Raw genomic sequence first — 112432 nt, forward strand, 5'->3', positions numbered from 1 at the left:
CCGATCATCTCTTGCTATGTGGCTTCAAGTCCCACTTGAAGACAATTTTCATAGTGAAAAAACTTGCTCGAGAATAGTTGCCGATCATCTCTTGCTATGTGGCTTCAAGTCCCAGAGAAATTCTGCACCAAATGAACTTTTCTCTCATCGCCGGCTTTGTCAATATATCAGCAACGTTGTTGTTAGTGTGGATCTTCTGTAACGAGATCTGCCCATCTTCAACTACCTCACGAACAAAGTGGTACTGTACATCAATGTGTTTAGTCCGTGCATGAAAGATAGGATTTCTTGCTAAGTGTAATGCGCTTTGACTGTCACAATGAATAGTCACCACTTCTTTCTTGATGTGGAATTCTTCAAGCAACCTCTTTAGCCAAATACTTTCTTTGCATGCTTGTGTAGCTGACATATATTCTGCTTCTGTTGTAGATAAGGCTACTACAGATTGTAATTTTGATACCCAGCTCACTACACCATTAGCTAAAGAAAACACATAACCAGTAGTTGATTTTCTATTATCGCGATCTCCTGCATAGTCTGCATCCACATAACCAACTAGTTTTAAACTTTGGCCACTATAACAAATAGAGATTTCATAAGTACCCTTCAAATAACGAAGGACTCTTCACCGCAGTCCAATGATCTCTTCTTGGATTTTCCATAAACTTACTGACTGCTCCCACTGCTTGTGCAATGTCTGGTCTGGTGCACACCATGGCAAACATAAGGCTCCCTACTGCTGATGAATATGGTATGTGGGACATTTTTGTCTTCTCAGCTTCAGTGCTAGGTGATTGTTCCGAAGACAATTTGCAACCAACAGAAAATGGGATACTGACTGGTTTGGAATCTTGCATGTTGAAGGGCCGCAAAATCCTTTGAACATAACTCTTTTGAGTTATCCAGACTTTCTTGTTCTTTCTGTCCCTATATACTGTCATCCCAAGAATCTGATTAACCGCCCCCATATCCTTCATGTCAAACTCCCTAGCTAAACGAGCTTTCAGTGTTGAGATACTTTATCAGTACCTGCAACTAGCATGTCATCAACATATAACAACAAAATGATGAAATGATCATTACCAAAGTATGTGTAGGCACAATGATCTGCTTCGCATTTGCTAAAGCCCAAGCTCACAATGAAGGAATCAAATCGCTTATACCAACACCTTGGCGCCTGTTTTAGACCGTAAAGTGATTTGGTCAGCTGACAAACCGGATCCTTTTTGTCGTTCTCGACAAAGCCTTTAGGTTGAGTCATATAAATCTCTTCTTCAAGATTACCATGCAAGAATGTAGTTTTAACATCTAACTGCTCCAGCTCCAAGTCAAGTATTGCAGCCATACTCAATAGAATACGAATAATACTTAATCAAACAACAGGAGAAAATATTTTGTTAAAGTCGATACTTGATCTCTAAGCATATCCTTTTACAACTAGTCGAGCTTTGTATCTTTCGATATTCCTGCTAGTATCCTTTTTGAGTTTGTACACCCATCTACAACCAATGGCCTTTTGATTCTTAGGTAGTTTGACTAAGTCCCAAGTTTTATTTTTCTTCAGAGCTTCCATTTCTTCCTCCATTGCCATTTGCCAATGACGAGCATTTGGACATTTGCATACTTCTTGGTATGAACAAGGTTCATGCTCTTCTGTAATGCAAGCATAAGCTGTTACATAATCCTGAAGCCAGACAGGAGGTCTTGTAGCTCTCCTCGATCGACCTTGATCATCGTGAGTCTCTCCTTCAAAATTTTCAATGTGCTCTTCAGGTACATCAACAGTTGTATCAATTTGTTGCTTTTGAATCTTTTGAAAAGATTCCACTTCAATTTTCTCTATTGTCTTAGAGCTTGATTCTTTCTGCATCGAATCTTCATTGAAGATAACATCTCGGCTAACAACTATCTTGTGGGCAGTAGGATTCCATAATCTGTATCCCTTTGTACCTTCTGCATAGCCAAGAAAAATACACTTTTTGGACCTTGCCTCTAGCTTGGTCCTTTGCTCCTTAGGAATCCAAACATAAGCATCACAACCAAATGTACGTAGGAAAGAATAATCAACAGGGTTTCCTGACCATACCTCTTCTGGAATTTTGCAATCAAGTGTTGTAGTGGGAGAGCGATTTACTAGGTAACATGCCGTATTGACTGCTTCTGCCCAAAAGTACTGCTCCAGCCCAGCTGCACTCAACATGCTTCTAACTCGATCCATAAGTGTACGATTCATCCGTTTAGCAACTCTGTTTTGTTGTGGAGTTCGTGGAACCGTATACTATCTCAGAATGCCATGCTCATTGCAAAATCTTTCAAATTCTTTTAAGGTATATTCTTTCCCATTGTCGGTTCTTAGACACTTAATTCTTTTCCCCTTTTTATTTTCAACTAGAGCTTTGAACTTCTTGAAATAAGAAAAAGTATCACTCTTCCGTTGGAGTAAATATACCCATACTTTCTTGGAGAAATCATCAATAAAAGAGACAAAGTATAATGACCTCCAAAAGATTCCGTAGTAGCTTCCCACGTATCAGAGTGTATTAGATCTAATACTTCTCTACTCCTAGCTTTAGACTTGTGAAAACTAGCTTTATGTTGTTTCCCAAATAAACAATTTTCACAGAAATTCAAATCAGTAGATTTTAAACCAGAAAGTAGATTTTGATCAAGAAGTACCTTAAGTCCTTGCTTGCTCATATGACCCAAACGTCTGTGCCAAATCATGACAGAATCGGTCACAACATTTGCAATGATGGCATCGCCGACCATGGTATCCCCGATCAAGTGGTATAGCTTCTCTTGTAATTTGCCTTTTGCAATTACCATAGCTCCTCTATTGATCTTCAATTGGCCATTTTCTCCAAAAAACTTGTAACCGTCTTCATCAGACTTTCCTAGTGACAGGAGACTCTTTCGCAGTTCAGGAACATACCGTACACCAGAGATTGTACGAGTGATGCATTCAAACATAGTAATTCTAATGTCTCCAATTCCCACTATTTTGCATGTGCAATTATCGCCCATGTAAATAGTCCCACCATTGCACGATTGGTATGTGTAGAACCAATCTCTACATGGCGTCATATGGAAAGAAGCACCAGAATCTAATATCCAGTTATGCTTTAAATTTTCACAAGAATCAATAGACAGTACCTCACCATCTTCTGATGAATCACTTCCTTCTGCGATGTTTCCTTGGGAATTATTTGAAGCCGGATCTTTGTCAGAGTTGGGCCGATTTTGCTCTGCTTTGGGTTGCCAATAATCTTTTCGAAGGTGCCCCTTCTTACCACAATTCCAATACTTGAGTCCTTTTTTGTTGTCTCTTGACTTGAATCTCGTTTGATTTTTGATAGAGCCGTTTCTCTCATTCGATCTACCTCGTACCATCATTGCATCACCTGAAGAATTCTCACCAACTTTTCTACGAGATTCTTTCGTAAGCAACATAGAAATAGTAGATTCTAATGACAGATCTTTAGTATTGCTCAAATTCATTATCAAACTATCCCAAGAGTCTGGCATAGAACAAAGCAAAAGAACAATATTTTCTTCGTCATCAATACGTACCTCTACAGCTGCTAATTTGCTTACTAGAGTGTTGAACTCATTCAAGTGTACTTGCAAAGAGGCTCCGTCCTTCATCATCAGATTGTAGAGTTGTCGTCGGAGAAAGAATTTTGTTGGACATCGATTTCCCCTCGTAGAGATTCCACAACTTGTCCCATAAACCTTTGGCAGTGGTTTCCTCGGACACGTTGCATAAAACCAAATCTTCTAAAGCAAAAAGAATATCAGCCATGGCTATCTTGTTTTTCTTCTCAAAATCTTCAGCTTCCAAATTGCATAGTCGGATCCGTTGAATTTCGATATGTCAAACCGGGTAGAGCTCGAACTCGCCATATTCAACACGTGCAATACCGAAACAGCAAATACAGATTTCGGTAGAATCCCGGAACAGAACCGTGTGGCTCTGATACCAATTGTTGGAATTGCACAACACATCTAATTCCAACTTCAACCTTTTCGATTAAAAACGCTTGAACATTTTTGAACCCACCCAGACAAACAAAACCCTTATCACCAATTCCGATTTCCGATTTCTTCTTTAACCCTCCTCAAGATCCTTGACAAATCAACAGATGAGAGTCGCCAATGCTCGGTGGCGGAGAACGGCACGCTTAGAAGAGAGCTCGGCAGATGCGCCATCGGAAGAAAACGTTTTCTTGGAAGCGGGTTTTGTGGTGGAAGGGTGAGAGGACTTCAGAGAGCTTATGGTGAGATGAGGAGTCCGGGATGCAGAGCTTGACTTCTACTTCCATGTCTCCAAATCTAATTTAATCATTGTTACCTTTTAAATGATGGAGGATAGCAGCGGTGCCTGTGTCATCTACCTTGGTTGCAAATGACGCCATATTACCCCTACAAACACCAGGCGTTGGGCCCGGATCTAGTACAGGGACGGAGAAATTCTCGCGGGTTTCGTGCTGAACTCTGTATGGGAAAAATCAGACCAGAAGCAGAAACTGCCCGGTTTACAAAAGAGGAACGGAGGGAGCCCTATTTACAGAAGAGGGACAGAGGATAATATTAGATTTAAGAAAAATTTATAGTAATGTCACATGGGTATAAGGGTTAGAGCTAGACAATTGTGATAATTTACAACAATATGCAAATAATAAGGGTAGAGCAAACCAATTTCCTAAATCATAAGATACTTTAATGAATTTGAAGAATGGTTTGTGCATACTCTATCACTCGGCCCACAACACAACACAACCAAGGTGAAAAAAATATAATAAATACCACTTTTCATCATAAAATAAAAAGAGTATTTAGAAGAGATTTGAAGAAATTCCCAACAACATTCTTCTCATGTAATTTATATAAAATGATTTTTATAGAATTTTGTTGATGCTCGGGATGGTCGAGGACAATATTGTCAATTTGCTCCTAAGTCCAAGTGAGACCGAGGTATCCAAAGTGGCCAAGGTCCGATGTGCCCGTGGTCCGAAGAGGCCGAGGTGTCCAGGACTCGAGGATTAACAGATTGGTCCTGCGAGGAGGAAAACACCAGAGGCCCCGAGTGGGAACCCGAGGCGAAGACTCCAACAGTCAAGTTAGTATTGGGAGATGTAGGGTGGACAAGGTCCAAGGTGAGAACGCCCAGACGAGGACACAAGAGAGAGCAGGAGATCTCAAGTATTAGCTAGAGAGCTTAAGTTCCAATCCCTTACCTTGAGGGAGTCTCCTCCTATTTATTCTTGAAGCTGACTAGAGGTAAATGAGCTCGGACGGCTCGGATGCAGTCCGTACGCAGGGAGCATGGACATCTGAGGTCACTAGATGACTCTACGCTATTGGCTCCACATGGCCCACCAAGTTCTGTCACACGTGCAAACCTGGTTGCTTCTTCTCTGCACTTCGCCGCCTAACGTGTGTAGGCCTGTGATTGGACGAGACCACCTGCGCCTATATCATTTGCCCCCCCACACCCGAGGCTGTGGTGGAGGTCTGAGCTGAGGTCCTCGGCTTCGGCCGAAGGGAGTGCATCTGCCGCACTGGGAGGCATCAATGTGTCATGGCCTGTGGTGGTGTCGACTTGTTTTCGTTCCTTGTGGGTTGCCATAGAGGCTCCTACAGTGGGGAGGCCTCGGCTTCGAGGTTACCGCTGCGAGTGGGCGAAGGGAGACCTTGCCCCCTGCCCTGTCTTCATGCCGGTGTGGAGGTGAGTCCAAGGAGGCCTCGACCTCGGCTAAGTGTATCAAGGGGGAGGCACTCGGGTACCCAAACTGGTAACTTAGCCATTTTTATGGTGGAGCTCTATTCTGCGATGCTACAAGCCATGGAGGGGACGGATCTTGGTGCCAGGTTTGGGTCGTGTGCATCGTGGGTCTCCGAAATGGTGAGTCGGGGCCGTGACCGTTACGGGTTGCAGTGTCGCTACCGTAGGGGAGATAGGACGTGGGTGAACCGACCAACACGCTCACTGGGTCAACGCGGCTGGGCGGACCGGCAAGCTGCGGCAAGAAGAATGACTGGTTCGCTCGGCGTTGTTTCGTCTTCCCGAGGCGAGCGATGCGTGTCGGTCAGCAAACGGGGCCATAGAGGCGGTCGCTGCGCAACCGTTGGGTCAGGTGTGATCTGGGCCATTCATTTTTCTTTAAATAGGGGCCTAGTCGCGCATTTCCTCGCCATTTGCTCTCGAGTACCTTCCCTTTCAAGAGACTCTTGCTTCCCAGAGCCCTTGGCTTACTTTCCATCCTTTAGAGCTTTCAGACCTTTGTCCTTGTCTTAGGTAAACACCTCATTGCCATGACACCTGGATTCCTCGAGAGCGAGCTCCTACCAGACCTAGTCCCTTGTCAGCTTTGATCGAAGCTCATTGGTAGCTGAGATCCCAGCCCCGCGCCGAGAGGTCGAGGTGCTGAGGGAGAGGGTCGCCCCCGGGGACGCCGAGTGCAGCCAAAGGGGTGAGGACTCTCCCTGTGAGAGTGCTGAGTCTGTAGCGCCTAGGAAGGCCGAGGGATCACCCCAGTGGCAGAGGGGGAACTGGTTCCCAAGCTCAGCCCGAGGATGGTGGCCGAGCATGCCGCTCGAGGGGTGAACGTAGAGCGTTTGTCACGCTCGAAGCATGACAACATCCTTGACTATAACCAGGTGAAGTCCCTGGCCAAGAAGTACTACATCCCTTGGTTCTACAGACGTTGGTGATCGGCCGTGGATGCCAGAAGAGGGGGAGACTTGTGTCTATCAGCACTTAAGTTTGGCCTCAGGTTTCCCCTTCATCCATTGATCTCAGGGTTGTTGAAATGGTACAGGGTTACCCTTAGCCAATTATCTCCCAACTCCCTCAGAACCATAATCGCCCTGCTGGTGGTAGCTTGGCTTCGGGATGTGGACCTAACGTCGAAGATGTTCCGAGCTATGTTTGTTCCGAGGGCGGTGTGTATCACTTCCAGCCTCAGAGAGGCCGACCTATAGCCCCTTCTTTCGTCCACAACTAGAAGAGTAAATTTTTCTTTGTCTCCTGTCTCGAGGGTTGGTCATTTAAGTCGGACTGGGGGGAGATGCACTTATCCGCCAAGAAGTCCAAGCCTTTATTCCGGGATGATAGAGTTGTCGCGATAACCCACCTACTTGTGTTGGGGATGCCTCGGGCCAAGCCCCTGGTGGAGGCCGAGCTTCCCTTGGTTTTTGCGGGGCTTAGCTCCGCTCCCCTCAGTAGAAGTCCTGTTGTCGGATCTTTGACACGTCGGCTTTCACTTTACTTGGAGGTACTGATTTTGCCTTTTCTTGTAGAGATGTTGTTGGACACGAAGAGGATGCCGTTGGAGATCACTCTAGAGAAGAAGAAGACCTCAGGCGCGGGCACGTCCAGGGGCAAAATGCCAAGACCCATAGAGGGCACACTTGTGCCGACCAGGTGGACGTTAGCGCCTACCGAAGGGACACCTTGGCCTCAGGTCCTTGTTGGGGAAGGGGACGACCAAGGAAAGAGGCCAGCTGACGGGGGCCAGCAGCGGGAGACCGGCCAGAAGAGGCTACCAAGGATGCCTTACACACCTCCGGCGAAGAGACTAGCACACAAGGACCACCCTGCCAAGGGCGGTGAGCAAAGAAAGGAGGCCCCCATTGCTTTAAGGGGGGCTTCTGCAAAGGGGCCCGCCACTGGGCCTTCATCTACCCCTCCTTCATCGGAGCCAGCCAAGGAGGGGGAACACCTTATGCGAGTGTTCTGCCCCAAGTGAAACATTCGTGAAAGCGACTCTATCAACGCTGAGGGGCTCGGTAGAGCCTTGATCAAGGGGATGATCCCCCAGGGGGTCGTCTTAGTATGATGCAGACTGATCCCCTCATCGTCCGGGACCAGGGGCTAGACTTCCTGGCCGAGGTAAGCTTTGTCCAACTTTCGATTTGTTGCTTGTAGGCTTTTGTTTGCTTTGTTGATGAAGGCATGCTTGTTGCAAGTCTGCCGACATTATGTTGGCCTAGGAGACCGGGTGGGCCTCCTCGACTGCATGCACCTAGTCGAGAAGAAGAACGAGCAGCTTGCGGTGCCGGTTGCTTCCGCGGAGAGCAGCCGAGACGAGACCCTCTCGGCCCTGAGTGAGGAGAAGTATCTCCGACAGACGTTGGAGGATGATGTAAAGGCTGAGCAGGCCCAGGTTGCCAGGATTCAAGAACAGCTAAAGAAATCCAAGCTAGAGTGGGCTTGTCTTGATGGGGTCGCACTAGAGGCTCAGAAACAAGTTGTGGAAGCGGAGGCTCGGATGGTGGAGGTCTAGGCCAATTACTGGGATGCCATTTTCATTTGGAGGCAGATGTCGAAGTACTAGATGTGCCTAGCCGACTATGCGGTCAAAGCCTATCTTGAGGGAATCGAGGACGTGAAGAAGGCACTGCTGAAGATGGTGCCAGATTTTCAAGTGGACGAGCTAAGAGTCCTCCCCAACTCCCTCCTGAGGTCCCTACCGAGGTTCCTACTGAGGTTCCTTCCAAGGTTGTTGGTGCTGGTGCTGTCAAGGATTCTGCTGCCCCTTCGACCAAGGGTGGTGCCTAGGCGGCTTGGTCTCCTGATGTACTTTTTCTTTTTTCTATATTTTTTGTAAAGGTGCTCGGCCTCCCCAACTGAGGTCGAAACTTTTGTAACTATTGAACATTGAATATTTAATGGAACACTTTTTGCATATCTTGTGCCTTAATTTTTTTTTGCTGAGGGGTCCATGCACCCCTTTCGAGAGGTCACAAGTAGGTGAAAGTTGTTATTCGAAGTGTCTCGTTAGTCACTCGCTTTAGGAAGTTAAAGGGCATTGGTCGAGGCCAAGTTGTGCCACCAAGGTGCTCAGGGCTCCTTTCCTCACCGGGAGGGTTACCATCTACTCTCCTGACTTACTTTAAGCCCTTAGGGATTAGTTAGGTGAGGCCAAGGTGAACCGCCGAGATGGTTGGGGTTGCATCCTCTTGACTTTGTTGCACTAAATATTGTGGAGCCCAACTGGACGATTGCCGCCAAAGGTTGGGGCGAAAGGTGTAACACCTTAGCCGACCTGGCTCGTCTGTTCCTGGCGAGGCGCACTTGGTTAACTTGTGTGTTTGTTCGTTATATGCCGAGGGTATTGGCCGGTTCTTGCAGTCAAGGCCGAGCGTGGGGGCCTTGGTGGAGGTTGTATGCGTCAGCCGGCCGTGCAGCTGGGGGGTCCTGGCCACTTAGAGTAAGAACTTGTACACTAAAAGATTGAGCCGAAAAGAAACTTTGCACTAGCATTCACTGTTTAGCCAATAGGAGTTACATTCATTGATAATACATCCAGAGGTTCTCTAAGTTCCAAGTCCGAAGGACTGGTCTTCCATTTAAGTGCTCGAACCGAAAGGTGTCAGGGCCGACAACTTGCTTGCTATTGTAGGGACCTTCCCAGTTGGGGTCGAGCTTGCCTACACCGGGCTCGGGTACCATAACTTTTCTGAGGACGAGGTGTCCTTCTCGGTAGTGTCTCTCTTTCACCCTTGAATTGTAGTAGCGAGCCACACTTTGTTGGTAGGCCACCACTCTTATCTACACCTGCTCTTGGACTTCTTCCAATAGGTCCAGATTCGTTCTAAGTTCTTCACTATTCTTGGCTTCATTGTATACCTCGGTTTGAAGCGTCGATTGAACGATCTCTGCTAGAATGACGACCTCGGTGCCATAAGTTAGGTTAAACGGGGTTTCTCTCATGGATGTTCGAGGTGTCATCTGGTATGCCCACAAGACATTGTTCAGTTCGTCGGTCCATAGGCATTTGGCTTTGTCGAGTCTAGTCTTCAGCCCTTCTAAGATAGTTCGGTTGGTGACCTCAGCTAGGTCATTTGTTTGAGGGTAGCCTACCAAGGTGTACTACTACTTGATGCCGAGGGAGGCACATCATTCTCGGAACCTCGCATCATTGAATTGCTTTCCGTTGTCTGTGACCAGTATGTGGGGGAGGCCAAAGCGACATATGATGTTTTTCCAGAAGAAACTTTGGACCACCCGAGCTGTGATGGTGGCTAGGGGCTCAGCTTCGACCCACTTGGTGAAGTAATCGATGGCGACGATGAGGTACTTCCTGTTTCTTGTTGCTTGAGGAAAGGGGCCAAGGAGATCCATGCCCCACTTGGCAAAGGACCGAGGGCTGATAGGGTTGTGGTCGGCTGATGGGAGATGTTGGAGTGTCTTTGGCACTTGTCACATCTTTGCACTAGCTCAGTCGCACCCTTCTGAATAGTCGACCAGAAATTCCCCTGCCTTAGTGCTTTTTAGGCCAAGGCTCTGCCTCCAAGGTGGTTGTCGCAGATACCTTCGTGAATCTCTCGGAGCACATACTCACCCTCCTCCTGGTGGAGGCATCGAAGGTAGGGCAAAGTAAACAACCTTCGGTACAACTTTCCTTCAAGCAGAGTGTAGTGTGCGGCTTAACGTCGGATTCGTTTGGCCTTGTTCCTGTCATTGGGCAACTGCTCGGTCATGAGGAAGTCGACAATAGGGTCCATCCATGACGGCTTGGCCTGGATAGGAATGACTTGGGCTTCTTCAACGGAGGGCCGAGATAGCTTTTCCACACGGACCGTGTGGCCGAGGGCAGCACCCAAGGTGCTCGCCAATTTGGATAGGGCGTTGGCTCTCATGTTCTCAGACCGCGTGACTTGCTACACAGAGAAGTGTTGGAAGTGGCGATCTAGTTCTTGCACTTTGGCGAGGTACTTGGCCATGCTCTACTCCTTGGCCGCATACTCGCCATTGACTTGTTTCACCACTAGTTGGGAGTCGTTAAAGACCTCAATGTGTTGTGAGCTAAGGTCCTTCGAAAGCTGTAATCCAATGAGGAGGGCTTTGTACTCAGCTTTGTTGTTGGATGTTGAGAAGTCAAACCTCAGCGTGTATTCCACTTCGGCATTGTTTGGGGTGAGAAGTATGAGGCCGGCTCCACTTCCTTTGGAGTTGGATGATCCATCAACGAACAGCTTCCAAGTAGGTTGAGCTTCCCTAACTGGCTGATGTCATTCTTCGGGTTCGTCTTCGAGGGCTCGACAAAGGGCTTGGCTGAAGGTGCATTCTGTCACAAAATCCACCAAGGCTTGAGCTTTGATCGCATGCCTTGGCTGGTACTGGAGGTCGAACTCAGAGAGCTCGATGACCCTCTTGGTTAGCCGTCCCAAGGTCTCGAGCTTCGTGAGGACAGATTTGAGGGGTTGGTTGGTCGAGACTGTGATTGTGTGGGCTTGAAAGTATGACTTAAGCTTCTTAGTCGAGACCACCAAGGCGAAGGCCATCTTTTCCACCTCAGGATATCATGTCTTGGTGTCGCAGAGAATCTTACTGACATAGTATATATGTCTCTCCGTCTTCTCTGATTAGTATCGAGATGATGGCCTCGTCCCTAGTTGACAGGTACAAGTACAGGATGTCTCCTGGGAAGGGCCGAATGAGGAGGGGAGGTGAGGCAAGGTAGGACTTCAATTCCTTGAAGGTGTGCTGGCATTCCTCCATCCATTGGAAGTCTTTTAGTTTCTTGATGGCTCAGAAGACGGGTAGGCAATGATTGGCCGACTTTGACATGAAGCGGTTAAGGGCGGCCACTCGGCCGGTCAGTCTTTGAGTCTCCTTGACCGACCAAGGTGGTGCCATATCCAATATAGCTTGGATCTTCTCTAGGTTGGCCTCTATGCCTCGTTGGATGACGACGAAGCTTAAAAACTTGCCTAATGTGACGCCGAAGGTACACTTGCTGGGGTTGAGCTTCATGTTGTACCTCCGCAAGGTGTCGAAGGTCTTGGCTGGGTCCGAGGTGTGCTGGTCAGCTTTCAGGCTCTTCACCACCATGTCATCCACGTAAGCTTCAACGTTCTTCCCCATCTGGTGTTTGAAAACTTTGTTGATGAGGCGTTGATAGGTGGCCCTGACATTCTTGAGGCCAAAGGGCATGACCTTGTAGCAGTATGTACCATGCTCAGTGATGAAAGAGATATTCTCCTCATCCTCAGGGTGCATCTTGATCTGGTTGTATCCGGAGAAGGCATCCATGAAGCTAAGTAGGTCGTACCCTGTAGTGGCATCAACGAGGTCTGTAAAGTCAATATAGATTCGTCATTTCCCATTAGCTTTCTTTACCATTAACACATTTGACAATCAGTTAGGGTAAGTGTACCTTGGATGAAATCGGCGTCGAGTAGTCAACTTCTCTCTTATAGCCTTCCAACGTTCCGGTGAAAAGTTCCTCTTTCTTTTCCAAACTGGCCTAGAGCTCAGGTCCACGCTCAGCCTGTAAGTAATGACCAAAGGGTCAATTCCTGGCATGCCAGCGGTAGACCAAGTAAAGACGTCGGCATTAGTTCTAAGGAAGCTTACCAGTTCAGATAGGCTTTGCAAGGGAAGGTTGGACCCGATGCGAACTGTTCTCTTGGGCTCGGCCTCGTCTGTTTCAAAACTGTGTGCGGATGGATATTCTGTTCTCTTTAGTAATATGATTACTATCAAAATAAATAACAAATTCCTCGCATACGGAGAACTTGAGAATGGTCTCTATGTTCTCCATCCTTCTCTAGAAACAAACATAACCGAAACTACGTCGAATAATAACCCCAAGAAAAGAACCCGTGATACAGTCAATCCCATGTGCCTGTGGCATTACCGACTTGGCCACATTAACATAGATCGTATCACAATGTTGGTAAAGGATGGTCCTTTGGATTTTCTAACTGTAGAAGATTTTCCAATCTGTGAACCTTGCCTTCATGGTAAGATGACGAAATGACCATTTAACGGTAAGCCTGAAAAATTGACAGACACACTTGACCTTATACATACTGATGTATGTGGTCCCATGAATGTTAGGACATGTAACCAGCACGTTTACTTCATAACATTTACTGATGATTACTCACGGTATGGTTACGTGTACCAAATGAGACACAAGTCTGAATCTTTTGAAAAGTTCAAAGAATTCAGAGGTCGAGAAACAGTTAGGGAGAGAAATTAAGACCCTTCAATCAGATCGAGGTGGTGAATATTTCTTTGATGAATTCAGGGACTACTTAAAGGACAATGGGATATTATCACAACTAGCTCCTCCTGCTACACCACAACTAAACGGTGTGTCAGAAAGGAGGAACTAGACTTTATTGGATATGGTCCAATCACTTTTCATACACTCAGAATTACCCACATCCTTTTGGGATTACGCATTAGAGACTGCGATATACGTGCTAAACCAGGTTCCAACCAAATTGGTTCCGAAGACTCTCTATGAGCTTTGGACCGGTAAGAAACCAAGTGTAAGACACTTGAAGATTTGGGGTTGTCCGACACATGTTAAAAGAACGAGTGCGGACAAATTGGAATCCAAGACTAGTCATTGCTGAAGGGATGAGAGATCCATCGTATGGACGCCCAAATCTTGCGGAATGAAGGGGCAAATTTCAAAAATTTTTCTCTCCCTTCAACTGGGAATCGCATTCCCTATTTAGAAAATCATATTTTCAATGACCAATCTTGAACCATGAACTGAACCAGATCTGAACCAAAAGAAGTAGGAGAGAGGCATACCTGATACAGAGAAATATTATCTCTCAATGGAGGTGTTTACACCCAAGGAATGATCCAAAGACTGCTCCCACTGAAGATGGCGCAGTGCAGGATGGAGCAGAATCAACAGCGTTCTCCAAGAACCTGATCCTTCGTACGAATAGTTGAATGGCACGTGAGCACTGCTTCCAATCAGTCCTTTCACAAAGGGCTAATATCAAGATCGAATCTTGATCTCTCCCACAAAGTTGGAGATCGAACTGGAGGTTTGGCGGCGGCAGGAAGGAGGTGGCAAGAAAGAGTTTTTGCAGAGATTGCAAAAATCTTTATTCTGTGATTTCAGCTCTAAAGACTAGAGACCTTTTTCTCTCTTGTGTTGTCTGTTGTGTCTAAAGGCTGCCGCCCCCTCCTCATTTTATAGGCTTCAAGGGATCAGCTCCTAATCCCATTAGGAGTTGCTGATCCAAATCATATTTGGATTAGAAGTCCCTTTAAGTGATAAGGAAGAACCCTTATCTTATCTGTAGATTAGATCAGCCATCTCCTAATCCTATTAGGAGGCTCCTAGATCTAAATTTTATTTAGATCTTGGACTCTCTGAGTGGATAGGGTCAAGGCCCAATCCTATCAACTGATTTAATCCCAGATCCGCCCCTCATTTAAACTGATCAAATCAGCCCAGTTCGAAATGGGCTTTTGGCCCATTAAGGTTGTGTGCTCACTTAGCCTTCCAAACTGCTGCCCAGTTGGACTTCCTTGTATGGCATGGGACCCAAACATTGATCTACACATCAGCCACATGGGTTTGGCCCAGCCTTTGTTACAAGGCCTGGCCGAATACACTGCTATGGACAGTGCACCCCCTGAAACCCATCAAATGGGCTCTATGGGCCCAACACTTACCCTAAGTGGTCTCTGGGCCAAGCCACCTTGTAACACCCAGGGACTGTGGGCAGATGCAAGATTAGCCCATCAGGTATTGCCCTCAACGGTCTTACACTCAACCTCTCAGCCCATAATGATCAAACACTGCTCGACAAGAGAACAGTGTTGCACTCTCTGCTTATATGGATCCCGGGAATTAAAACATTTTGCAAACATTTTAGAAACCATAATATATATACTTTTATATCTCAAAAAAAAATACTTTGCACAACAAATCTCAACGATTGAAATCGGCTGCCGGCAGTCTTGGTTTCCATCAGTGAGAGTGCATCCCCGATCATTACCTTTGTCCGACAAAGGGGCTGATCCTGTCACTATGATCACCCACTCAGATGAATTCTCAGACTGTCTCAACATACCCAGGTTTTGACCCCTGCTAAGGATCTCACTGATTGGTACATGAAAGACAACCCAATCCGACACCTAGTGCAGTATCATAATCGAGTCTAGGGGTCGGGTGTAACTTTCCAGTTTTGCCCATTAATCTCCAAGGTCCAGGGCAATACTGGAAATCTAGTCCAGTTCAAAGATTCAATTAATCCTACACTGTATGTTCCAAGGGTCTCACCCTGGCAGCTGAGATAGGCCACCCTAACCGACTTGGTGGCACAATAGTGTCAGCCTTATTAGGATAGGTCTCCCCAAACTGACCCACTGGCTGTGAATATTCTAAACTAACACGAGTCTCATTAAGTGTCCAGTTTAAGGGTATTACACAGAAACATACCAAGGGAACATGAATCAAATATGTACTTTTATTCATTAACAATAAACTCATAATGTACATCATTTTGGTTGAAGCTAAGGGCATACAAAACTGTCCAACAGTTGCCTATTCATAGGCTACCCCAAAGGCTCTGTGGGTTACTTATTCTATGACCCAAGAGAACAGAAGGTGTTCTATAGTCGAAATACTCATTTTTTGGAAGATGATTACATCCTGAACAATCATCGTCAATAAGTTTTTCTTGATGATGAGAGCTCAGGGGTAGTGGAAGATGTCCCACAAGCTCCAGTTAATGACCAACCTAGGAGATCTACCCGGGTTTCCAGGCCTCCAGTTCGCTTTGGCTATGACCAAGATAGTTACTTGGTGGAAGCCACGACTAGTGAGAAGGATCCCGTGACTTATACGGAAGGTATGTTGAACATAGATTCCTTGAAGTTGGTAGATGCCATGAGAGTTGAGATGGACTCAATGGAGACCAATGGAGTCTGGACTCTAGTAGATCCGCCCCCTAGGGTAAAAGCAATTGGTTGCAAATGGATCTATAAGAGGAAGAAGGGCCCCGATGGTAAATGATGTAACCGTTTCTGGTCACGTACCAATTTTTTGTGATGTATCAATATTTTTTTTTTGGCTAAGTGCCTCACCATTTGACCTGCTCCCAGGAGAGGATGGTAGAGCTCCCTGGTGGTGAGCTACTTGGTGATGAGCTTCCTGGCGGTGAGCTACCTGGTGACGAGCTCCCTGGTGGTGAGCTACCTGGGTGGACTCGTCATTTGACATGCTCCTAGGCGGCCTGTAACTCAGGGGATGGTGGAGCTCCCTAGTGTAGTGCAACCCGATGCCCTCTGCATGAGGTGATCTCCTCTCCTTTATAGGCGGCGGGAGCTAAGGGACCTGCGAGAACTGAATCAGAGGACCCGAGGGTATTTTCCCGTCGGGGACTCTCCGATGCCTAAGTTAGCATTCTGATTGTAGGGAGCTTGGAGAGAAATGAGAGAGCTAGAGAGCAGGAATTACCTCCATTTTTTCATTCTCTCCCCCTTGTCTTTGGGGGTCAGAGTCCTTATATAGTGGTGTCCTGTCAAATCAAGCTTAACAGCCTCTGTCAAGTCAGGCGTAACCACCTCTGTCTCTCTGTCGTAGCTGTTACTGCTAGAGCTAAGGTGGCGGGTGCAGGCGGCTGCTGTAGAGTACGGCTCTGCCAATCAAGGGACAGCACTCAGGACTGGCAGGCATGGCGCCGCCTAGCGAGAGACGTGGGCGCAGGTCTCCGGATCTGTCAGGTACGGTTGTCAGGCAGGAGATCTTCCTGCGATACGCTGAGCTGCCCCTAGCTGTACCGAGCTCCCCGAGCTATGCCGAGCTGCTTGTACCGAGCTCTGCCAAGCTGCCTGTGGCGAGCCATGCCGAGCTGTCTGTAAGTGGCAAGCTGTGGCAAGATCTACCGAGCTTCCCGAGCTGTCCAGCTGTCAAGAGGCTGCACTTGGTTTGCATGAGGTGCCAGGTGTCACAATTTCACTGGAGGACCAAATCCGCCCTCATTAGTAAGGTTGAGACCTACAAGGCTCGTCTTGTGGTGAAAGGGTACACTCAGAAAGAAGGAATTGATTATGATGAAACCTTTTCGCCGGTGGCCATGCTTAAATCCATTAGGATCCTGCTAGCTGTAGCAGTGTATCATGATTACGAGATTTAGCAAATGGATGTCAAAACTGTGTTTCTGAATGGAGATCTTAGTGAAGATATTTATATGCAGCAACCGCAAGGTTTCATAGCTGTGGGTCAGGAACACATGGTATGTAAACTAAACCGATCCATATATGGACTTAAGCAAGTTTCTAGGAGTTGGAACATCCGATTTGACTTTACCATCAAACAGTTTGACTTTGAGCAAAATCCAAATGAGCCCTGTGTTTATAGGAATCCAACGGGGATAAGGTTACGTTCTTGGTTCTGTATGTAGATGACATTCTACTCATTGGGAATGATGTAGGAATGTTGACTATGGTGAAAGTATGGATTTCACAGCAATTCTCCATGAAAGATCTTGGAGAAGCCTCCTACATACTGGGTCTTCGGCTCTATAGAGATAGATCGAAGAGGATAATAGGATTATCCCAATCTGCTTATATTGACAAAATAGTCAAAAGATATAGCATGGAGAACTCCAAGAAAGGAAATGTTCCTTTCAGGCATGGAGTCACTCTCTCCAAGGGTATGTTTCCCAAGACTCCCGAAGAGATTGAGGGCATGAAGAACGTTCCCTATGCTTCAGCCGTAGGGAGCATCATGTATGCCATGCTGTGCACTTGTCCTGACATCTCTCGGGCAGTGAGTGTGGTAAGCAGATTCTAGTCAAACCCAGGGCAGGAGCATTGGACTGCTGTGAAAAACATATTAAAATACATTTGAAGGACAAAAGAGTTTTGTCTGGTATTCGATGGTAGTTCACTACAGATCTAGGGGTATACTAATGCCGACTTCCAATCAGATCCAGATGATAAAAAGTCTACATCTGGTTATATTTTCACGATAGGATCATGTGTTGTTTGCTGGAAGAGCAGCAAACAAGGGTCCTGAGTGGTAAGAATAACAGTCCACAACCCAAGCCAAACACATTACCGTAAGTGAGGCTGCCTAATGAATGAAGGTGTTTATTCTGGAATTTGGAATTCAGCACATCACCCATTCCATTGTTATGTGACACCACTGGATCTACGGGAGATTGATATTAAGAGGTAGCATCAACGGAAAATGTAGCAAACCCATTAACTAAGCCACTGACACAGAAAGTGTTTGAGAAACACATGGAAAGCATGGGACTCCGGCTTATACCCGATTGGACCTAAGTGCAAGTGGGAGCTGTTAGATAGTGTATGCCCTTAGCTCCAATCAGAATGATGTACATTATGACATTTATTGTAAATGAATAAAGTACATATTTGATTCATGTTACTATCCTGCCAAGGCTAACACTGTTGTGCCGCCAAGTTGGTTGGGGTGACCTATCTCAGCTGCTAGGGTGAGACCTGAGGTACATGCAGTATGGGTTTTCTTGAAACCCTAAACCATACCAGAATTCTAGTATTGCCCTGGACCTTGGAGATAGATGGGCAAAACTGGAATGTTACACCTGACCCCTAGACTCGATTATGATACTACACTAGGTGTCGAATAGGGTTGTCTTTGATATGCTAATCAGTGAGATCCTTAGAAGGGGTCAAAACCTGTGTATGTTGGGACAATCCGAGAATTCATTTGAGTGGGTGATCATAGTGACAGGATCAGCCCCTTTGTCGGACAAAGTGAACGATCGGGGATGCACTCTCTCTGATGGAAACCTAAACTACCGGCAGTTGATTTCAACCGTTGAAATTTGTTTTGCAATATATATATATATATATATTATGGTTTCAAAATGTTTGCAAAAGGTTTTAATTCCCGTGATCCATGTGAGTAGAGTGCAGCACTATACCTTGCAGCCGAGGAAGAGGTTCTTTCTTGTCGAGCAGTGTTTGATCATTATGGGCTGAGAGGTTAAGTGTAAGACCATTGAAGGTAATACCTGATGGGATAATCTTGCATCTGCCCACAATCCTTGGGTTTTTATAAGGTGGCTTGACCCAAGGACCATTTAGTGTAAATGTTGGGCCCATTAAGAGCCCATGGTGATGGACTAAGGGGTTCACCGTCTTCTATAGTGAATTCAGCCAGGCCTTGTAACAGAGGCCAGACTGAACCCATGTGACTGATGTGTAGATCAATGTTTGGGTCCCACGCCATACAAGGATAACCAACTGGGCAGTAGTTAGGAGGGTAAGTGAGCAGATAGACTTAATGGGCCCAAAGCCCAATTCGAACTGGCTTAATGAAATTAATTAAAAGGGGGCGGTTCTGGGATTTAGATCAGTAGATAGGATAAGGGATTGTCCCTATCCACTCAGAGAGTCCATATCCGAATAAAGATTTGGATCAGGAAACTCCTAATTAGATTAGGAGGATTGATCTTTATCTGCAGATAAGATAAGGGATTATCCTTATCTCTTAAAGAGAGTCCAGATCCAAATACAAGATTTGGATTAGAAAACTCCTAATGGGATTAGGAGAACCTCTCTTTAAGGCTATAAATAGGAGAGCAAGGTGAACCCTTAGTACACAACAGAAATCATCTGAGTGACTGCTGATTTCAGAAAGAGACAACACAGTTTGACTGCACTATTTCCTTCTCTCCTGCTCTTGCCGCCATACCAGTTCGATCTCCACCTGTGGGAGCGATCAAGAAGGGTTCTTGATATTACCTTTTTGTAGAAAAAGTAACATGAAGTCGTGCTTACTAGCCCTTCATCAAATTCTTGCTGAAGAGCCGTCCTGTTGATTATGCTTCATCCTGCACCGTGTCATCTTCGATGGAATCAGTCTTTGGATTTTTCCTTGGGCGTGAACACCTTCATTGGAGGTTATTATTATTTCGTATCAGGTATATCCCTCCACTCCCTTTTGGTTTCAAATCTGGTCTGGTTTGAGTTCAAGATTGATCCTTGAAAATGCAATTTTCTAAAATAGGGAATGTGATTCCCACATCGAAGAGAGAGAAATTTTTGAAATTTCACCCAACCATCCTGTAGGGTTCGGCCATCCATATGATGGATCTCTCATCCCTTCACAACGATCGTTCAAGAGGTCTCGGAGGTCTGAGACCTATGAGGGAGAGGCGCGACGTTGGTCCTCGACCCTCGAAAGGGGGCTGTGGTGGTCAGACCGCCCGCCTTCATCCCGAGAGTTCTCTCTTCGATAGTGGCGGTGTTGTTCGGGTCTCGGTAGTGATCGCAAGACTGTGGTGATTGTTCCCCCCTTTGACTGGGGGGGGGGGGGGGCTGGAGGTTCTCTGTGGTTGGTTGTTTCCAGATTCTGAGGGCTTGGCCCGGTGGGAGTCGGTGGGGCCGAGGGCTAATGGGTCTATGGACTCGCGCTCGCCTTGGTGGCTCGGGCCCCAACGGGGCGGTCGCCTTGAGGACGACCTCCTGCCTAGGGGTACACTTCATCAACCCATCGGGCGAGGTGATCCAGCCGGTCGAGGACCTTCTAGGGGTTCATTTGTGACCAGGTTCTAGGTGTTCCTAGTATTCCGTACCATGTCGACTGAGGCTTAGGAGTCTTCTTTTAATTTTAAGATGAATTGAGGGAAGTCTTAGTGGGTTCCCACAGACGGTGCCAATTGTTGATGCTCAGAATGGCCAAGGACAACACTGTCAATTCGCTCCTAAGTTCAATTGGGACCGAGGTATCTGAAGTGGTCGAGGTCCGAGGTGTCTGGGACCCGAGGATTAGCATATTAGTCCTACAAGGAGGAAAACGTCAGAGGCCTCGGGTGGGAACCCGAAGCAGAGACTCCAACGGTCAAGTTAGTATTGGGAGATGTAGGGTGGACGAGGTCCAAGGTGAGAATGCCCAGACGAGGCCACAAGAGAGAGTAGGAGATCTCAAGTGTTAGCTAGCGAGCTTAAGTTCCAACCCCTTACCTTGAGGGGGTCTCCTCCTAATTTATACTTGAAGCTACTTGGAGGTAGGTGAGCTCGGACGGCTCGGATGCAGTTCATACGAGGGGAGCGTGGCCATCTGAGACCGCCAGATGACTCCATGCTATTGACTCCGCGTGGCCTGCCGAACTCTGCCACGCGTGCACCCTGATTGGTTCTTCTCTGCACTTCGCCACCTGACGCGTGTAGACCCATGATTGGACGAGACCATCTGCGCCTACATTAAATTCTATATCCATTCACGAGATTGAGATTGGAATTTCACTTAGTTATAGAAATTTCGAAATTCCTCGTTTTCCTGTTATGATTCATAAGATTGGGTCCTTGGATTTTCATAATGTTTGTATTCGATATATAAATTAATAAGGTTACTATGGGGTCAGTGACAAAGACTCCCCTGTACTTTAATTTGCGACAAAGACCTACTTGAACTTTTAAGTTGTGACAAATACCCCCTCAACCGTTAAGTGATATGACAAAATTCGTTAAATTACCAAAATGCCCCACTAAACTTTCTCTATTTTCTTTTACTTGCCCATTTCTCTTAAAACCTAATTCAAAAATACCTCCATTGCTTCTCGTCGAGAAATACTTCTATCATCTCACTAGTGTTTGTCACCGGAAAAGGAAGAAATCTCCAGTAAGTTAATTAAAAAAAGGGATACTCACCATTGAAAAAAAAAAATCTCTAATGAGTTACTTGAAAAGGGACCTGTTGGGCATAGATTTTGAAAACTCTAGACTGGCTTAAAAACTCTATACATTCAATTAATGGAGAAGACAATAAACAATGCGAAGTGTAAACAAAAGTAAGATGGTTTCATAAATCAAAGAAAAGGGTAAAATAAATTAGAAAATGATAATTTGGGCATTTATAAAACTTCAAACAGTCTGACGAGAACCTTTTTTGAAGTTAATTGATGAAACGCTAGAGGGGGGTCTTTATCTAATGGCTAATTTTCAGGGGGTCTTCGTCGCAAATTAATGTATAGGGAGTCTTTGTCACTGACCCCAGTACAAGGGGGTATTTGTAATTTACCCAATTAATAAAGATGATGATAATGATATATTAGTTATGGGGTTAGTCCAATACTCAAATAGGGTCTGGAGCTGGTTTGAAAGGGATAAAGAAGATATTGCTTGTATTGTGTGAAAAAAAAATAACCTACAAAGTTTTTTCTATGAAATATGAACAGAGCATATACGCATGGTTCCATTGGAGAATAGCCTATTTTATTCTTCTCTTCCAGGGATGGGAGGTCGTTTGTAGGTCATTATTCATTACCCAAACAGATACAAAATTTCGATTTGTCTGGGCCTCAAGTTAGGATTACTCTTCAACTTTCATTTTGATAAGTACAGCTAAAGATCATTCAAGTGAAAGCAGTTACAGACAGAAAAATCTAATGCTGCCAATTCTCTGCTCATCACTGAGTTCGACTGTGTATTTTATTCATTATCAGCAAGATCCCATTTGAGACTTCTTTTTTTGGTAAACCTGTAATTTCATTAAAACAACACCAGGAACAACTAACTACAAGCACAAAAAGAAAGGATTCAACAACAACCTATGAAAGAAAACTTATAAGAACACTTAAAAAAAAAAAAAAAACAGAGGAAAACTTAACTATGGTCCACATCCACATTGTACGAAAGCTGCTTTATTTGGACTAGAGAAACTGTCATCCACATTGACCTTTAACACACCCAAGTCCATCAGAGACCAAAAAGAGGAAGAACCTGCTTTTCTTTCAGCCTTGGAAGAGTTTGCCGATTTCTGAAGTGAGTTCAGAGATAATCTCAGCTATCAACATGTTATAGGAACCAATAACATGAAAAGGATTAACATCAGAATCTTCAAAATAATTGGTATTCTTGACTTTCCAAATTACCCATAATAAATGTCATTTTCGCAGCAACATTAATATCACGAGAGCCATTAACACACAAAGAAGCAAAAAACCAGCTGCCAAAGTCAGACCTATGATCCACCAAGTTAGCTCTTAACCCGAGGCCAGACCCAAACCAGGTGCATCTGGCTTTATTGCAGCACACAAGGGCATGGAGAATAGATTCATTAGAATCATTACCATCCTCACATCCCAAACACCTAGGGAATTGAGTACTCTTTCTCTCAAACAGACTTCTTTTTTTCTTTTCTTACAGAAAATATATCTTCAAGTCAAAATATTTTAAAATTTTGTTTCTGTTTTCTCTTTTTTCTTTTTTTGGTTGTATCACGAGGAAGAAGATTGATAATTGTAGGTTCTCCGAGATGTGCCAAAGCTTATTCCAGCATGTTCCCCTTTTTCAGATATTCCAGTTTCCAGAATATATCCTGAGAGGCATTTCACCTTTCACTTCAGTGACCCTTTCTCTTCTGCTCCTTTACTGTTGAAGAAAAACTACTTTTTAAGTTGATTGGAAGTGGGTTGCTGTAGGGGGTAGATATGGATAAAGCTATTGAACCAGGCCCTTCTGCAAACCCAAAACCAGAGATTGATTTCCTCATGCCAAGCTTGATTGTATCTTATTAATGAGCACACAAACCAGCGGTGGAGTACAGAATACAGACAGTTAATCAATTATCATGTGATTGGCGTGCCCCAACAAAATTCCTAGTTCTCATGTCTAAAAGGTGCAATTAGCGGTAAGTGTTTCAAATTATTTTATTCAAATTTGAAAACCTACTTCTCAACGGGTGCAACCAATGACCTATTTCCCCCTTCAATTGGAATATCTCCTTCGGAGGAGCCCTGGACTCAAACTATATCAATATCATATGAGATTGTTAGTGACTCGCGTGCCAAATCCAAATTGACTGCAGTTTTGGAATTATGACTAAGTTCTGCTCTAGCCAATTAATGGGAACTCAAATCATCAGATGACTATGCTCCATTGCAGGATTTGAAAATGGAGGGGACTTGGTGTTGGTATGAAAATTTTAATAAATTCTCATGCAACATAATTCACTCAATCAAGTGATTGAGTTTTTATTATTTTGGGTAAGGCCCATTGAGGGAATCATACAGATTGTTCCCCTTAACTATATCTCCACAAGAAAGTAGAAAACATCTTTTGATTCTGACTTGGAGAAATGAATGCATAGAACAAAAGAAAAGAACAATAGGGTACTTATAAATAACTTTTCATTTGTGTTTCTTTTACATCAAGTGTACAATAATGAGAAGAAAGAAAAAGAAAATACAATTGAGAATCTATACAACAATACATTTCTCTCTTTTCTTTTTGATACAAAGAAAATTTCCTTCTCACTCCTTTCTTCACAATAAGTTGTAATCAATTAGATGAAATTCTAACTGTAGACAACCTTAATCCTTGGATTTTTGCATACAAAAAGGGAACCGTAGTCAATCAAACTAAATATTTGATTGTAGACGATTTTTATCCATCTGTTCTTCATTTTCATTTGAAGGGAACCATAATCAGCCCTTCAAAATTAGACTATAGATAGTTAATCTCTAACTTTGTCTTGAAAGAGGGACCATAATCAACCAAGTAGAAGTACCTGGTTGTAGATGGCTTATTTCCCCCTAGGGCTGTTCATGGGTCAGTTTGGTTCGGTTGCATTTAGTTTTGTCAGCTGAACCAAAATAATCGGGTTGGGTTTAAGACCAACCGAAACCTACCAAACAGTAAAAACCGACCTCATTTTCATTTTGTTTTACATCGGTTTAATCGGTTTTAATGAAACTGAACTGAAATAATGCTTCTATAACATAAAATGTCAATCTGCCCATCTACCTATGCTCCTACAATTGCAATCCACCAGTTGTTATAGTGTCAAGCTTCATTAATTATGTTGTCTTTTTTTTTATAAATAAGAAGGATAAATTTCATTAATAAAAACTAGTGCAGTTACAAGCTTCCCGTGGAGAGGCACAAGCTGTGTCCTCTCCTAACAGTAGGAAGAAAGACAAAAGATAGAAAACAGATTCAGTCTACAATTGAGCCCAATACAAACTTTCCCTATTTACCCCTTGCTTTGCAAGACCATCAGCCATAGAGTTTGTTGATCTCCCCACCATTGTATTCTCACTATCAAGCTTCTTGTTAGGCAATTGAATTTTTTAATTTCATTCTTAAAACACCACACTATAGATTCCCCTTCATTAATTATGTTGTCTCCTCATCTCAAAAATTTTGTCAATTAACTTTTTTACTTTTTATAGAGAGACATGGCTGAAAAGACAAACTAGGACAACAACAATTGTGAAATGAAAAGAAAAAAAGACAAAAGCACGTAACAGTATGAAGGTCATAACTCATATATGTCTAGTGGTTTGGATCGGTTTCACATCGGATTACAAAAAGGATAACCGCATCCGAACCGCATAATCGGTTTTTGTCATGTTCTAAACCGAGACCAACCGAATCATTTTAGAAACCGACCATATCGCGTCAAATCAGTTTGGTTTGGTTGGTTTGACTGGTTAACAATATTTTGTGAACAGCCCTATTCCCCCTATTTCCTTTCTCAAAAGTGAAAATAAAAGAGAGAAAAAAGGATACATAGAAGACATATATAGGAAGTATTCACAAAGAGGACTTTCCTTTTTCTACCTATATTAGTGAGACTTTTCCTTCCTTGTTTTCCCTTGAGCACTTCTCTTTTCTTCTCTCTTTATCTTAGCTTTTCTTTAGAATCTCTTGAGAGATTTTTCTCGGAAGAGTGTAAGTGTCTCTAGCTTCCCCTTAAAGAGCTTAAATAGGGAGTGGGGTAATTATGTAATAACCTCCTCCTCCTAGGTGAAGGACACCTGTCCCTCCCACTTAAAGTGAGGGAACTCCCATTCAGGATACTTTTTTATAGTTTTGATGATTTGGCTAGCAGACTAGCGAACCCACTTATTTGTGTTATTAAATTATTAAATATTATTTGGATTAAAAAATGCCTTCAACACTTGGCTCCCAAATCCATTTACACAACAATCCAAGTTCAAAACAGTAACACAAGTGCAACAACTCCATTGCATCGCTTTACAGGTATGGCCTAGTCATCTTGATTGTTAAGTTACAGGATAATTGATCCCTCTGTTATTTTATGGTGCTTTTTTTGTAGTTGCGTTGTTTAAATTCTGTTTTACTACAGCTGATAGTTTAGCTAAATCGGGTACCCTTAGGGAAGTCATGTACAGTGAAAGAAATCTGCCCCTGTAATTTCCTCTTGTTGGTTCAGCTGTAGCATGTACATTTCCTCATGTACCTGTCTTCTTTTTTAATATAATCAGTTAACTTTTTCTCAAAAAAAAAAAAAAAAATCTGTTTTACACACTTTGACAGCTTAGGCTTTATCTAAAAGTCCTTTGTGGCCAATTGAGGGGTAGCCAGTTGGTACACTGGATGAATTGTCCAGTGGTGGTGTGGTTTCGAATCTTGCTATTATCATCTTTGTAAGAAAAAGAATTGTGTGATTACTTGAAGTTGTTGATGTGATGTTGTACTTTTTACTTAAAAAGTAATGACCCCTAGTGTTAGGCATTGAGTAATGCCAAAAAAAGTCCTTTGTGTGGGCAAGTTTAATTTATATTCTTTTTTTGGTAAATATATTTATATTAATCCGGTCTCTCATATTAGTATTTTTATGCATTTGACATAGCCATTCATTATGGTAAAAAATATCTGTTGTTTCTCATTATTTTTGTGTAGGTATATTAGTTTTGCATTATCACAAACACTTCCGTTTTCTTGTGATTCAAGTTCAGTGCCTTTCTTTTGTTTTTCATGATCCTGAACATGGTTGCTTTAATTCCATTTTATAAATTGTATTTTAATCAAAGTAGCGCTATTGAGGGTGGTATGAACAGAACAGAAGAATGGGATAGGTACTGCCACTGACTTCAATGAGATAAGATAGATTATAACAATGATTATCAGTCTTATTTCCAGCATTATCAAGGACTTATTTCCATTAACATAGGATTCATATTGTCAAAACCTACTCTCATGAAGAACTTTATATCACTGAATATCTGTTGTCAAGATGTCAAGAAAGGAGATTGGCATCTGTGATTCTGTATACTACAGATAGAAATAGTTTATAATTTGTTACATGCACAAAAGTATTAACTTGCCTGCTCATTTGTCGATTTCACCATCATATTTTTCTGCGAAAGATGGCTCTGTTCCACATTTGAGAAATTCTGTAAACCCCTAACAGTTCTGTTAAAGAAAAGATCTGGTGTTGCAGCAACTAAAGTGTCTATTTGGCCGCTTGCAATCAACAACTGATTAAACGTGAAAAGAAATGTTAACTGGTGAGATAGAATTCTCATGAAGTAGCCCAAAAAGTTCTTAAAAGAAGAGGATTATGTAGAAACTGATAATCATGTTCACTGTCACACAGCAGCATGAGTGCTAAGAATTGGAAAGTTTAACAGTAATCCAGGCATTACATGTAATGGATCAATAAATATAACTTCCAGGAAGAACTTTGGGAGAAACATCCAATGCTTAAGGTGGACCTAAATCTTACAACACAAATCTTGTTACAGATATTCGTGCAATGGGATAGGACTGTGATGCATGAACATGGTCTTCAAACAAAAATGGATATGTGGAAATCTACGTGAAGCAGTAAATAAGGAATGATTAACACTGGATCATACCTCTTAGATAGGTTTAGAAAACCAACTGACGATATCCTGACCATATGCTTGTAATACTGCTGCAGAGTTTTCCAAATAACAATACAAAATGTGTAGGAACATGGAAGCGGTGAGAAACTATTGCATTACTTGAACCTTTTAAATAAGTATTTGTAGCATCTGGAAGAGGTGGACTGACATCTCACAAGCATATCATGGGTAGCACACTCTTATCCTGCAGACATTGTGAATCATGAGCATGGTGCTGTCAATGGGCTGGGTATGGCCCAGGTTAGGGTAGACCCAGTTCCAACCTGATAAGTAAATGTAGAACCAGATCTTAACCAGACCCAATAGGGTAGGGTCTATAATTGGGACTATTGAGTCAGACCCAATAGGAGTGGATTATAATTGTTGGCTATACTTTTAACCTGTAATTTGACAGTAAACCTACTTATTTGTTAAACTGACAAATTTGGACATTATAATATGATAATATTACAAGTATATCGAGAAAAATAGGTAATAGACATGGGGTATCTTTGCAATATGCCAATATTACAAAGATGGAAATATGATAAATACAACTGAATATATAGTTGGTTTCGGAGAAAACATGGAAATATGATATTTGATTGATGTATATTTCATATACTTTAAAACCTAATCATATGTTGATTTGATCAGTTGGACAAGTCAGTCTAATACAGTTGGACAAATGCACACACTCAGGTCAACAGATGATATCAGCTGAATATATAAAATATTCAGTCTAATTTGGGGTTCCATTCGGTAGTCTAACTGTTATGGGCCCAGGAATAGGATCTCGTCACGGGTCGGTCCACAGGGAAAACCCTCTGTTTTCCCTTGTTCCTCCCTGCTCTTGATGGACCTATCTAGGCGCCCTAATGGTGATTTGTTCAAGAGATCACCTAACTCTCCTTTACTCTCTTTCTTGACTGAATATTCGATATCCTCATTCAATAATGGTGTCTCCTTAAATAGGAGATTACAAGAGTCCTAATCTTAGGGAGTCTCCTTGCTGAATAGGGACACTTCCAATTCTATCTTGCTAAGGATAAGATAAGCTAATCCTAATCTGATAACGAGATAAACTAATCCTAATCTGATAACAAGATAAACTAATCCTAATCTGATAACTTACAAGATAAGATAAGAGCAATAGAATAAGATAAGAACAAGCAAGATGATCTAATCTAATCTGGCGGTGGGTCAGGTTCATGTTGCTGCCGGCGGCGATGGTACGTCTTTCCGAGGAATGCGTCCATAACACTAACAAGCTGAGTTGACATGTGATTCAACAGCTATGCATTTTAATTGAAGTTTGTGATCATAACAAACTGTTTGGAGGCCCAGTAGCTTGCATCTATCCAGTCTGAACATCCTGTCCACTTTGCATCTAATGCTTATATGATCTGAAGAATCAAATATTTATATTTCACAATAGGGATTTCAAAAAAAAAAACACTACTGATATTGAAAATTATAAGAAAATTTGAAATCCAGAACAGCCACCAGATAAACAGTGAGACATATGATGGTCATCCTGATTCTATGAAGATTGGAAAGCATACTTACAATATCAACATCTGACTTGAAATTGACAGTGAAGATAACCACGGTGGAAGATCAACTGAATCAATGAGTATAAAGAAAGAAAGAAAGAAGAAAAAAAAAACTAAGACACTTGATTAGGAAAAAAATCCAATGGTAAAGCCAAAAAAGAGGCCCCTGAGAATTGGAAACTGAGATTCAAGATCTTGGATAAACCAATAACTTCTACAGATTCTTTCCTCTATTTGACAAGATTAGATTCAATAGGTGCTATAATTGGTGAGCTTTATTGACAAATTATATGCTAAAAATTAGCTGGAAGGATGACAATTTATCCAGGGACCATATTTTCTCAAAATGTTGAGAAAAGAGGTTAACTTGATTGAGAAAACACAGAGTACATGAGATGATGTACAATCAGGACACACAGGTTACAAAGGCATATTTCTTTTTTTTTTTTTTTGATCAATAACAGTAACTTTTATTAAGAATAAAGATGGAAAATTACAACAGGAATGGAGGGGTAAAAGATCTTAACCCTCCCTATCACAACTGTAAAAACAGATTACAAGAGAGCCCAAAAGAAATTTGCTCTTCCCATCCCCTGTTTAGCCAAAGTGTCCGCCATAGAGTTAGCACTCCTCTTGGCCCATTGAACCCTTATATGCATGTTTTGAGTTAACTGATTAATTTTCTTTTTTGCATTTGAAAACTTCCACGGGCTGGACTCTTCCTTCTGCAAACATCTAACAGTCAGCTGAGAGTCACCTTCCACCAGCAAATTACTTATCTTCAACTGCTTAGCTCTTTTAAACCCTTCTAGAGCTGCCAAAATTTCAGCTCTCAGTGAATCCCCCCAACCTATAGGTCCTGAGAACATAGCAATAATTCAACCTTCTTCATCCCTAAAAATACCCCCTATGCCTGAAGGGCCTGGATTTCCTTCACTGCTACCATCAAAGTTCAATTTGATGAAACCCGAATATGGTAGAGTCCAAGCTGGACTAAGAGCAGTAGACATGGGAGCCAGATTTAGCCAAACTATCAGCTACAGAGTTTAATTCCCTGTGTATACCAGATTTAGCCAAACTATCAGCTACAGAGTTTAATTCCATAGGAATCAAGCAACAGTTTACAGATAAGGAATTTAACAGATTTCTAGCCTCATGTAAATAGTGGGCCAGTCTCCAAGGACCTCCTTCCCTCTCCCCTAACCACTTTATCATGTTGCTGAGTCTCCTTTGATTGTTAGATCAGTGAAGCATAGATCTCTCGTGATACGAAGCCCCATTAAAGCAGCTAAAATTTCTGCCATTGTGGAATCTGCAACCCCTCAATTGGTCCACTAAAGACCCACATAGGGTGACCGTCCCTTCTCTTAAACACACCACCAATTCCTGCTATTCCCGGATTTCCAGTAGCACTTCCATCAAAATATAAAGTCACTTCCTTCTCCTCTCTTTGATGGGGGAGGCTCTTCCCTCTTGAAGGACTGGGAGAGGAGAGCAACACTTCCACTATTTTCTCAAAATGACCATAGTAATATTAATGCTTAAGGAAGAAAACAATTCCATAAGCTAATTTTTAAGTTGGATAAGGAGTTAAAAAAAAAAAAAGTTGAATAAGGAGTTTCAAAGAACCAAGAACAATAAGTGTCAGAAATATCTATAAAAATTATAAAGAAGACAGGTAAAATCAATATAAAAGAATACAAGCAAATATTAAGAAAGATAATAGAAGGATCATCTTTTTTTCCTTTTGTTATTTTTTTCCGAATATTATGATAATCATTGATAAGTGCTTGTGATGAAAATAAACAAAGTTCAAGCTCAAACACAAGATACAAGTAGAAACACTGCCATTGTATGGAATCAAATTGTGATAAAATATATGCTGTTAAAATAAAATGCTGGTACTTCTCTATTATTAAACCTGAGAAAGGTTGGAGTGGGTAATGATTTACAAACCTTTGTAGCTATATTATGTTGGGAAAATAATAACTCTAAGATCCACAAACTCCATGACTTTGTAACTGACTCCAATTCATTGGTAAAATTTAGACCACTTCTCCTTTTGTGCATACCATCCTTGCAAGGGCCCATGCAAATCTTCTCTTTATCTTTGGCATGCCACCTAAATGGGTGAATACTCCAAGTCCTAGTTGTTCATTGGCTTGAGAAAATATAACCGGCTATAAATAGTTTTTTTTTTCACTTTTCTCTAACCATGAGTTGAATATAGTTATCATGCTTATCCAAAAAAGAGAAGGTCAAGAAAAAACAATATAGAATAGAGCTGCTTTTAGCAAAAGGACAGAAAGAAATTGATAAAAATCTCTCACAATACATAATCAAGCTACACCTATTGCATAATTCCATGATAGAACCACATGAAAAATGGCTATGAGTACCAGATTGGTACAATTTTAAGTGTTTCTTAAGTATGAGCATCTTCATTAAGAAGGGCTTTTTTCTAGATGGCAAACTATTTTGAAGCTTTTCATTTCCCAACTTTACTTGTGAAGTGACTTCATCAACCAATGTGATAAAACTAGTATCCTCATACGGTCATACTGATTATATTGTCAATAACACTGCAAACATTCTCCTTTTCTTGTGAAGCGATTCCATTATCCAATGCAATAAAACTAGTATCTTCATGCCAATTATCTTTTTTTTTTTTTTGCTACAATATTGCTGAACATATTTTTTCTTGGAAACCTCATGTCTCTACAAGGATCAACAATCACATGATTATTCAAAATGCAAGAGAACAGGACCCACCATACCCAGATAGCAGATCTGGTTAACTGATTATTAACTCTTTAAACAATAGCGGGCAACCAGTTCTTCCACTCTTGGTGCATGGCCCCAGAAAATTCTGACAGAAGAGATAAAATAATCAGATGGTTCCTACCATACGGTTAGAATGGCTTTTACCTAATCCAGGCAAGACCCATCAGATGGTGGAGAATGACCAATACATATTACACTGCAACCAATATCATGCTTACAAGTTGTCACTTCCAGTCTGTTATCTTGATCCAATATGACCCACCAATTTCCTGTATTCAATTAGCCATACTAGATGGGGAGTCTTGAGTCTGGAAGGTTGTTTAGGATGGTGCAGTTTGATTTTTGTATGTTTTTGATGGCCTTTCATTGGGTGTTATCTGAACACCATTTATTGTGACCTGTTTTATATTAACAAATTTTCTTTGTTATTTTATTATATAAATAAACTTGTCACTTCCCTAATGTTCAAAGGATCTGGACCCAGAAATGGGTTCTATCCAAGATTTTGCTCATTCAAAAAGACCAGCATGACCAGATGGCTCCAACCATCTCATTTTTGCATTATTTTCAAAGTTCAATTGAATATATATGCTTTCCACTGTTGAAATAATAACAGTAAAAGAACATGGTGTGCATTTTTTTTTTGGATCAATAACACCAGCTCCCCAAGAACATGGTGTGCATTAACTTGTTTAAGTTAAAACCCTAGCTTTTTTACCCGCTTAATCTTCTACATGAGACCCACTATATAGTAGGTTCCAATCCTCTAAAATTAGAAAAAGGGGCTGTTACTTGACCCCAGGCCATTCTAGGAATTCTTTGCCACCAGACCAAAATATTGCTACAATAAACAAACATGGGAGAAAATCCATGCCATAGATGGTGCACAAAAAATTATGCAAATATAAAATAAATCCATGATTAAGTATGGAATTGATTTCGAATCGTCAAACAAAAAGAATGGCAGGAGAAAATTGTACAATTTGAGGCCATAAATGATATGTATGGAGAAAATCCTGCTAGAGCTTTAAATGAAAAATTTTCCATAAATTGCATTGTGAAGCAAATTTATTTCAGACTTTCTGTAATTGCAATATGAAGTGGCTCTGCTTACAAGAAAGAATAGAGATGAACGAGGATGACAATTTAAAAAAATCAACTAACTTGGACATTTGTGAGACGCCTTGTGACTTTGCTTACTGTTTCACGAGCAGAGATTGTGTCTGGGTGATCCTCGCCACAAATTGAAGTTCTAATGAATAGAACTTTCCTGATGAGATCAACTGCTATGTCAAATTGCCCCCCTTTGAGCATTAATTTAGCTCTTATTTCAAGCACACTAGCTCTCAAGAGTGCTAACTCATGCCAGAGGTAAGGATGCAACTGTGCATTAGACTGAACTGACTTCCAACAAAGTGATCTGTCCAACCATTTCTCAACTGGTTTAAGAAAAGGCTCCTCTGCAGCTTCCAAGGCATCAGTGCATAGGCGAAGGAGTTCCAAAGCTGCATTGCACCTTGAGAATTTAATAAATGTGTGTATTGCAAGAGGCACAACCACCTGTTTTACGATGAACAACAACTCTGATACATTCAGCTCAACAACCACAGGGTCAGTCTTGAACCTAAATAATAAGAAGCATGCTGCCCACAGATGTTCTGGGTGCTGGGAAATGGACCCTCGGCTACTAATTGCTTGAACCATGGCTTTGGCAACACTGGCAACTCCTCTATTGCGACCATAGACCTTGATGAGCTCATTAAAATGGATGCACCCTGGCTTGGTACTACTTCTTGCAATACCAAACCTTAACAACATAGAAGATGCTTCAGCTTCTGATTTCTTGGTATTTTTTGATGTTAAGCCACAAGTTAAGACATGCAAGCACTTCTTCCAGAAATGGGCATGTTGGTGCTTCTCTGGTACCTTTTGTGCTGCTAGAGACATTAAGGAAACCGGAATTGCTGCAGGGGCAAACCAGCCACTTACCTGAACCATTTTAGTTGCTAAACTCCTTGGTCCATCTGCATGATCAAATATTGAGAAACAAACTTCCAAAAGTTGCAGAAGGAAAGTGTGTCGTCTCAAAAGGGGATCTTCCCTACTACTCCATGGTAAGTCTTTTACGGGTATTCTGTTGATGCTCTCGAGAAGCCTAGTAGGATTAATGGGGATCTCAGAAAGGATGGCTCCTATGATCCCAAGACCCAATGTTAGTCTACCAAGTTTCATCTCAATGGCCTTAAGAGCCTCAATTTCTACACTTGGATATTCTCTTAGACTTCCCTTCATTAAAGACAATGCCTCCATCTCAGATAAGTAAGATAGTTTTAATGGCTCCAAATTCAATATTCGAGACTGGCGAGTGGATATCAGGAAGTGTGTCTCTCCACTAAAGCGAGGAAGTAAATCCATTATATTTTTCTGATCCCACCCATCCTTCTCACTCTCCAAGTTATCTATCACCACCAAAAATGGTATGTCCCGCATTAGCTCTTTCCTCACTCTAGAAATAGCCACTTCTTCCTGCTCTTCAAAACTTTTTACTCTTCTTTTCTCAGAACATTGATTCTCAATCCCCACATCAACTTCTAAGAAAGACCAGAGGTTCAAATAATTCTGCCGAACATACATGGATTCCCCTCCTACCCATAAAACCATCTTATACCTTTGTGAAAATCTGTATGCAAATTCCAAAAGAAGCTCTGTCTTACCAATACCTGAATCCCCTGACACACATGCAATTCCCTTCCCATACAAAATCTTTGATTTCTTTTTCCTCCCATACCTTCCACTATTCTTAGCCCGAAGATGTCGGTACTGCCTTTGAGGACTTGCAATCCTTTGCATCTCAATCTCCTTCTCAGACTCCTTCCATATTACTGGTTCCTTTCCCTTGTTACCACCATCTGCCTGCCGGTACCTCAATCTTTCTTCTGCTCTACTGTTCTCACCCCGATCAATCACCAAATTCTTTCGCTTGTGTCGAGTCTTGAGTTCAAAATATTCCTTTTCTGCATCACCACTAACATCACCAAAGAGCATGAGTTCTAGTTCAGATAGTTCTTTCTTCCTTCCAACAAAATTATCATTTCGAGGGAAGGGGAATTCCTCTTTCTCCACTCTATCCTTCCACCCATTCACTCTCTCCACCACACTCCTCCTTCCTAGTCTTGTTGCCAACAGAACCACTGCACTCAAAATGCAATCCCTCCAGTTACCATCTTGAGCCTCCAATTTACAATCATCAATTCGAGTAAGGCCATTAACAGCCTCCTTCCACTCACTCTCCAACCCCCCATACAACACCCATAGCTCACCCCCATGCTTTTCCCACAAGTCACCCCTCTTCTCAATTATGTCTCTAGCAAGGCAGTCACTTGGACCTAGATCAAAAAATATTGGAACAAGGTTCTTTTTACCCAAAAAATGCCGTAGTTCCTCAATGCTATATGGATTCCCAAATGATTTCTTAGTGAGGATCACCACCCCAAAAGTTGAAGCATTAATTGCCGTCTCAACAATCTCATGGCTCCGAGAGTTCCTACACCTAGCTCTGTCTGCTGCAAAGCAACTCACCCCTTGAACTTCCAACTCTGCCCGTAGCCAGTTAGCAAATCTCAGCAGGGAAGGCTTGCGACCATGAAAACCTATGTAAACATCACAACTTCTCAACCTATTAGAAGATAGTGGAGCTGGACCCCGAATGAATGAAGCCTTATGGATTCTCACTTTCTTTTTCTGTTTCTCTGAGTGTATGGAGTAATTGTTGCAATTGTCATTGCCCTGGTTGTAACTAGATGAGTTGCTGTACAAAGTTCCTGATGAGGAAGAAACATGATCACGTAATGTCAATTTCTGCACATTGCTTGAATTGCATACAACTGGACATGGCTGAAACTCAGAGGAGGCAAATCTACTGCCAGACAAAGGTTCAGGTTTCTTAATCTCAGTACTCGAACTATGGGGAATGACAGTTGTGGAATTTGGAATATCAGGCTTGCTCAAGTCTGAAACTTGGCATGTTGATGATCTTGGAGAAAAGAAGGGTGACTGGCAGGCAGAGATGAACGCAGAAGAAGAAGATGAAAGATTCCTTGAAGTTGTGGCAGACAATGCCCCGAACTTGGAGCTTTCTTGTCGAAGCTCCATATATCCATCTTCATAAGATCCCCCACAATCAAAAAATGTGAGTTTCCATGCATTCTAGATCAGAGGAACACTGCCTGAAATTAAGAAGATCATTTTAGTAAATGAGTTTCCTAAAATGGAAGAAACGAATATGGAAAAATATCAGCAAACTTGAATACTCTGTCTATAACAAAAAGTTAACAGTCCAGAATTCTCGAAAAGAAAGGGGAGAGGAATATAAAAAAGAAAAGAAAACCTGGAGGTCAAAGTTCTGCTTGATGAGCAAAACAGACAAAGAGACGAAGCCAAGGAGTTTAATCCATATAATCAGCATTATCAGAAATAGAAGAAAATTTCTGAATATTCAAAAAACTGGATGTTTATTATGTATATCGGGTATGCACAAAGAAAGTTGGATATATATGGTCAACAGTTCAAAACAATAAACCCGATTTCTACCGATAGACACAGACATCAAGTGACACTAGAGAACTCTGATACGAAGACCCTCCAGAACCTTAAGGACGCAGCTCTTAAAATTGGGAGAGAAGATAGGTGCCAAAACCATCAAAAACTTTAGCTACACTGTGCTATAGATCTGATGAAGTTCTATTTAAGTGCAAAAGCGCTTTGAATCGAGAGACAGACCATCCAAGTAAACTAAAATGGTCAAAAAGAAACAAAAATAACAAGACCAGCAGCATTGTAGCTAGTTCAGATCTGAAGACACACTTACACAGAAATGTGGAACATGGCCTTGAACTCCTAGTTGTCTTTCTCAAACGTAATGTTAAAACTCGAAAATTTCCACTTCTCGAGCACAGCAGATCTCTGAGAACACGATTTCCAAATTAGCAAAAGAGGAGAAAAAAATGGTGGTGTTTTTAGATTTTTTCAATATAATAGATTGATTTCCGAAAAAATATATATATATATATACAGAGATGAAAGGAAAACACAACAGTTACCATTCTAACAGCCAAGCAAGACAAATAGAAAGCTTGATCGAATAAAAACTAACCCTTCTCAGAATGAAAGAAAAAAGTGTGATTTCTAACGCGTCCAAGGTTCAAATCTCTTCTTTCCAAGTCTGAACTGAAAATGTCAGCGAAAAAATCTCTCTTTCACTCTCTCTTTCTCTTCTCTCGAATAAAAATCTGTTCTGATCCTTTTTTTTCCCTTCTTTCCTTTATCAGTCCATAAAGTTTCTTTTGCTCAAAGAAGAGTTAGTGTATGATTTTGCTTCAGCGATGTAAGTGTAAAAACGAGGAGAATAGAATTAGACGGACAGATGCACAGAGGACGTGAAGAAAAATATTAGAACTCTGCGACTGACGGCAAAAGTTACAGGTTCCGAGAGTAAACCGCCGACACCACCATTCGATGCAGACTGTGGGACCCGAGAGTACGAGATATGTTGGGCTCCACTTTTGCTACTGTTAGATCAGAATCTAGGAGCGCGAGATATTTGGGTTTTTTCGGTTTTCGTTTTCACACTAATTGCACTTCGTGATGGTGATAGAGTGTGACGCAGCGTAACGGCATATCCATTGCAGGAAGCTGTGGGAGGTTGCGATGTGACGTGGGGCATATCTTTGTGGGTCCCCTGGGGGGACCAAAACGTAAATGTCAGAGAACTGGGGTTTGTATGATTGATTGATACAAATTTTAAAATGATAAGCAATGATGGAGGGGTCCAGTCAATGTGGAATCAGATCAGAGTGAATGGATCCACGGAGGTACAATACACTTGTGTAGCTGCAGCAAGAAAAGATGTGTAAAGAGTAGTATTTAGACAAGAAAACACTGAAGATATGAACTACAACAAACAACGCTCCTTCAGTTGACTTGTTGGCCTTGGATTTTACCCCCTTTCAACAAAGTACCACCCAAACACTCTTTTGTTGTCATTCTCTAACTTTCTAGGCGCAGCCAGGCATGTGCCCATGTGGGAGGGGGGGACCATTTATATGGATGGCTCTGATCTATCCACAGACGTGTATATATCCCTTTAGATTGTGCCACGTATTCATCAGAGATTAGGGATGCTAGATTACTAGAGAGAGAGACTCTGTCTTGGTCCATGGAGACAGAAGTCACAAAATTTGGAAAAAAAAATAAACTGGGAATTCAAATAACAACCCACAAGGCCATACAAAAATTAGACTTCCATTCTAGTGTTTGTAGAGTTTCACAAGGCAAACTGTTTTGAAACTTTTTTTGTCCACATGTTGCTACTTGCTAGAGTTTCCATCTCAACTGGTGGGCTTATTGATGGGCCTACTACAGATGTCAAGCTACAAGGACCCACCAATCAACCCAAAAACGAACGGACACTTGTCCAATGGTATAGTGGGCCCATGCATTCTAGTCTACTAAACATTCTTCATAGATAGTAATTGAACAAAGGGAAACCCATTTCTGCACTCTCTGAGAATTCATCCTTCAGCCTCAAACACAATGGAACCAACCCAACAGTATTCCAGAGCTTACTTCTTTAATAGAAAAGAGTAAAGAGGAGAGTGTAAGCAAATGCCAGTGCCACCACTACCCCATTTATTACAGAGAGAGAGAGAGAGTGTGTGAGAGATTGAGAGATGGGCAACAGAGAATATAATAATATGAGATTACACGCTCGGCCCCACGCGTGCATGCTGGATCCTCTCTGGAAAGTGGTCAGCAGAAGTGAGAAACCAAATGCACAGTCTTCATTGCTAATAATGAGAGGCAAATCCCTTTGAAATTTCCTAGTGTTTTCCTCATTAACATCTAATTTATCAAATCATGTAGCTTAATTAGGGTGATAAGGCTAATAATAAACAAGATTATTAGGCTTAAAACTTAAATGATAGGAGAGCACAAGACCAACTCTTTGAGCAGCCAGTAAACAAACAAAGTGAGCATGTGAATGTTACTTTTCTAGGATGCTTTAGTTTCTTGGGTGGGGTTTAAAAAACACAAGAGTGAAGCATTATTATATAAATATCTGTTGGACTTGTACATGTGGGAGTGCATATTACCTATGCAGTAGAACATGCTAGATGGTTTTAATATTTGGGCAAAACCTTTTGTCCTTATCTCTTAAGGCTTTATTTAACTCAAACAAATCCAGGTACTTAACAGTTGTTTGGTAAAAGTTATATACATGTATATCAAATTTGTTTATTTCTTAAACAGATTGTCTTCTCTTTCTTTCTTTCTTTTTAGATTCAAATAAACAAGAGATCTCTCAAAAGAAACACCAGAGGATATTTGGGTTTCTTATCTCTCTCTTTCAGCTTCAATTCAAATTCAAATAAGATAGGGGGCCATCCTTGAACCATTTTAGTCAAGCTGATTTTTATCAGTATATATCTATGGGCGTGGGAGAGTTTCAACTTTTAAGTATAAAAAGGACCTTTATTCTTTACCAAAGGAAAAAAAGGAACTCTTATTGAGTTGGTTTTATATTCTTGCCAGATGTGCCAATTATGTGCACGTTAGTTATGTGATAGCTTGATTTAACATTAATCAATCACAATCATTGAAGGTAACTCAGGAAAAAATAAAAATAAATAAGAAAGAGGAATAATGATTTGGGCTTACTCTCTTTCTTAATCTAACATGGTACATCCCTCTTGCTGAAAAGACATATATATCCTTCATCAAACTGGCATCATATGAATCTTAATTTATCTTTTCATGCTCATAATCATAATCTATTAGTAAAGTTTCAAACTGATTGTAGTGGAGAGACAGGATCAGTCCTGTATTCAGATGTGTTGGAGGAACTAGGGTAGGCGTGTCAATTGGACTGGAATCCAGTCCAATGGGAGTACATTACAAATAGATCATGTCCAATTCAATCTAATAAATATTTTGGACCATCAAATTTATTTTAATTTAGATTGGTTTTTATCTTTCAATGGACCAGATATTGGCTTAGTCCAACCCAATCCAATATAAATTCATTACAGGAGGACCAGGTCCAATCCAATCTAACAAACACTTTGAACCATTAAGTCTGGACTGGTCCAATTAAATATGCCTTGTTGGTCTGTCCAATCTGTCCAAATTGATTTTGGTTTAAACAGGGGTTCAATAAAAAAACTGGTCCATTGGCACCCTTAGTCTACGGGTTTGGGGGAGGAGGGCTACCCCTGTTGTGTAGCCTATATGCCTATCCAAAAAAAAAATGAATATATATACACTTAAGTGTGTATATATATACACTTAAGTAGAATGATGCCACATCATGGCTTGAGCTTTCTCCATTACCCCAACGGAGAGCTCTCAGTCCCTCTTATTTTTCGGGGTGGCCACAAGCCAAGCCTTTCACGAGCTATTCGAGCTCGGCTCAACTCGGTTTAAACCGAGTTTCGAGCCAAATTCGAGCTCAATATATAAGCTCGTTTTCTAATCGAGTCGAGCTCGAGCCTAGTGAAGCTTGGCTCGTGAGGCTCGTGAGCCTAGTATTAAATAAATAATTTTTATTACATATACACACATACATACATACATACATACATACATACATACATACATACATACATACATACATACATACATACATACATACATACATACATACATACATTCATAGGGAGATCTCTCAGTCCCTCTTATTTTTAGAGGTGGCCACAAGCCAACCCTTTCACGAGCTATTCGAGCTCGGCTCGACTCGGTTTAAACCAAGTTTTGAGCCAAATTCGAGCTCGATATATAAAACTGTTTGCTAATCGAGCTGAGCTCGAGACTAGTGAAGCTTAGCTCGTGAGGCTCGCGAGCCTAGTATTAAATAAATAATTTTTGTTACATATACACACACATACATACATACATACATTCATACATATATAATAATTTATTTATATAATAATTTTATTATATAAATAATAATATTTTTATTTTTGATGTATAATAGTAAATACTTTTTATAATTCATAATTTTTTGTCTAAAAAATAAAAAAAAATAATTTTATACATATAATTTTTATTTTTCAAAAAAAAATGGCTTATTGTCGAGTTTAAGCCAAGCCGAGCTCAAACTCGCAAGCTATGAACCGAGCCGAGCTCGAGCTCAAGTCTCTATCTGAATCGAACTCAAGCTCAAACTTGCGAACTATGAACTGAGCTGAGCTTGAGCTCAAGTCTCTAGCTCGAATCGAGCTCGAGCCAAGCCGAGTTCAAGCCAAGCTGAGCTCGAACTTGCGAGCTATGAACCAATCCGAGCTCGAGCTCAAGCCTCTAGCTCGAATCAAGATCAAGCTCGAGCTCAAGCCTGATACTATTCCTGTGAACCGAGCTCGAATAGCCAAGTATTCAGCTTGGCTTAGCTTGAATCCACCCCTACTAACTTTAGTAGGTGCTCATGGCTTGGTTAACTATGGGCCTTTTTTTTGTAACCGAACCGGTACTACCATTTTTTGGAAAACTGGTAGCCGAAACCAAACTGAAGCCAATTGGTTAACCATCGGTTTTTTAGTTTTTTAATTTTTACAATATATACTATAAATATAATAAAAAATTATAAATATATATATAATATTATATTTTAAATAATAAATAATATATCATATATATAAATATATATTTATATACAATGCATATTTATTAATTTATAATATATATAATATACATAAATATATATATAATATATAGAAATATATGTATACCATTGGCACCCTTAGTCTACGGGTTTGGGGGAGGATGGCTACCCCTGTTGTGTAGCCTATATGCCTATCCAAAAAAATTGAATATATATACACTTAAGTAGAATGATGCCACATCATGGCCTGAGCCTTCTCCATTACCCCAACGGAGAGCTCTCAGTCTCTCTTATTTTTAGAGGTGGCCACAAGCCAAGCCTTTCACGAGCTATTCGAGCTCGGCTTGACTCGGTTTAAACCGAGCTTCGAGCCAAATTCGAGCTCGATATATAAGCTCGTTTGCTAATCGAGCCGAGCTCGAGCCTAGTGAAGTTTGGCTCGTGAGGCTCGCGAGCATACATACATACATATTTTATTATATATATAATAATATTTTTATTTTTGATGTATAATAGTAAATAATTTTTATAATTCTTAATTTTTTGTCTAAAAAATTAAAAAGAAATAAATTTATACATATAATTTTTATTTTTCAAAAACAAAATGGCTTATTGTCGAGCTTGAGCCGAGCCGAGCTCAAGCTCAAGCCTCTAGCCCGAATCAAGATCAAGCTCGAGCTCGAACCTGATACTATTCTTGTGAACCGAGCTCGAATAACCAAGTATTCAGCTTGGCTCAGCTTGAATCCACCCCTACTCATTTTAGTAGGGGTGCTCACGGCTTGGTTAACTATGGGCCTGTTTTTGTAACCGAACCGGTACTACCATTTTTTGGAAAACTGGTAGCCGAAACCGAACCGAAGCCAATTGATTAATCGTCGGTTTTTTAGTTTTTTAATTTTTACAATATATACTATAAAAATATATATAATAAAAAATTATAAATATATATAATATTCTATTTTAAATAATAAATAATATATCATATATTATAAATATATATTTATATATAATGCATATTTATTAATTTATAATATATAATATACATAAATATATATATAATATATAGAAATATATGTATACCAGTCAGTTCAATTAACCACCAGTTTTCTATATTGGTTAACCGAAACCAAACCGGTACCTTCGGTTTTTTAAAACACTAAACCAAAACTAAACCGACCGGTTTGGTTAACCGATTTTTCGGTTCGGTTTCGATTGGTTTTTTGTTTTTTTTTTTTTTTTTTTTTTTGCTCACCCTTAACTGGATGTAAATATTTGTCAACAACTAATGAAGATGTAATTTTTTCTAAGGGAGGCATTCGTTTTTTGGATTTTGAGAGGGGGTAAAGTTGGTTAATGTGATTTTGGTTCTTATTAACTGAGTAACGAGTAGTAACCCATGTTCTTTTTTCAAATTTATATAGGCAACCAGAGAAAACTTATTTTCCTGGGGTAAGTGACACCCATCTCCCAAGTGGGTAAATAACTTTTCTACTCAGGGGAAAGTTGCCAACACTTGGATTGGGAGAAAAATACCCCTTTTAATAATTGATTTTTATGGTTAAAATGGTCATTACTTTATTTACTTGAAAATTAAAAAAAAAAAAACATGAATAAGTGCACTTACCTAGATAAGTGCATTTACCTAACCAAATAACCGAAAAGCGAGCGGGGACTAAATACTATTTAATGGTTAAATTTAATGAGTTACTGTATTTATTTTGTATTTTTTTTAAGGCTTTTGCCAGGGTCCACCTCTATCATAATCTGCTCCGAAATCCAAAATCCACCATCTCTCCTTGGTCCTTTTTATGTATCTACTCATACCTGTGCAAATGTGTGGCTCTCCAGCTAGTGTGTTTTTAAATTAAGAAATTTTATTTAATAGAAAAAAGTACCCTTAGAGGAACCCATTTGACTACATTGTTTTTATGCAAATTCTAGTAGGAGAGCCAATGCATCTATAAGAGAATGAATAAAAATTAAAAATTAAAAGTCCAATGAGTTTAACAAATAAAGAGTACAGAAATAAGGAGGATTTAGCTGAAGGAGCTTCACTTTGAGCTTTTTTTTTTCTTCTTTCCTCTACCTCCCAAAAGTAGGAAAGCAAATTTTTCACATATTGCTTTCAGAACTTTTTTTAAAAGCCTTTTTTTTTAGTTTGGATTTAGGGAACGCCATCTAAGGGGCCAGTGTTCACATTGAGATCGGCTTCGGACAGGACAAGCCTATGCTCACACCGTCCCAACAACCTCTTGCATCATTGTATCGGAAATATCTCCCCATAAAATAAAATACATGAATATAAAGATATTCCCAATAGAAGGCTGTAAAGACTGCTCGAATGAATATTGCTCTGATGGAAGCCGAACTCGTTCACATCAGCCCCCACAAGGGGGCGCCCCACAACACATCTCAGCCATATATTGAGATGTGAACTCCTAGGGCCAAAATCCGCTGATCGTGACATACCCAAAATCTCGTTCACGTTATCTTATCATCTTCCCAAATTTATTTAGGGCAAGGGAAACACAAATGGAGATTATGGGCTACGATGTTGTATTGAACAGAATAAGCTCAATTTCACTTGTACAAAACCACAAGAGACACTACATCTTGCACCTTGCACCTAAAATTAATACGAACAATTTTTTTTTTTTTTTTTGCTGTATAATTATGTACACTTCGTATCATATTATAATTGGCCTGGTCTTCTTTTACCAGCATCTGTCCTCATTTTCTTTACAGGCTTCGCCCAACCCTGACTCCCGCCATCACTATTGGCTTGTGGTGTTTTGTGGGGCCACCCATGCTGAAGGGTAGAAGACTGATTCAACCTCACGTCCTTCTGCGTTGGAACTGGGCCTGGACCTGGACCCCTAACATTGCGGCCCATGTTGGGCGGTGATGTTGAATCTGATGCAGGGACAGTCCTTGACTTCGACAGACACTTGTCCCTGTCTTTCCTCTTCTTCTTGCATATGACTAACTCCCCTGGATGAGTAAATGTCATCGTCTCATCCGGCTGCTGCTGACCTAGCTCCCGTACAAGCCACGAGTCCTGAAACTTTGACATATGGCCTCGAACCCTTGTGTCATCATCAGCAGAGGTTGGGGCATATGGCAATATCTTCGAGAGAGGATTCGTATCGGGCCCCACGCCAATGATCAGTTTCTGACGCTTGCTTTGGCCAGTGACACCCTGTTTCGGAGACAGGACTGGGGAAGCTCCTGGTCCAGAAAATGAGATCGCATTCCTCGCTTCCCGTAGATCTGCATCCGGGAATGCAATCTTCATAATGTCAAAGAAGAGATCTTGTACTTTTCTTGCTTCTGACCTCACCTGTCAAGTGAAATTTTACGGTTTAGTCATCACTGATCCATGGGAAAAAAATGACCATCACAGTTTTACATTGTTCCTCCTATGTTGTTAAGAAGATACACACCCTAGAATGTCTCTAGGGAGACATCCCATAAAATGGAAACCATACTAAAGATTACCCCATAACAAAGGAAAATCTAGGATTCTCCATTGTTCCAGTCAGCAGAATACCCAGTATTCTATCTAAACTACAATTGTGAATCCCATACGTGGCACAATAGCTGGGAAACAAAAGGGCTCCACGTGCTCCCCACTATTTCAGCCCAAAAACATGAACCAGTGCAGAGATTCCTCTATATGATGGGTCATGGATTACTCACATCATACCCTTGTACATGGCTACAGAAAGGTCATCTGTGGTGAGGTGCCCCCAAAATTAGGTCAACTGAAAAGATCAAGGATAAGCCCACCTATTACCATCACATAGGGGATACTCTGGTTTGCAACATGTTTAAACCTCCAATCTACATCAGCCCTATATTCCACTTTGTATTCAAGTTTCACAAGGGATGTTCTATATCTTAATTTTCGTTTTTGTAAATTAGATATTGCTCAATGAAAATGGAAGATAGTAATATGTGGTGAAGGCCTTTCGGCTGAAATTTACCCCATGAACAGCTAAAACATTACACAAGGAAAACACTAACCTTGGTGGATATGGTGCTGATGTAGACTCAAGGATTGAATGCCCTATCCAGAGGGCCCAATCTTGAGGATGGAACCACCTACCACCCAACCTGCATAAGTGCGCCCCTTTTTCTTTTCATTTGGATACAAACGCCCCGTTCGCTTTTCAGTAAGTTACTTACCCAGGTAAATGCAGTTACTTGGGTATCACTTACCCGGGTAAATAAGGCAATGACCATTTTAGTTATAAAAATTCATTATTAAAAAGGGCATTTTTGTCACATTCAAGTGTTAGGCAACTTTCCCCCTAGCTGGGAAAGTTATTTACCCATCTAGGAGATGGGTATCACTTACCCGGGTAAGTGTTACCCGGGAAAATAAACTTTCCCTGGTCCCCATATAAATCTGAAAAAAGAACATGGAATTCTTGGTCAATGGAAACCAAAATCCCATTGACCAACTTTCCCCCTCTCAAAATCCGAAAAAAGAACACCCCCAAAGAGTTCCAAGAGAATAATTTTCTGTTGTCCAAACTTATTCAGTAAAACCTTAAACAGTTATAATCATGCTTTGGGACGGTAATTGGCCAAGAATGTCCCCAAAGTGGGACATGTTTAAGTTGAGTCTAGGTGACATGACAAGTTTTGTGGCCCCTTGGCCCCAGGTCCAAGCTTTTCCCAGATACGAGTATGCCAGTTTGTTCTAAACAACAACTTAGCAAATCCAAGGCAAGGGATTTACAAGGAGAAGCTAAAGTCAATAATCATACCTCATATGAAAAACCAAAGTACTGCATCGCATTCTTCAACATGGACTGAACGTCTGCAACAAATTCCATCACCGCATTATACTCTAATCTGTCCACACGTTGATCAATTTTCCATAGATCCAAGAAATCAGTCCCTCCATCATTACCGTTGTGACTGGAGTTGTCACTCCTTTTCCACAAATCCGTTAGCAAAGGTACAATTTGATGACCATCTTTATCAATTCTTCTCTGAAGCTTGCTGATTACATTCTTGTACTGAAACAAGAAAAGCGGCATTTATACATATGCACAATTATCATTTTTCATGCATGAAAATACAGGGTAAAATATATATTGCCCTGTCAGTGTTTTATAACAAAGATTGAACCAGCTGACAAGATTAAAGAAACCAAGAACCATTTGAGGTTGCTTGCTGACAGATGTCAGCTGGTTCAAGTTAATCATTGAAGGAGATGGTCAGATAGCAATAACGTGGTTCCTACGAGGGACAGAAAATCTATGGATCATAAGATTCCTCACAAGGGAAAGGAAGGCATGGACTTCCAACTTGAACTGCTCACTCAAGTGGACTCCCAGGTCTACCAATATGCTGACTGACCTTTTAACAAAGGAGGGGGTAGAGAAAAACATGTTGGTATTGGGGGTAGGTACCGGGCCCTGGGGGTAGAGAAAAACATGTTGCCTTTTGACTTGGCCCCTACATCTCTAAAGATATGAGTGTAGGTAATGGACAGGTAGGACTACAACCTATAGATCTAGGGGTGGGCTTTCTACGGTGAAGGAGGGTAATTTGAGTGATAAATGATGAAACACAGAGGCAGAGAATAAAGTAGATAGCTTTGCTTTCTACCAAAGAAAAAAGCAGGAAATTAGATTCTAGCAAGGAAGAATAGAAGAAGATGAAAGATAATTCCTGTTGTTAGAAAATCAGAGAGATATATTGCTTAAAAGAAGAAACCGGGGGAGGGCCGGAGGGGGGAGAGAGAGAGAGAGAGATTACAATGAACCTATTTCTAGAATCAATACGAGGGCTTGAATTTCCCTTTGTGGACTCCAATTCCAACTAAGAAATTGATAAAAGATTACTCCTAATCACATTAGAATTTTAGAATTAAGGTAAACCCATATAACTCATAGGAACACCAAACACTCAATAACCTAATGACACCAAAATCATGTAAAACAAAATTTTGACCCCTTAAAAATAGGATAAAAGAAAAGTTACGTTGTTTCATCTTCACCTACTTCAAAATTATAAAAAAAAAAACTCTTGCAAGACTATTCAAACTAATTTGACCGTTAAATAAACTAGAAAAAAAAACTTTTAGAAAATTTAGATTAACAAAAGTGTCAAAGAAAGCGTATGACACAAGATGCAAAGGAGCCCATATTCATAATCATCTGTAAATTAGGATCTAAAGCTAGAGGGAAAAAAAAGTATGTCAAAACCATCATTCTAATTGTAGCAAAGATTTGGGTAGGCAAAACCTACATGATTGCATTGATATTCGTATCATTTAATAGATAATTTCATAATCCATCCAACAAAGCCTTGCCTCTTTTTGCTTGTATATGATGCACAATAACTTTCCTTTTATGATGTGATCATTCAACGTCTCATATTGGGTTTGCTGTGACTCCAAACCTGATTTGTGAATATGTAATGCCTATATTATGTAAATAACTTTTTTTTCTTTTCCATTGTAATGTTCTTTATCTTTGAGAGGTTTGTTCATCCCAAGGCTGTCCCATATATCAGCCTATCCCATTGTATGAGGTAGTTACACAAGGGCATATCAACACAATTCCGACTGTTCTTACAGACATAATATTTTCTATATAATTAGATCAGATTGGCTGTGGATTAGATGGACTCCTCTACCATCAGGCTTTGGTGTTGCTTCAGAGGTCATGATACTGAAGCCATTCTTGTTTTCTCAGGACCTGCAATCATGGTGGATAAAGGCCATTTTTAGAGCTTTGCTTGTATGTCTGATTCATTGGTTAGGTTGATGACATCGGGGTGTAAGCATGTCAAGGTAGAGGGGGATTCCCAGTCTAATTTGTTGGTTATGTAGATAAGCAGATGGTCCTCCTCATTGGAACCTAACCTAGGTTTTTTTTTTTTTTTGACAAATGATAAACGAACCTAGTTAAGAGAGGCCTTAAGAATGGCATTTAGAGTGAAAATTACATTTAAGTGGATTCCTAGATTTACTAGCTACTTCATAGATTTTTTTTTATCAATAACAACATTTCATTAATTAAACAAAGAAGCAACTACATGGAGGAAGATAAACTTTCTTATCTTCCAAATGAAGCTTGAGCTCCCAAGAGCAGAAAAAGGAAAAAATTACACTTGTGCCCAAAACATTGACTCCCTCTCGACCCCTCGCTTAGCTAACCCATCAGCAAAAGAGTTAACTGATCTTTTTACCCATTCAGCCACCCTACCACCACCTCCGAGTCCCCTTCAATTATGAGTTTTCTTATACTCATCTCCTTTGCTCTTTGGACTCCTTCCTAAACTGCAAAGATCTCAACCTTGAGAGAACCACCCACTCCAATTGGGCCTAAGAACAGGGCTGAAACAAACTCATTCTCATCCCTAAACACACCCCCAATCCCCGAGTGTCCAGGATTCCCCCAACTACTCCCATCAGAGTTTAGTTTTAAAAAACCAGCCAGTGGGGGGGGGGGGGGGGGGGGGGGGGGGGGTCCAAGACACACTCAATATTTTGGTCTGGGTGCAATTAGCAATCTCACCCCACTTCCTCAACAAATCATCCACTATGAAGTCTGTAAACAGCTCTAAAGATTTCAGCCACTGTACTACCCTTATATGGATCAATTCTCTCAGTTCTTCATTGCCTCTCTCTACTTCAAAGGAGATCCTGGAATTGCTTTCCTCCCACAGAGCCCAGCATACTGCAGCCCTCAAACATCTCCACATGGTCCTTCCCCTTTTCATTCGGCACCTGAAGAAGGAAGGGGAAAAAAGACTTCGCAAGTTTGATGGAGGATTCCACCTACACCCAAAGAGGGATAAAGCCCACACCCAAATGGACTGAGCAAACTGGCAAGACACCAATAGGTGAAAACCAGTCTCCCCATCCGCTTTACAAAGAACACACCTATGAGGGGATAAACATGTCTTGGGTCTCTTCTTTTGGAGCAAATCACCAGTACCGATTCTTTCCAAAAAAGCTTCCCAGCAAAAACTACCAACCCTAGGGGGAATTGGTCTGCACCAAACCTCATTAACCGGGAAGGGAGGGGCAACAGAACTGGGGGACTGACTTAAGACTTTGAAAAAAGAGGCACAAGAAAATGAGTCGGTGGGGGTGGGGGTCCAGATTCTAGAAATCCAACTTAGCAAGGTCCGAAAAAACATTATCAAGGATACCAAGGAGGCTCGAAATACTATCCAAGTCTAAATCTCTCATAGCCCTTCTCAAGCCCAAATTCCACCCAAACCTAGAAGAGGAAGATGAGGGGGTAATGAAGGAAGAAATTGGCTCATTTTTTAAGTCAGAAAGGGCATACAAAGAAGGAGATAAGTCCTTAAGAGGGGCATTCCCCACCCATGTTTGTTCCCAAAATTTTATGGAGTTATCTGAGTTCAAATCATACCTGATGAGAGGGGAGAACGTTGGAAGCAGATCATGAATGGCTTTCCAAGGTGACGCACTTGTGGTCCTAGCTCGAATCCCAGCATCCCATCCATTTTGCTCCAGCCCATGTATGCATACCACTACTTTAGCCCATAGTCTCTCCTTTTCTATTGGGAGTCTCCACAGCCATTTCCCCAAAAGAAACAAATTCCTTTTCTTGATGTTCCCAAGCCCCAAGCCACCTAGATTTTTGCTCCTAGTCACCACCTCCCAACTCACCCTATAGTTCCTTTTGTCCTCTCCTGACCCCCATAGGAAACCCCTCATCATCTTCTCCAATCTGTTACATACCTTTGCTGGGATTTTGAACACTGAAAGGAAATAAATGGGTAAGTTGGCTAAAGTAGCCTTTATCAGTGTAACTCTCCCTCCAAGGGAAAGGTAATTCTTCTTCCAAGAGGCACGTCTCTTTTCAAATCTTTCCACCACCGGATTCCAGAAACTCTCTTTCTTTGGGTTGTCACCCAAAGGCATCCTTAGGTAATTCAATGACCATCCTGAAGCTTCACAACCCAGCAATTCTGCACTTTCCCTGACCTCTCCCTCCAAATTCATACCCACTACACAACTTTTCTCAAAATTCACCTTTAGGTTGGACATTTGTTCAAAGAGTTGTATCACCAATTTCATGTTCCTGATGTACCTCAAGTTCCCTCCTTCACAGAACAGAATTGTGTCATCTGCAAACTGTAAGTGGGTAAGGGGAATTTCCTCCCTCCCAAGTCTCCAACCTCTTAAGAGGCCCCTAGAATCTGCTCTATGAATCAGTTTCCCCAGAACATCAGCAACCAGAGTGAACAAAAAGGGAGATAGGGGGTCCCCCTGTCTTATTCCCCTAACGACTAGAAAGAAACCCACCATTGTCCCATTCACTAGCACATAATAATGACAGTTCTGAACACACCCCATGATCCATTTACACCATCTACTCCCAAACCCAAATTTGGTCTAACTTTCATCAAGAACGACCACTCCACCAAGTCATAAGCCTTTTCCAAATCCAGCTTACAAACCATTCCCTTCTTCCTATCCTTCCTAAAATTCTCCACACTTTCATTGGTAATTAGGATTTGATCAATAATTTGTCTTCCACTCACAAAAGCTCCTTGATTTGGAGAGATTATTACTGACAGTACTTCCTTCATCCTCAAAGACAAAACCTTTGCTAAGATCTTATACAAGCTATTTACCAGACTGATTGGTCTAAAGTCCTTTGGATGGGACGCATCTTTCTTTTGGAACCAATGCTAAGAAAGTGGAGTTCAGACCCAGGTTAACCACACCTCTTCTATAAAATTCCTCCAACACTAGCAATAGGTCACCTTTCACGTATCCCAACAATCTTGATAGAAAGCACAAACTCCTTAATCTCCTCCAATTCAAACCTTCTTTCCAATCTCTGCCTATTGTCCGCCCCTACATCTAGCCAATCTAGTCCTTCTAGCCACATCCCCCTACTTGATGGCCTTCTTAATATGGACTTAAAGTGTTCAACAAAGGCCCCTGCTATTTCATCCTGTTGTGTTAAAGCAACACCATCCACTTCCAGTCTTGAGATAAAGTTTTTCTTCCCCTCCCATTTTCCACAGAATGAAAAATTTTGGTATTTCTATCTCCCTCTTGCAGCCATTTGCATTGAGATTTTTGCCTCCAATTTATTTCCTCCTTGTGTAGACAATCCTCTAATTGCCTTCTCAGACCTCTTCTTTGTTCCTTATCTACCTCTCCAAATTCTCCCCTTTCTTCTTTCGAATCAAGGAACTCAATTTGATCCGTCAAGGTGCTCTTCCTTACTTCATAGATATTCTGTTTAAAGATAAGTTTGAAAGGAGAGAACTATGAAGAGGTGATAATTTTATTGTGTAAATTCTTTGAGCCATGTGATTTCTCATTGTTGTTGTTGTATTTGTTGCTTTGGTCTTTTTAGTCTCTCTTGTGGCAGTGGGACTCTTTGACCCTCTGATAATAATTCCCTTGTTGCTATTAATGAAGGTTCAGTAAGTCACCAAAAAAAAGCATTTTTATAACATATTAGTAGAAAATACTTTGAGGCATTAACCATGTAAGCCAGATCTCTCAATATGCCCTCATTCAAAATCAAGATCACATGGTGAAGAGCTGGAATGACCCTAAGGCTTCATTTGGGAAGAGTAAAAATACAAATATGTTCAGTACAAATGCAAAGTTTAGAAATACAAATATGGACTGTATGCAAGGTTTTGCACTGAACATGTATTTGCACTCTTTCCAAACAGAGCCTAAAGAAAATCTAGAACTTACCTTCTTTCAGATCATCAGAGAAAAGTTGACAGATCTCACAGAATACCAAACCAGGTCGTGTTCTAAAGCATATCAAGCAAAACCATACATTCCAAAGCCCATAAATGTTCAAAGTTACCATTAAAAACATCCCTTACCCAGTTATTTTCACAAAATAGAATATATTCGAAAATAGTTTTTTCAGTGAACCAATTTCCACAACCAAAATTTAGCCAGAAATGGAAGAATATTTGAAAGAATAGAAAAGAGGGAAAAAGACATTTTAAAAACTCTAGGGGGAAGAATATACTCTTTGGTTGCAGCTCACAGATTCTTCAGGAACACTACATATAATCTTTTTATTTTATTTTTTTGTCCATGATATTTTTTGTAAGTAAAACAGCTTGATATATATTATGGGGCTGCACAGCTCCTGGCTGTGCTGGTTGTAATGGCTGATTAAGTTTTTGTTATTCTTAATACAACACTTTACACTTTTCTCAAAAATGGGGGGAAAAGCCATGACTGTACATGGTGCATTAAAAATCAATTGATTTTGTTTAATTTTTCAAAATTAGTAACTTTTGGTTTATAATTCTTAGAATGAAATTAACCAGATCATATCCCTAAGTATGCTAATAAACCAATCCACAAAAAGAAGCACCCCATGGGAAGGGAGAGTTAGAATATCTTATCAGTAATATCACAAAAAGACTCAAATATTCTTCATGTACTGCCAAGTCTAGATAGAAACAACATGATAGAGACAGTTTAAAAATTGCATACCTTTCTCTGCATAATGTCAGACATCTTTGAGCTAAAGAAAGCAACACTATTTGTGTTCATAGGTTTACTATCCCAACTTTCTTTAGAATGTTCAGTGCAATCCTCTGTGGGCCTCAATGTACCATTTAATTTGCTACCAGATTTTGGAATAACATGCAACTTCAAAGAATTTGCAACTTTTCTTGCTGGAAAACTCCGCCTACTTTTCAAAGTTGAATCACTTGGATCTTGCCTGAGATCAACAGGGTCTCCAAATACCTCTAGTTTAGGACCAGTTCTCAATTCTGCTTCATAGTCACCATCCACACGAAATGCCAACTGAGATGAACTTCCATGCTGGAGAAAAGACTTTTCATTGCTAAGATTCTCTTCACACCTCTCCAAATTATGTCTGGGGCGAAGACGAATGCTACGCTTCCGTTTTATTTTGGGTTGCAAAACCTGCTCATCTTCACCATCATCACGATCATGAGCGCAACTTCCAGATTGTTGGAGGTCCATGTGAGAGTCACCTGAAACAGCAATCTCCCCCTCCTCCAGTTCATCTGGCTGGAAAAATTTTAAAGAAGGTCCATTAGCAGATACGATAGGCTTATTCAATAATAAAGAACCAATATAGCAGTCATAACATATACCCAAAGAAAGAAGCCATACCAGCCTTTTTGAAAGAGAACCTGGCCTTGCATCCAATGCAGAAAGAGATCCAAACTTCTGGGAAGATATGGAAGGAGATAACATCTGCACCAATCTTCGACTCTCTGGGGACGACCTTGATGAACCAGCTTCTTCAAAGATATGGTTATTTCTAGCACCTTCTGATGCCCGGGAATATTCATAATCACCATCATAAACTGGGCCATCTTCTGCATGGTCCTTATCGCATGGTGGTATACCAACAGCACCATTATATTCTTCATCTTCAAATTCACCAATCTCTCCCTCTTCTTCATGCAAAGAATATCCATTCTTCTCTTCTGAACTTGCTTCTGAATATTCCCCATTTTCATCATCCAATTCCCTATAAATGGGGAGCTTTTTGCCATTTGATGATCCCTTTGGCCGTCCCCTTTTCCTCTCTGTTTTGCTATGAGATAAATCGGAAACCAATTCACTGGATTCCATGCCAAGACTGGCAGACAAAATATTCTTTGATGGCTTCTTAGATAAATTAGCGAGAGCTGCATTTACATCTTTAGAGCTGGCTCGAAGCCATTCTGGTACCTGATCATACCTTGTCATCTCCTCAGTCCAATCCAGTTCATCCATTTGATCAAATAGCTCAACCTCTTCTTCACTACGGGCAATCATGCGATTCACCTGTTGCAGCGAGGGAACATCATGCACAGTTTCTTGATACCTCTCCTCATCATGCAATAATGTCTCTAAGGTCAATCGTCTCTCTTCATGTGTTGTCCTCTGATCGAAACGCCCAGCATTTATGACCTCATCCGCCATGTCAATCTTGTATTGTTGAATATTATTACGTATAAGGCTTTCTATTGAGCCCATATATCGATTTTTACCTGCAAGATCATCTTCTAGGTCAACTGTACATCCACTCCTAAATTCATCTTCTTTCTGATGGCTTGAAATTTTGTCAACAACTGCTTCCATGTAGATGACTTTGACCTCTCTCTTCTGTCCAATACGGTGGGCCCTAGCAACTGCTTGTTCTTCATTTTTAGGATTTGGGTCAGGATCATAAATGATAACTGTATCTGCAGATTGTAGATTTAGACCTCGGCCAGCAGCACGTATGCTAAGTAAAAAGATAAAACAATCAGAATCAGCACAGTTGAAGTCCACAATAGCTGATTCACGATCTTCTAGGCTAGTTGTCCCATCAATTCGTCTGTACACAAGCCGTCGCCATTGCAGGTACTCCTCCAGTATATCAAGAAGCTTTGTCATAGTACTAAATAGAAGCACACGATGTCCTGTTCTCTGAAGTTTTATCAGGATTCTATCTAGGACCCAAAGTTTCCCACAAGACCGGACAAGAAACTCTTTGGAGAAATCACTAAAATAAGGATAATTAAGCAAAGGATGATTGCAAGCTTTACGGAGCTCCATACATCTGTTATTGAGAGTCTTATATACTTTAGGCTGATACATTGGGTTTTTTTGAACTCTTTGCATCTCATCCTCAGGATCAACCTTAAGGGTCCCTGTGGATTTAATCCAATCATATATGGCACCTTGAATGGCTGACATTCTACATCTCAAAACAATGGACACCTGCAATACAACCCATACCATTCATACATAACCTAACCCATAGTAGTTAGATGAATCTTCATAAAGTGACTGAAGCATGGCAAGCACATAACAACTTGTAAATGCCAAAATATTATTTTAAATTAAATATTGTACCTTGGGTGGAAGTGACCCTTCCACATCTTCAACACGACGTCTGAGCATAAAAGGTTCCAAAATCTGATGAAGTCTATGGATAATGATCACCTTCTTTTCAGTCTCGAGCCAGTCATCCTCCACATTATGTGGAGGTCCATCCCTCTGAAAGGGCTTTGAGAACCAATCATGAAATGCTTTGTGATTATCAAATACTTCTGGAAGGAGTAAATTTAGAAGTGACCAAAGCTCCTTCAGATCATTCTGCATAAAGGGAGAAAATCCAAGTTCAGTTCAGCCATGCATAGTATGCCAGGAAAATTTGATAGGAGGAAAAACACCCTAAAGAATGGCAATGAGAGGAAAAAAAATTAAGTGAATAATATGTTATGTATATAAAAACAAGTGCTTAGGAGCAGATATCATCATAATTTTATGCACAAGTTAACAAATACTAAACCTATTAAATTTCTTTTTATGCTACCAGTTACCACTATTCATAGCACTGCAGAAATTATAACCAAAGCCATTACCTGATTGAAAAATTCCACATTACAAAAATAAACACTGATATCATACAGTTCAGAGCTTTCATTTATAGAACAAATCTAATTGATTTGCCTCTTGAGGGAACAGAACTCACTTGGAGTAACCTCCAAGAATCCATCCCTCTCCAAGGTGGACAAGTTTCTGATTAGCAGCAGTTCTGAAGATTTATTTTCAGACATAGAGGTAGCACTCCTAAGGATGACATCTGATCAAACAGTTCTCCAAACTGCTGTATAACATCACACACCAGGTCCATTCAGATTTGAGGTAATGTATTTCAAAGTGCCAAACTTTGCAGAGGAGACAGCAGAATGGTGGAAGGAAGCTCCAGCTTCAGGGGCACCTATGTGAAAGTTTTCTGAGAAGGTTAAAAATTTGTATGGGGGAAATTAGGAGGTGGAATAAGGAGGTGCAGGAAAGTATCACACTCTTGCAAGGAAGGACGTTGAATCAAATACAAGAGTTAGATGCCAAGGAAGAAGGCCACCTTTCAAAAGAAGAGTGTATACAAGGTATTTGGCAAAAGAGGAGTATAGTTGGTTGGTGCAGATGGAGATCTCCTGGTGGTAAAGTCAAGGATTCAATGGCTGATGGCAGGTGACAGAAACATACATTTCTTGAATCAAGTAAATTCAACTTTTGAGCTTAATTTCAAGAATGTGTTAAGATGTAGGTGCCACCATCATTTTGGATTATCAGAGCTAAAAATGCAATATGGGCATATTGTCATGAATCATGATAATTAACAGACCTATAAATCAGCACTTATTCTAGGGATACAAATGGATCAGATCGGATTTGAATCAGGGTATATCTAAATCCAATCCAACACTGTTAATTGCAGATCCGATCTGATCCAAAGATCTGACCGGATCTGAATTCGAATCCGATCAGGAAGTCGGATATTCGGATATGATCCAATCCGATTTGTCTTCTTTAAAAATTAATAAATTATTAAAAGAAAAATAAAATGTACCAATTTAAATAAAGAAAAACAATAAGTACAAGTATTTTTTTAATTATTTTCATCGTATATATACATGTTTTTATAAATAAATAAATAATATAACAAATTTACAAAAACACAATATAAATAAACAAATAACATATATATGTATTATATATTTATATAAATAAATATATAGCATATATATCGGATCGAATAGGGGTGATTCGAACCCGATCCGATATCTTATCGGATCCTATTATCCGATCTGATCCGAAGATTCGAATTCGACCAAATAGGATCGGATCATGATCCGATCCATTTGCACCCCTAACTTATTCAACCAAGGATAAACATGCAGCCTTTCATATGAGAGGAGTAAGGAATAGACATCTAAAGATAATATTATTAGGCCAATTGACAGACCTGTAATGGAGTGCCTGTAAGAAGTAGACGTCTCTGGCAGCGATACCTATCAAGATCACGTGCTAGAACTGATTCCCTGTCCTTCATCCGCTGTGCTTCATCAATTATGATGTACTTCCAATCAATTCTTGATAACTTTGAACGATCATACATGATAAACTCATATGTTGTAACAAGTACATTAAATTTTATTGCAGAAACCTCCTGTATGGAAAGTATCATCAAAAGGCAGTTGAGGAAAAAAATAAGTATCTACAAGTAAAATATCAGCAAAAGTAGCAAAAGCTGTCCCTTACTTGAGAAAATAACTTTGACCTTTGATCCTTCCCCCCAACATAAAAGATGCATGACACAGATGGAAGCCAGTTATGCAATTCACTCTAAAATAATAAACGTGTCAAGTTAGAAAAGAAAATTCCAAAAGAAACATACATATATCAAAGTTTGTAACTACAAAGGGTTGAAAACTGACCTTCCAATTAACCAAAACGGCATTTGGAACAATTATAAGATGTGGCCCATAGTTACCTTTGAATTCCATCAGATAAGCAATCAACGCCATGACCTGTTTAGGAAACATACCATGTATTCAGTTTCTTCTATAGCACTAGGTCAATATCAGAACATTCTTTTTCCCTCTTTTTTTAAAAACAATAACAATATAAGACCTTCCAAAGAAGTAGGCACATGAACTAGTGTTTAAGACAGACATGATAAACTCTAAGTTTAGAAATTTCTACATAGAAATAAGTTTATTTCTTGTTTATGTAGAAAGAGGGAGGAAAGAGAGAAAAAATAAGGATGAAGGGAAAATTGAACAAAATTTCTTAAACAATAACCAGTATTAACAAAAGATAACCTGCACAGTCTTTCCCAAGCCCATCTCATCAGCCAAAATCCCATTTAATTTATTGTTGTACAAAGAAAGCATCCACTGCAACCCAACCTGAAGGGAAGGGAAGGGCACAAACAATTAACTCAAAATGCTAAATTAAAACATGAGATAATGAAAATGGCAAAACAGAGACAGATACAACCCAAAAAAGGGGGTTGCAACATACAAGTTGATAGTCACGCAAAGTTCCAGCCCGTAACATTGAAGGTTGCCTTGTGACCTTTTCGTTCACAGCATGTGCAAGATTGTAATACCTGATGAAAATACAAATACAAGTTAAGCAAGTAGCAAGTGAGCAACTTGGAAAACAGTGCACTCATTTCAAGCATAGCAAGAAGCCATTAATTTGCACCAAGGGACAACAACCACCAATACAGTTTGAAGTTAATAATAATAGCAAATAAGTAAACCAAGCATAAAACCAACAAGAGGAAACAAGCAATTCCACAATCAGATTAATTGTAGTTACCACGAGCACGCCAAAGAAGGAAACTACTCCTGTTAATTGTAATGACAAAAAATGTTTAGCCTTGATGACACTATATGTATTCAAAGCATCATTCAGCTCATTTGTGGATTAATCTTAGCCAATAGAAAAGGAATATTTCATTAGTATTGATAATTACAACAGGCTTACTTGTTGACAGAAGAACTATCTTTTGGTGCATTCATCTCAGAGAACCTGTTCCTTATCATAACTTCCTCTCTAGCACAAGCTGCCGCAGCCTTAACTTCTTCCTCTGATAGACCCTGTTGTAAAAATAAAATATATAATAAATAAATAAGAAACAACAAAAAAAATCGGTTAAGTAACCTAATTTATAGTTATAAATAAAAAAGCAATTACTATGGAAGACACTGGCATCTCATTTCACAGTTTTTTTTTTACCAATAACATGATGTTTTCATTAAATAAAGATGAGATACAATGGAGGACCACGGAGAGAGATAAACTCTCTTAGCTCTCTCCAAGGTGACATCGAATTACATAGCTTACAGTATAGCCCAGAACATCTGATCCCTTCCCACCCCTTGCTTTGCCAAAGTGTCAGCAATCTCCCACATCTATTGGGCCCGAGTATAGACAATAAATCTTCCCTCCTCATTCTGGAAAACACCCCCAATGCCTGAAGGACCCAGATTCCCCTCACTACTACCATCGTAATTCAACTTGACAAACCCAAAAGGAGGTGGGAACCAAATCGGCAAGAGGAGTCCGCCACCTCCTTCCACTTCCTAAGCAAGTCATTTGTGGAGATGTCATCAAATCAGCTCAAAGACTTGAACCACTGGATCACTCTAATTGTGATGGCTTCAATGATTCCTTCTCTGCTTCTTTCCCTGTCTGAAAAAACTCTTTGGTTCCCTTCTTCCCATATTGTCCAGCATACTGCTGCTCTTGTACACCTCCACAGAATTCTCCCCCCCCCCCCTCTTTTTCTCCAACTAACAAAAGAAGAATCAAACAAGCCTTGTGGATCTGGTGGGGGGTTCCACCTACACCCAAACAAAGAGAAAAACCAATTCCAAATAATAGAAACAAAAGGACAAGAGATTAATAAGTGGTAGCAAGTCTCACTATTTTTTATCGAAGTCTCACTATTAGCTTTACAAAGGATAAACCAATTTGGGGAAAGGCACAAATTTTGTCTCTTTCTTTGAAGATCACAAGTGTTGATTCTTTCCAAAAAGACTTCCCAACAAAAACCACTTACCCTAGGGGGGATAGGCTTTTTCCAAACCTCCTTAACCAAAAAGGGCAACACAGAACTGTCTGAGGGTTGGGTCAGGGCCGAAAGAATGAAGCGCATGAAAATGAGGCAGATTAAGCATACCAAATCCTACTATCCACCTCTGAGGGGTTCAGGAAAACTCTATCCAAACACTGAAGAAGATTTGAAATACTACTCAATTCAGCATCCTTGAGCCCCCTTTTAAACCCCAGATTCCAGGCATAGCCTGAACTTGATTGAACTAGAAAGCAACAAGAAAGAAGACACAGGCTCATCCTTAAGGTTGGATAGGTTAAATAGAGATGGAAAATTGTTCCTTCAGTGGAGATTCACCCACCCACACATGTTCCCAGAACTTAACAAGGTTTCTTGAGCCAAGGTTGTACTTGATGAAAGGTAGGAACACTAAAAGAATATCATGGGTAGATTTCCAAGGTGAAGCTTTTGTTGCTCTGGACCACACCCCAGCATCCAATCCATTAGCCGCAAGCCTATGAATGCGAACAATCACCTTTGCCCATAACTTATCCTTTTCATCTGGCAATCTCCACAACCATTTCCCCAAGAGAGCCATGTTTCTTTTATGAACATTCTCTACACCTAGACCCCCCAAATTCCTTACTTCTACTCACCACATCCCACCGAACCCTATGATCCTTCTTCTCCTCTCCTAGCTCCAAATAAAATCCCTAATCAAATTTTCCAATCTTCCACTCACCCCTTATGGAATTTTGAATACAGACAAATAATACACTGGAAGATTGGCCAAAGTAGACCTAATCAAAGTGCTCCTCCCAGGGACAGATAGTTTTTCTTCCAAGAATCCAACCATTTAGTAAATCTTTCCACCATTGGATTTCAGAAGCTAGCACTCCTTGGATTTTCCCAAAGGAAGCCCCAAATAGATCAAAGGGCATTGAGACACATCACAACCTAAAGCTTCAGCACTGTTCGATATCTCCCTGTGATCCATATTTATCCCTGCAATACAACTCTTGTCAAGATTCACCTTTAAGTTTGACGTCCTCTCAAACAATTGAATCACCAGTTTCAGGTTTTTGGTCCTTCTAACATCCCTCTCTTCACAGAACAAGATGGTATCATCTGCAAATTGCAAGTCAGTGATTGGCACATCCTCCCTACCCACTCTCTAACCCTTAACCAAGTTCCTACAGTCTGCCCTCGAGATTAGTCTTCCAAGAACATTAGCAATCAAAGTGAAGAGGAATGGGGAAAGTGAGTCCCCTTGCATAATACCTTTAAGGGCAGGAAAATGATCAACAACTATCCCATTCACCAATAAAGAGTATCTCATCTCACAGTTGATAGTGTTAGATGTGGCAAGACCCCAAAAATGTAGAAATATCAATATGATATATATGTAGGAAAAACATAAAAACTATTATGAATAAATTTCTTTTGCAAAAATAAGTACACATCACCCATGCCTCATCCCAACTATAATGGGGGCAGCTACATGAATCCTGTTTTCTTTTTCTTTTTTTTTTTTTGATGAATGAGCATGAATCCTGTTTCACCTATCTGTTCTATTTAAAGCCTATCCATTGTTAAATTATTAGTGCTTAAATCATTTCTTACTACTTCTACTCATGTCCCTTTTTAGTCTACCCTAGCTCTTCTAGCCCCTTCCAGTTATAACAAATCACTTCTTCTAACTGCAGTTGTTGGTGGTCTTCTATGCACGTAACCAAACCATCTTAGTCTACTCTCTCTCATTCCCCTAGGTTTCTACGGATTGCTTCATTCCTGATCCTATCCTTTCTAGTTTTTCCATTCATCCATCTTAGCCTTTGCATTTCTGCCACTCATTTTCTGAACAAGTTGTTTCTTGACTGCCCAACACTCTACTCCATAGTCCATACAACATAACTGGCCTTACAACTGTTTTATAGAATTTAAAATGAGTATGCATATATGGAAATATATGATTCTAAATCTTGTACGTTACAATGTTTAAAATAAGAATAAACATAGTGGATTACACAACATAAACTTCATAAGACATGATACACTTTTTGAAGGACACATTTGATTGTACAGAAGAAAGTGCAAAAAAATGAGGAATGAAGAATATTTTCTAGAGAAAATGATATAAAAGGTGATTGGTCTTAGAAAATACGTGCATCCCATCCACATTCTTAATGCCTACTTTCCAGAAGATAGAATGTAATATTTGCTTACTAGGTTCTCTTTCCTTAGTCAAAATTCAGTATCTCACATTAAGCATCTCTTTATCACTTCTTATAAACCAAGCAGTTGTCATAAATAAAAGTGACTTATTTTACAACCAGAGTTGATTAAAAAAACCAAGTCATGGGTATACAAACTTGTTGGACGCATATCAGTGTGTGTCATGTAAAACATGCTTTGTAATGCACCAGATATCTATGGAGATAAACATCCTATCTATATAAATAAAGAAAGAGAAAAAAAAAATGAACAGAAAGTCAGCCTCCTGGGAAAGGGAAGAAAAAAGAATACTCAGAATTTGAACAAAACATACCTGAGATCGTGCAGCAGCTGCAGCAGCTGTAGCAGCCTCCTCCACTTCCTGTTGATTCTTGGCAGCTGTTATCTTCCCACCCAATTTATGAAGGTATTCCTCTGTTTGAGTCAGAAAAGATGACAGAACAGCATATCTCTGAGCAGCATCACCTGGGATGCTGGTCTGCTGCTCCAGCAACATTTCACGATACCTATCAACATCATTGTTCTTTAATGCCTCCATCCTCTTATCACGATCATCATCTTTTCTCTTTGAAAATTCTCTCAACATTCTCTCATGATATTTGGCAACTCCCCTGTTACGAGCTGTCCTTGCATCACGGATTGCACAATGAGCTTCAAGAAGCTTCTTACGCCATTGGAAGATGGATTTTAGTTGCTTCTCTCTCATGACCTTCTGAGAGAGCTGCACTTGCCTGGCTAGCTCCGTACGTTGTCGTTCACATAACCGAATAAATTTTCGGTAAGGCCTGTCTGGCATTGCCATTATCTCTTGTTGCTGTTGATCAACTTCATCTCTTACACATGCCTGGAGATCCAAAAGCCGAAGCTTCCTTTCCTCAATTTGCAACCTCAGAACGAGATCTGGCCTGATCCTCTTCCTTTCTAAATTCACTGCCAGCAACCCACCAATCTTTTTGAGATTTTCTTTCCTTTTCTTGTTCAATCCTTCAATTCCTTCCTCAAATAGAAGATCCTTCACATCATATGCCAGTTTTAAATTACCTAAGTTACTGATAACCATGGCTGAACCAAGGGAATCATGTTTCCTGGTAAAAAAAGGGAAATCAAACAGGGGTCCGTGGTACTTTCTTATGGGGCTAACATCTTTTGGCTGTAGCATACTGCTTACTTCATTGGATTTCTTAGCTTGCATAGCATCTGATACAGACACCTGAGGTTGAAGAGTTCCCCTATCTGCTGTAAAATCACCTTTAACAGGAATCTTCATACCCACATGTTCAACTTCTTGCTCTGACTTGACAGAAAATGTAGTACTTTGCACTTCTTCCTTCCCAGAAGATCCCATATGAATAGGCTCCTTTGTTACAGCCAACCCCCCTTGGGCATGAGGAGCAGATGTATGTGTTTTCCCTTCTCCTGTCAAGGGTTCACCTTCTGGCAAAATCTGACCCTTGCTTAGAGGTGCAACCTGTGAAGCTTTCTCATGAGACTCCAAATGCCTTGCATGTTCTTCAACATTCTTCCCAGCAGATCCATCATGGCTCACCATCACCTGAGGGGAGACAAATACCTGCTGGACCTGTGATTCAAGGGGTGGTGGGGCAATTGATTGAAGAACCTCTTGAGGTAGACTGCCTTCCCCACGCTGATAAATAACACAAATAAAAGGTAATTAACAGCGCAAAGGCAAGATCCATTTATGATATCATATCATTATTAGAAACCATATGAAGAGTCAGTAGGAGAAAGGGAAAAAAGAGAAGAAAAGGATGCTCCATACCTTCAGGCGTCTGAATGCTAATATTTGGGCCTTAAGGACATGCAGTTGTTGCTGGGTAAATCCAAGACGCTGTTGTGGTATCCGGGTCATTCCACCATGAGATGAAAGGGGAGAGCTCATTGACCCTTCAATGGACTGAACTGCAGGTTGTGAAGTGGATCGATTCAATTGCTGCAACTGCCTGAAATATTGCATTTGTGAAGTCTCTGACCCATTAATAGCATTGTTTGTATGCATAGACTGATCTAAGCCCTGGCTCATATTCAGAGGAGACTGTGGTGGATGCATGGGGGGCATTCCATTTCCAGATGTTGCAGACTGCCTAGGAACCTGGTCCTCCCGACTGTGAGGAGCAACCTGTTGCATCTGAGTATTATTAGAATTTACCAATTCAGCAGTTATGGTAGGTGGAGAAGGCCCAGAAACAACTGATTGTCTCGTTTTGGCAGAGCCCAACTGGCCAGATACATCATTCGGTGAATTCCCATTTGTGGAGTTCTCGTTGGCAATGGGAGGAAAAGAAATAGGTTGTTGTTTCGACATTGTAGCCAGACATGAAGTCTGTTGAGTATTGCTCTCACTTGGCTTCTGAAGGCCAGCCATTCTGGATTGCCAAAGGGGAAGGAATTGGGAGATCAGATTGGCATTGGCAGGCAGAGATAGATCAATATTGTGCTCCAATGCCCAAGCCTGCATTGCTTGCAACTGGGCCATTACAAGCTGGTTATTTACAATGTTTTGGACACTTTGCTGAGCTTGTGGTGCCTGCCCAGACCTTGCCATGTTTGATGCCATCATCTGTCCAATGGCTGCCACCTGGGGTAGAGGCTTCAACTCACCCCTTTGGTCAGAAGCTGGTTGCTGCCCTTTCCCCATCTGCTTCTCACCATTTGCAATATGTTCAGCTGACTTCTTGGGTACAGATGCTTGAGCCTGGTTAGCTGCCTGAATAGACATCAGGTCCTGCATTTTCAGATTGCCCATACTTAGATCCTGATCTTTCCCAGCAGAAGGGCTCACCATTCCCATTTTACCTTGTTGCTGTTGTTGGATACTTCCAAAAGCTTTCTGCTGGGCAGCCTGCATGGCATACTGGACATATGCCTGATGAGTTGAGCTTGGAATATGCTGATCTAGGCTGTGACCCTTATTCTGACCCTCCCCACAAATCTGAGAGGGACCGTGTTGCTGAGACAAATCAGTGAACTTCCTAGGTTGTTGAGGTAAACGTATGGAGCCAGAGGATGGAGGAAAGTTGTTGCCACCCATGACTCCATGGATACTGCCTGCCTGATATGCTAGAAGGGCTTCATCACTTTCAGGCTTTCTAAGTTGTTGCAATGACTGCAATAAGATATGCAATAAATAAAAAAATAGCTACATGCCATAATCATTAGTATAAAAATCAAAGAAACTTAAGCACGACACAGAGTCCAATAGAAAAGACCACACAGCGCAACAGTAATCTAATATAGGATGCTTTGGGGGGTAGTTTTCATTCTTGTTCTTCAGTGCTGGATAGGTTGGGAGGTTGTTTCCTTTTATCATGGAATTAGGTAGTTTGATAGGCGGTGTTGTTGGGAATCAGTTGTTTGGGGAGTTTTTATTAGGGTTGGTGTGAATATAAGTCATAGCCTTTTGTTCTCCTCCTTTGGTGGTGTTTTATCTCCAGCTCTTGTATTCTATTTTTATTTTTGGTAATAAATTTTTCTTTTGATATCAAAAGAATGATCTAATATAGGGTGCAGATGTATGTGACCAAAAAGAAACATTTTAATCTAAAAAAGATAACATAAGAAAAATAGAATGAGAGAGAGAGAGAGAGAGCGTTAGGAACATCATAGAACATCCTCATAAATCAGTACACGATATACCTTAGGAATAATAGCCTCTCAAGCCATACAGAGGATTTAAGTTCACAGCAACCTAAATTGATTTTATATAGCCTCTCGGGTCATGCAAATTATTTAAGTTCACAACAACATAAATTGATTTTATAAATCCTCTCAGGTCATGCAAAGTATTGTAACTTCACAACAACCCAAACTGATTTTATCTCCCACCTCATATCAAGACATTACGATGAAAACATTATTATTATTTTAAACCCATCATGAAATTCAAGAATATCATGACCAAAAAAACGCATTGATACACTCACTCAAATGCACAAGTAGAAAGGAATACAACCTGCCTAATTCAATATTTTTATGTCCGATTATAAGTGTAGACATAAATCAAATTCAAGAGCAGGTAGCAAAATGAATTTGTATAAACCTTCCACCAATAAACCCCTCCACACTGATTCAACCACGATAAAATTTCCATTCCTTAAAAAGGGGGCATCAAATTGAATTAATGGAAACCTAGATCACGGAAACCTATCTCTGAGAGAGAGAGAGAGAGAGAGAGAGAGAGATGAAGCCATTCTCTAACAGGGAAACCTGTCCGTGTCAACTATAAATACTAGGTTCCAAATCGCTTCCAACAGCGTCGGTACAATTTCCAACTGTTTCTTAAGACAGGAAGAGACAAATTGCCTGATTTGACCACTGAAGCCACTAAACTGCTCTCCACAATTCGCGGAGTCATAGTGAATTAAGCAACTGTACTCAACATTCACTACCTCCCAACGTCTTTAAAAAACTGTGCTAGCGTAGTGCAACAAAAATTAATTAATTTAATCTGAAAGAACTCTTCATCAGAGAAGAAATATTAACATTCAAATTCCCAAAAAGTCAGAGACCAGCAGGTCCGCCACACTGCATATAAATGAGCAAAGCATCCACCCACCTGCCTAAACGCGAGTTGCTGCTGTTGTTGCTGCTGCTGCTGAATCGAATCAAACCCTCGATGTGGAGCCGAAACCGCCGAAGAAGACGAAGACGGTGATGCCGAAGAAGAGTATGACCGGCCGGGCGGGACCATCGCCGGATTCCGTCCATGTCCAGGGGCGCCAACGCCCTGTTGTGTGCCACCAGATTGCATACACGAATTCAAAAATAACAAAAAAGGTCAAATTACAAAAAGCACCAGAACTTGCGATTCGGAAAACCGCTGTTCAAAACCACTTTTTACGACTCTCGGCGCCTTTTTGGTCTATTGATCCCGACGTCAACAACCCCCTTCCTCTTTCTCCCCCCAAACAGCATTTTCGCTGCATCTGAGTGACAAGCTACAGGATTAAGCAGTTTCTCGCCGATTTGCCCACAAATGCACGATCGATACCCGGTTCCCGGAGAGCCAAAATTGCAAATCGTATTATTAGAGATTCGCCGGGATCCCGCGAACTTGCCGGAATCCGGTAATTAACCCGACAATCAACCCGGTTTGCGTTATCAGTCAAACCCTAAGCAGATGTTTTTCCTCTTTTTTTATTTTTAATTATTATTTTTTCCCCGCGTTTCAGTTGTGGCTGACGAACCGCCCTTTACATGAACTTGAGGGTTGAGTCCGCAGTCCGCTAACTACGGTTAAATGCCCTTTAAAGAAGGAGTTTCGTTCGAACGTTCGCGGCACCTTAGTCTATCCAAATTACAAAAGTGCCCTTCTTCCATTACATTATGATTACGATTATGCCTCTTGTTTTGGAAATCTTTATAAATAGTAAACTCACCTAACGACTTTTTTTGGGGAAGGGGGTGTGAAGGTCTTATCGTGAGTTGTGACTTTTCTTTGTTCCGATTGATGGAAACATAATTTAAATAGTTGAATACTATTTTCTTGGTATCTAAAAATCTTTTTTTTAATACTCAACTAAATAAGCCCCGTGCGATGCACGGGCTTTGTTAAACAAAATGTAAGTTGAAAGACCTTATGACAATTTCAATTGAGCAAAGTACACCAAAGTATAATCCAAACATTATTTGCCTTCAAAAATAACATTATTTTTGGATCATTAAACTTGTATTAATTTTATATTAATGTTTACTAATTTTTATTATTTCTAGATGAATTATTATCAAATTATTATTATTATTATTATTATTATTATGTTAAATAAATTCCTTTTGACTTTTACTAATTTTATTAGATTTTATTCATTTTCATTTATTTTAAATGGAATTTATAGAATTGACAATTTTCTCCATAAAATTGGGGCCCCACTCTACCCCACCCTAAATGGGGCATGTTTCCCTCAATCTTAAATGGGGATGGGGTGGGAACAGGTTTGCATATAATCCCCCTTAACTTGATGGTATATTATTAAAATAACCCAATGTCTAATATTAATTTCTAAAATATCTCCAAAATTTGATGTATTTTTAGGTGGTTGCCTTGAGAGCCTAGGAAAATCCAAGAATTCCCCATTCCTAATAGAGAGGGGTGTCCTACCTTTAGAGGTGTAAATCAGATTGCAATATACCAAGCCTCGCCCAAGGCCCAGTTTAGGCCTAGCCTAGCCCGCGGTACAACATGGCCTGACCTAGGCCTACCTAGGCTTGTGCCATGGGTTGTGTCGGGTCTAACCTATTAAGGATCCTAGAGGAGGAAAGCACGACCCATGTAGGCCTACGGGCCAATGCAACACAACCCACAAAGTCATTCCATGCTGACCGGCATGACCCAATTTGCACCTCTACCTACCTCACCACCAAGGATGGAGTGGGGATGGGGTAAAGGATTTTGGCTACAGAGTGGGGATGGGAGAGGGTGCCCCACCACAAACCAGGTTGGGCTCAAGTTGGGGCCACAAGGTTGCACCCCTAAGTCATTTTGCCTCAAATTCTTTTAACAAAGCCCATACATCGCACGGGTGGGGATGGGCTAATTTTTAGATTCACATAGATATTAATGGTATTAATATGAACTTAATGAATTTATTAACCATCAATAAATTTAAAACAAGGGAAATTGTCCAAAACTCACCATGAGTTTTCAACATTTCTCTTAAACTCACCACAACTTTTCAAAATGTCTAAAACTCACCATGTCACTAACTTGATGTTAAACAGACTAACAGGTGTTAATATATTACCATTTTAATATTTAGACATGAAAAAAGGAAAAAGTTCAAAAAATATTTTCAAATATAAAATACATAAAAACATACATAATTAGGGGTTCAAATGGATTGGATCATGATCCGATCCGAGCTCCAATCCTATTTGGTTGAATTCGGATCACCCCTGTTCGAATCTTCGAATCAGATTTGGATCACCCCTATCCAATCTAAGAAGATTCAATCTGATATATGTTATATATATATATTTATAAATATATTATTTATATTGTATTTTTGTATAGTTGTTATATTATTTATTTTTTTTACAAAAAACAAGTATATATATGATGAAAATAATTAAAAAATACTTGTATTTTTTTGTTTTTCTTTATTTAAATTGGTATATTTTTCTTTTAATAATTTATTAATTTTTAAAGAAAACAAATCAGATCGGATCAGATCAGATCCAAATATCCGACTTTCCGATCGGATTTAAATTCAAATTCTTGCCTATCGGATCCAATCGACTCTTTGGATCGGATTGGATCTGCCATGAACAGTGTAGGATCAGACTCGAATATACCCTAATTCGAATTCGATCCGATTTGTTTTCATCCCTATAGATAATAAAAACAATTTTTAAAAAATGACCCAGAACTAGAACCATTTTGGCCACTGGTTCCCAGGTTGACGGTTCGACCGTCTAGTTCGAACAAATGGACTGGTCTGACAATAAAATTAAAAAAATATATAAAAAACTAATTAAAATGATAAAAATGGTTAAAAATTATTGAATGGGTTAAAATGGTCAATGGTTCAATCGCCTAGGTCAACAAGTTGTTGACCAATTCAACGGTTTTTGGCCAGAGGTTGAGTTTGGGGTAAAATGGAACTGGTTGCCTGGACTGTTCTCAAGTCAAATGGTTCGACCGTACGAATCAACGGTGGTTCGAAAACATTAATAAAAAATGTGAGATAAATTGGGTAAAACATACCATGTGAAGCATGGGACCATTCTTGATAAAAAAATTCCGCAGTAATGTGGATCAATCCACGACAAAAACATGTGGATGAGAAATTGGCTTGTGGTGTGCACTAATCCACGAGATTGTGTGGATCAGTCCACACCACAGGTCAACCGAACACCTTAACTTACTGTAGTGCATTTCAAATGCAATATATCGTGGTCTGACCACTGTACCAAACACCTACAAAGAGGCCATCTGACGTAGCACTAAATTAACTAATATATATATATATATATATATATGCTAGAAAGCACTATTTTTTTTATCAAAGTGATGTATAACAATTGACCAGTTAAGAGGAAGAAGGGAAGGGGAGCATGAGCAAAACAAACTTTGGGAAAATTCCCAATTAGTACTCTTTACTTTGTGCCACTTTGGTCCCAAAACGTTAAAATGTGACAACTCAGTACTTGAACTTTCAAAATGTGCCAATCCAATACCTACCGTTAACCATCCCATTAACTAGCTATTAAGTGGCATTTGAAAAGATATAAATGTCCTTTGAGAGTCATTTAATTCTATTTATAAGGCATCCAAATGTTGACAAAAAATGAACAGTCCAAAACCCTTGCCTCTTCTATTCAAGAAAGTTGGGCATTCTAGTGACTTAGTGACCCCAAATTTCTTTAATAGAAGAGGCAAGGATTTGGGGCTGTTCATTTTCTATCAATGTTTGGATGGCTGATAAATAGAATTAAATGACACTCGAAAGGCATTTATGTCTTTTCAAATGCCAATTAACACGTTTTGAAAGTTCAGGTATTGAGTTGTCGTGTTTTAAAGTTCACGGACCAAAGTGGCACTAGGCCCAAAGTACTAATCGGAAAATTTCCCAAATTTTTTTTCTAGTAGAGATATCGCTTTTTCTGAAATTTTATGTTATTAAGAAAAATATTTAATGATCCCATGGTTTAGTTGAAAATTTTGAAACTCACATCATATAAAAGTTTTAAAGAAATTATATAAAATTATGCCAAAAACAATATCTATATAATTCAATATTATTAGAAAGAAAAGCCTTTTTTACGTCAAATGGCATTTTGAAAAATATATAACCTAATTACTTTATAAATATATAGAGCCAACCGTGGATGCATCTTATAAACAAATCAACTAAAATTAGATGATCCAAAATAAAAATGCCAATATCTCTATTATAGCCTATTTTGAGCTAGGGAACATTTTCCTTGAATAGCTATTGATTAAATCCCATTAACAATGTAATTGTAAAATGCACTTATAAAATGTATGCTAACTTAATTACTTAATTTCACTTAATATATTTACTAAAAAATTTATTTATTAATTGTAATTGTAAAATTATTTTTTTATTTCTAAATTAATTTGTTTATTTTACCTAATTGAAATATCTAAAAAATTAATGTTATAGCTAGGCCAAAATCTATAATACATTGTATGAAAATTGATGTAATATATAAATTTTTCCTTATAAATATTATAATTTAATTCATATCACACATTTTCTCTATCCCTTAGCTCTCTCTCAATCTTTTAAACCCGTGTCTCGTTGAATATTTAATGTAAGCCTGGTCTCTCTACTTAATGAATTGGGACGATATCATCGATTGCAATATTTTATTTACCAAAGCATTAATTTTGCAGATGTCACTTCACCCCTTAATCTCAAATTTGGATTCAACCCCTGATTCATTTTCTTGATGATTTGGTGTAATATTATTATAAAAAATATTGATATTTTTTTTTGGGGAGTAGAAAAGAAGAGTCTGTAATGCAATAATAAAATCACAACGCAAGGGAGATAAGACCCTCTTGAGTGATATAAGCAATACTGTAGATTGCAACTGGGTCAATAAATTGTATTCAGATGAGTTTATGTACAGTTAAGCATGTAAATAAACAACAAAATATGTTAGCTCATGAAGTAGCTAGCATGTAGGAGGGGGGTTCAGAATTGGTCTTTCTATTACCCTCAAAGGACTAGATGTACATATTTTCAAATCAATAATTTAAGTTTTTTTCTTTTTCAAAAAAAAAAAAACATATAAAGAAAAGTTCAGTTTGTTCAGATGCCACAAGCAAAGGGTTTGGCATCCAACTCAGGGGCATTAAAAACTCCAAAAAAAAAAGTTCCAGATCCCATCCATTTAATCAAAGTATCTAACTCGACCCCTCATATCAATCGGACCCGGATCCAATTCGGTCCAAGATCAAAGTGGTTTTGAATAGGTTCGTTACACGTACAGATATTCATAACAAGATTCAAATCCATCAAACCGACCAACTCAGTCTGACCCAACTTGAATCAGCAGTTAGGTTAGACACATTGATTTCTTCTCATGGAGGACATTCATATACAATAGAACGCAATAAGCCATTGATTTTCATCGTTATTACATGTAACAAGAAAAAGAAAGAAAAAAAATCCATCGTTTTGCATTCAAAATCCGAAATTTGAAACAAACAAAGAACTCTGACTACCATCACTGAGCCATTACCCATTAAACTTTAAAAGGGAGCAGAAATAAAAACAAAATTACCTCTTTTTTTAATATAGGCGTTGATTTGAACAATTACCTCTTTTCTTGATATTGGATCTTTAAGGCCAAAAGATACTTTGAATATCACAAAACTGACCCAAACCGATCAGGTCGGTTTTTCTTAGTACAGGGTCGGTTTCGGTTTCATCTTTAGGCAACCCGACCAGGTCGGATTGGTTGGAAAAACATCAGTAAACCGACCCAACTTGACCCGTGAACAGCCCTAGTTACATGTTTTGGCCCTTTTAAATCTGAATTAATTCTCACGAATGAAATTCATAAAACAACTCTTTTGTTTTAAATTAATATTATTATTTAATTTTATAAATATATGAATGTAATGATAACAATTGAGTCATCTCTAAATAAATAAATGAGAAAATTCCTGACTAGTACCTTGTACTTTGGGCCTAGTGCCACTTTGATCCTCAAACTCTAAAATATGACAATTCGGTACTGAACTTTCAAATCATGTCAATCCAGTACATGTTGTTAACCAATTGTTAATCAGTCATTAAGTGGCACTTGAAAAAGACACAAGTGACCTTCAAGTGTCATCTAGTTTTATTTGTCAACCATCCAAGCGTTGATAAAAAATTAACAGTCACAAATCCTTGCCTCTTCTATTTAAGATGTGACCCCAACTTTATTTATATATTATATATTCGAGAAGATTCAATCCTATAATATAAATATATAATACATATATATATGTTATTTATTTATTTATAAATATATTTTTTATATTATATTTTTATAAATTTGTTAGATTATTTATCTTTTTTATAAAAAAACATGTATATATACGATGAAAATAATTAAAAATACTTATACTCTTTGTTTTTACATTATTTAAATTAATGTATTTTAATTTTCTTTTAATAATTTATTAACTTTTAAAAAATACAAGTTGGATTGAATCAAGTTCGAAGATCCAACTTACCAATAGGATTCGAATTCAAATCGAGTCCTATCAAATCCGTTTGGATCTTTGGATCGGATTGGATCTAACATTAACAATGTCAGACAGATCATATTTGAATCCAATTGATCCGTTTGCATCTCTATCTCCAACATGAGACCGAGTTCGGCTTCGATTAAGGTAATGTTCATTCCAACAGCCTTTACAACCTTGCATTGGGAATATCACTGCATTTATATGTGCCATTTCCTGATGCAAGGTTGCAAGAGACTGTTCGCCAGGGTGTGAGCATGGACTTGCCCTGACCGAAGCCGATCTCCATGAGACCTAACATCAGAAACTGGTAAATCCCTTTACTCTTTTAACATGCAATATCCTTGAAGACATTTTTTATGTGTTCAGATCAGAGCCCAACGTAGGGTTGCAACAACCTGACATAACAGAACAACTTTTGCAGTTGTACATTGGGAATATCTCGCCATGAAGGACAAGGGTATGTTCCATGATGTACAGATGCAAAGGCTGTTGTGACCAGTTGTTGGGGCCCTAGTTGGGACTAGATCAGGTCTCATTTAAGATTTGGCCTCTTTGTTCCCTTGAGTAGTATTGTAGGTTGTTCCCCATAGGGCTAGCAATCTTGATCCCGACCCATTTAACCCACCCACCTTGGAACCCACCCAGACTATTGGTGGGTCAATATGGGTTGAGCAAACCATTAGGGTTAGTGGAAAAGGGTTGGGGTGGGTTGGGTCAAAGTCAACTCTATCTATACTCACCAAATCTAAAAAAAAAAAGAATAGTAATTGAACTTACTCGAACTTAGACCTCCTAACATGTTTACATCTCATTACAATTCAAAACCACCATGCCACATTTCATTTTGAGGTTAAAAGTGAAATAAAATAGATTTTATTAACTTTCATGTTCACATTCAATTTTACACAAAAGCACTTCTACAAAAACAATTTTATAAATTATTTTATAAAAAGGACTTTTACGAAAGCACTTTTACAAACGTACCATTACACAAAAACACTTTTATAAAAGTAAAGTTATGAAAGTACTTTTACACGAAAGCACTTTTACGAAAATACTTTTATGAAAGTACTTTTATGAAAGTATAAAAACACTTTTACAAAATTACTTTTACATGAGAGTACTTTTATGAAAGCATAAAAGCACTTTTAAAGTGCTTTTACGAAGGTATTTTTATGAAAGCACTTTAACAAAAGTTCTTTTGCAAAAGCACTTTTATAAAATTTATGCATTTTCTACAATTTTTTGTGCTTTTCTACATAATTTTTGCAATTCTCTACTATTTTTTGCATTTGTCTACAATTTTTGCATTTTTCAGGTATGCGAGTTGACCTCATTTTTATCACATGGCAGAGAGAGATTACTCTCTCCAAAGTTATTATTTTTGAGTATATGGGTCATCCCGACCCATTTTTGTATTTATAGGTGATGGTAGGTGGGTTAGTATAGGTGAGGGTGGTTAAGGGTCAATATGAATGGATCAAATGGATCAATATGGGTGGGTCAGGTGGGTTATGACCTTTTAACAAGAATTGATGATGGGTCATGGTGGGTTGGTGGGTCAATATGGATGGGTTGATATTCAACCCTTACCCAACCCAATCCACCCATTTGCCACCCCTAATACCGCATTCAGCAAATGGCATTCATTGCCCATACTGTAACCGAGATTGCATCTAGTCCCCGCACACAGGACCAATAAGTCATCTAGTCCCAACATGCTTTGGACTTTGCTTACAATTTTAACCATCATTGGGCTACACAACCAGGGGTTGCTCATCCCCAAACCCATAACCCCCAACCATGGTGCACACAGGATTTGATCCCAAGAATTTAATAACAAAATGCAATGATCGCTAATTACTAACCAACCGGTTGGCACTTTGCTTGCCAAACATGAAGCTGGTTCATAGAAATTACTACCAAGCATGCAATAAAACTTATAGCGATCATTGCATTTTGTTATTAAATTCTTGCAAGTCTTTCATTTATACCTAAATTCTTGCTAGTCAGTTATGGAAGGTATGGAGATAGAAAGAAGTCAATAAGGTTCTATTGGAAAGGGAAAAGTTAATCAATGAAATTTTAATTCCTATTAACTGAAAAATCGATATTCTTTTTATAAATTTATATGGAGTCCATGAAAGATATCACTTACATTGTGGGCAAGTAACTTAATTTGTATAAATAATACCCATCCAAGTGGGCAAAGTGATAAAAGAATCTGTGTTATAGTACACGGCAGGGATAAAAATTTCTGCAATTAAAGATGATCCGAATTCAATCCATTTCTGCAATTAAAGATTATCTGAAATCAATCCATTCATCAGGAGGAATATAAACCCACCACCATCCAACCTGACACAAGTCCAATTTACTTTGATTTATTGCATATCTACAATTCATATTATACCAACAAAGTGAGACTTCAGCATGAATGTAGCGTTTTTAATAAAGGATAATTGCTTAAACTTCCACAAAAATTATTTTTAAACATATTTTGTTCTCGTATAGTTCAACGTATTGATTGATATACAACACCTATCCATCTGAAGGAAGGGTATTAACGTTCAGAAGTGATCAGATGTCCTACACTCCAGTTTCGGTGACCCCAAAGATACAACAATATCAATACTGTGAACCTGTATTCATGATATATGACCATTTAATTTTAATTTATTTATTCTAATCAATAAATCTGATTGCAATTCAAAATTCTATACGAAAGCCCACGGCTGAAAAGTACCACTCATTAACATGTAAAAATCATTTAGTGTTTTCAAAACTAGCGAGGGAAGTCTCGAATGACTACTAATACACGACGTTCCGAGACAAAAATTAGCAATACAATAAAACTATGCACCAGTCTTCTGTTTCTTTGGCATTCTATACCCACCAACTACACAAGCATGGTCTCTTTCAAAAGGCTCAAGTGTGACTTGTTCAGATGGTTTAAACTGATCCGCTTGCAATTTCTTCACTTCTTGGGCAAACACTGCCTCCGCAGGAACCGTTGAATCTATGCAATTTGCCTAAAAACAAGAACAAAATATATATTCAACTTCAACCTACATACGATGAGATGCGAAAGAAAACTTTCAAAAAAAACAGTATAACCTCAAGTACTATATCATGATTTGAACTTTCTACAGTGGCTGGAGGGATGTAGCAAAGATCAAAAAGAACAGACCTTAATTGATATGACAAAATGGCCTCCGTTCTTCAGGAAATACGAGGCATTAAGTGCTAGTATCCTTGCCTACAAGAGGAATCATGTCAGGTAAATAAAGAAACTATCAAATAAACCAAATAGCCAATGCAGATTTTGAGGCCTGCATGGCTGCGTGCTACTTTCATTGTTGCTTAAAAGCTGAATTAACCAGAGAGAAAATACACATTCTCCAAGTTATAAGCTGAATTAAGCACAGAAAGATACCTGTCCAAACAAAGCATTCAACAGATAAAAAATACATGCACTGATCACTGACAATAGACTATAGTTACTATCATGAGTCCGACTATGCTACTGAAAATTCATCGTAAAATAACCAATGATCAGCTATCATCTAATCATCAACCAGTCAACTGGTATTCCAGATTCTTGTGGGTTTCTGATTGGTTGAAGTTTTTCGAGTAGCATGCCTTTCTTGTACCATAGAAATTGTGTACGAAGCTCATATTGGATTTGATCATTAATAACCACCAATCCCAAATAGAAACTTTGTGGGAGTTTTTATTCAAGGAATGCACTTTAAAACCATCCAATAATAAGGCCCATGAGAAAATCACTGATTTTGCAGCCTTTGTTATCCAATATGTTCTTCCAAGTTGATGAAATAGCATATACAACTCCAACAAACACAAGCAAAGAGGGATAAACACTTTGGCACAGGTAAGATGTGACTCAAAATCCAAGTACAAAAAAGAAAGATGATAATAAATATTAGCAAGGAATGGCAATTGACAAGGTAAAATAGCATCTCAAATGCTTTGTGAAGCTTTTCAATAAGAAAATAAATAGGATATGGTAAAAGAAACAATTTCGGGTCTCATTTAAACAAATCCTATTCGGGCATCGTGCTCAAATTGCAAAATGATTCAGGGTTCATCTTCACATTGGATTGGTTAAAGGATTTTATGCTGGCAACAAACCTGACATAACCCTCCTTTTTCAGGCCTTAGACCAGTAGTGTAACAAACAAGGAAGAAGGCCAAAAAATTGTTTACAAGAAGGCGATTTCAGCATAGATGATCCCTTACCTTTCATGCTTTACCATCCAATAGCAATCAAAGAAAAAGACAAAGACCTCCAAGACACTTCAAAGACATTGAATAGAATAATATACTAGAATTATAAAAATTAAATAACATGAAAATACAAAAAAAAAGCAAACCAGAAAAACAATCATCACAACTTTTAAAGTTGAATAGATGTTTGCATCAGAAACTCGAGTCGTACATCACCCAAAATGTCCTGAAGGGGAATCCGAGTAATTCATCATTTGCCTGATTTCAGAAGCATGAAGAAAATTCAGAGAATGGATCTCTTGCATCATTTAGTATGCTACACTGAATGCTGATAAAAATCAGCAATACAACATAACCGCAAGGGATGTGTCATCAAGATCCAGAAAGAAGAAAAATACTCATAAAGAACAAAAAAAAATCAAATCACGGTATTTGAAAACATTTAAAGATGGTGAAGGAAACTTTCGACATTCTACAATGTGTTAAACACAGGATTCTTAAGAAAAGAATAGAAAAGCAAAGAAAATGGAAAAAGGCAATTGGGAACAAAAGCAATAACTGACAATTTTAACATTTTTGCATCAGAAACTCGAGTTCTACATCATACATAATGTCTTGAAGGGGAATCCGAGTAATTTCATCATTTTCTTGATATTGAAACAGCAGTTCATGCATCAAAGAGAATGGGCTAAGTAAAGAAAATGGACTCATCATTCTGTATGCTTCACTGAATGTAAATAACAGAATTCAGAAATATGACTTGGGCACCAACATCAAAAAACGGGAAAATTACCATTGAAAACAAGAAAATCAACTCAAAAGGACTTGATAACATTTTAACATCTACTAGAGTGTAAACCTTCGAGCATTTACAATGTGTGCACCACATGATTCTCAAGTATCTTCCCAAAGTGACCAAACGTTGCTTTAAATATTAAGAAAAACTGTTCAAAAATCAAATATACATAATGGGATTAATTAAGCCTGAAAATGTGATAAAATTTATGCCATTAAAAAAGTCCATTTTTACATATAAAATGTTCTGTAACTTGACAACAAGCAGGAAGTGAAATTAATCAAGTGCTGGTGCAATAATTCTACATAACACAAAAACATGCAGAGCACTGAACTAAAAATCTTAGAGATACATAATCTAAAATTCATATATCATAAATAACCAATACCATATTACTTTTTTATCTTTAGCACTAAGTACCATTTTGTTTATTTCTTATGGGGACTCTTCATTCTGAATAAAACAATAGAACTACTACAGTGGAGAATATTATATGAATTTAACAAGTAATGGATAAAGATGGAACATATGATTAATATACCTGATCTGGCTGAGCAACATCGGAGAAAATGACATCGACCATGCCAACCAACATTCGATACCTGACAGGATGTCTAGCATCCTCGATGATAGGTATAACATTTGTTCTCTTCTTCGCCATGTTCACCAAGTCCCTACCACTTCTATGAGAAAATTCCACGGCATATACAACTCCGGTCTATCATCATGCAAACAAACGAAAATTTCAAATTTTGAAAAAAATGGAAAATATGCTTTTATTTTAGAGTAGACAATAGAAAACAAGCACTGCAATATTAAACAGAATCTCCACTTACAGGTCCAACAATGTCAGAGACATGTGAGACCGTCGTTCCTGAAGCAGCACCGAGGTAGAGAACCCGAGACCCAGGAACCTTGAATAAAAACATTCAAAGGAATGAATAAATCACACCGTTCATAAATAATACAGGAAACAATTGAAATCAATAATAAATAAATAATTAAATAAAAGGGTGAAACAACAAAGCATTTAGGATAACATTTGAAAAATGTCGACATGCACAAGAGAGAACACTTACAATCCAGACATTATCAACGCCACCAAGAATGGCAGCTGCCAGCTTCGAGCGGAAGGGGTTCCAAACCCTGTACTCAACCTTCGACCCATCTTCATTCTAATAAGCAAAAGTTTGTAAAGAAAATAAGACGAATCAATAGTGGAAGCATATTCAATAAATTGGTACTAATTTCACATCCAACCAAGTTACATTTCCCTCACATCTACTGGGGTTCCTCTTTAAAACGTGAAATCGGATTTACCTGCACAGCAATCCTCTTTTCGCCATAAACTGCTTCACCAGGGGCCATATTCTTCGTAACAAGAGCATCTTCTTTGCCCTTAGCAATGAAAACACCTTCGTGTCTATGGGGCTCGATGACGACCTTGCTTCCACCTTTCATTCCACCGCCACGACCACCGCGACCACGTCCGCCGCCCCGGCCACCGCCGCGACCACCACCACGACCTCTGCCGCCACCCTCTCCACCTCTTCCGCCACCACCTCTGCCTCTTCCTCTCCCTCCATCACTCCGGCCTCTAAACCCACCCCCACCGCGGCCTGAAAGTCGACCATAAATAGGAAAAAAAACAACGTTGAATTTAGAAAATCTTGTTAATCAATGCAGAGAAAATTTTCGATAAAACACCAAACGTAGAAACCAAGTGATTGAACAAACCAAAAGGCCAGTTTACCTCTTGGAGGTCTCATACGACTTCGAACAGAGAAGAAAATGATTTATGAAGAGGAAGGTTTTTCCTTGAAGTAGAGGTGCGGAGTGTAGACTGTGGACCGAACTTGCTGAAGAGTGGAGGATTTATATAGCTTTTACGATTTTAGGGTTTAGTTGAGACTTGAGAGAGAGAGAGGGGGGGGGTTGAAGTAGGGTTTATACGAGACTACGAGTGTTTTTCATTTGGGATTTGGGAATTCACATCTGCGCCCCAGAGCATAATCACAATAGTGTATGGAGAACATCTCCCACTGACAACATTGGAAGATTCTAAATGCACGCTGAGATGCGCTTGTGTGGCCAGATGTGAAATCGGAAGATTCAATTCTGTCAGTTGTGTTTGGTGCTGAATCCAGTTATCCTATTAAATCTACTTTCTAATGTTTGATTAACGAATTCATTTTATATTAACGAATGATCCATGTAATCTCTGATTCGACAATACAATACTTGTTTTTGGGATGACATAGCATAATAGTATTTGAACATTGCCACATGTCATGTTGATATAGCACAAATAAAAACTCGTATGTATTAAAGATATAGCCTACTGTAATAATTAACAAAATAATTCCATCGGTTCATAACAACCAAATATTTGAAATCATCATTTAAACAAGTATAATATCTGCATAACCATCGAACTGATAATCAATACAAAAATTACATTACGAATGAGGTTCTTTTGATGCCTTCACCTCCGTGTCAGTATTCTCTACATAGACCCTAGAGGTGTTTCCAACTATTGGGTGTTGGGGTATTGAATATATATTGCACGGATACTGTTGCAACTGAAATACTCTTTTTATAGGTGTTATACGAGCAAAAAAAAAAACTCTACTAAACCTATGCACTTGGACATTATACTCTACTCACGTGAAATAGATTTTTCGTCATCAACCTTTGAACACGATGTAGTATTTATCTATAAAGACATAAATACATATTTCGTTAAACCTGTGAGCAAGATCAAAAATTCACAATCAAACACCACCATGGCAAGATGTGAATGGATTAAATCCAATGCATCTCGTCCTGTAACTAAACCTGCAAATATGTCATACTCAAACTACAAGGCTAATAAACCTGTGAGCAAGATCATAATTTCACAATCAAACACCACCATGGCAAAATGTGAATAATAACCACCAAGCGTAGTGGGTTAAACACCACTATAGCTAAACCTATAAATATGTCATATTCAAGCTACAAGATGTTTGGTTTCACTAAACCAATGCTAATAAACCTGTGAGCGAGTTCATAAATTCACAAAAAAACTATATATGTATATCATCTATTAAGTTGCAACAAACTTCAAATAGTGATATATCACAAACCAATCACAATACCATATGTCCATGTATATGTTTGTATCACCATCACCATGTATATATCTATATACTATATCAAACAACATCCAATGCATCCCAAAAAGATAGGAACAAAATGATGCAATGGATATCCAATCAGTTTATGTGTTTATCAAAGTCTAATAAGAAGACTAAGTCCAATCTAGTATTCAAATGCAAATTTCATGTCCAACCATGTTTTCCTCGATTCAGGACCGAGGGCATAAAATGCTATTGCCCTATTCTATGGCTGAGATAGAAAATCTTTGGCCTTGATGAGGAATTATGGGTTCATCCCTAAGGTCGTATACATCCTCAAATATTTTGTCCTTCTTTAAGAGAGAGATGGTCTTCTCAACTGCATTTGCAAGTGTATATATGCTACAAGCAATTATTTTCACTTCATCAGAAACAATGTTAGCATTAGACATGTTCATGGGCTGGGTAGCCCGACAAGCCAGCCCAGCCTGGCTTGACCCCCGGACGGGCTTGCACATGGATTTTAGCCCGCAGGCTCGGGATTTGTCACAAAATCCCATCCCAGCCCAGCCTGACATTTGTTTCTTCTAAACCCTGGTCGAATAACCCTTTCCTATTCCCTCTTTTCATCTTCTATCTTATCTCCTCACTCTCACTCTCAAGAACCGGTGCGAACCTAGATAGGCAGCCACTGTTCCCAGTCTCAGAGGCGACAGACGAGCTCAGTCCCCTATCTTATCTCTCTCTCTCTCACCTCTCTCGCAATTCTCATTCTCACTCATTGTCGCATATTCTCAGGAACCAGCGAACTCAAGCATTGGCGCTAGCCACGCCACCAGTGAACTTAGTCGCCCCTCTCTCCGACGGTAAGTCCTACATTTCTCAACTTTGTACAAATCATGCATTTCAACCTCTGTTACTATATAGTTTGTAGTCTGTAATGCATTTCTCAACTCTATACAAGCCATGTCGGGCTTCGGGCTCGAGCCCAAGCTTCGGGCTTTCTATGAGGGCCAAGCTCAGGCCCAAGTTGTAGGCCCGTTGGTCGGGACGAGCTCAAGCTCGGGCCTGAAAAAATCCTGTTAATGAAGAGCAAAAGCCCGACCCAACCCATGAACAGGTCTAGCTAGCATATGACTTTCCTTTTCCCTAATGAGTTCCTTCCTTAAGCAGAGCTACCCTCTTTTGGTGCCCTAACTTGCAGGCTAGAATCATCGGCATTTTTCTCCCTCATCCAACTCCTCGTATGCTAGCTTATGCATTCTTTGTGTGTTATTGGGAGTCATTGATGTTATTGCCTCCCATTTAAGTGCCTCTCTAGCAGTAAAATCTCCAACCCCGATTACTTGATCATTACCACAAACTATAGCAAACTAATTGTAGTTATTGATTGCTTTCTTTCTAAATTGCTTTGCCTCATGGTGTGCCAAGTCATTTTTTTATAAAGCATTCCATTAATATCATAATATAATCAAATATGTCAGCTTTGCTACATTAAAAAAACACTAGTTGAACCTTACTTGGATGTATTCTGCCCATACTTGAGGCTCTGCATCTACAGTCATTGTAAGGTCATTCCAAGATAAACCACTCGAGTTAAGGATGTTTGAAATGGTGCTGAAATTTTTCTTGATTGTTTTCAAGCGGTTTCTAACGTTGTTACAAGTGAATTCCACCCCAAGTGTCAAGATTATGGCCATAGCAGCAACATTATATGTTGGAGCCTTGAAGCTCTTGTGTACCTTGTTTCCAAGGTTTGCTTGCTCAACGAGGGTCTCTATTAACAAGTTATCCATGTTCGTGGTCCAATATATATTGGGCTCAGTGGATCTAGCATCATCTTGAGAAGGTACAGAATTCATTGCTGGCTCAAATCAATCAAGCATAGTTCAATCATTTATTTCAAACATCCAACACAACATAACATGCTATCAAACAATTACAATCATGATAACAAATACAATAGCTCAAAATAAATGTACTAATATAAGCTATTAAAATCATCAACCCAAATGTAGAAGATCATACTATTAAAATTCTATATAGGACTACATTTAATAACACAAGTTCAACAAAGATCCCAGATAACAAAAAAAAACCACACGCACACTGAAATTAATTTCGACACTTAGACCGAGGCACTTAGTAATCTACCCAAATTTGGTTAGCTCTCTCTTCTCTGAGTTGGTTCCCTTATCTACTTTGTTCATTTCTGTTGATGCGTTAGGATGGTTGAGATATTTGGATATCCATCCCATCATATGATTCATCTCCATCATCTGCATTTCCCCCCTCATGGTCAAATTGAGACATGATTTGATCATATGGATTCACCCCCATGACATGGTTATGTAATATGCAACATGCAAACACTATCTTCACTTAAGTTTTGAATGGGTAATGTTGTTCAGAGACCAAGATTGGGAAACGTTTCTTAAGGACACCAAAGATTCGTTCAACTGCATTCCTAAGTGATGTGTGACGAAGGTTAAACAATTCTCTTGGATTCTCAGGTTGGTGTGTACCCCATTCCTTAAGATGGTACCTTGTGCAATGATACAGTCTTAAAAATCCAGGCTTTAGAGCAAATCTAGCATCCACAAGATAATATTTACCTAATTGAATATATAAAAAGCAAAGATTAGAACCAAACCCCCAAATTTAATTGTATAACATTTATATAACCTACGGGAATTTGTATTATCACCTGTTGGAACATATAGTTTATGTTCTCCTGATAATGCATTAGTTAACATGCGAAAATCTAATGAAGCACCCTCCTAACCAGGTAATACGTAGTAGGGGTGCAAGTCAAGCGGGTTGGGCCGGGTTTATGGTCAACCCAGGGCCGACCCTAAATTTTGGGCTTAAGGCCCGAGCTCGAGGTCAAGCTCGATTTTCCCAACCCGAGCCCAGCCCGCCTTGTAATTCAATGCACTTGGGTTGGGTTCGGACCCAGGCCCGGGCCGGGCTCGGGTTGGTCAATGAACCCACTCTAAAATTACACATATATAAATGTATTTATGCAAATATATATTCATATATTTATGTATGTATATAAATATGTATGCAAAATATCTATTCAAATATGTATGTATATATATATATATGTAAATATGTATGTATAAATGTATATAATTAGGCCGGGCTCAGGCTACCTAAGGGCTAGGCCTGAGCTCAACCCGAAAAATAAAAAACCCAACTTCTTGGGCCCAAGCTCAGCCCAAGGACCAAAAACCCAATCCCAACCTGTGTAAAAATCCAGGTTGGGTTGGTTTGGGCTCGGGTTGGGCCTACCCAAGTTGCAACCCTAATACGTAGCACAAGATGTCAGGTTGTCAGATAATATTGAATATGGAAGTATTTTGGGTATGGTTCATGATGAGTTACTCAATTATGAAAAAAAAAGGGAATTTGATTTGGTTGAGAAATTTAACCGAATGAAAAATGAAAGAAGGGAATTGCTGGACCAAGTAAATAATGAAAAAGAAAGTGCACAAATGGTAAGTTTGACACAGACAAACAAAGATGGAACTTGAGCAGGAAAAGATCAAGTCTGCCACTGCCAAAGAGAAGCTTAGCTTGGTTGTAACAAAAGGTAAGTCATTAGTTCAGTAGAGGGACTCGTTGAAGTAGTCTCTAGCTGAAAAAATACAATGAGCTTGATAGATGTTTACTCGAGCTGCAAGAGAAATCTAGTGCCCTAGAGACTTTGAAAGTTGATACAAAGGACTTGGTCAAAAGCCAAAATTTAGCTGCATCACTCCAAGAAGTGCTTTCACAAAGAGAGAGAGAGAGAGAGAGAGAGAGAGAGAGAGAGAGAGAGAGTTCTTAAGGATATTGAAGATATCCTGTCTCAGATTGATATACATGAGCAAATTCAGCAAGTGGATCTTGTAGAGAGAGCAAGATTACTTGTGGATCAGAGAAATACATTGGAAGATGTTTCCTTGGAATTCCACAAACTGAAGGATGCCTTTTATTCGATTGATCGACTAGAAAATATTTCATCTTCTAATTTTGAATCGCATGAGGTTCTTGTTGCACATAAAACATAATTTCTTAAAGGATAACGGACTTGAATGGAAATGGAATCAAAGGATTCAAATTTAATTGGATTATAAGATAGTTGAGAGAAAATCCAGGAGACTTTTTCTCCTTCACACAGAAGGTCTCGATGCAAAAGAAAAAAAAGGATAGCAAAGGTCTGGATTCTAGAAGAGCAAAATGAACCAAGGCATCAAGCAAAATGAAATACACTAGTGAAGAATGGGTCCCACGCAACTTCCCCAACTAATCTTCACCTTTCAGCATTTCTTGGAGTTAAATAACCATAAGATTTGCAACATCTGTGTAAAAGATGTATGCATAACACTATCACTTGAGGGTCAAATCATGTTGAGGTCAACACCAACCCAACTAGAATTGTTGAAACCCCAATTCCAACCCTCATTGTTTTCTATTTAGTAAATGAAATTTCAGTGAGTTGATTTGCTTTTCACTTTTCTAGTGAAATGTTTCTATTTCTCAGACTTAAAAGCCTGGGTTGACCAACTAGTATTATCTGGGGATGATTGGCTTCATATCCAAACCAACATGCTAAAAATCAAATTCATTTCTTCTTTTCCCTCTTTACTTTACTAATCTCTATCCACTTCTATCTAAAACAAATTCATGCACCTTCTACTCAACTAGTACATATACTTCACAAATACCATATTTATGTCACATTAGAAAATGGTTAACTAATTAAAAGCATTGGTTATATATACATTTGCATACCTCTATGCTGTGTAAAATAGATGCTTACCTTGAGCTATGTGTAGATTAAAGAAAGAGTTAAAATCTAAATATTATATACCAATTACTTACACACATGTGTATAGTATACATCTTTACACTAAATTTAAATACACATACATATGAAATTCACTAATTAACTTAATCACTTTCTGCAAAAAAAATAGGAAAAAGGTTCTCTTCAGATGGGGTTGGATTACCTGAGATACAAATATGAAGGAATTGTTGAAAAAGTGCATCAAGTCTCTTATGAGAAGGATCAGATGATAAGAATGTTTCAAGAGGCTTTTGGAATTGGAGTGGACAATCAAGAAGGTATTGATCATCCTGCCTTTGACTTTGCTATATTAGTAGAGAAACGCATTGGGAAGCTTAAAGAACAAACAGGCACATATGAATCTTCTCATGTTGACTTGGAGAAGTTTGAAAGAACCAAAGACCTTTTATATATGTGGGATCAAGAAATGACATTGTGTCTCAAGTTATTAGAAGAAGATATGCTGGAGAGATCAGAGATGACTAATCTGACAAATAAAGAGAACATCCCAAGAAATCACAACATTAAAATAAGAAAATGATTTATTACAAAAGGATCTTGAATGGTCTGAGGAGAAATCTTCTCTAGTTAGGGAAAAGTTGTGGCAAATAAATGCAGAGATGAAATTAATAGATTGTCTAATGATTTGAAACACATCCAAAGGCTAGAATCTGAATGGTATTCTCTTAAAATTTTCTCTTTAATCTAAATGGTATTCTCTTATCATATAAGGCTATAGATGAACCCTCCATTTTGTCCATTATGCTCTAATTTTATGGATGATATCATCATTGAAAGTCTCCGGTCATAAGTGTACCCTGATTTTCACTCCTAATATTACTATTAAAATTGCATTGCATATTTTCTGTTTTAGTCCTTCTTGTTCAAAAGCTTATTGTTTTTAAGGTATTTGTCCATGAAATTAAATTTGCATGTAATCCCTTTCTAGTTCATCAATTAATTATTTGCCATCAGAGAACAACATACAGTTTGGTACCTCCTAAATATGTTTCTCAATTCATCAATGACTAGTGCAAGCAAATAAGGGCTCAGTGCTGAGACTTGGTTGTATGACTAGAAGTTTTTTTCAAGCCTGCTTGTCAAACAGTTTTATAGGTGTAACTGCACTCTAGGTTCTTAATTATTTTATTATCTATTGAGTTCCATGGCTAGTGCAAATGAATAAGGGACAAGTGTTTTTTTTTTCTGATAAAATAAAATACAAATGAGGGCCAAATGCTGCCTTGGTTGTATGATTGAAAGTTTTTAACATGTAAGACTAAAAGTTTTGCAGGTCTACTTATCGCACAGTTTCATAGGTATACATGCACTCTAGGTTCCATTCTTTTTATTATCTATTCAGTTCTCATTTTTTGTAATCTAAATATTGCACTCCATAATCCATATGATGTGAAAGAAGTGGTCAAAGAGAAACTTCTAGCAAAAAACTACATGCAGATGTAAAATAGGACCACCCACTCTGTTTTTTGTTTTTGTATCATTTTTTTTTGTTAAAAATAACTCTTGCAATCAAAGCCAAACCTCCTAACATGTGAATTCTTAGAAAAAAACAAAGCATAAACTGATGGACAAATGCCTCTCTTTCTTTCTCCACACACACACACATCATAATCTAGCACACTCAGAAAATATAACAGACATGAAATTGTAACAAAAAAAAACCAAAACCACACAATTGAATAAGAAAATGATGAAAAACTATTCACTGGTAAAAGAAAGTAGAGAATCTTTGCATCATCATGTGTAACAGAGTTTCCAATACCCAAATCAACATTAATATTATTCCACAATTAAAAAACCAAGCATAATACATATCCTCTTTGCAGCATCTGTTGAAACACCAATATTTAAACAAGCCACAATGATTAGGTTTACAAATTAGTCTAGGCAATATTTAAACAAAATTAAACAAAAACCAATATGACAAATCACAAGTTTATAATGGAAAAGCCAAAACAATAACAAAAACCAATATGACAAATAACAACTTTCTACAGGGTATCTGGTACCTATGCCTAAAAATCCCTTGTGTGGTTTGCCTAAGATGACCTGAAACACAATAGAAAATGAAAACAAAAAAAAGGCAGATATGAGATCGACTATTATTGACATAATAAACTAGAACTGAAAAAACAACAAATATATAACACAAGAAATCTAACATAAAACAAATATATCTGATACTAACACTATCAAATCTAATGACAAACCTGAAACAAATATATAAAATAGAAAAAATATAGAAAAAAAACACCATATATGGAAAAGGCTGATACCAAAAGCTAGATTTAGAGCTTCGGCATTAAAAAAATGTCTTGAACAATAGATCAAACATTTTTTGGATCTAGACAGCCACATATGGAAGTAGACATTGGGAAAATTTTGTGGGGAGATTATTCAATGAAAATGGGTAAAATGGTATAGAAATGAATGCAAATCACAGGAGGAACCCAAATATAAGTTTACCTTAAAAAAAGGTCGCCGAAGATGGTTCCGATGAGTAAACGGTTAGACGGCGTCTGAGAAGAAGACGACGCTCAATTGCCTCCCTTGATAAAAGTTTCTCACTCAGTTTCTTTTCTCAGTAAGGTTGCATCTATTTGGTGAAACCCCGCGTCCCAAAAATTGAGAAGTGTGTTCTCGTCGCGTCTCACCATTTCGCCCAAAACAAACCTGGAAGATTCCTATTTTCCCACCCTAGTCACACAAACCAAACCATAAAAGAAACCTTAAAAAAACTACACCTAGCTATTACCAGACTTTGAAACAAAATGAAAGTCCATCTTCAGACACAACAGAATACAAAAGCTTGACTTGAAAGAAGAAACTAAACCCGCCTTCACTGCTTCATGAGCTGCCCTGTTAGATTTTCTCGAATAGTATGAGAAGATGTAACCTCTTTTCTTTACAATTTCTTTTATGTCCCTACAATAGAAAGAAAATCTATGGATGATCACTATCATCTTGTTCATTTAGAGCATTCACCATTCAATTAGAGCATTCACCATGCAAGCATTGTCTAACTCAAAACAAACTTTTGAATAGTTCAAAACATCAGCGAAGGAAACAACTTCCTTGATAGCTTTTGCTTCCATGCACCATTAATGGAGATGAAGCTTGGGTAGGCCCAAAGCCTGTTCCCCAACAAAAACTTGCATGATCACACAAAATAAAGCCAACAGAGGCCTGTCTGGCTGACACAAAACCACCATCTATATTAATTTTTAGAGTTCCATGACTTAGTGGCATAAGCCTTCTCCCGACTCTGATTAACTTGGAACAACTTTCCGATTTCTTTTGCCAGAGAAGATATTTCTCCACTATTGACCTACGAATAGAAGCAATAATAGATAGCAGATTTAAATCTTCATTATCAAATAAAAAAACCATTTATGTCTTTCCAAATACCCTACAGAACCATGGCTATTTCAACTATTTTGTCCATTTAGGATTTTTCCCAAATTGACACATATATGCATCAGCCAATCAAAAAAGTTGTGAAAATAAAGGCCTAAATATGGGTTAATTCCACAACCTGAACCTAACCAAATGCATTTTGATTTGTTACACAACAAAAGAGCATGAATTATAGTTTCAACTGCCTTACCACACCCGCCACAGTGTCTAACTCCCCCAGACCTCTTTTAAACATGTTACTTTTAACTACAACTCCATTTACACAACACCTCCAAAGAAAATATTTTATTTTGGGTTCAATGGGGAAATTCCACAAAAGGGACCAAAAGCTTTTTTTATCTTCGTAATTGTTTATTTGTTGGGATTCATCATCCTTCATCTATTTAGCAATGAAATATGTGGATCTAACAGGGAATTTCCCACTTTTACTACCCATCCAAATAATTTTGTCATTCCAAGGTTTAGAAGGAATATCCAACTCAAGGATTTTTTGAGCCAAAGTTGAGGGGAGAAGGTCATTTATAACATTATTGTTCTAGGTTATACTAGTTTGATTGGTAAGGTCAGAAACAAAAATATTTTCCGATTCTTCTTGTCTAGGACCCATTAGAGTAAAACCCTCTAGACCCATAATCCAAGGATCATCCCAAACCCTTATTTCCCTCTCATTACCCACTTTCCAGCACATTCCTTTTTTATAACTCTTCTTCCTTCCATAATACTCCTCTAGGCCCACTAAGGCCTACTTCTTAGGGTTGCCCGAGTGAAGTTTGTTTCAAGGTAATACTTAGCTTTTAAAACTCTTGCCCACAAGCTTGTTGTGTCAATGCATAGTCTCTAAGCAAGCTTAGCCAATAAAGCCAAATTGAAGGGGCTTAGCTCTCTAAACCCCAAACCCCCATCTGATTTATTATTACAAATTTGTTTCCAGCTGACCCATCTTAATTTCCTCCTATCCTTTGTATCTCCCCACCAGAATTTCTTTTGGATTTTCTCCATGGCATTACAAACACATTTTGGAATTAGGAAGCAGGACATGTAGTACGTTGGGATAGCTGTGAGGACTGACTCCAAAAGAACCTCCTTTCTTGCTTGGGATAGGAGATAACCTCTTCCATCCACTAGCTTTATTAGCCACTCTCTTAGATAAATACTCAAACAATTGAGTTTTCTTCCTATCTATAAGAGGGTGAAATCCCAAGTACACTGATGGTTTTTCTACTTTTTTAATATTTAGACACTTTTAGACCATCTTTTTGAATCTAGGTTGCAAGTTATACCAAAAGAAGACTTTTGACTATTGATAGTTCACCTATTGCCCAAAGGCTCTTCCAAAGAAGGAGATGCCATCCAAAAGAGCACTTGCCTCCTTAATATATGCCTTGGAGAAAATGTAGTTGTCATCTGCAAAAAGCAAGTGAGAGATAGTTAGGGTCAAATCGCATATTTTAATTCCAAAAATCTCATTTTGGTCAGTCTTTTGCCTGAGAATAGAAGAAAATACATCAGAACACAATAAAAAGAGGTAAGGAGAGAGTGGGTCCCCTTGTCTAAGGCCCCTTTGGGGAAAGATTCTTTTTGAATGAGAGTTATTCACCAATATCTGGTAAGGTATTGTAAATACACATGTCATAACACAAGAAATCCATTTGCTACCAAAACCCATTTTTTCCATTTAATTTTAGGAAATTCCATTCAACTCTGCCATAAGCTTTACTCATGTCTAATTTTACTACCATGAAACCATTCTTAGTTTTAGTGTGGGCCATGAAGTGCATTACCTCATGGGCTATTAGAATATTATCCGAGATAGCCCTTCCTGGGATAAAAAGCACTTTGGTTTTCTAAAATGTTTTCATTTATGGTTGGTTTTAATCTATTTGCTATAATTTTAGCAATGCTTTTATAGACAATATTGCATAAGCTTATGGATTTGAATTGTGAAGCATCTTCAGGGTTTTTTGGCTTTTGGGATTAAAGGTATGAAAGTTTGATTAAGTTTTCTGTTCAGCTCTCCTGTACTAAAGAAATCTCTCACTTATTTCACAACATCCTCTTTGACTACCTCCCAAAATGACTGGAAGAAAAAATTGGGAAAGCCATTTGGTCCCAGAGGCTTTCTTAGAGTCATCAGAAACAAGGCCTCTTTGATCTCTTCCTCCATTACTTCCTTTTGAAGCTCCACTTCTTTCTTCATTAATTGCTGGTTGGATCCCTAGGAGGGCCACATCTATATCCGAAGGGTTAGAAGAGGTGTAAATCTTTTTAAAATGATTTATCAAAATGTTCTTTATATTTTCTTGCCCTTCCATCCACTCATTGTTCTCATCCTTCAGCTTCAAGATTATATTTTTTGATATTCTTCTTATTGTTGAATTGTAAAAGAATCTTGTGTTTCTACCCCTATAATCCTGTGTTACCACCAGTACTTTGGGGTAGTGAGAGTTAACCACAAACTTTCATATTTTAACATTTTCCCTCATTATTACATTTTAGACAATTAACTTAGGCCCTGTTTGATTTTACTTTTGAAAAATGTGCTTATTTGAAAAACAAGTGCTTATTGAAAAAACAACGTGGGAGTGGCTTTTTTTAAACACTTATTAATTAAGTGCATGTTCGGAATTTTTTGAATGGTTCTATCCATGATTCATTTTTAAATCCCCAAAATACCCCCACATGTTAGAAAAAAAACCTTCTTATTCCTCATTTGAACAGACCCAAGTTCACCAATGGCAACACCTTTATTGGGAGTGACCGACAACCATTGAAAAACCTAAAAACTCACTAGCAATCAGGTCGGTTTCACTTTTGGAAGCATTTTTTCCATGTTTTCATGGATATTTTTTTGTTTTTTAGGTATTTAACGCCCAAAACCCATTTGACGTTGTTATTTACCTTTTTTTTTTGGGGGGGGGGGGGATTTTACACCATTGTTGCCATACAATCATCGACAACATCAAGTCGATAATCCTCCTCCTTCATTTTTGATTTATTATTATTTATTGTGCAATATTTTGCTCAAAAATGTTTTTTTTTTTCATTTTCATAGATAAAATCGACAACGTTGTGTTAATTAGTTTGGTTGTGTTAATTCTTTTGTGTTAAATATTATTACAAATTTGTGTTTTTCTCATGTTTCACGGTGTGGTAATGTGACAAACTTCCTTCAAATGTATAATATAATTTTGAAAACCATTGTTTATATGTGTGGGTAAAATGGGGGCTAAAATCATCGTTTATGCTAAAATAAGAACTTGTGGGAAAAGTAGCTCACCAAACATCCCCACCCCAATAAATGCTTAAAATACCCAATAATTAAATTGGAAAATGGGTCATCAAACAACATTAAGTGGTTGTTAAAATAATCACTTGTAAGTGCTTATTTATCAAGCCACTTAATCACCAAACATAACCATAAAAAAATATCATTTCACTCCTATTTTGTCCCCAATATTACATTTCATTGCCATGTGCATGTGAAATAATTTTAAATTCTCAAATTAACCTTTCTTTTAATTCATGGATCTATGTTATCCTCTCCCTTACATATTCATTAGCTTTATCTATAAGTAAAATTAAAGAGGGATCTTGTTGACATATTCAATTAAATGTATCCATCTAATTCAATTCAATTCAAGTATTATTTTTTGGGGTTATGTCTAGTTTATCCAATCGCAATCTAAGTTGTGCTTTAGTGAGAGTGGTCAATTTCCTATCTCTAGATAAATTTGTATTCCTTTTTATATCTTAATGGTAATTTTTATTAACTTTTATTGGTTTGTTATTATGTTTTTACCATTTTTAGGTAATTATAAAAAAATCCTCTTATAACAATTATATAAACCACCTTTGTTTTGACCTTACAAAGGCCTCCCCTATAGTTTTGAGAAATAAGTGCAAATACCTCACTTCCCTTGGCTTTTTGGCAACAAAGACATTGAAGTTACCAAAATACCCTTATCATTGTTAGTGCATTATCATACATAATTTAAAGTTTCAACTTTACCCTCCACTAATTTATTTTGCCATGCAACTTTCAAAGAATAGCTCTCCCTAATCTTCTTGGAAAATTTAATTATAAAACTAATAATTGTTTGATAATTTTGTATTGGTTTTATATTAATTTTAAATTAATATTGGGTTTTTAATTTATCTTATTCCTTTTATTAATTAAATTATTTTTATTATATTAATAAAGATATTTTTATTAGTAACAATAATTAATATTTTTATTTAAGTAACTTACTAAATTATTTTTAGTACACTAGTTACTTTTTATTATTTTCAAAATGAATATAAATGGATTGTAATTTTAAACGGAAGTATATTATTTAGCACAATAATATATCACTGAATATCTCAATTCCAATATAATTAATCTTTACTAATAATAACAGTTTAATGCAAATATATCTAATATATATATAACTATAGTTAAATTGAAATGGATATAAAACTATAGTTTGAGAGAGAGAGAGAGAGAAAGTTAATGAGTTTTATGCAATTTAATGGAGTCATTGAGATGAAAATAATTAATGACATGAGTTATTGAAGAAGGGAGTGCAAAACCCAGTTCGAGGGAAATATGCATCCCGGGTCACTTTTCCCATCATTTGGTAAAGGTATGAAAGAACCCCGAAATCAAATGAAATATGCAATCTTGTTAGCATTTCCCTCAATTTTGGGTGTAAATGTACATGAAAATTTTGGAAGCAAGCATGTGTTCTCATTTTCCATCAATGGAAATAGAATACTAATTTGTTCTTTTCATTGCCTCTTGTGTCTCCCAGGAACTCCATGACTAAGCATCATTAATGGTTACCTTCTTGCAACTCTTCGTCAAAGTGGTTGTTGCCTTTGTCAAGAAGAAAACCATAAACTCTCACAACACCTCTCTTGATGTTGTCTCACAACACAAATTCATCATAACCCTTGTGACTATCACTTCCTTAATCCCCCCATCCACCAAATACTCCTCCAACTCCATCCCTCGAAACACATTGTAAGTAGACCTGTTCATGGGTCGGGCTAGGCCGAGTTTGAACTGGGCTTTGCCTCTATAAATAAAAAATTACTAGGCCCGAGCCTGAGCTCGGCCCTATATAAAGCCTGAAGCTCGAGTTTGATAAGTATTTTACAACATATTAATTATATATTATTAATAAAACTTTATATATTATATAATAATTTATACATTTAATATATGTAATACTTTAATTTTTTGCTATTAATTCTATTATTATATATATTATATATTATATTTCTATTATATATTTAATATTATCGGATTGGGCTTATTTGGGAAAGCTCGAGCCTACGGGCTTAAAATTTTGACCAAGCCCAGCCCATTGGTCTACTTGACCCATGAACAGATTTAATTGTAAGTGTGCTCTTTTCCACCACCTTGTTGCCAACCTTCCGTTCCAACTCAGGCATCAACTCTGCCTCCACCGTCAATGATCAAATCATTGTTTTACCACTCCCCCAGCATGTCGTGGTCTAACGGTGAGTTATGGCAGTGGTGGGTAAAGATTACTTGCACTGAAACACTTAGACAGAGATTGATGATGGTTGTGTTGATGGTGGATAGAATTAGCTTCCCCATTGATGATAAGTAGTTATGCAAGAGTATGGCAGATCTTCTATCCAATTAAATTGAGTAGAGAGCAAGTAAATTGTGGCATAAAAATTTTCCCAAACACTTGCAAATATGTGCACCTGCTTCACCTCTTCCCTGCCAAACACCACTGGTGCAAATAGAGTGCCAGCCGGCCTAAACATTGCATTTACCTAAACTAATAGAAATTGCACTTGCACTATACATATTTGCATTTGCACTCTTCCCAAATGAGTCCTAATGGGAAAGAGGAGAGAGAGAGAGAGAGAGAGAGAGAGAGAGTGTGTGTTAAAAGTTTTAAAGGTGATTGGTCACTTTAGTTATTTTGTTAAATTTTAAAATTAAAAAAAAGGTGCCTTTGATAATAAACCAAAAGGCAAAAAAATTGCAGCTTGGCACATTCCATTTTAATATAGAGATAGATATGATACAACCAAGTTATTTGGCTCAATCAATGCATGATGCTTGGTGGTTAGGGCAACTTAGTCTTTTCACATGCCTTGGAGGGAAATTATGGGATTTTTCCTCATGCTTAATCCTCTTGCTGATACAACCTAACCCAAGCACTTGGCTCATTAAATACCAGAAATAACATTCAACCATGATGCATAGAAATCATATAATTTTATTTATAACGTATCAATCAAGAATCCTAGACATAGGCATGAACACAATGCAACTATTATGTGTGAATTATTATATCAGTTATTTTCTATTTTACTCTTTTTAATTTAAAATAACAACAAATAAGTCAATTAAAAATTTATTCCTCAAATGTTTGGTAAGAATAAACATGTTATTATAAAATGTAATTAAGAGAACAATTAAAAATTTATAAAAAATATAATCCTAACTTTAAATATATCAAATGTATTAAATTTTCTAAAATACATATTATATTCAAATTCATAATTTTTAATTAAAAATAATTATTCCACCATTATTAGTATTTTTATTTCTATAAATTTTATGAAACAAAAAATCATTTTTGATATAAAAGTATACTAGTGGCTTTGACAAATTCATGAAAAAATTAAGTTACATGCCATATTTAAAACTATAAATTTTAAGTATTAAAATAATTATTCTATTATTAATATTTAAATGTATTGAGATTAAAAACCACACTTTGTTGTAAATGTGGATTTAAGAAATTACTTATTCCATTAATTTACGAAATACTAATTTAAAATATTATTTTTATCTTCAGTTAGGGTTGCTGAACAGAAATGTATGTTATTTGTCTATATTACATGTAGACATTAGTGTTGATAAAAGTTATTTTCTTCCATGTGTTGTCATGAGATGAAGGTTGGCCCAATAGTTCAAGGTTGTATTTAAGGTTTGAGTGTTGGGTGATTTGCGTTCAAATCATGCTATCTATATTTTTTAAATATAGATATGAAAGTGGAAATGTGAACCATGTAGGTGCTTGGTACCATTGGTGTTACTTGGAGGGGCGTTTATCAAATAATTGTTTATCTGATAAACACTCACTTTAAATGATTCTTGTTTGGTTGTTTGGTTGGGCTTATTTTGGGTGTTTCAAGAAACAACCCATAACTCTACTTTACAACTCAATGGAAATAAACATTGTATAATGGATTGGCTATTTGGTGGCATGTTTCAAAAAACAACCATAAGGGTGTTTCAGTGTGAAACTTTGACTTGATGTGTAGGAGCCATTAGTTGATTCAATGGTCAAAATCACCCATACTTGCACGTAATAGTCAATTTTTAGATCAAACCATGAATCTATGATGCAAACCACATCTAATGGTCAAAATGTGTGGCATAGGTCCTCAAAGTATGAAATCAATATTTATTGATGTATATTATATGAAAATTATCCATTTTTCTCCTAATCTCTTCTCATTCCCTGTCTTGTTACTTTCTTCAGTTTTTGGATTCAAGAAAAATATTTTATTGGTAAAATATTTGTTTGATAAAAAATTATTACATAAAAAAATTTTCATTTGCACCTTGAAAATAAACTTTGAAAGTGGGTTTTTTTACTTAAGATGTTTAAGCTTATGTGAAGAAGACTAATAAAAACCAGAAGTTTTATTGGATGAAAGCTCAAATGGGACTAGTTAGGGATGAAGAGTCGAATGGCCAAATGGGGCTAGTTTTGCTATGGAAAGAAATATAGGGTGAAATGTGCAAAAAAATGGGAGTTATTGGCTTTGTTTTCCCTGAAAAATTTAAAGGAATAAAGGGATTATCGAATGGTCAGGCCTATCAGCATTAGATGGATTGACAATGATTTTTTTTTTCGGTTGTCGAACCACCTATAGAGAAGATGATTTTGGTTGTGCTTTAGTAACAGATCTAGGGCTAAACCTGCAAAACAATGGAGTGTTATTGGAATTATTCCTTATAAAAAGAACAAGGGGATTACCAGTCAGACGGACTTACCGGCATCAAACATCATGGTGGTGAATTTTTTTCCTGATCGCTGAACCTGTTGTATAGAATATGATGGACTACCTTCGAGTAGATACTTACAGTGATTGTATGCAATTGAACTTCCATCGAGCATATACCAATCTATTAGGGTTATTTTTTTGTGCTCTTTGGTGGCCCGTGATACAAAGGATCAATTCAAACTTTAATGTTCAACATTAGCATGCCAAATAATTGAGGCCCAAGCCTTGAATATTTTGAGGCAAAGGCCCAAAGGTGCAAGCATTAAATAACTCAAGGCCTAAGCATTCCTACTAGAGTCTAAGTTTATCGAGACCAAGATTTTTTTGCTATCCTTACCTTGAGGCTTAGGCCATTTGCATTGCCAATAATATTTCGAGGCAAAGGCCAAAAGGTGCAAGCATCAAACAACTTAAGGCCTAAGCATTGCTACTAGAGTTTAAGGCTACTGAGGCCAAAACTTTTTTTCCTATCCTCACTTTAAGGGTTAGGCCATTTGCATTGTCTTAAAAGAATTTAAAACAATGGATATGCACAACTTAGGGGATACAAGCCTAATTGTAGTGTTTTCCGTATCCCCGTAGTCAATACTAATATGATATGCCCCGTATTGAATGTATTGTATCGATATTTAAATCCATAATTACAAGCCAACACGATGAGCCACTACAAAGCCTCATCAATATTGTACTCAATAGGGTCTCACATATATATAGGATGGGAAACAATAGCTATCTCTCTTACGCACTATTTCTCTCTTGCTTTAACTCTTATCTTGACATATCAACTTTCCTATTTATTTGAGTAACTTTGAATGTAAATTTTTTTCCAATTGAGCCACACCCCAAGCCTTTGACATCATTTTGTTCATGCAAGTGGGACCTTGGTCATTCTTAACTCCAATAATGTTTGATTTACCCCTTATTAGTATAGATTCTTTATTTGTGCGTTCTTTTTTTTTTTCTTTCTTTTTTTCTTCTTGTCCAAAAAAGGATAATGAGATTTTTCCCTATTCATTTTTGTCATTTTAAAATGTCATTATTTTACACATGTTTTATAAAAAAAATCTCCTTATTTTTCTCACAATTATATAAACCGCTATTTGTGTTTTGATTATCCCCCCCCAAAAAAAAAACTCTCATATAGTATTGAAAAAATGCATAAATCTATTGGCTTTTTGGCAACAATACACATTAAAGTTGTCAAAATGCCCTCATTATCTTCAAGGCATTGTCATACACAACTTAAAATTTCAATTATATCTTTCATTGCCTTACTTTCCTTAAACACTATTTGGGCACTAAGAATGGCAAGAGGGTGAGAGATCATATATTCATATTCGTCCCCAAACCCTTATTTTAAATCAATCCCACCCTTAACCCTCGATTCGTCTATCCTTGTAAAGCCTTGACAGGAAAATTGTCATCCTCATTGGCCATATTTCGTAATATTATTGTTTTTATATGATGCTTTGTACTCGAATTTGTCATAAAAAATGTCAGAGCAATGGATATAGTGAACAAAAACCAATGCACACTTTGAAATTGACAAAAGTTAACTTTTTAACATGGCACTAATACACCTCCGTAGGTTGTGTTTATTTTTTGTGGAAATTTCGTCCTCCTAAATCCATCGCAATAAAACTTCTAACATCATCAAGCATATTTAGTAATTATATTATTTTTTATACGATGTTTTGTACTCAATTTTATCATGGAAAATGTAAGAGCAATGGGTATTATGAACAAAAACCAATGCACATTATGAAATCGACGAGAATGAGCTTTTACTAATACACCTCCTTAAATTGCATTTGTTTTTTGTGGAAATGAGAACTGCAGTAAACTTTACACTTCGATTCGAATTTTATAGTGTTTGTTTTAGGTGCTCTTTTATATTGAAAATTGACGTAAAGCTCTATACAAGGTAAGTTTTATATCGAAAATCAATAAAAAATTTCCACAAAAAAAAATCAATGTAAAACTCCATTATGCCATGCTAGTATCTCCTCTCAGCGGCTGCAACGGTTAACTAGTACCGATGTTTCCACCATTTTTTCCAATATGAGGAGTAGATATGAGGAACGATTAACTCACTGCTCACATCTCCTATTAGTGACGGTGCAGGTACAATTCTTCCAACATTTTTTTTTCTGATTTAAGGAACGAATTTGAGCCACCAAGATAAATTTGCCTATATTTGCATTTTCTCTCAACTATCAAGAGCACCCATTATTCAAACTTGACATTTCACCACTACAGAGTTCAAGCATATCGTCTTTGCTATTGCAAAGGTAACATGCGTTCAAGCCAAGGACTTAAATATCGATACAATAGGCCTGATCTGTATCGGCCTATGCTAGTACGAGATACGCTACGAGCAGAATCGTATCCAATGAGTCATATGTATCATAGCGATACAAATCCGTATCGGCCTGTATCACATTATATCGGGCGATATGCATCGATACACAGTATTTCTCTATAAAATATTGCAGACATGATGATTCAAACTCAGGTGCCCCGAGCATGCCCAAACTTGCATTGCACCTTCTAAGCTACTAACCCACGTTTGTCCTTGTGATATTAAGTAAACTAAAATAGACTATTAACTTTTGTCTTTACATGTGATTTTTTCAATATTTATTACCAAAAAAAAAACTCTAACTAAAATTTCAAAATAATAATATTTAAAAATTGTATTTTATAAACTAATACAATAAATAATTTATAAAATCCATGTTTATATAAAAAGAAGATTTTAATATCAAGAAATTTATACAACTAAAATATTAAGAATAGAATAACTATTTTAATAATTAAAATTTATAAATTTGCAAATGATATGCATATTAAAATTATTATATATTTTTACTAATTATTAATTAATATTTTAATTTATATTAATAAGTAATAACAACATATTTATTATTTATAAAAAAGAAAAATATTGTTTATAAAATTTTTAAGACTATAACAATAAATTGAATTTATCAAATCCATTAATCTACATTTATTTCAAAAAATTATTTTTCATATTAGAAAAATTATATAAATAAAATATTAATAAATGAATGATTGTTTTAGTAAGTAAAAATTATGAATTTTTATATGATATGTATTTTATAAATTTTAAAAAATTTCTTATACTTTAAGTTAAGATTAGATTTTTATAAATTATTAATTAGTATTTTAATTTGTATTTGAGAATTTAATATTTAGTTGACTTTTTTGTTAATGTTAAAAGTTAAAAAACTAAAAATAGAAATAATTTATATAATAATTAAAATATAATAGGTGCATATGTTTAGTGCTTTGGACTCTCGATTAATGCATTATAAATAAAATTATATGATATCTATGCATCTTGATATATTAATTATAATATATTTATTCATATATATCATTAAAATATACATTTCTAATGTATTTATATACTATTTGTGATTATTTTGATCTTAAATTTAATGATATTGTTGTATTTATGGAATTTATATGTATTTTTATAGCATATTCATGCATTTTCATATTTTTCGTTCGTATCCATGCGTTTCCAAAGCGTATCTGTATCCGAGTTGTCCGATACTATACCCGATACCGATACTTTAATCCTTGGTACAAGCTTGAGGTTTCACTACTGCAAGGTAAACGACCTTCAAGCTCGACGTCTTCGAACTCAAATATCATTTCATCGAAAACAACTACCCATTTGCCCCAAAATCCACCCCCGACAAATAGAATTACTGAAACCCCTAAACCCTTATGAAAAAACCCTATCAACCACTAACGATAGTGATGACAAAGATGATTTTGATAAAGACAAATAGAACAGGTTGCAGAGGTATAATCGAAAATGGTTCATATTTTATCATAATTGTTTGTATTATCACCTCCTCACTTTGAAACACCTCAAGAATAAATCCATCTGGGGTCACCATTTTGGGAATTGTGCTTGACCGTCATGATCATCTTCTGTAACCACCTTGTCTCAGGTTGGTTAGTGAGTGTTATTGTCTTCATCATCGAACACGACTTTATGCTAAAAAAATGTCAATTACTTCATCTACAGCCTCTATAAGAATGTCTAGAACTACATCTAGTTGGGTTTAGTGTTGTGGTCTTGGAATCTCATGCTCGATTTGAACTCATAAATCCATACAAACCAGAAGACTCTCAAGGGTAATCGACATTCCACTGTTCCTCTATATTGGCAGTCAAGCACTTGCTCAATTATTCCACTATTTGTTCAATAAACTATAATTTATTATGATTTAACAAACAATTTCATTAAATTTTACACCTTAACAAGAAAACATGATTAGTGTAAATAATGAAAACTGAGTAGTTTCAATTTCAATTGATCACTGAACCAGGGTCACATTTTTCATCGGTAGAAAATTGAATTTATACCTAAAACAAATACAACCTTAGTAAAAGCAACGCAACCAAGATTCAACCTTCTTAGTGTGGCCCTAAGCTTTCAACATAATCAAAATATAATGAAAGAAAATAGCAATCCATATCAAAGAATCGTAGAACAGTAGAAATGATTGCCAAACCAATCAATAATGAACACATTGGTATTTTCGTATTCACTCTCATATCTCATTGTATATGCATTTGTTGTTCATTTGGATTCACCCGATCTATATTTATACTATTATTAAAGATGTGAGTGAGAGCATGAAACTTTTGTTTGTCTAAAATACCCCAATTTTTTAATTTGGTCACACTCTAATTGCATGGACAAATATATAATTTGAACAATCGCTTTTATCCTCATTCAAATATATTTCACCAAGCCATGTATTTAAGTTATTATCTCCCATTAACATCAATTGAATTATATTCATGACTAAAATACCTCTATCTTTTAATTTGTTAACTCTAATTGTAAGGTAAGAAATGTAATTTGAACTTTCAATTTATCCTCATTCAATTCACACTCATTAAGTTATTTAGGGGTATTAACTCCATCATTTTATTAAATCTTATATTTTTTTGAAAAGAAGAATCATATATTAATTAACCATATTATCAAAGAAAAAATGCATATAATGAATAATTGTTTTTTATTGATGATAGAAATTAAAAATGGAGTTGTTTGCTTGTTTGGTAGCAAGTCAACAATTTAATATTTTGGGTTAAATGTGATTACCATTGATGTCATAATTAAACAATAATAAAAATGTTAAAAAAAGGTAAAAATACACATGTATAACAAAAGTAAAAACAATAATAAAAAATAGAAATGATGAAAACACACAATTATAAAAAAATACAAAAAAATGTAATACATAAAAAATAAACAAAATTGTATAAAAATTGGAAAACATGTTATTTACTATCATCATCATTGTTGTCATCATCAAAATTGACGCATTCAAAAACACATGCACACTTATTACTGTAATATAAATAGTGCAATGTTATCTTTACTATTTGATATGAAGTATTTGAAGTGGTGAATGCAGGTTCATAGTTATTGTGGTAATTGTGGATAATTGCTAAATGTAGTAGCTATTTACTAAATTCAAGTTTTGGCAAAATTTTGAACAAATATAATAATCAATGTAAAATATAATATTTGCAAATTTTAAGTTATAATAATTATAGTTCATGATATCAATATTAATGAACATTTCACCATGTAAAGTTTTAGAAAATTTCTGATATATTTTCCTAAATTTGCTAAAATATTTGGAAAAAAAAAATCTAAAAAATCAAGAAATCTTTATAGAAGCATTAAGTTGGTTAATAAAATATCATGAGATTATTAGAACAAATATAACCACACATTTAAGACTCAATAAATCATAACAAGAAATTGTATAAATCAAATATAAAAAAGATAAGCGATTGTAATGGTTATGTTTTCTTTGTCTTCATTTTGGTTTTTACCCATCTTTTATTCTTTACATATGTCAATTTCTTTCCATTTTAATTATTGTCTTTATTATTACTAAATGTTCTCTATTAGATTTTTTTTTTGTATTTTAATGTAACACATTAATAACTTTCAAAGTAAGTGATAATATGTAGCGAGATTAAAATTTGCAAATTTGATAAGGCTACCCAACAATATACCAACTGAGCCATCTCTCAGTTAATATGTTTTTTATATTAGATTGAAAACACCATTTTGTTGTTACTAGTAAATGTACACGTGCTTTGCATGTGACAAAACTTGATGATGATGATGATGATGATGATAGTAAATAATATGTTTTCAAAGATTTCTACAACTTTTTTATATTTTTATGCATATAAAATTCATTCTTATTTATCACGTGTATTTTTTTAATACGATGAATATATGATATTAGAGATGTGTCCAAATGTTTTCTATATTTTTTTTTTATAATTTTGTATATTCGTATTCATATTATTATTATTAAATTATGACACCAACAATTGTTAGTACATTAATACACTTAACCCAAAAGATTGAATTGTTTTTTCTCCATAAAAAATTACACTTTGAATTATTTTTAGATTTATATTTTATTTATATCATCAATGATATCAATTATTCTTTACCATACTTACTTTTCTTTAATAATGCTAATTAATATACGATTTAATGAAAAATGTGAGTTATTGCCTTAAATATAAGACTTAATGAGAGGGAATTGAATGAGGAGAATTGTATTAGTTTGAATTACATTTTGTGTTTTCATAATTAGAGAATGATTAAATTCAAAAAATAGGGATATTTTAGTCAAGAAAAGCATTCAATGATTGCTAAATTAATACATTAAATATAAGATTACTTAACAATAAGGATTTGAATAAAGAGAATAGTGGCTATTCAAACTACATTTTCATCATTGCTTGATTAAAAAAATTGGAGTATTTTAGTCAAACAAAAATTCCATAATATCATTCACTTTTATTAGTAGTATAAATATAGTTATGCATTGTTATATTTTCTTTTAAATTATAGTGATTTAATAAGTGAATCGTATCAAAGTAGTAATTTTAATTATCCAATTATTAATTCCTTGCTATTTCTTTTAGGATTTTTTTAAAATTTATGATGATTTTAATGAAATATTGAAAAGTTTTTTTAATTATGTCAATTACAAACTTTAAATATATAAGTATCGTTTGGCAACTCTTTTTATAAATATCTTGTAGTAGTTAAATGGTCAAACATATACTGAGCTTTTGGGGTTTTGTCTTTAAAGACAAAAGCAGTACGTTGGTAAGCGGTTCAGTTTAGCAAGCTTTTAAAAATATGTTTAGATGCTATCCATCACACAGAGAGATCATAAAGCTTCATTTGAAGCTTCTCAAAACTTAACATTTTCATTTTTTTCGGGTATTTCCATGCACACATCTTTTCGTCTTTATTGCTTTCCGGTTGATAAATAAATAATACAACTGATTTTTAGTGTTTCAAGTTTGTCAAAGCCCAAAAGATTGCGCAAAAAAACTTGCCAAACGCTGCCATAGTCAATCACTAAATACAAAATATTTCCAACATATTGACAAAATGTCAAGGATATTTGGAAAAATAAAAGATTCCCAAGAAAAATTTGTATCACCACATAGTAAATGCCAAATGGGGATATCTCAAGGATATTTCACCAAATATCATCGATATTGAAAACCATGATAATAATGAATATTGTCAATTATATGGCTAATTATGTAGTTACACCACGTTTATAATATATATATCTATATACATATTAAAAAAATGAAGTCTATGAATTTTATCTTTTTTTTTTGTATTCCATGTCATTTTTTTAAAAACCAATGAGATGTTCTCTTTCCCCATAAAAACTATCTAATCTCTCTCTCTCTTGCGCGCACGCGCTCTATATCTCCCTCTCATTCCCACATTATCAATAAACTAAATAATCTCTTTTCCCAAACTACCTCCCCCACTAACACTATCCCTCACTTTCTCCTTAATTATCTCTAATTCCTATTCATCTCTTCAATTATCTCTAATTCCTATTTACCCCATAAATGATCTCTAATTTAGTAGAGAATTTCTCTCCTAAATTATCTCTAATTCCTATTTATCATCTCCCCCACTTTTTATAATTATCTATTTAAAGAAGGTTTAAATTAAAAAATTTAACAATTATTTAAATATCATAATGAAATTATACAATAAATTTAAAATATTTTTTATAAACACAAGATAAGGCTAAATTTCATAAACTACCCTTATGGTTTAACTATTGACTAAATATACTCTTACTGTTTGACTATTGTCTAACACTACCCCTACTGTTTCTAACAATTGACTAGCTCTACCCCTATCGTTAGCATTCATTAATATTCCATTAAAACTCATACACATGTGTCACATAATTTTTTAAACCAAATTTTACCCTTACCGTTCTTCCTTTCAATAGTGGTTCAACAGTGGCAAACCGAGTTGGCTCGGTCCCGAACCAACGACGATGATAGCCCCCTCCACCACCTACCTCACTCCCTCCCTCCCTCTCACTCTCTCTCCCTCTCACTCTCACTCTCTCTCCCTCTCCCTCTCTCTCTCTCTCTCTCTCTCTCTCTCTGTTCCCCTTCGTTCTCTATTCCTCTCTCCATGTTTCATCACCGCCGTTGTAGTAGCGGACCCCTTCACCCCCGATCTTTCTCTCTTTCTTTCCTCCCCCTTCGTTATCTCTCTTTCTCTCACACTCTTGGCAGCTTCATTGTGAACACCAAATCCCGTCATTAGCTACTATAGACTAGAAAATCATGCATCAAAACAAAAGACGCACAAGAAGAAAAAAGAGAAATGTGTTTTTTCATGGGAGAGAGCTTTCGTTACCGGCTTCATTGTGGATACTGGATCCCATTATCGGCTACTCAGATATGAGTATCTCTCATATTTGCTAAGAATTCAGATTTAAGTGTTTGAGCATCTAAGAGATACTCAGATCTGAGTATCCCCAATTAGTTTTTCATGGGAGAGAGTGCTTCCATCGGAGCTATGAAACCTCCATGGCCATGAATACTTCCCTAGTTTCTTAAAAGGCCAATCTTTTCACCCCATCAAAAGTGATGCAAGTCAGAGTGTGAGAAGTTATTTCTTACCTTATGATTGCATTGCAGTACTTGACCTGTGCTCTGGGTGTTTGGGGTTCTTTGGAGGCTAGGGTTTCTCTATTGTGACCCTTTCACATTAGAGACTGCAAAGAAATTCTTGCATGTTGCCTTTGTTTTCTACATTGCAATCTTTACCAATGCAAATATGCTTCATCATGCCAATGTCAATACCTTCATCATTTTCAGATCTTATACGCCCCTTTTGGTTGCCATAGTGGATACCATGTTTCGAAAACAGCCATGCCCATCGAAGCTCACCTTCGCATTACTAGTGATCACATTGGGTGGTGCGATTGGATATGTGGGCATTGATTCAATGTTCACCCTCACTGCTTAGTCATGGGTATTTGCTTATTTGGTGACAATCACTACTGAGATGGTTTACATTGAACACATGGTTTCGAATCTTGGGTTGAACACTTGGGGTTTTGTATTTTACATCAATCTCATCTTTGACGATGGCACCCCTTTTTTGGATTGACTGGCGGTTGTGATTTCTCCCCAACATCATCTTCAATGCATTTGTATGTGCCTAATAAGGCACTAAAGGCAATGAAGAAGGGTTTTGGGCTAAACATTTGAAGCAGGTTCATCTCTCACTCTCACTCACTCACACACACTCTCTCTCTCTCTCTCTCTCTTTCTCTTTCTCTCTATCCTATCTAACATAAGATTGCCACGACAATTTTTATTTTCGTCTTATATTCCTTCTCCTCCTTTGTTTTTTCTAGATTCCTTGCAGATCTCAGAGATTCTCTACAGATTTGGGCACCCGTTTGATTGAGTTCAGCTAATGGCATATTCAAATTGGAGGCAGGGTGAGTGGACCTAGGTGGTGAAGACCAGATTGAGGAAGACAAAGAAGAACCTGAGGAGATTCCAATTTGACTTAAGGGCAAAACAAACATTTTAGCCCTTATGTCAATATTTTAACGGTAATGGTAATTTCCCAAAACAATAGGAGTAACATTAGACAATAGTCAAACAGTAGGGGTATACTTAGTCAATTAGCTAAACCATGAGGGTAGTTTAAGAAATTTACCCAAAAAATAATTATAATAGATTTAATAATATTCATATTATTAATAATTTTATATTTGTACAAAATTACGTACTAACAATATAAATTGTGATTTTATGATTTTTTGGATGATTAAATTTAAATGTTATTAAAAAAAATCAACATTAGAAAAATAAAATAGTTGGATCGTTTGATTTTGGTCGATTTACAAATGACCAAAGCAAAACTCATTCAACTTGGTCGGTTTCACTAGTTCGACGAACAACCCTATCTGAAATTAATTATTGTTATTTTTTGTACTATAAAAAATTTATTAAAAATAATATACAAAAATATAAATAATTATTAATTATTTAAAAGTTAAAAGATATAAAACAATTGTATACTCTTATGTGTTTCAATTGTTTAGCTTTCAATTAACAAATTCCATGCATCACATGGGTCCCCACTAGTATATATTAAAAGAAGTAAGTCTAGAAATTTCCTTATTTTTTATATTTTTAATTATGTTGTTTTTAAACAACCAATGATATGCTCTCCTTCCCCATAAAAAATTACCTAAAATCTCTCTCTCTCTCTCTCTCTCTCCATTCCCAATAACATAAATAATCTCTTCTCCTAAATTAACTCCTTCAATATCTCCCACTTTCTCCTAAATTATCTATAATTCCTATTTATCCTCTCCCTCACTTTTTATCTATATCTATCTAAAGAAAGTTTGAATTAAAAATGGTAAAAATTATTTAAATATTCTAAAGAAATTATATAATTATTTTAAAATATTCATTAAAAACACAATCAACAATTCCAATAGATTTAACAATATTCATCAAGAAGTTATATTGTACTAACAATATAAATTGTGATTTTACAGATTATTCAATTTAAATGTTATTCAAATAATAAAAACGTAACATTAAAAAATAAAATATTAGTTAAATATTTTATCTTAAATAAAAAAATATTAATATTATGCAATAGCTTTAAAATAAATAAAATTCAAATAACAAAAAAATTTAATTATTTTACATATTATTTAAATATTTAAATAACAAAATATTAAACATAACTAGATTTTAAATAGTTAAAATAATGAAATTATGTAACAAATTTAAAAACTTTCTTAAAAGTAGAAAATTAATTATAACATAATATTAAAATTAATAATAATTTAATTTTTTATAAAATTAGTAGTGAAATAATGTACTAATAGTATGAATTATAATTTTATGGATTATTAAATTCAATAAATAATTAATATTTTAAAGTTTAAATAATAATATTATTTAAATAAATAAAATTATAATTAATAATTTTATTAATTATTATAATAACTTTGAAAAAAATAATAATTATTAATAATTATTTTAAACTCTTGATCTCTATTTATTATGTAATTATATATACTAAAATTAATATTTATTGTATTTCAGTAATTATTTATTGTTTTTTGTGATAAATATATTTTCAATAATTATGTATAAAATTATTTTTTGTTATTTAACATATAATGTTAGATAATTATTAGAGATTAAACTACTATTATTGAACTTTTTAAATTTAATTTATTGTACTTAATTGTATTTATTGTATTTTTGTTATAGTTTATTAGCAAATATTTATTGGAGATTAAATTATTATAGATTAAAATATTTTTTAGTTTTTTTAATTTTGTAATTATTATACTTTTTATTTATTATTATTTTTTGTATTTTCATTATTTTTCTATTTTCAATTGTGTATTTTTGCTATAAGTTTTCAATAATTATTGGAGATTAAACTATTAATTTAGTTGAATTAGGACTGTTCACGGGTTTGTTCAATTCAGTTTTATGTTGTTTGGCCAACCAAATCAACTTGGTTAGGTTGGGGAGTCAGTCACCCGAAACCGATTGGTCATTTGTGAAAATCGACCCACTTGGGTTGCATTGATTTGGGTCTATTTTTGGTTTGGTTCGTTGGTTCAAAATATCTAAACTTAAAAAAAATAAATTTAAAATTAAAAAAATTATAGTTGCATTATTAAAAATTAAATTTTTGATATAAAATATTTTAGCTTAAGAAATATGGGAATTTTCCCATTTTCTGTATTAAAAATATATTTAAAATAAAAAATATTAATATATATTCATGGTCAGGTCGTTCGATTTTGGTCGATTTACAAATGGCCAAAGTGAAACTGAGCCAACCTAGTCGGATTGGGAAATTGTTGAACCAAAGTCGACCAGAAATACTATATAATTGATTCATCGGTTTGATGAACAACCATAGCGAAAATTAATTATTGTTATTTTGTATTATAAAAATTTCATTAAAAATTGTATATAAATATAAATAATTATTAATTATTTAAAAAATTAAAAATATAAAACAATTGTATACTCTTACGTGTTTCTATTGTTTAGCTTTCGCTTAACAAATCCCATGCATCGCATGGGTTCCCACTAGTTCCTAATATTAAAAAAGGATACATAACTTAACATACAATACTATATTAAACTCAACAACACATGTAGCTATTTAACTTGATTTCTAAATGCATGTTATGTTTTGATTTCTTTTTGAGAACAATTTCATTTTTTTAGGGGAGGGGGATATAGATAAATGGTTTTATGGATAGACCCTGGAATCACCAAGACCAAAACTAGGACTGGAACGGAACCTACCATGATAAAGCATGTTTTGGTATAAAAACAAAGCCTATAAGTGTAGTTTCTACCATAGAAAATTTATGGTCCATTTGGTTTGCCATCAGAATCAAAATCGGAATTAGAATGGAATGATTTATTCCCATGGTTTGGGAATAGGATTTTGATTCTGTCCAACCAAACAGTTGTAATCAAAGTAACCCATTCCGACTCCAAATTCCTATTCCTGCAAACCAAACGGGGCCTTATAGTGTATTAGTGTACGCTCCAAGTTTTACACTAAACCGAATCAAGGCAACCCAAGCTCATCCCTATTGAAGATCCTTTGTCCATCTCCCTCTATCCCGTTCGCCTTATTTGAGTTAGATTTCAAGTTATAAAGTTGATAAAATAAGCATTACTTAATAAATTTAATAAATTGAGTAATAATTATTAATAGAATTGTTTATAATAATAAAAGTACTAACATTTTTTATTTTAAATCTATTTTCATTAAATTATGTTCCATTCAAATCTCAAATAATTACATTAATAAAGTTTTATAATTAATTTCAATATTCTATTAATGGAAAATAATAATTAATTATTAGTAAAATATATATTATATTATAAAGCGATTAGGTCCCACATTAGCAGCTCTCTCTTTCTCCCATTCCCCCTGATCTCTTCTCTCCTTAAACGAGTCCACATTTGCGCCCCACAACACATCCCTGCTACGTATTGGGAACATCTCCTGATGATAGTACTAGAAATGATGCCCTCTCTTCTATGCTAGTCTCAATCCAAATCTCTCTCTCATGTTCCCAACCCCTTAGCTAATCCCTTCTAAAATTTCTCTTAAACTATCTATCCCACCTAACAATATTCATAAAACACCTTTTAATCTATATTGCCAAATGGCAGCCCTCTCTTATTCACTAGAGTTCTTCTCTCTCTCTCTCTCATGTTACTAAACCCCCTCCTAAAATCTCTCCAAAACAATCTCTTCCATCTAAAATTCCTCCTATAACACCTCTTATTCTATATTATAAGCCATCTAAAAACCAAAATATATGGTTAAATTAATTTGTGAAATATTTTTTTTATATTTTCAATAATTATTAATATTATTGAATATTATTTAGTAAATATCAACACCCAAACTATAATTTTTCGTAATTTTGGTAAATTGAAAATTTTAATTATTAAGAATTACTTGCTAAAAATTATTGATTTTGGTAATTTTATTTCAGTTTTTTGAAAATTAATTATTAAAATCAATAATTACTAAAAAATCAACAATTAATTAAAATATTAATAAATACAAATTTAATAATTAAAAATTATTAGTCATTTTTAGTAATAAGTAGTTATTGATATTTTCAGTAATTTTGGTTAATTTATTAATATTTAATGATATTATCAAATAATAATTAAAAATTCAAAGTAATTTTTTAGTGGAAAATTAATTTCAGTAAACATAAATTTATTTTTTATATTTACTATAATTTTTTAGCAATAATTAGTGAATTTGTTAATTTAGTGAAAATTAAATCATAAAACTTCCAATTTTTCAATTAAATAATTGAAAATTTTTAATAAATTTCATAAGTAATGGATATTACATTTATAATTACCATAAATAGTCTAACTATGTTTATAGGTTTGGGGGTGCTATGGGTTTAGGGGATGAACCCCAAGGTAGAAATGTCCTGGGGGGGGGGGAATAAACTCCCCATCCCAACCTCGAGTTTTAAGTTAATCCTTGTAAAAAATTTTAGCCTACATCCCCGGTCCTCAATAGATAGGGCTTCCCCATCGGGGACCTAAATCCCTGTATTTTTAAATTAAAAGTTTGTTTTTAAAAGATATTTATTTGAAATAAGGAAAAAATAAAATGTAAATAATATTTTAAATATATTTGATATATATATAATAAATAATATTATATATTTAATATAATATATACACATATATTTAATATATATAATTGGGTTG

The 112432-nt window shown here is 37.4% G+C and overlaps 3 protein-coding genes, 3 non-coding genes and 1 pseudogene across 12 annotated transcripts; 1 reads left to right on the forward strand and 6 right to left on the reverse strand.

Annotated features, from left to right (window-relative positions):
* Positions 1–22033: 22033 nt before the first annotated feature.
* LOC104596018 (Disease resistance protein (TIR-NBS class)) lies at positions 22034–37196 on the reverse strand. 7 transcript variants are annotated; one of them, XR_016080765.1, is made up of 5 exons: positions 36886–37195; positions 36601–36695; positions 32898–35959; positions 27385–27598; positions 26866–27003 (listed from the first exon to the last, which is right to left on the reverse strand). XR_016080765.1 is itself a non-coding variant. In XM_019197530.2 (4 exons), exons 3-4 carry the CDS (start codon positions 35883–35885, stop codon positions 26842–26844), a joined length of 3150 nt encoding a protein of 1049 aa, XP_019053075.1. In that variant the 5' UTR covers positions 35886–35955; positions 36601–36695; positions 36886–37196; the 3' UTR covers positions 22034–26841. The 7 variants fall into 7 exon arrangements, 6 of the variants coding, with proteins under 6 accessions (XP_019053075.1, XP_019053074.1, XP_088751689.1 ...); XM_019197530.2 differs by lacking the exon at positions 27385–27598 and having other exon boundaries at positions 22034–27003; positions 32898–35955; positions 36886–37196; XM_019197529.2 differs by lacking the exon at positions 27385–27598 and having other exon boundaries at positions 22034–27003; positions 36886–37196.
* On the reverse strand, positions 30989–31091 carry LOC148804239 (U6 spliceosomal RNA). The gene has a single exon (XR_016081804.1). It is a non-coding gene; the product is annotated as a U6 spliceosomal RNA (small nuclear RNA).
* Positions 37197–43933: 6737 nt separating the features above from the next.
* Positions 43934–67242, reverse strand: BRM (transcription regulatory protein SNF2). Its single transcript, XM_010256999.3, has 14 exons — positions 66574–67242; positions 63781–65124; positions 62314–63645; positions 58694–58806; positions 58223–58310; positions 58021–58107; positions 57634–57726; positions 57458–57541; positions 57162–57365; positions 55262–55504; positions 53543–55126; positions 52889–53437; positions 46170–46424; positions 43934–44734 (listed from the first exon to the last, which is right to left on the reverse strand). Exons 1-14 carry the CDS (start codon positions 66766–66768, stop codon positions 44087–44089), a joined length of 6819 nt encoding a protein of 2272 aa, XP_010255301.1. The 5' UTR covers positions 66769–67242; the 3' UTR covers positions 43934–44086.
* An 8649-nt stretch (positions 67243–75891) lies between these two features.
* On the reverse strand, positions 75892–80268 carry LOC104596020 (rRNA 2'-O-methyltransferase fibrillarin 1-like). Its single transcript, XM_010257000.3, has 7 exons — positions 80028–80268; positions 79595–79893; positions 79354–79449; positions 79111–79188; positions 78816–78992; positions 76421–76489; positions 75892–76262 (listed from the first exon to the last, which is right to left on the reverse strand). Exons 1-7 carry the CDS (start codon positions 80041–80043, stop codon positions 76086–76088), a joined length of 912 nt encoding a protein of 303 aa, XP_010255302.1. The 5' UTR covers positions 80044–80268; the 3' UTR covers positions 75892–76085.
* On the reverse strand, positions 77667–77738 carry LOC148804240 (small nucleolar RNA snoR60). The gene has a single exon (XR_016081763.1). It is a non-coding gene; the product is annotated as a small nucleolar RNA snoR60 (small nucleolar RNA).
* On the reverse strand, positions 78056–78128 carry LOC148804241 (small nucleolar RNA snoR60). Its single transcript, XR_016081764.1, has one exon. It is a non-coding gene; the product is annotated as a small nucleolar RNA snoR60 (small nucleolar RNA).
* Positions 80269–106777: 26509 nt separating the features above from the next.
* On the forward strand, positions 106778–107280 carry LOC148804242 (GDP-fucose transporter 1 pseudogene; annotated as a pseudogene).
* The last annotated feature ends 5152 nt before the right edge of the window (positions 107281–112432 follow it).

Source organism: Nelumbo nucifera, chromosome 1, assembly GCF_055504915.1.
Source record: "Nelumbo nucifera cultivar China Antique chromosome 1, China Antique-T2T, whole genome shotgun sequence".
NCBI lineage: Eukaryota > Viridiplantae > Streptophyta > Magnoliopsida > Proteales > Nelumbonaceae > Nelumbo > Nelumbo nucifera.

Bases quoted from the DNA above. Each gene is read 5' to 3' on its own strand.
- LOC104596020 (XM_010257000.3), bottom strand. The intron at 79,189-79,353 runs GTAAGTGTTCTC...TTTTTATTCAAG, and splicing joins GCGTTGATAATGTCTGGATT to GTTCCTGGGTCTCGGGTTCT. The intron at 78,993-79,110 runs GTAAGTGGAGAT...GCATGATGATAG, and splicing joins TCTCTGACATTGTTGGACCT to ACCGGAGTTGTATATGCCGT.
- LOC104596018 (XM_019197530.2), bottom strand. From the start codon at position 35,885: ATGGAGCTTCGACAAGAAAGCTCCAAGTTCGGGGCATTGTCTGCCACA. The intron at 27,004-32,897 runs GTTAGTTGATTT...ACGTTTAATCAG, and splicing joins GGCGTCTCACAAATGTCCAA to TTGTTGATTGCAAGCGGCCA.
- BRM (XM_010256999.3), bottom strand. From the start codon at position 66,768: ATGCAATCTGGTGGCACACAACAGGGCGTTGGCGCCCCTGGACATGGA. The intron at 65,125-66,573 runs GTGGGTGGATGC...ATCTTATTGCAG, and splicing joins AGCAACTCGCGTTTAGGCAG to TCATTGCAACAACTTAGAAA. The intron at 58,311-58,693 runs GTAAGCCTGTTG...TATTTTCATCAG, and splicing joins GATAGTTCTTCTGTCAACAA to GTATTACAATCTTGCACATG.